The 106,543-nt window shown below is 37.3% G+C and overlaps 5 protein-coding genes across 8 annotated transcripts; 2 read left to right on the top strand and 3 right to left on the bottom strand.

Moving 5' to 3' along the window:
- Positions 1-8,333: 8,333 nt before the first annotated feature.
- On the bottom strand, positions 8,334-12,051 carry LOC104106157 (rho GDP-dissociation inhibitor 1-like). The gene is made up of 5 exons (XM_009614648.4): positions 11,688-12,051; positions 10,942-11,002; positions 10,138-10,356; positions 9,147-9,271; positions 8,334-8,587 (listed from the first exon to the last, which is right to left on the bottom strand). Exons 1-5 carry the CDS (start codon positions 11,889-11,891, stop codon positions 8,507-8,509), a joined length of 690 nt encoding a protein of 229 aa, XP_009612943.1. The 5' UTR covers positions 11,892-12,051; the 3' UTR covers positions 8,334-8,506.
- A 9,542-nt stretch (positions 12,052-21,593) lies between these two features.
- Positions 21,594-27,656, top strand: LOC104106158 (cycloeucalenol cycloisomerase). Of its 4 annotated transcripts, none has more exons than XM_018774152.3 (9): positions 21,594-21,701; positions 22,333-22,497; positions 22,591-22,733; positions 24,096-24,179; positions 24,681-24,722; positions 25,375-25,485; positions 25,581-25,772; positions 25,894-25,991; positions 27,239-27,656. In XM_018774152.3, the coding sequence occupies exons 2-9, from the start codon at positions 22,491-22,493 to the stop codon at positions 27,420-27,422; spliced, it is 861 nt and encodes a 286-aa protein (XP_018629668.1). In that variant the 5' UTR covers positions 21,594-21,701; positions 22,333-22,490; the 3' UTR covers positions 27,423-27,656. The 4 variants fall into 4 exon arrangements, with proteins under 4 accessions (XP_018629668.1, XP_009612944.1, XP_009612945.1 ...); XM_009614649.4 differs by having other exon boundaries at positions 21,637-21,786; XM_009614650.4 differs by lacking the exon at positions 21,594-21,701 and adding an exon at positions 21,788-21,844.
- A 7,268-nt stretch (positions 27,657-34,924) lies between these two features.
- LOC104106161 (uncharacterized) lies at positions 34,925-35,902 on the bottom strand. Its single transcript, XM_009614654.1, has one exon. The coding sequence runs from the start codon at positions 35,900-35,902 to the stop codon at positions 34,925-34,927; it is 978 nt and encodes a 325-aa protein (XP_009612949.1).
- Positions 35,903-38,364: 2,462 nt separating this feature from the next.
- On the top strand, positions 38,365-48,878 carry LOC104106159 (kinesin-like protein KIN-12B). The gene is made up of 16 exons (XM_070191786.1): positions 38,365-38,896; positions 40,094-40,231; positions 40,591-40,674; positions 40,789-40,914; positions 41,010-41,069; positions 41,156-41,209; positions 41,314-41,406; positions 42,284-42,379; positions 42,631-42,776; positions 43,707-43,856; positions 43,952-44,081; positions 44,187-45,446; positions 45,536-45,634; positions 45,718-45,870; positions 45,949-46,749; positions 48,379-48,878. The coding sequence occupies exons 1-16, from the start codon at positions 38,549-38,551 to the stop codon at positions 48,652-48,654; spliced, it is 4,014 nt and encodes a 1,337-aa protein (XP_070047887.1). The 5' UTR covers positions 38,365-38,548; the 3' UTR covers positions 48,655-48,878.
- A 5,777-nt stretch (positions 48,879-54,655) lies between these two features.
- LOC104106160 (transcription factor bHLH77-like) lies at positions 54,656-58,499 on the bottom strand. The gene is made up of 8 exons (XM_009614653.4): positions 57,553-58,499; positions 56,932-57,123; positions 56,525-56,590; positions 56,355-56,423; positions 55,946-56,017; positions 55,702-55,869; positions 55,531-55,609; positions 54,656-55,176 (listed from the first exon to the last, which is right to left on the bottom strand). Exons 1-8 carry the CDS (start codon positions 58,201-58,203, stop codon positions 55,139-55,141), a joined length of 1,335 nt encoding a protein of 444 aa, XP_009612948.1. The 5' UTR covers positions 58,204-58,499; the 3' UTR covers positions 54,656-55,138.
- Positions 58,500-106,543: the final 48,044 nt, after the last annotated feature.

Raw genomic sequence — 106,543 nt, 5'->3', positions numbered from 1 at the left:
CGGGCCCATCTTACTGCGTTGTGGTGGTGCTACTGGCACATATACAACACATCCAAAAATTCGTAGATGGGAAATATTTGGTTCATGACCAAAAACTAATTGTGACGGAGAATATTTATTATAATATATCGGTCTGAGACGAATAAGTGATGTTGCGTGCAAGATAGCATGGCCCCAAACAGTAGCGGGCAATTTTGTATTTATAAGTAGTGGCCTTGCTATCAACTGCATGTGTTTAATAAATGACTCTGCAAGGCTATTTTGAGTATGAACATAAGCTACAGGATGTTCAACTTTTATCCCAACTGATAGACAATAATCATCAAAAGCTTGAGATGAGAATTCTCCAGCATTATCAAGGCGAATAGCCTTTATAGGATAATCTGGGAATTGTGCCCTTAATCGAATTATTTGGGCTAATAACTTTGCAAACGCCAGATTGCGAGATGATAGTAGGCACACATGAGACCATCTTGAAGATGCATCTATTAGGACCATAAAATATCTAAACAGCCCACTTGGTGGGTAAATAGGTCCACATATATCCCCATTTATACGCTCTAAAAAGGCAGGGGACTCAATGCCAACCTTCATTGGTGATGGTCTAGTGATCATTTTGCCTCGATAATAAGCATCACAAGAAAATTCATCATTTGTAAGAATCTTCAGGTTCTTTAATGGATGCCCACTCGAATTTTTAGTAATTTGTCTCATCATTATTGATCTAGGATGGCCCAAACGGCCATGCCAAAGCACAAAAGTATTTGAATTAGTAAACTTCCGATTTACGATAGAGTGTGCTTCAACTGTACTAATCTTTGAATAGTATAAGCCAGAAGATAAAGTTGGTAACTTTTCTATAATGCACTTCTGGCCAGAAATATTCTTTGTAATACAAAGATATTCCATGTTCATTTCATCTATTGTCTCAACATGATACCCATTTCGGCGGATATTCATAAAACTCAACAAGTTTCTTCGGGACTAGGAGGACAATAATGCATTATCTATAATAAGTTTTGTTCCCTTAGACAGAAATACAATAGCTCTTCCGGAGCCTTTAATCAAACTTATATTACTAAAAATTGTAGAAACATTTGCTTTTTCCTTATGTAAATAGGAAAAGTATTTCTGATCTTTGAATATGGAATGAGTTATTCCACTATCAATTACACAAATATCTTCGTGATTGATCTTTGATCCAAACATAATTTAAGAATTATCCATATTCTTCAAAATGACATAAACAAAATAAATATGATAGTAAACATCATTATCAAAGCATAACTTTTATTTATGTATAACTATTACATAACCATACTATCTACTACAAACAACAAAAATTAAAATATTTACATCTCTACAGATCCATCACCGATCACATGACTTGTTTCTCCTTCTGGGAGTGCAAAGTAATCAGCTACATCCAAATGCATGAAGTCTAAATTATCTTCAGAAATAAAATTTGCTTCAACATTTTTCTGTCTTCTTCAGGGAGGCTTGATACAGCTCAATCAGGTGCTTTGTCGTACGACATGTACGTGACCAGTGCCCTTTTCCTCCGTATCTATAGCATGCATTTTCTGGCTTTGCTGCTTGTACCGCTTCATGCTTTTGTTCCTTCCTTTTTAAGTGCTGGTGATGAGGAGGGTTCTTTGATGCATTATTATTACCATGATTAGAGTTTCCTCCCCGAGCACGGCCATGACCACAACTGGGGACATGTCCTCTTCCACGTTTAGCTTGGTGGAAGCTCGTCTCATTCACTTCAGGGAATGGACAAGTACTAGTAGGTCGGCTTTCATGGTTTTTCATTAATAGCCCATTATGTTGCCCGGCTACAAGAAGATGTGAGATAAGTTCAAAATACTTTTTGAATTCCATTCCTCGATATTGCTGCTGCATGAGCATATTCGAGGCATGAAAAATGGTGAAAGTTTTCTCCAACATGTCATGATCAGTAATATTATCACCACATGATTTCAATTGGAAAATAATTCTGAACATAGCAGAATTATACTTACTGATAGATTTAAAATCTTGTAGCCTTAGATGAGTCCAATCATATCGTGCCTGTGGAAGAACGACCATCTTCAGGTGGTCATATCTATCTTTCAAATCATCTCACAGTATGACTGGATCTTTAACAATAAGATATTCCATTTTCAGGCCCTCATCAAGGTGATGGCGTAGGAATATCATTGCTTTTGCACGGTCTTGGTTTGATGCATGATTTTTGTCCTTGATGGTGTCTGCCAGACCCATCGCATCAAGATGAATTTCGGCATCAAGCACCCAAGACATGTAGCTTTTGCCCGATATATCTAGGGCTACAAATTCAAGTTTAGAAATATTTGACATTATTTAGAAAAAGAAAGTTCGTACCTGTGATACTTTCAAAGTATTTGCTCGAGATGGCAGAGTCTCGTGCTGATAACATGTTATAAAATAAAAAATGTAAAGTAAAGACAAGTATATAGAGAAACTGATATATTATTTAACTTTCAAACTTCTGTATATAATGAACTGAAAACTCCTCTATTTATAGAAGAAAGGAAGCAGGTGCGAGGCTTTTCAGGAAGCAGCTGCAAGGCTTTTCTTTATCTGTTTGTAAGCTGTCTGCATGAGCTGCTTGCAACTTGCCTGCTTAATAAGAAGCTACTTCGAACCATTTCATTGAGCTGCTTACAACCATTTTATTGAGTTGCTTACAACCTGCCTGCATCAGCTGCTTGTAGATAAACTTCAACAGAGTACTAAATGGATAATCTTCTTCAGAAAGATTATCTATAGCGGAATAATAAATGGACATCCACAATATAATTATTTTCATAACAAGAGAATCTTAGTTAGCCATTTGATATTTTTAAAATTAAGATATCTCAAACTCAATATCTATTTGATTATTAAAATATTATTTATTGTACTTTGTTGAATCCAAAGTCATGTTGTATCCTTCTTCATATCAAGCAAATTCATGTTGTATCCTATCAAGCAAAGTCATGGACGTCAACTAGAGGTGCGACAATACCTTCCAATCCAAAGTCATGTTGTATCCTTCTTCATATCAAGCAACTCCCTCATGTTGTATCCAATCTTCCTCAATATAGCAGCTAATATTGCAACTTAAGTCCGTAGACCTAGTCATTGTCCATTCTACATCCTAAATCACTCCAAACGTTCCTCAAGACGTGTAATCATCCTACCACGTAACCCATGTGCTACCTTAGCACTTTCCCACTTTGGTCAACTATTTCCTTTAAGCAACTACTCTGCTTCTGTTTTCTTATACTTGGCCTTTTCGGAGCCTAACCACCGCAAGGCACCTACCACATGTCCTTCCTCATCCTTCGCTGCCCAGTTGTTGTTTTAACTCAAAATCCATCTCTATAGCACTTGAACCAATAGCTCGTTACCAGCTTTAAACCTTTCTGACGATCATCCTTCTTGAGACATCAACACTAGAAATGATGCTTCGATCCTGAATCACTGCACACCACGATCTATAACGACTGCTTCCCCTATACCAATTCCTAACTCCCCGTCATGAAGGCGAGTTGAAGAAAACCATAACACCGACGAACCTTAACGCATTTTACAAGGCGATGACACCACATCAAAATTGAGAACTCTACCACACTCGAAAATATCAAGCTTCGTTACTCCATCAACCCCAAACCTGAACATTCATAGTCCGATTTCCTTTTCTCCGCTGGAATTAAAACATGGAACCTTTGAATCATGTACTGAGAAAACCTTCTTTCAAGTCGTTTACTGCCCCGACACATAGACGGGCATTTTACCATTTCATAAACACTGTGCGATAACAACGCACGAATCGTCATAACAATCAATGCCAAATCTCAAAACCTTAGGTAGTACTGATACTTAATTTGAAATGATAGAGCGGCCTTTCGCAAGGCGACGACAATAGCCCAATTAATTACACAGGGAGAAGCATCTTGTACTACATCTGTAGTACCATTAAAAATTTCCTCAATCCCCAATTTATAACAAGCGCTTCACATCGCATAAGATTGAATATGAAAGAAATGTAGGCATAAGCCTCAAAGGAATCGAATCGGACGATGAGGAATCAAAAAGGGAAGTATTCCTAACAGCCCTGTAGCCTCTCGAGGATAAGCACAGACGTCTCTGTACCGATCCGCAAGACTCTACTAGACTTGCTCATGACTCGTGAGACCTACGTGAACCTAGTGCTCTGATACCATGTTGTCACGACCCAATTTCACCTATAGGTCGTGATGGCGCCCAACACTACAGCTAGGCAAGCCAACTAATAAACCAAACATATATTGATTAAACTTTTAATCCAAGAAAATCATAAAATACCAAATTCTATCAATGTGTGTGCCAAGACCCGGTATCACAAGTGCATGAGCATCTAGTAGATTATACAAAACTCCAAATACTGTCTGAAATGAAATAGACAGAATGTAAATATAAGAAGAGACACTGATAGCTGCAGAACGACTCAGAAAGGCAGCTCACCACTATTCCTCGGGATGGCGTGGATATGTGATGATAGGTCCTCCACTAGCACCTATCTCAGATCATGCACAAAAGGTGCAGCAAATGTAGTATGAGTACGTAAACAACGTGTACCCAGTAAGTATCAAGCCTAATCTCGAAGTGGTAGAGACGAGATGACCGACTTTGATACTCACTATGGGTCAATAATAATAATTGAAATAAATTAGAATATTTAAATCAGCATGATTCACAGAATATAACAATAATTTATTTAACCAACAAAAATAATTAAATTCTTTCATATATATATATATATTAAATCCTTCAATTTCAATAAAAATTCCAATTTATCAAATAGCTTTACAAGCTGCAATTCAATTTCAATGAATTTTTAATTTATCAAATAGCTTTGTAAGCTGCAAATTTCAATTCAATTTCAATAAATTTCCAATTTATCAAATAGCTTTACAAGCTGCAATTCAATTTCAATGAATTTCCAATTTATCAAATAGCTTTACAAGCTGCAATAAATCGTCAAAGTATCGTGTAATTATTATTATTATTATTAAGCACGATTTCTGCCGAGGACGTACGGCCCGATCCAGAGTGTCGTGTACACTGCCGAGGGACGTGCGGCGCGATCCATAGATGCATCTATCCTGCCGAGGCGTTCGGCCCGCTCCACAAGAAAGGAGGATATTTTCTTATGTACCTCCGGAAGGAGAGTATATTTATCAAGAGATAAATTCGGGAGGAAGAATAATTTCTTTTAACAATTAATTAATTTAAACGGAAAATTAAGCATATAAGGTTTCTACCCTTTAATATCTTTATCTGAATATATATATATATATATATATATATATATATATATATATATATATATCAATTAATATTAATTAAACAAAGAATATAATTTACACAAGTAATTCATGCTTTGAGTCCTAAACTACCCGGACTTTAGCATTAATAGTAGCTACGCACGGACTCTCGTCACCTCGTGCGTACGTAGCCCCCTGCAATTATCAATAATTATTCAATTTAATCCCTATGAGGTAATTTTCCCCTCACAAGTTTAGACAAGAGACTTACCTCGTCTTGCTCCAATTTAATCCACTATAAGGCCTTTTCTACGATAATCCAACTCTGTCTAGCTCGAATCTAGCCAAAATAATTTGATACAATCACTAAAAATTATAGGAATCAATTCTATAAGAAAACACTACATTTTTAATAAAAATCCCGAAATTAATTAAAAATTTATCTGTGTGGCCCATATCTCGAAATCCGGTGAAAGTTATGAAATTCGATAACCCATTCAATTACGAGTCCAACCATACAAATTTCACCAAATTCCGACATCAACTCGAACCTCAAATCTTCAATTAAAATCTTTGAATATTTTTACCATTTTCAACCCAATCTATACCCATTTGAACTCAACAATCTTTCCATAAACCTTATTGATATGTATAAATGATACTGTTACACCCAAGAATCATACTCTTAATCACCCATCTTTACCCAAACTCGAAATTGAAGACTAGGGGTTAGAACCTTACCTTTTGGGTGAAAATCTTGTGATATTTCCTTGTTGGATTTCAAAGCTTGAATAAGATTTTGATGAACAAAGTACTTGAGCTTCTTCCTCTCTCTAGAACACTCTCCCTTCTCTCTAAAAATATCAGATTTGTTTGCTCCAAAATGAGCTTCAAGGCTTATTTATTGAAGTTGGGTCGGGTTATAACAATAGAAGAATGGATACTCCAAAAATTCCGGACCAGACTACAGACCTGGCCTCGCCAGGCTAAAGCCTGGTCTTAGCGCGCGACAGGCCTGGCCTCGCCAGGCTAAAGCCTGGTATTACACCTGGCCTCGCCAGGCCAAAGCCTGGTCTTACACCTGGCCTCGCCAGGCTAAAGCCTGGTCTTACACCTGGCCTTGCGAGCTCTGTAGCGAGCTACACGACAGCCTTTGGGTATTTGATCATAACTTCTTGTAGGAATGTCCGAATGACGAACGGTTAAAAGCGTTAGAAACTAGACTCAAAGATATTTAATTTGATAGGTAGATCATCACATAACTCCATATATATATATATATATATATATATATATATATATATATATATATATATACATATATATTCTCGTTCAAAGTTGGGTCTTGTGCGAACTCACTTGAAATTTTAGTCTTATGAAATTTTCAACTTCTACATTCGATGCCGAAACCTATCGAATCAAGTCCGATTGACCTCAAATTTTACACACAAGTCATAAATGACATAATGGAGCTAAAAAAAATTTTGGAACTGGATTTCGACCCTTGTATCAAAAAGTCAACTCCTCGGTCAAACTTCCAAACTTAAATTCTTATTTTTAGCCATTTCAAGCCTAATTTAACTACGGACTTTCAAATTAAATTCCGAACACGCTCCTAAGTCCAAAATTACCATACGGAGCTGTTGGAATCATCAAAATTCTATTCCGGGGTCGTTTTCACATAATTAGACATCCGGTCACTATTTGAACTTAAACATTTTAATTTTTCATCAAAATTCATATCTCGGTTAAGGGACCTCGAAATTTGATTTCGGGTATACGCCCAAGTCCCAAATCACGATACGGACCTACCGAAACTGCCAAAACACTGATCCAAATCTGTTTGCTCAAAATATTGACCAAAGTCAAACTTGGCCTTTTAAAGTCAACTTAAGGAACCAAGTGTTCCGATTTCAACCCAAACACTTCCAAATTACGAACCAACCATCTCCACAAGTCATAAATCATTTAAAGAATATACTGGAAGTTTTATTTAGGGGAAGGGGGTTCTAAAAGTCAAAACGACTGGTTGGGTCATTACAAAAAATGATAGAAAACTATTTTGGTTATATTAATTAGAGGAAGAAATTGAGTCATTAAAAATTAATATGACAATAAAGAAATAAATTTATCAATAATAAAAAATAATTATATAAATAATATACTATGTATAAAGAAATAATAATTTTGGGACCCTTAAGGGCCTAAAACAAGTGTTTCACTTGCTTTTGGGTCTGGCCGCCCCTGCGATATTATGGATTGTGCCGGCAAGCGCTACATAATCATTGTGCGTTAGAGGCGGATAGATAACAATGATTATGTAGCGCTAACTGAAAAAATAATAGAGTATTAAAATGTCGCATTTGCAATAATTTTTAAGTAAACCGTGTCTTAATGATTTTATAACCTCATTCAAGATCAAATAAGTTGAGATCTGATGAATAAGATTCATTTTGCCCCAATACGAATAGGGCCAATACAGAACACAATGAACACAATACAAGCATATGATACCGGAGTTCATGTCTTGAATTAGCTTTTTTCTGATTTCAAATGCGTTTCATTTAATTCTTTTAGTTGTTACTGTGAAATTTAGAAGAGCTGTAGACTTGTTTATTGTTGGTATTATTTTTACTTGATAATTCAAAGCCGAAAATTTCTTTGTGGTCCCTTTTTCTATTCTATTTTTTTGTCTGTTGTGAATGACAAAGTGTCGCTCATTAGTTGTGGAAAGCCTTTTTCTTTTTCTTATATTGAATTGCTCTTTGTTGAGCTTGTAAATAGCTAGTAAAAGGGAGTGGTCTCGCGCACATAAGAAATTGGTCCTGAAGGCAAAACGGATTGATTTGCCATCCCCCAACCTTGTGCGCGAGGTTTACATGAGGTCTAATCTAAATCTGGTTTTGCTAAGAGGAATTTCAACTATCTTATCCCACTCCAATTTTTATAATTGAACAACTTGTTTTGGATTCTTTTTTTTTTTTTTTGGGGGGGGGGGGGGTGTGCTTTCACAGAGCCTTTAATTTTCATGATATAGAGCCTTCCTCTTTAATGGTCCTTAACAGCACATAAACCAAAATAAATAAGAACGAGACTTATCCATGGAAAATTTGATAGAAAAAGACCCAAAATCAACTCTCTACGATAATTGGCCTTTTGAAATATATGAAAACTACATAAACAAAAGAATGTTAGGAGCTTTCACGCCATTGCTTTTGAATTTCAAAGTAGTATTTGATATCCACGTAGCATCTTTCTTTATCATCTATAACCTGAAACAGAAACAAAATTAATGTAGATACATCTCTAAGTTTTTGTTCATAAAAAATATTTACCTCATTCTATAAAGTAATTAAAGAAGTTACAAGGCTGCAATTACTTTAAGCTTTTAAATTCAATTATTTTTTTTTAAAAAGTAAAAATTATTTATTGGTGATGTCGCCGCCACCAGGGGTGGATGCGAACTAAAGACAAGGTGATTCAAAAAATATGCTAAATATTATAACTGCGAGTCAAGTTCATGGCCTGAAATAGAAGCAGAATTGAAAATAAGGAGATTCAAGAAATACGCTAAATATTATAACTGCAAGTCAAACTCATGACCTGAATTAATATTTAAATATTCTTTGTGGATGTTACACTAAAAATTCTATATTCTTTTTAACACTAAAAGTTTTATATGTAATTTTCTGAAGAAGGAGACTCAATTGATACCTCATGCTTATTCATTTAATACTCATAATAGTTGTTAATATTTCTAAAATAACTTGATTAAATTAAGACATTAAATTTCAAAGAGTTAATTTGGTTGCATTATTGGCATAGTTATACCTGTGTTCTTGCAGAATATAAGCCCCTTGCAAAGACACCAGAAGGTGTAACATCTTCCTCTAATTCATATACATATGGCTCTTTTCGAGGACTAAAATTTCCCAGCAACACTTGAGATTTATCAACTGCCATACCAATGAAATTATAAATCAATCAAAAACACTAATTAAAACTAAGGCTAAAAATAAAATTTATTCCGTCGCGGATATATGATGATAGAGTAAAAAAGAGTATTATTAATACATATTTTAGCATGTTGTAGTTAGTTACTTATTCTACGATACTAATTGTAGTAGGTTACTTGTTCTAGGATACGAATCTTGATTATTATGAATAAATACGTTGTAACTATCTTTAGATGACATAATAATATAAAATTTATATACTTTTTTATCTCGATTTATGTGAAATACTTTTACCTTTAATGAGATAACTTATTGGTTATTGCCACATAAATGATTCTGGTTTATTTTAAATCACAAGTTTTTAAAAGAATTATTTTTTTTCTTAAACTAGGCACAGTCGAACACTGCCACATGCATAAATTGGAAAGAAATGAGTAGCATTCAGGGGCGGAGCTAGCTAGTGTCGACATTACGGGTTCGGCTGAACCAAGTAACTTTGGTTCAAATTCTGTAGAGTATTATCTTAAGAAATTCATTGAACATGTGCAAAATATTAATTTAAAACCCAGTAACTTATAAATTAAATACTAGAATCTAGAATCCATAAGTTTTAAATACCGACTATGATCCGCCTCTGGACTATAATTTATGAGCAGTGGCGGAGCCACCTTATAGAAAGGGGTGTCAAATGGCATCCCTTCGCGAAAAAAATATACTGCGCAGGTAGGTAAAAAAAAAATATATATATGTATATTTATTATGTATTGACTCCCCTTAATTTTTTGGTATGTTTATTTTTATATATTTTGACACCGCTTAACGAAAATTCTGACTCCGCCACTATTTATGAGTACTTTACTACGTACCTCTTACACCAGATTTCCAGGTAGTGTTGATGTATTTGAGACCAGAGACAGCGTTGTTTGAAACAGTAAAAGAAAATTTGAGCTTATAGCGACTTCCTTCCTTAAGTGTGAAGAGGCAAGCTTTAGGGCTGGAAATGAATGGCTCTGAAAGTTCTATATCTGATCGTCCTGGGCAAATTATGTATAGTCTTGGTTTTTGTACCTCTGGATCTTGGTTCTCTGCTTTGATTACAAGACAATAAAATAAAATCATAAATACTATTTATATTTTAATCAAAGTAAGTGCATGTTGATTCTGACACTATCGTTATAAAAAAGTACACTATCGTTATAAAAAAGTTACATCTATATTTTTTCCTAATCATTTAGAAAACATAAGAAGAAAGAAATGTCATCATGTTATGATCATAAGATACTCTTTGTGAAATAATTGGGGGATAAGTGCACATATGACAAGTTCACGTATAGTCATTCTCAGGGTTGCTATTTAAAGATTAATCAGTACTTATTTGTCCTGAATTTTTAAACTGAAAGTCTTAACTTCAAGACAATTCAGAATATTTTATACTGAAAAATTGAAATTCAGGATGCACTGGCTAATTACTAAATAAAAATCATTTAGAGTGGCTAGTTGGTGTCATTTCTACAATAATTGGTTCTTCTTGTTAAGTTGAACACTATGGGGATTTTTTTTTAAATGTATCTATAATTGGAGCATAAAGAAATTTAGTCTTATTTGAATTTTATGCAAATAAAATGATACCAAAATATTTATGAGTTAATTTGGACACCGAAGAGAGAGACCTTCAACTGCAAAGCCATCAACATTCCCAAGAAGCTGTTCCTTCCTCAAACTTTGATCATCCTTTAATTTCACGTAAACAAACAATTTTTAGTCATACATACAAGCATACAACTATATATCAGTAACCTTAATGATGTTCAATATTATCATAAAAATGCTTGAAAAATACTTTCATTTTCCGTTTCTGTGACACTATTTCCTTATTTATTTGATAAAAAATGAATGATACATTTCTCTATTTCGAACGAATTTAACTTTAAACTTCTTATTTTATTCTTGATGAAAAGAATTTTTGTAGTCCATAAGTTTCGAAAGTTTTTAGACATACAAATATTATAATGACATATTTAAATGGGCGTTTGGACATAACAATTGTAAAATTCCGAAAAAAAAGTAAAAAAATAAAATTCAAGTGAAAATGATATTTGAAAATTATAGTTGTATTTGGACATAAATACAATTTTGGGTTGTTTTTGGATTTTTATGAGTGATCTGAAGTGAAAATTTTGAAAATAATTTTTTAGAATTTTTAAATTTTCAAAAAATTTCGAAATTAATCTTTAAGTGAAAATTAAAAGTTTTATGGCCAAACACTGATTTCGAAAAAAAAGTAAATTTTTTTTATGGCCAAACAGGCCCTAAGATCACAAGTTTCAAATGATGTTCTTTCTATCTTAAAAATTGTATTGTTAAATTACATCACATAAATTATAATGCATGGAGTATTATACCAAGGATAACATACTTTATTTTCTTTCTCTAATTGTTCATTTTCAAAATTCACAGAATTAGCTCCACCATCCTCTTCATTCAAGGGTGATTTCTTGCACTCATTTGCTTCCTCTTCTTCTTGCTCATCAAATGCATCATTTCTCCTTATCATCTTCAAATTAGAATCATTAATGACTAAGGCCTTGTTTGGTGAAATTGGTTCAACCACAGCTGACATTCTGATTAACACCTTAATTAATTTTTTCAAATAATATTTGTTAATGAATTGAAGAAGAAAGGTTTGTGATGGTGATGATGAGCAGAAGAGAAGAAGTTGAAGTACAAAGAGGAGGAAATGATTATTTTTTCTTTGTCATGGAATGCAAAATAGAGCATCTAATTGTGTTCATTAACGTTGGAGGCTAAAATGGGAGGATGCAACAGAATTCTGTTTTATGCCAATGGATTTGAATGCCTGTTCTGTTATAGTTATGACTTTGAATATGTTATTATTATTATTATTATTATTATTATTATTATTATTATTATTATTATTATTAGTATTAACAACAACAATACCATCAACAAAAAATTCAGTGTAATCCCACAAGTGGAGTCAACAAAGATAGTGTGCACTTAGACTTTGTCTTTACCTCGCGAAGATAAAAAAACTATTTCCAATAGATCCCCGTCTCAAAAAATATTATTATTATTATTATTATTATTATTATTATTACGGCAAAGGACCAAATATACCCCTCTACTTTCGAAAATGGTCTAAGAATACCCCTCGTTATACTATTGGGTTATCTATACCCCTGCAGTCATACTTTGGGTTCAAATATACCCCTCATTTAAACGGAGGGACACGTGTCGTCGTCCTGTTGGTCAATTCTAAATATCTCATAATTAATTAAAAAGACCCATTACCCATACTCGAAAAATATTTTTTTCTTAAAAAAACCTGGAAAAAACTATTTTTTTTTTACTAAAACCTGAAAATAACGAAAATATTTTTTTCCCAGTTTTTACAAAACAATGCTTTAAAAAAACTGAAAAATATTTTCTAAAACAATATTTTTGTAAAACCTGGAAAACAAAAATTGAAAAATAATTTTCTAAAGCAATTAAAAACTGGAAAAAACTGAAATATTTTTAACTAAAAACTGAAAAAAAGAAAATATTTGTTTTTTTCAGTTTTTACAAAAACATTGCTTTAGAAAATTGCTTTTTAGTGTTTGTTTTCAGTTTTTACAAAAATATTATTTTAGAAAATATTTTTCAGTTTTTTTAAAGCAGTTTTTTCGTAAAAACTGGGAAAAAAATATTTTCATTTTTTTTCAGTTTTTAGTAAAAAATATTTCAATTTTTTCCAGTTTTTACAAAAAAAATTGCTTTAGAAAATTGATTTTCAGCTTTGTTTTTCCAGTTTTTACAAAAACATTGTTTTAGAAAATACTTTTCAATTTTTTCTAAAGCAGTTATTTTGTAAAAACTGAAAAAAAAATATTTTCATATTTTCAATTTTTAGTAAAAAAAATTCAGCTTTTTCTAGTTTTTTAAAAAAAGATTGTTTTAAAAAATTATTTTTCGGGTATGGGTAATGAGTCTTTTTAATTAATTAGGAGATATTTAGAATTGACCAACAGGACGATGACACGTGTCCCTTCGTTTAAATGATGGGTATATTTGAACCCAAAGTACGACTGCAGGGGTATAGATAACTCAATAGTATAACGAGGGGTATTCTTAGACCATTTTCGAAAGTAGAGGGGTATATTTGTCCCTTTGCCGTTATTATTATTAGCAACAATAATAACAAACTCAATATAATTCCACAAGCGGGATTTCAGGAGGATAATGTGTACGCAGACCTTACTCTTATTTTGTGAAGGTAGAGTGACTGTTTTCGATAGACACTCGACTCGAAGAAATAATAATAATAATAATAATAATAATAATAATAATAATAATAATAATAATAATAATAATAATAATAATAATAATAATAATAATAATAATAATATTAAAATATAAGTCCTTCAATTACTATGAATAGTTACAAATATTAATATTAAATTAGAATTTCGTACTGCTAATTATTTTTAGAAATAAACTTTCTAATCTCAAATTAGTTACTCCCTCCGGTTCACAATAAGTGACAATTTTATATTTTTATTTTGGTTCAAAGTGTCCATTTACATAATCAAGAAGGAATTAATTTTATTTTTTCAAAATTTGCCCTTATTTACATATTTCAATGTGTCAATGTAATAATTAATTAATGTTAATTTAGTGAATGCATCTTTTTTTTTCTCTAGGAGTTTATATTTTTTTAATGGGTGTGTCAAAGGTAAAGGAGAAATTTTTAGAAACCACTATTGTTTAGTGGCTATTAACTTCCTATGGGTATCATATACATAATTACTTCCTATAGCTATTATTCAATTGTTACGGTAGTGTATTCACATGTATTCGCGCTGGTGTATTCATGAATACAACAGCAAAAAGTTTCTAAAATTAGGGCAGTCCAGTTGTACGTGCATGTATTCACGTTATGTATTCATGAATACAACAATAAAAATCGCCTAAAATCAGGGCAGTCCAGTTGTACGCGCATGTATTCACATGTATTCGCGCCATGTATTCATGAATACAATAGCAAAATGCACCTAAAATCAAGGCAGTTCAGCTGTATAAAAGGCGCAATGTATTCATGAATACAGTAACGATAATCTCTTAAATGTCCAGTTATCTAAGAGAGAAGAAAAACATAAATAGCATATTTCGTGCCTCAATGGTAATATATACCATAAAATATTTATTTTGTTATAAAATATAAAAGATACATTTGCTACGAGTGGTAAAATTTCTAAGGTAAAACTGTTTGGACCGGAGCAAACAGTAGTAATTAATTTGAAATAAATCATACTTCTACGTAGAACATTTTAACTGAACGTGTCAGTTGCCAATGAACCGGCAACAGCCAGTCACCAATTCCCCCTCCAACCTCAACACTATTAAAAAGCCCAGAAATTTGATGCGCAGTTTCAACTTCTATTCTAATCAGATACCCTTAAGAAACCAAAAGACAAAGCAACAAGAAGAAGAAGTAGAAGAAAAAATAGAAGTTTCATAGCTATAGAAATCTTCTTTTGACACTGGTAAGTTCAATACACATAAATATTATAGATGCATATTCATGTCTGTTTATGCCCTCTATCTGTATGTGCACATTGATGGGAGATTTGTGTTATTTGCCTTGTCAAATTCCTCAACTTATGTTATAAGTTTCAAAGCCACGAAATGTTTTTTTTTCCCTTTACACTTTCACAAGAATCATGTATAATAATGTAGTGGTCATCCTTACGATATACTCCATATATACTTGAGATAAAGGGTGTGTTAATTAGGACATTGGTTTTTCTTTTATCCTTTGTTCAAATGAACTTTTAAGTTTGAAGAATCATTGGGGAGAAAAAAAAACTAATTTCTTGACTGCATTCATTAGGTCAATCCTTTCAACCAGTTTGGTGATTACTTTTGAATAGCTTATAGTTGATACAGTCGACCCTCTCTCTTTAACAGCCTCGTTTGTTTCGATATTATTAAGTTTTTATAGTGAATGGTTGTTATGGATAATAACGCTTAACGTTTAAATACTTTTTAGTTGTTATGGATAAAAATTATCCAAAAATCAATTGTTTTTCTTTTTTTAATGTTATATATAAAAGATAGGAAAGTTATTTAAATTTTAAATCTCAAAAGATATGCATATTTCACTAGTTAAATATTGAAGAGAGCTAATACATTATTAATAAATTCATAACTAAACATATAAAGATTTAAAATCTAAGGCAAGCATTTTAAAGCTACCTAGAAAAATATATTCTTAAGATTGATGGAAGAACTTCTTGTTTCGTAGATTTCATTCCCTTACTCCCTTACTAGTGATATAACGCTTGAATTGACGAAGATTCGTGTCCAAATCTTTAGCAAAAAGATATGCAATAGCTTTCCCTTGAAGACAATCTAATAGCTTAACAGTTAAATTTTTTATCTAAATATTATTTGAAATTTGTCCAATGGAAAAGATATCATGTGTAAATCTTCAAATCTTATTTGTTATGCAAGATAGAAACTTTGTTTAATGGAATAGATTGTGTGCATATTTTTAGAATTATTATTAGTAATCTTAAATATTCTATATGGTTGTTATAGAGAGGTGATTTTAAAAAGGGCGTTCTGCTATAAATATGGATGTTGATGTTATAGGTAAAAAGTTGTCATAGAGAGAATCTTATACAGATGGCTATCACTATCTCTCGGACAGTACCAAGTCCTCCTACAAGGCATTCTTGGCCGTGGAAAGGCATGTCTGGGTGCCTAAAGCTTTCAAGACCTTTGCTGACGCCAACAAGGACATAGTTCGAGACTTGATGTGGCACAAGGCTGGCCACCCCGTCTCTGTAAGTATCAAGGAATCAGCAGCCACTTCCCCTGCAGTTAAGTCCAAGTTGGAGTCTGAAAAGTTGTTTAGCGCAGTGTTAGGTTACCGGCCCTAGAGAATGATGTTCGTGCTGCGCTGCCCAAACTGTCCTCAACTTGTGTGAAGTGGTTTCCCCGTTCTGGGAGACAATGGGCGGTTATATGAAGGCAGATGCAATAAGAATTCGTCTACAGATTGTGCACGGGGTGGGCAGGGGAACATCCCGCTACATGCCTCCTGCTAAGTTGGACAACAACGTCACCATCGAGACGAGGAAGGAGGCACTCAACGAGCTCAAAAGGGTGGTCAAGGCGAATTCGCATAAAGTTGCGGTTGCCTACAGTTTTTACTGCGCCATGGCAGAAAATGCTGCCATGGTACGCATTCTCGCTGAAGAGTGAGTTGCCTTTGTCCTGAGCTCTTCAAAGACTTCAAGGCTGCCAAGGCAAAGGAGAGGACTGAGGGCAAGATGGAGATGCCCGAGAAGAATCTGATAAAGTAGATGTAACACTGGGCTAGCCATGCCGCACGCAGGGTAGTGGCAACTATGCCTTGCGCACCCCGGGTGAAGATGTGACACCGGACCTCCGCTCACGTCTAGCCTCAGGGGAGCGAGGTCTGTCGTCGTGGGACGAGGACTCCGGCCAGTCACCTGTTTGCGTGCACGAGCTCGTCAGTATAGGTTGGTGTGTGCGTCCTGGCCACAATGGTGGTCATGGCTATGTTAATTAGTAATGAATTAGATTCTAAAAAGGATATATATTCTCGTTGCCTACAAACATTGGTTTGGATAAAGATGATATCCAGTTTTTTTTGTATAAAACATTCTAATACTAATGTTCTATAACATTTAATGTGGTTTTTGGTGTAATGAACCATGAAGATGTTGTAAGTTTCAGATTCAAAAAGATGTTCAATTTTCTTAAAGATTTTCAAATAAATAGTTGAAAGTTATGCTTGTATTTCCTATTTTCGTTGCTTTTCTTGGTCATCCATTAGATATGAGTATAATGAAAAAGGAGTATTAGGATAATTCAGTTTGCTTTTTTCTTTTTCATTGTTTGAAATGAACTTTTAGGCTTATCATAAAGGAAAGCAACTAATTTCTTGACTATATTCTCCAGATCAATATTTTTTAAAAGTTTGATGATTTCTTTGGCATAGCTGAGTTGAGAATAACATGAAAGAGAAAGTCATTGCCTGAGAAACTTTTTTGTATTATGGGTAATTTCATTGTTTAGGATTTCCAAATTTGTGAAAAAAACAGATTTTTAGCTTTCTTCTTTCTACTGGTGGTTTTGTGTGTATCAATTAATTTGTACTTCCCAGAATATTATTATAGCACTCTCGGGCGGCGGCCCTTCCATAAAACAAGTAAAACAACTGCTTTAGGCCCCACATTTATGGAGGCCCCATTTTTTGTTATACCTAATAGGCTATGTATAAGTTTAAATGTTAATTTCTTTCTTTAACAAGTATAGAGAAGAAGAATTTGCAACTGCTATGATTTCTGCCAAGAAAATTGCACTTAGAAATGAATATTGAACCCGAATTTCGTAAGAAACGTATGATATATAGGATGTAACAATTTGATGAGAATATTGATAATAAAATCTCAAAATCTTTCGAATAGTCCTTTGGAATTGATTACTTTATATATAGTAGACAAGGCTATTTTTTTCACTTCAAAATAGATTTGAACAATTCGAAGCATATGAAAATATATTTGGTTTTCTATTTAGCAGTAAAAATTAAGATCACTAGATGATGAAAATTTGAAAAAATATTGCCTTATTCTTGAATGTTCCTTAAAGCATAATAATCAATTCGATATTGATGGTTTAGATTTATTTTCGGAGTTAAAAATATTAAGAAAAATAGTATAATTAGAAGATAACAGTTTAATCGATACACTCAGTCAAATAAAAAAATTTGATTCTTTTTTCAATGCTTATATTATTTATGGAATAATGGTAATAGCTCTTATTTCCGTTGTTTCAGCGGAAGTAAATTTTCAAAATTAAAATTAATAAAATCTCACCTAATATAAATAATGTCTCAATAAAGATTAAATGGATTAGCTATATTGTCAATTAAGAAAGACTTATTAGGAGTTATTGATTATAAGAAAATTGTTAATAACTTTGTATCTAAGAAATGCTAGAAAAATAGACTTCAAATAAATAAATAATTTAAAAAAAAAAAATTAAGGCCCCTCATAAAGTTTGGCTTTAGGCCACAAAACTCGTCGGGTCGCCCCTGATAGCACTGTACTGACAACACTGAACAACAGCCGCAACATCAGAGCTTGGTACTATCATGGTTATATTCTGGCGTTTGATATTAGTAGTATTAAAAACTTAAACATGTCAACGTTTACGTGGCTAGGTCAATGTTTATGTGGCTATAGAAAGAGGTCATTTTTTTTGGAGGGTCATATAAACTAGATGGAAGAGTATTATTCTATGAGAAATAAATTATTATTCATTTTTTGTATTTCTAACAATGGAAATTTTACCTCCTACAGCAAAAGTAAAATTGTTGTAGGAAGAGTATTATTCTATGAGAAATAAATTATTATTCATTCTTTGTATCTCTAACAATGGAAAAATTACCTCCTACAGTAAAGGTATACACCGTATTTATTATAAATCAAAATTATTTTAAAATATTATTTTCTATAGCTACCTTTTATATTTTATAGCAAAATAAGTATTTTATGGTATATACTACCATTGAGGCATGAAATAAGACAGGAAATATGCTATATATACTTTTTCTCTCTCTTAGACAGCTAGACATACCTATTTTTAAGGGATTGCCGTTTCTGTATTCATGAATACATTGCGCGAATACATGTGAATACATGCGCGTACAGCTGTATTCATGAATACAGCAGCGCGAATACATATGAATACATGCGCGTACAGCTGTATTCATGAATACAGCAGCGCGAATACATATGAATACATGCGCGTACAGCTGGACTGCCCTGATTTTAGGCATTTTTTGCTGCTGTATTCATGAATACATGGCGCGAATACATGTGAATACATGCGCGTACAATTGGACTGTCCTGATTTTAGGCGCTTTTTACTGTTGTATTCATGAATACAGCAGCGCGAATACATGTGAATACATGCGCGTACAGCTGGACTGCCCTGAATTTAGGCATTTTTTGGCTGTTGTATTTATGAATACATGACACGAATACATATGAATACATGTGCGTACAGCTGGGCTGCCATGATTTTAGGCGTTTTTGTTGCTGTATTCATGAATACAGCATCGCGAATACATATGAATACATTACCATAACAACTGAATAGTAGCTATAGGAAGTAATTATGTATATGGTAGCTATAGCAATTTAATAGCCGCTAAACAATAGTGATTTCTGAAAATTCCTCTATAACAATTCATATAATCCAACCACGCTAGTTAGGTGGGTTGGGTTGTTCTTCTCGTAACCCATTAATCATTTGGGTTCTAACTCTATATTTATTGATGGGATCTTTACACAAATAGCCGGCCATATTTATTATTTACTTTCTAGTCATATACATAGACTATACATTAAAGATACATAATTATACACATATAATATATAAATTATGCATATATTATATATCCACCGGCTATTTTTAATTTAAGCAATTGGATGAACGACTATTTGGGTTAATTCTTCTTTATTGATTGGCCTCATTATCTTGGTTGGGCTGGTCCATAGGCCGAACATTAAAATTACAAGCACTCTGATTTTGAAGGGGTAAGCCGGTAAGGGCTCAAATAGCCACCAGGAGAACCGGTATTTAAAGAAAAGTCGAAATTTACAAAGTATTTAATGTTTAGCCACTTTAGAATCTAAAGAGAAAATTGCGGGTTTGGACTTTCAACTTTAGTTCGGGACTAAGTTGGGACTAGCCAAGCCTAACTTCAGACGTTTATTGAAGTTGAATTTTAAAATTTGAAATTTAGACCTTCGGGCTAAAATTTGAAAACTTTCAAATTAAAGATTTGAAGTTGAGAACTAGTTAAACCTAACTTCAGACTAAAATAACAGAAGTTCACTCTACTCATTTACAAGACATATAACAACTTATTTTTGGCATGGGACAAGGTGGCGATTTTGAATAATTCTACAATTCTTCGAAGAGTGTACTCAAAACCAGGCATATTTTTACCAACAACATCTAATTGAGAAGTAATCTATGATTTTGCTTCAGAAATTCGATTTGTATTACGAAAAATTTCAAGTGCTTATCCACCTAATAACTCATCCATCTATTTTCTTCAAACACGAGACCTAAGCAATCATCATCGCCCCCACCCCCCACAAAAAAAGAAAAAAGAAAAAAGGGAAAAGTAAAACCAAATTACAAATTTGTCTAAACTAACATCTTCATAGAGCAGCAGTGTTTGTTTGGAGTTGCCATCTTCAGGCTAAAATTTACTATTTTTATAAATTGGCTATTTTTTAAATAGCACATGTAAAAACAAATAACTCCAAATTCCACGCTTTCAAAAAAGCAGTTCACGAATTAGACCACGACATACATATGGCTAGATTGATTTGGCATTTTGAAGGTTCTTCCAATGATTGGACCAATAAATTTTATTATAGTCGTGGCGAAACATGATTTCAAACTTATGGGTTCAAGATCCTAACTTTTTTAAGTTATTGCATTTTAAATTAATAATTTATATATATTTAATAAACTTTTAAGATAAATACATGATTTGTACCAAAATTATTGAGTTCAGTAGAACTCGTAGCTGACACTTAGCTCCGCCTCGGACCTTGCATTAAATGGAGACCTAACTCAAGGTACAACTGATAAGACATAATCATTTTGGGGTAAGAATTTGTTTTCAAATGTCACTATAGAGTACAACCTATTTAATTTAAGATCATTTTGAGCCATTGCAATCAAATCCGTTAAAATTTAAAAGGATTACTTTGATTAATAAATTAATCTGGCACTCTAGTGGTGTAATTTATCCTAATTTATCTATCACTATTGCTATATTAATAATGTAAAGATTTTCTTAGCTATCAATCATCTAAAAGATACCTAAAGAAAAAGAAAAATTTATAATTTTCTGCTACATCATACTATAAAAATAATCTCGTTCCTCAAAAATATAAAGATAAACTGACACAAAAATGGACCTACCCTTTGGGTAGCGGGGTCACCGCTCCGTAACTTTGAAATATATATATATATATATATATATATTAAATAACAAATATATATTTTTATTGATACCATAGAATTTAAATCTTTCACGATTATATTAGTGGATTTGGAGGTTGCAATTTGACTTTTAGCGCATTGCTAGGTTGGATTCCAACTCCAACATTGGCTCAAAACAAAATTGGATTCAAGTCCAGGCCTCCGATTTGACAGTTATATTAAACTCTTTTTTCTTTTTCAGATCCACTAGTTTCCTTTCTTTAATTCTAAACTGAGCTGTCTTTACAGAGTTTCACACTTTCACTAAGCAAAACAAAAGAGCACGTCCAAAAATATAGATTAAAAAAGAAAGATAAAAAAGGTTGTCCCTTTCTTTTCTGTTATATTATTCTTTTCAATCTTTTTCTTAATCTCTTCTTCATCAAAGATCCGTGGACTCTTTTTAGGTACATTCGCTTCTATTTTTGCTCATTTTTCTACTTTTCAATGCTTAATGCAAAAAGGGTAATGTTCTTTTTTTGTGAACTGAATTTATGATTGCTGTATTTTAAAAATCTCACTTTTAACTCAGTATAGATTGTGTATTTAATTGGCGGGTCAACATTGGTTTTATCATTCTTGGAGGTTATTATACTAAAGATTATACTTTGGAATGTGGGTAGTGATGATTTCTTTAATTTGTATAGTTTTCCAGGTTTTAGGTTATTCACATTTGGATTTGCAATATAGTTTAAGAGTTTAAGGGCAAGTTTTAGTTTGGGATAAAGCTAAATAATTTTTGGTTTTCTCCAAGTTCAAAGTTTGAGAGAGGAGGAAACTTTTTTTTTTTTAATAAAATCTTTTGGACAAGTAAAAAATTCCACTTTTAATTCACTGTAAAAATGTTTATTTAATTGGTGGGTCAACATTGGTTTTTATTATTCTTGGCGGTTATTATTAAAGATTAAATTTTGGAATGTGGGTTGTGATTATTTCTTAATTTTTATTTGCAGGTTTTAGGTTATTCACAATTTGATTTGCCATATTGTTGTTTATGAGTTTAAGGGCAAGTTCTAGTTTGTGACACAGCTAATAAATTTTGGGTTTTCTCCAAGTTCAAATTTTGAGTGAGGAGGAAGCTCTTTTTTTGACAATTAAGCTGTGGAAATAAATGGGAGGTAAGTTTTGGGATTTTACCTACTTGGGATTTAGTTATTTTGGTGTGTAAGTTCTTTTCTTTGTTATTGTTTCTGATGTATGGATTTGACCAGGTAGTAAAGTGACTAGTTCAACTTCCAGTCTGTGGTTAGCTCAAAACCCTAGCAAGAGATGGGGTGAAGTGTTCTTTCTGCTCTACACTCCCTTTTGGCTCACCTTGTGCCTTGGTGTTGTTGTCCCGTATAAGCTCTATGAGGTGTGTGACATGTAACTTATTAGCTACCGGTTCAACCGAACCCAGTATTTTTGACACAAAACATGTATATATATATTTATGTATGTGTGTATGTGTGAAAAGTCATTAAATTCTAACAATGTATTATATTTGAATCCATAATTACAAAAGTACAAAAAATTCAGTGCTTAGAATTTTTAAGGCTGAACTCCTCAAGTTTAAATCATGAATCCCCTTCTAGTTCGAATGCCATTGAATCGAGTGAACTTTCTCATCTAAAAGTTTAAGCTTTCGAGAGGAAGGATGCACTTGTATTTATTTATTTTGAATCTTAACAAATGCGTTAGAAACTTGGTGAGTTTCTGAAGGTTGTAGATTTTATTTGTCTGTTTAAACTGTGACTTCTTGTTCAGTTCGTGTTGATTTTTGAAAAATTTTCTATCAGGGGAAGTAGAATAGGGAAATCAGAGAAAAGGGTTGTGTAAAGGGAAGTAAATTTTCCTCATCACTATTGCCTATCGGAATGAAATTAGCCAGATAGATTGAAGTGTATGGATTTTATCAACAAAAAGGAAAAAAAGATTGGAGTGTATTGAGGATGCATACGGCCGACCCAATCAGATTGGAATTGCGACTTGTTGATAGATTGTCATATTGCCTACAGAAGGAACGAGCAATGTGCAAAATTTAATGAGCAGCCATAAATTTTGCAGGATTCAACTTGTGATGAAAGTTAGTGAAATCTTATAAATTTCTATGAGGCATCTTGAAATGTTGAAACATCAGATATAAATAATTAAAGATAGTAAATATTTCGATTCTGGTTTTGCTTGTGGGTAATGCTGTAAGAACCAACGGATTATCCTTATCTTCTAGGCACCCTAGAGACTTCCTATTTTATTAGGCACCATATTTTCATGTTGGGAAACAAGCCCCTGTGTAGAGGTCAGCATGTCCTAATTGTGTCTGTTGATACCGCTATAGTTGATACTTTTCAAGAAAAGAGTGACTCATTCTCCTATTTGATAGGCTTTGTTAATTGGCGGGCGGTGAGAGAGAGTGTGTTACAGACCAACTCCTTACTGTTGCTTAAATGGCTTCCCAGTTTCTTCTGATGAACTATCCTTCTTCTAGTCAAGCTTCTGCTGCTGAATGATGCAAAATTTTCTTTAAAATTTTAAATCGTGGCTTTACTAATATGATTATTCCTACTCACTCCCATGGTTACGTGGCTAAAAAGTTACATCTGATGGTTTACTAATTGTTGAGCTAATCTCTGTGTGTGTGTGTGTGTGTCTTGTATATAGTGAATTTTCGTGCTTTCTCTTGTTATGATACTGCATGCTTAGCATTTGTAACTTACAGAGTGGCTTATTGTGACAGAATTTTACAGAGTGGGAGTACCTCTTGCTGGGGCTTATTTCTGCACTTCCTGCTTTCTTTGTACCCGTGATATTTGTTGGAAAGGTAAATTGCTGTCTCCTTTTTCCTACTACTGGAGCTGTTTTAGTGAATCAACAATTTAAGAACTGGACCTGTAAAGGTTTCAGTGGCTAATTTAGCTGCAACGTGATTTTTGCAACCATATTTCTTATCAAATTACTACATTATCTTTTTGTCATCTTTTCTCATATCAAACTGCACTCAGTTAGGTCATTGTGGATCTGTTAATGAAGGAGACAAATTGCTCATTTTTGATAAAAAGGAGATAAATTACTCATAACTTTTGTGTTTAATATAGGAGATAAAACGACTTGTTATGAGTCTAAATTCTCATGTGCAAACTGTTGCATTTGAGTGATGAGCCTTTTCCTGTAATTAGCCAAGCTCTTGAGTGCAACTTCTTCATGTCAATTCTTGATGATATACATAACTAGTTAAATCAACATAGTTAAAAAGATGAGCTTTACAGGATTTACTAAAAAAACTAGTCACATGAAGGCTTACTATTACGTGTAACTTTTGCAGGCTGACAGGAGCATTCCTTGGAAGGATCGTTATTGGGTAAAGGCAAGTGTTCTTGAAGAAGAAATATCAATTTCTTGTCTGCAATTTTAAGGACCCATCTATAAGCCTCTATTATGATTGGTTTCTATATTCAATTTTCATATGACACATGGACAAAAGCAGACTCAGTTTGGAAAAATTCTCGTGGAGAAAAAAGATAAATATAAGTGACAGAAAAAGACAGGACATCATTTTTTGTGGCCATAGCTGCTTGTGAAATTGGGTTGTCTTTCTTGATTTATGATGCTTGAGCTCGCTCATCAGCATTTGGTGCTAACTGCTAAAAGACAACAACAACAACAACCCAGTATAATCCCACTAGTGGGGTCTGGGGAGGGTAGTGTGTACGCAGACCTTACCCCTACCCTGGGGTAGAGAGTCTGTTTCCGATAGACCCTCGGCTCCCTCCCTCTAAGAACTCCCACCTTGCTCTTGGGGTGACTCGAACTCACAACCTCTTGGTTGGAAGTGGAGGGTGCTCACCACTAGAGCAACCCACTCTTGTCTTTAATTGGCACATGTTAATTTATTTCAGATTCTTAGTTGATTAATGTGGCATAGAAAAGAAATTTCCTTGCTACTTATTTCGTGATTTTACGATCCTATCTTTTGGTGCTTGTATGGACTACTGACTATTGACTTGCTGTTATACCAGGCTAATCTCTGGATAGCAATTTTCACTTATGTTGGGAATTACTTTTGGACCCACTATTTCTTCACTGTTTTGGGAGCTTCTTATACATTTCCATCTTGGAAGATGAATAATGTAAGCCACCTGTTAGGAATTTTTTCATTAGACCCCCATCCTTTACTTGGATTTTTCATCTTCTAAAAGCTTTATCGTCGTGTAACTCTGTGCAGGTACCCCATACAACTTTCCTTCTAGCACATGTTTGCTTCCTGTTTTACCATGTCTCGGCAAACATGACCCTTCGTAGACTACAACATGCTATTGCTGATTTGCCCGAGAATATTCAGTGGGCCTTCAGGGCTGGATGGATTCTGGCATATGCTTATTTTATAGCTTATTTGGAGACATTAGCTATTTCCAATGTAAGTGGTCCATTGTGAGAGTCCAGAAATATCTTACTTAAGGGTATATAGCCTTATCAGATGCCTTTGAGATATAAGCATAAGGTTATAAACACCACTTGTTTGTTTCTGACCTCTGCAGTTTCCATACTATGACTTCGTGGACCGAGCTATTATGTATAAAGTTGGCTCGTTGTTTTATGCAATCTACTTCATTGTAAGCTATCCAATGTTTTTCAGGTAAGAACTTCACCTGTAATTTCTGCCCCTGAAGTTCCCCTAGTGCAGATATCATTTATTTACAGCATAATTACAATGTCGCTTTTATAAAATCTTATAAATTTTTACTTTTGAGTGCATCAAAAAATTGAAGTAGAGTGAGATACTAGCAGATCAGTACTAAACTAGATTGGAAAATGAGGCAAATATGTAAGAAGATCGATGGATCACCACACAGACTATCTAAGTTACAACATATTTTTGCAATATTCAGTAGAATTGCTTTAAGATGCCTATTACCGGAGCAGCAACAAACAACAACAACACACCCAGTATATTCCCAGAATTCCCAGTGTGGGGTCTGGGGATTATGAGAGCAGCCAAAATTGAGTTTTTATGAGATGTACTTTGACAAGATTTCACATAAAAAGGGGAAAAGATTGTATGCTGAAAGGAACACGGGTTCTGAAGTTTAGCTTGCCTCACTCCATGTAGAGCAGTGAGATGCTCATTTTTTACTCTCCATATCCATTATGGCTTCTCTACCTTCACAAGGTAGAGGTAAGGTTTGCGTACATATTTCCCAGACCCCACTTGTGGGATTATACTGGGTTTGTTGTGGTTGTTGTTGTAACATCCATTATGGCTCCAAAGGTTTTATTGGCCAACTGACTGACCTTGCAATTAAGTTTTGAGGAAGCAACAGATTAGTGCGTTATTGAGTTGATTGATGTTGCTCTAAGTGTTAAAGGGGCTATCTGAAGTCATGATCTTTCTTTTAGCGGTGCAGTAGCTCTCTTTGATATTTTCTAGATGGCCATTGATGAATATTACAACAAGATTTAGTGTACATTAAATATTGAATAGGAAAATGTAACGGTTCACTGGACATTAATTATTGAAATTTTTTACGTTTTGCTTTTGAAAGTGCGTTCTAGAACCGTCCGCAACACAAACACCCTTGTAACCATTTTGGATTTTAACCAAGATTAGGTGATCTAACACCATGTTGTCAGAGGCGGATCCAGGATTTAAACTTTCTCGCCTCGAGTTTGGGATTCTTCCACAACCCAATTTGGTTTACTCGGTTCAGGGTCTGAGCCAAAAGATCGGGTATGAATGAACCCATAACATATACACTACATCCGCCTCTGCATGTTATACCAGTGTCGTTAGTTATTATAGCCAGGAACCTTATCATTTTAACGCTATGCTTCCTAACGAATCATTTGTGAGTTCTGTTGATGGTTGTTTGCTTTAATGCACAGGGTTGATGAGAAACCTGGTGATTCGTGGGACTTGCCAAGAGTGTCCATTGATGCTTTGGGTGCTGCAATGCTCGTCACAATTTTACTCGACTTATGGCGCCTTTTTCTAGGCCCCATTGTTCCAATGGCAGAAACCAAACAATGCCTTCAATCAGGACTCCCATGGTTTTCAGTGACATCTTGAAGGAGTTTCAATCGCGACGTGTGAAGTCAACAGCTTCTGCAAAATCAGAAGTTTAGGTCTCTTGAAATGATGTTGAGTGGATCAGTTTAGGCCCTTGTTGTACTCTTACCAACTTTAGACAACCTCAGAATGATGTTCACTTGTACTCTTCTTGAATTCTTATGTTTTATTAGCTTCTAAGGAACTGGAAAGCAAGTTAGCCAGTAAAAGCAGTTTCAGATTTCTTGGTGCCAATATTCTGAATTGGTTGATAAGAAAGAAGAAAAATAGGGGTAATAAAAGTGGATGAGTTGGTTACATTCTCATGTTAGCATTTTGAGCCCCTCTAAAATTGTATGGAGAAAAAACCAATCCTGCCAAAAAAAGGAAAATATTATAAATATTACTCAAAGTAACAATATAGAACAAGGAAAAATAAGCTAAGAGATATAGAGAGAAAGAGAGGAAGATATATTCTTATTTCTTCTTCAATTGTATGTATTTTTCTATTTATTACAAGGCCTTTATATAGGCATGAAAAGTGAAGAAAAATATGTCATTGAATATGTCACTAAGCATAGAAATATGTCATTGAATATATCATTAAGCATTTGAGAAGATCATGGAGGAAGAATAGACATCCACCATAATTTGATTTTTCTTATAACACCCTCTTTTGGATGTCGATAGATAATGTGCCTCGTTAAAACCTTATTAGGAAAAAACCCAATTGGAAAAAAAAAAATTAGTGAAGGAAAAAGAGTACACATGTTTCGAAATACGCCTTTTGGTTGCCTCGTTAAAAACCTTGCAAGAAAAACCCAGTGGGACAAAATCTTGTAAGGGAAAAAGAGTACAACGCGTATTAACTCCCCCTGATGAGAGCATCAATTCACATCCTTGAGCCTTTGCATCCCAATCTTGTACACTAGTTTCTTGAAGGTTGATGCCGGTAGAGATTTGGTGAACAAATCAGCCATATTATCACTTGAACGGATCTGTTGCACATTGATATCACCATTCTTCTGAAGATCATGTGTGAAAAATAACTTTGGTGAAATGTGCTTTGTCCTATCCCCTTTTATGAATTCTTCCTTCAATTGGGCTATGCATGCTGCATTGTCTTCATACAAAATTGTAGGTAGTTTGTCACACTTCAAACCACATTTGTCTCGAATAAGATGTATTACAGACCTCAACCATACACATTCTCGACTTGCTTCATGAATAGCAATTATCTTAGCATGATTAGATGAAGTAGCCACGATTGATTGCTTAGTCGATCACCAAGATATGACAGTGCCTCCATATGTAAACACATAGCCCGTTTGAGATCGAGCCTTGTGTGGGTCAGATAAATACCCAACATCGGCATAACCAACAGGATCAGGACTGCAATCATTGCCATAAAATAATCCCATATCGGTAGTCCCTTTTAGATACCGTAATATGTGTTTGATTCCATTCCAATGTATCCTTGTAGGAGCAGAGCTATATCTTGCTAAGACATTAACTGAAAAAATTATGTCAGGCCTTGTAGTGTTAGCAAGATACATTAGTGCACTAATTGCACTAAGATATGGTACTTCGAGACCAAAAAGCTCTTCATTCTTTTCTTGAGGTCGGAACGGGTCCTTATTCACATCAAGCGATCGAATAATTATCAGAGTACTTAATGGATGTGCTCTATCCATGTAAAACCGTTTCAATACCTTTTCTATGTAGGCAGATTGATGAACAAAAGTCTCGTTTGCCAAATGTTCAATTTGCAAACCAAGACATAATTTTGTCTTTCCTAGATCTTTCATCTCGAATTCCTTCTTTAAATAATCAATTGCCTTTTGGAGTTCTGTAGGAGTTCCAATAAGGTTTATGTCATCAATATATACAGCAAGTACAACAAACTCCGATGTTGTTTTCTTTATAAAAACACATGGACAAATGGTATCATTTATATAACATTTCTTTAATAAATACTCATTAAGGCGGTTATACCACATTCTTCCTGATTGCTTTAGACCATATAAAGATCTTTGCTATTTGATTGAAAACATTTCCCAGGACTTCGAATTATGTGCGTCAGGAATTTTAAATCCCTCGAAAATTTTCATATATATCTCATTATCAAGTGAGCCGTAAAGGTAGGTTGTAACTACATCCATTAAATGCATGTCAAGCTTTTCATGGACAGCAAAACTAATGAGATAACGAAACGTTATAGCATCCATAACAGGAGAATACGTCTCTTCATAATCGATACCAGGCCTTTTGAAAATCCTTGTGCAACAAGGCGTGCCTTATATCTTTGTACCTCATTTTTATCATTACTTTTACGTACAAAAATCCATTTATAGCCAACAGGCTTAACACCATTTGGTGTTTGGACTACATGCCCAAAAACTTCACGTTTCGCAAGTGAAGTTAATTCTGTCTGGATAGAATCTTTCCATTTTGGCCAATCATTTCTCTGTCTACATTCATCAGCAGATTTTGGTTCAAGATCCTCATCTTGTTGCATTATTTCAACAGCGACATTATAAACAAAAATGTTATCGATAACAATATTATTTTGGTTCCATATTTTTTCCGTTGAGACATAACTTATTGAGATCTCTCTATTCTCATTATTTTTAGGTACCTGAACCTCCCTTGAGGTTTTATCATTTGTTATGTCTCCGTGCTCTTCTTGAGCCACTACCTTCTTATTATGATCACTTTGATCATTTGCTCCTTTTCTTTTTCGAGAATTTTTATCCTTAGAACCGATTGGTCTCCCACGTTTCAAGCGTGTTTTAAACTCATTTGCTTTAATTGATTGTCCTATCGGGATATCAACTCGAATTGGAGCATTAACAGCTGAAATATGTGACTTAGTCACCCTTGGTAGGTCAGTGAATGCATCTGGTAGTTGATTTGTAATATTTTATAAATGAATTATCTTTTGAACCTCTTGTTCACATTGATTTGTTCGAGGATCTAAATGAGATAGTGTCACGAACCGAAAGTTTTTACCGACGGGACCATAATGGCGTCTAATATTTCACTTGCTAGGCAAGCCAACGTTAGAGAATCATTAAGCCAATTCCTTATTTTCATTCAATAATTAACAATAATTAATTAAGATAAAATATAATAAGTGCGAAATCTCATAAAACTGTATTAATTACTACCACCCGAATCTGGAGTCACAATTCACGAGCATTCTAGAATTTACTACAAGTAATAGTCTGGAAGAAATATAATTGTCTGAATGAAAGAGAACAATAATGACATAAAAAGAAAACGGGGACTTCAAGGTCTGTGAACGCCGACAGATCTACCTTGAGTCTCCGGACAGCGGACCAATAGCAAAATCTCGATCAACCTGAACCGGTATCAAAGTCTGCACAGAAAGTGCAGAGTGCAGCATCAGTACAACCGACCCCATGTACTAGTAAGTGTCGAGCCTAACCTCGGCGAAGTAGTGACGAGGCTAGGACAAGACACCCACATATAACCTGAACAGTATAATCATGCTAGTGGCAACAATAATAAATAAAGCAATAACGTAGAAATAATGGGAAAGGAGACATTCAGTGGGGGAAATACAATATAAAGAGTGAGAATAATGAAAAGACAGAATTAAACAGAAAATCCTTAGACGAATTGAGCAATTAAAACAACAAAGGAAAACTGCACGGCATCACCCTTCGTACTTTTACTCTCTTCCTCACAATATAAATAATTCATGCACGGCATCACCCTTCGTGCTTTACACTCTTTCTCACAATATAAAAAGATTATGCACGACATCACCCTTCGTGCTTTACACTCTTCCTCACAATATAATTAAATTATGCACGGCATCACCCTTCGTGATTTACACTCTTCCTCACAATATAATTAAATTATGCACGACATCACCCTTCGTGCTTTACACTCTTCCTCACAATATAGTTAGATTATGCACGGCATCACCCTTCGTGCTTTACACTCTTCCTCACAATATAGTTAGATTATGCACGACATCACTCTTCGTGCTTTACACTCTTCCTCACAATTCACAGAATCAATAACAACGGATAGAGAGAAGTTTCACAATAAATCAATATTTCGTCAATGATTACTTTCATAATTTAACATCTCAACCTTGAATCAATATTCACAATTTTATCGACCTTGGTGGAACCGGATACAAGTCTCCCAAAATTTCAACAACAACAATAAGCATGGATAACAAGATTTAAGACTACAAATTTGCAAGAAATGGGATTTCACTCGCATGCTATGACTCGACCACAACGTATAGATGCTCGTCACCTCAACTATACGTCGTATTCAACAACAAAACACGTAGCAAATACACACACAATACCTATTCCCTCAAGCCAAAGTTAGACACAACACTTACCTCGCTCCGAAGGCCACTTAAATTCTCAATCACAGCTTTTCCTTTGGAATTCACCTCCAATTCACTCGTACCTATTCAAAAATGACTCAATAATATCAAATATTGCTAAAGGAATCAATTATATTTCATAAATTAAATTTTCCAAATTTTTCTCCAAAAAGTCGAAAAATGAACCCCAGGCCCGCTTGGTCAAAACCCGAGGTTCGGACCAAAATCTTTTTACCCATTCACCCCTGAGCCCGAATATGTAATTAGTTTTGGAATCCGACCTCAAATTGGGGTCTAAATCCTCAAATTCCCGAAATTCTTAGTTTCTACCATAATCCCTAATTCTACCATGAAAACTCTAGATTTTAGGTTGATAATTCATAAAATGTAATGGGTAATTGAAAGAAAATGGTTTAGAATCACTTACCAACACTTTGGGAAAGAAAATGACTCTTGAAAATCGCCTATACCCGTTTGGCTCTTGAAAAATGTTGAAGAAATGGCTTAAACTCGCGTTTGGAGTCTGTTTTAAGTCACTGGACATGCCTTCATCGCGTTCGCGAGAGGCCTGCTGCGTTCGCGATGCACAGAGGCCTAAGGCCTTCGCGTTCGCGAGTCTTTCTACGTATTCTCATAAGGCAGCTCCCCCCCAAGCCTTCATGTTCACGACCCCGTGGACGCGTTCGCGTAGAAGAACATGACCCCCCTCCCCCAGGTCCCTTAAACTATCGTGTTCGCGTGAGACAGATCGCGTTCGCGAAGGGTACCACCCCCAACGCTTCGCGTTCGCGACTAGTCCTTCGTGTTCGCGAAGAAGAAAATTCCCTTGCCCCATTTTACCTTTCGCGCTCGCGACACTACCTACGCGAACGCGAAGAAGGGCACACCAGAACAGCTGCTGCAGCAAAAATGTCAGATTTTCTAAGTGCAAATCACCCCGTAGCCTATCCGAAACTCACCCGAGCCCTTGGGGCTCCAAACCAAACATGCACATAAGTCTAAAAACATCATATGGACCTGCAAATCAAATGAAATTCTCAAGAACACTTTAAAATTTCTATTTTCTCAACTGGACGTTCGAATCACGTCAAATCAACTCCGTTTCTCACCAAATTTCACAGACATATCTTAAATATCATAATGAACATGTACCGGGCTCCGGAACTAAAATACGGACCCGATACTAACAATGCCAAATATCAATAAATTCTTAAAAACAAATAATTTCCAAACTTTTAATTTTCATAAAAAAAATCATAACTCAAGTTAGGGACTTCCGAATTGGATTCCGGATATACGCCCAGGTCCCATAATTTGATACGGACCTACCGGAACTGTCAAAGCACGTATCCGAGCCCGTTTACCAAAAATATTGATCGAAGTCAACTAAAATTAACTTTTAAGGCAAAAATTCTTATTTTCATTAGTTTTCAACATAAATGTAGGAGGGTAAAAATAAGATTTTTAAGGCTTAAGAGCGCATATTCGAGTTCTAAAATATAAGATGACCTTTTGGGTCATCATAGATAGTGATAATTCAATCCAATCTATCTCCTTTCTGAGCTGCTTATTTTCTTCCCCTAATGTTGGGTATACTGATTCATCAAAATGACAATCAGAAAATCTTGCAGTAAAAAAATCTCCAGTCATAGGCTCCAGATATTTTATAATAGAAGGAGATTCATACCAACATATATCCCCAACCTTCTTTGGAGACCCATCTTTGTGCATTGTGGTTGAGCAATTGGAACATATACCGCACATCCAAATATTCTAAGATGGGAAATATTTGGCTCCTGACCAAAATCCAATTGCAATGGGGAGACTTTATGATAACTTGTGGGCCTTATCCGCACAAGTGATACTGCATGCAAAATAACATGACCTCATACTGAAATGGAGAGTTTTGTTCTCATAAGCATTGGTCTAGCAATTAATTGGAGGCGTTTGATCAATGATTCTGCTAGACCATTTTGTGTATGAACATGAGCAGCCGAATGCTCAATTGTTATCCAGTTGATATACAATAATCAGTAAAGGCCTGAGATGTAAACTCACCAGCATTATCAAGACGAATTGTCTTAATTGTATAATCTGAAAATTGTGCTCTTAGCTTTATTATTTGAGCCAACAATCTCGCAAATGCCATATTGCGAGTTGATAGTAAGCACACATGTGACCATCTTGCAGATGCATCTACCAAAACCATATAATATCTAAATAGTCCACATGGAGGGTGAATGTGCCCACATATATCATCCTGTATACGTTCCAGAAATGTAGGGGATTCCATCCTAACTTTAATAGTTGATGGTCTAATAATTAATTTGCCTTGAGAACATGCAGCACAAGAAAATTCCTTAAATTGAAGAATCTTTTGGTTTTTCATTGAATGTCCAGGTGAATTCTCAATTATTTTATGCATCATAGTAGAACCAGGATGACCCAACCGGTCATGCCAAATAATAAAATTATCTTGATTAGTAAACTTTTCATTTACTATGGCATGCGTTTCAATCCTGCTAATACTTGTGTAATATAAGCCGGAGGAAATGGCAGGTAATATTTCAAGCACATATTTCTTACCCGACTTTATTGTAGTAATATAAAGATATTCAATCTTTTTATTATTTGTAGTCTCAATGTGATATCCAATTTGGCGAATATCTTTGAAACTTAGTAAGTTTCTTTGAGACTTACTACAATATAATGCTTCGTTAATAACTAAATTTGTTCCTCCGGGTAGTAATAAATTTGCTCTTCCTGAGCCTTCAATTAATCTTGTACTATCAGATATTGTATTAACACTGGCTTCTTTCATCACCAAATAAGAGAAATATCTTGTATCTCTTAAAATAGTATGTGTTATAGCACTATCAAAAAGACATATATCATCTTTATTGATCTTGGATCTAACTGAAGACTGGAGAATTTTCATATTCTTCATAAATAAACAAAAAGTATATCATAAGAAATACGAAAGACTATAAATAAAAAAAACATTAGAAATTACACGAGGAATATAGAAACTAACATATATGATGCTTTAGGAAAGTACACTTAAGAAGAACAAACTACATAAAGACATAATATGAAAATAATAACTTTTCTTAAAGCTTTATTCCCCAGTAAGATAATCAATTCCTCAGTCAATATCTTCAAAGAAGTCTCCAGCTTCTAAATGAGTAATATCTTCAAGGCCTCCAAAATCATCATCTTTATATGCAAGATTTATCTCAACATCATCATATTTGTTTGAGGGGCCTGCTTTATCATCATCAATTTGAAAAGTCAAGTGTGCCTCCACATTATTATCTTTTCTTTTATTGGATGCTTGATAAAGTTTAACAAAATGGTCAGCTGTACGACAAACACGAACCCAATGACCTTTCATACCACACTTGTGGCAAATATTAACTCTGCCTTTCAAAGGATTATTTTGAGGATCCTTATTGTTTTCTTGTTTATTTCCGCCATGATGATGATAATTATTTCGTCCCCTTCTATGTCCTTGTCCATGTCCACGACTATGGCCACGGCCACGACCACGATAATGATTTTGTCTTCTTTCATACTTTTGAGTAGCTGCTACCATATTCACTTCGGAAAATGGTGCAGATCCAGTGGGACGAGCTTCATAATTTTTTATTAAAAGGGTATTATGTTGCTCAGCCACCAGGAGGCATGAGATTAATTTAGAATATTTCTTTAAACCCTTTTCACGGTATTGTTGCTGCAATACCATATTTGATGCATGAAAAGTAGAAAGAGTCTTTTCCAGTAAATCCTTATCATTCACAATTTCCCCGTATAATTTAAGTTGGAAAGTTATCCTGAATACAACAGAATTATATTCACTTACATTTTTAAAATCTTGTAACCGTAAGTGAATCCATTCATATCGAGCTCTTGGCAATATCGTTGCCTTAAGATGGTCATATCGTTCCTTCAAACTGCTCCATAATTCAAATGAATCCTTTAGGGTTAAGTATTCGGTCTTTAACCCTTCATCGAGATGATGATGAAGGAAAATCATAGCCTTTGCTTTATCCCGGCATGATGTTTCATTTTCTTGTATAATAGTATTTTCAAGAGCTTTTTGCAGCAAGGTGAATTTCAGCATCAAGGACCCATGATAAATAATTCTTTCCGGAGATGTTAAGTGCCACAAATTCAAGCTTTGATAAATTTGACATAATGAAAATAAAAAGCAGAGTGGTGGTAGCTAGTGTGTACCGGATCAGACTTGAGTAGAAGCTAATTCGTGTTGATAACGTATTATAAATATTACTAAAAGTAATAATATAGAACAAGGAAAAACAAGCTAAGAGATATAGAGAGAAAGAGAGGTAGAGACATTCTTATTTCTTCTTCAATTGTGTGTATTTTTCTATCTATTATAAGGTCTTTATATATGCATAAAAAGTGAAGAAAAATATGTCATTGAATATGTCATTAAACATAGAAATATGTCATTGAATATATCATTAAGCATTTGAGAAGATCATGGAGGAAGAATAGACATAGACATCTACCATAATTTGATTTTTCTTATAACAGAATAGAAGTAGTGATTAGTGATATTAGTGGAAGTTTTCACCAACCATGTTGTTGATTATTAAGGCTTAATATTGTGTCATAGCTTCATACTACTTTCAAAATGGTTTTACAGAAACTCTTATTTTGAAATATTTTTGTAACCTATAGGTCACGGGTTCGAGTTGTAGAAACAAACAACTAATGCTTGTATTATGATAAGTTGTTTACATTATATCTCTTGGGGTACGACCTTTTTTCGGACCTTGCATAAATACAAGATGTTTTGTACATCTGCCTACTTTTTTTTTTTGCAACATAAGTAGAAGTACTACCATTTCAAGATGAGAATAAAAAAGAAACAAGCCATGTGAGCTGTGGCTTTGACTGTTCTTGACCCATTTCAAGATCCATATGCATTTTCAAAAATCTGATCTGTCATTTTTTTTCTTCTTCCTCATTTTCATATCTAGAACAAAGTCATTTTCAAAAAGGACTTTTTCACCTTTTAGTTCGCGCTAGAAATAATTTATATTCGATAGTCGAAAAAGTTTATAAAATTTGTATAATTTTTGTATATAACATACACAATATATATATAAAAAATATATATTTTCGATCATTATTTTGATAGCGACTATGTATGTTAATAATTACTAATCATTTCGGGTCCGGATCCTACAATGTGGTATACTCTTACGGTCTTACCTCTTGTGTCATATTAAGTAATGATTAAAGAATTATTTAAATTATACGTTCTGTTGAGGTTATGCATAAAGAACCGTCAATTGTTTAGTGATATCGTGAAAGTTTTCCACATAATAAGGTGAGTTCAATTTCCATTATCCTTTTCCCTTTTCCTCCCACACATCCCATATGTAATAAGAAAAAATAAAGAAAAAAATATGGTCAACGTTGTTTTGAGATTATGATATGAAGACTGGAAAACAATGAGCTAACCGAATTTGTTAAATCGAACGTTGCTTTAGCTGCTGGTTCACGATTCTATTTCATGGTCCTTACAAATTTTGGACCTAAATCGATCTTAAAGTTATAAATTTTTCGTAAAGTGTATTAGGCTCAGCTTCACCTTGTTCAAATTAGTGTTGTAGTCAGACAATCGGAGAATAGAGAAAGTACTACCATTCGAGTGGGTGAAAATATGACTCAAATCAAATAGGCGAGGAAGAACTTAAAAATGATAATTCGGCGCATAAAACATTTCGCATTCACGCAAGTTCCGAGAAGAGTCACACCCCAAGAGTGTGATTTGGACAACCTATTTTATTGCAAGGGTTAGTGGCAGGGGCGGATCCACGGTGTAAATCGTGGTTCACATGAACCCGTGATCCTCCAACGATATTAAATATATTATGTATATAATTTGGACAAGAGTGAGTTGCTCTAGTGGTGAGCACCCTCCACTTCCAATCAAAAGGTTGTGAGTTCGAGTCACCCCAAGAGCAAGGTGGTGAGTTCTTGGAGGGAGGAAGCCGATGGTCTATCGGAAACAACCTCTCTACCCTAGGGTAGGGGTAAGGTCTGCGTATAAACTACCCTCCAGAGACCCCACTAGTGGGATTATATTGGATTGTTGTTGGGGTAAGATCTGCGTATAAACTACCCTCCAGAGACCCCACTAGTGGGATTATACTGGATTGTTGTTGTTGTTGTTGTTGTTGTATGTATATAATTTGCGAAAAATGACTTATTATTACTGGATGACACCCATGGTCAAAAGAGGCAAAGTGGTTCACTAGTTTTGGCCCCTTATTTCTTGCTAACTTAAGGTAATTGCTTATTCTTAAGCCTTACTTTTATTTTAGTTTTCCTGAAGTATCAATGGTGCATTCATATTCTCGAAATTCTGAATCCGCCTCTGATTAGTGGCTGCTTTCATACATCGCGTACACTATATGTTATAGGTTACGAGAGACACTTTATCACCGCTAATCCGCTACAATTCGTTGAAGTTAAACAAATGGGTAATAAAGCCACGTGCCACAGCCCACATGTGAACTGAGGTTGAGATTAATCATACGTAAAGTCAGCTTACGGTAAAAGAAGACAAATCATTACCCCGTTCTCTCTCCTATACCTTTTACACCCCCCATTTCCCCTCTCATTTCAATTCAAATTCATCAAATACCCAACGTCCCAACGGCTACTTCTTCTCCCTCAAAACCCTAATCCCCTTTTCTTCTTCATCTTCACCTTCACCATTTCAAAAAAAATGAAGCACTTTACGCAACAGAGAAACACAATCTTAAGGGAGAATAACGAGGCCGCAGCTACAATGCCATCATCTCCAAATCCTAGCTCTTTAAAGCAGAAATTCACAACATCACCTATCAACCCTAGTAGTAACAGTAACAGAAAGCATAACAAATCATCTAAAGAAAATGCTCCTCCGATGAATCACCTGACCGATCCAAACTCGTCCCCGGCCGTTGGATTGAAGATCAAGAGTCCTCTACCTCCCCGTCCGCCGCCTAACTCCAATAATTTGAAACGGAAGCTCAATTTGGAGTCCGTTGGTACTGAGAATGGCAGCGCTGGATCTTCTGACTCTGGAGTCAAGGTAATTGTCAGGGAAAATTACCCTAATTTTTGCTCCTTTTTTCGAGATTGAATTAAACAGGTCCAAAAATAGCAGAGTTGATATAGAAGGTTACTATAGCCGATCTGAACTTGTTTAGGATTTAAGGTTAGCTATTGTTTAAATTGTTGTTTCGATGTTGGAGATATAACTGCAGAGGCGGATCATGATTTAAAGTTTATGAATTCTGGATTCTAACCCTTTTGAGTTTCGGAATTAATAATTTGTACATACATGGTTTGGGCCAAAGTTATTGGGTTCTGCCGAACCCATACCATCAACTCTATCCTAAGTTGCTCCGATACGGCAGTTTAGGTGCCGCACCCGTGTCGACACAACACTAGTATGAGTGTGGGTATGGGATCCGTACTGGATCTGGTCAAACAATTTTGGGTACTTTGACCACGACGACGGAAAAATTCGAGACGAGATACAATTTGATTCCCGAAATCAGAACCAAAATCAGAGTAAATTTGAAGAAAATAACATACTTTATCTAGAAAATCAATCCTTTACTTATCTACAACTTGAGAATAAAAAAGAAATATACACTTTACAAGCTATACGTAAGTATTCCATAAAATTTCTCATAATTTAAAGATATTTTTATATTTTTGAATTATTTTAGCCGGATTCCCGCAACCGTATCCGTACTAGGATCCGTATCCCCGAATCTCAGAATTTACATCTCGAAGGATCCGACCTCTAGATCCGCACCCGTGTCCGAGCAACTTTGACTCTATCCGTACGGGATATAAGATGAAGTATGTTGCACCCAAGGGTGTGGCCTAATGGTCAAGACTTGGTGGACAAAGTTACTTGGTACCTGTTGCTAGTTGGAGGTAGCAGGTATTCTGTAGAATTAGTCAAGGTGCGCGCAAACTGTCCTGTGATATGATATCACAATTATAAAAAAATGCCTTAATGGTTTTCTAGTTTCTAGTTTTCATTAATGGGGAGCATACATTTATATGCATTGGTTTTACTTTTTTAAAATGCTGAGTGTGACTTGGTTTACTGTTATCAATACTGGCTTGCTGTTTCTTCCAAATGATATTTGATCCACTTTCTTTTGTCTGGCACTCTGCCTTCTGTTTGATTGGTTCAAACAGGCATTGTCTAAGTGCCTAGTGCTGGTAGGTCCTGTATTGATTCCTGCAACTTTTCTTGTTAAATCAGGTCATAGTGAGGATGAGGCCGCCAACCAAGGATGAGGAAGAAGGGGAAGTTGCCGTCCAGAAAGTCGCTAATGATTCTTTATCAATAGCTGGGCATACATTTACATTTGACTCTATTGCAGATACTCAATCAACACAGGTAAAAAGTAATAACCTGTTACCTAGGCTTTAGGAGGAAATAGCTGTATTGAGTATATTCTAATCTGATAACTATGGGAAGGGGAAGTTGTCGTCCAGAAAGTCGCTAATGATTCTTTATCAATAGCTGGGCATACATTTACATTTGACTCTATTGCAGATACTCAATCAACACAGGTAAAAAGTAATAACCTGTTGCCTAGGCTTTAGGAGGAAATAGGTGTATTGAGTATATTCTAATCTGATAACTATGGTTGATTCTTCCTTGTTATTGTTCTTTTCTTCAATATAAAAAGTATACAAAAAGGAGAATAATGAAAGTGACATGCACTTGACCCTTCTTTCTTATTGTTCTTTCAGCTTGATATATACCAGCATCTGGGAGCTCCTCTTGTTGAAAATTGTCTTGCTGGGTTTAACAGCTCAGTATTTGCTTATGGACAGGTAGTGTTAGCCTACCACATCCTGCTACATGTTAAATATGCCTGCACAACTCCAAATGTTCTTTCTCGCGCTGACATGATACAATAACATTTTAATGTGATTGACTTTGATCAGACTGGTAGCGGAAAGACATATACAATTTGGGGACCAGCCAACGCCTTGTTGGAAGAAAATTTAACCAATGATCAACAGGGCTTAGCCCCACGCGTTTTTCAGCAGCTATTTGAACGTATTAAGGAGGTGATATGTTGTCTCTGTGATCTTCCAATTCTCAGTGTCCTGGATTTGATATGTTGTATAAAATCAATTCCGTAATGTATGCATTTTCTTTTCAGGAACAAACCAAGCATGCCGACAAGCAGCTCATGTATCAGTGTCAATGTTCTTTTCTTGAGGTTAATTTGACTGGCCCTGGCCGTTTTCATGGTGAAACAAAGACTATACTTGCAGTTGTTTAATCTTTAACATTAATTATGTACAGATATACAATGAGCAAATCACTGATTTGTTGGATCCTAGTCAAAGAAACCTCCAGGTAAAAAAGGAAATAAAACATAGAAGATGAGTGTTGTAACCGTTATCTGTATCCTGACTTCTATTTATTTGTTAAAATATTTGCAATTTGCCTTCTCCTTTCAGATTAGGGAAGATGTAAGAACAGGTGTTTATGTGGAAAATTTGACTGAGGAATGTGTTTCCACCATGAAGGATGTGACAAAGCTTTTGATGAAGGTTCAGACTGCTTCTATCTTTTTATTACACTTTATTAGACAGAGTAATGCAGGCATGACTAGGTTTGCCAGATAGAATAGACCAGTAAAAGGAAAACAGTTAGCCAGGAGAATCTGTGCAGTAGGTAAATCAATTAGACGGTAATGTGAAATGGATAATAAACCAAAACTTGCTTAGGTGCAGAATGTGCAGTAACATAAATGATTAAGTTCGACTGCCTTTCTTGCTAAGCACTTACTTATTTACTGCAAATATCAAAGTATCTGACAAGGAAGCTCAATCTTAATTTTCGAATCACATTTGGAACTTTTTTTTTGTTTTGTCCCCTGGTTTGCTCATTATTTTGATTTTCTGAAAGATGGAAGGACAGAAGTTTTGGTGTCCTAATGCTAATGCCTTGCCTTCTAGATCCTTATGCTGCAGCTTATTTTTGTCTTTTCTTAAATTTCATCACTGAGGTACTTGTCAAAAAGAATTTTATCACTGGGGTCTCTGCTGCAGCTTATTTTTGTCTTTTCTTAAATTTCATCACTGAGGTACTTGTCAAAAAGAATTTTATCACTGGGGTCTCTGCTGCACTTTTTCCCATAAATGAACATAATTCGTTTAAATAGGGAGGGTGTGGGGTATATACAAAATTTTATTTGTGTTTTCTTATTTGTATCCTGGCTGGTACTTAATTGGAAGATAATCATTAGGTATCGACTGGCATCCATTCTCAAATGGAGTCTATCATTTAGCAAGTTAATCTTAGATCAGTGTCATAAGTTATTGTTAGTAGTTTTTTCTAATTCTTTTACTTGGTCTTCTGGAGTTTTTACGATAAAATGGACTGGTACACTCAGAAAAGCTTACGGAACTTTCTCAATTATTACAGGGACTGTCAAACAGGAGAACTGGTGCTACTAGTATAAATGCTGAGAGTTCACGTTCTCACAGTGTATTCACCTGTGTTGTTGAATCACGATGCAAGGTGATACAATCTTATGTCCTTTCTGACAATAATCTGAATTCTTTTAAATGCCAAGTTATCTAAATTCATAATACCACAGTTGTGGTATGCCAAGTTAGGCATTGTCTGTTATCCGTTATTATGCTGTTCTAATAGCAGTTATAATTTGCATGTACTCAGTGTGCATGCAAGATGCTAGCATAATAAATTATTTGGTTATTATTGAGATCTGAAAATTCTCTTGTTTGGCTATTCTAAACTTTCAATTTCAGAGCTTGGCAGATGGTTTAAGCCACCTAAAGAGGAGTAGAATAAATCTTGTTGATCTTGCTGGATCAGAAAGGCAAAAGCTAACTGGTGCAGCAGGTGAGCGCCTGAAGGAAGCAGGGAACATCAACAGGTCACTTTCACAGTTGGGGTACGTTTGTTTCTTTATCATTTTGCGAAAAAGAACTGTTCTTGGTTTAGCTCTCAAGGAGGTTACAACTCATTGTTAATGTATGTGACTAGGAATTGCATACTTTCCTATAACCAATGGATTGAAGACGAATAGAATTGAGTCCACTCTATAACCAATGGATTGAAGACGAATAGAATTGAGTCCACTCTAAGATGAAACAATATTTCTTACTTTCCTTAACTGATACCCTGTAACTGATCTTTCCGGACGTTATCGGTTATTCTGGTCAGTTCCTGAATTGAAACTTTTATGGCGAGATTTCGTTGACTATTTACTTTCTATATTTTCCAATAAGCAGAGAAGCGTGTTAGAGTGTTAAGTGAGTATTAAAATGTCAGTTATTGAGTTAGAATAGATGAAGCTTTAAGTTCTTCGGTTAGATATTGTCTCATCTTTCAAATTCGACATATATCATTTGTGTCTGTGGTTACCTATAAATAAGCAGGTCTTGTATTCTTGAAATCATCAAGTAATCAATATTCTTCTCTCATTTCTTATTTTCTCATAGGTACCGTTTAGGTGTAAGTGCTGACAGTTAAGATATCTAGGCTGTCTTTCAGGAGTATGCCATGATAGATAAAGATGTAATAGAATGGATAAATTGGAGGAATGATACAGAAGTGTTACGCGATTGGATGACACTTATCAAAGTGAAAGGCAAGTTTTGTAGAATGGTTATGAGACTAGCAATGATATATAGGAGTAAATGTTTGGTATCTAAGATTCAATATATCCAAGTAGAGGTCTTAGAATATAGTGGTTAATGCTATATGCCCTTTATTGCTGGGGTTACGTACCTTTCAGGGACTTACTAAAGACTCATATTTTTCACTATTAGCTAGAATATTTATATATGCTACTGATCCCACTACTTTTTGAAATTTACAGGAATTTAATAAACATTCTTGCAGAAGTTTCTCAAACGGGCAAGCATAGGCACATACCCTATAGAGATTCCAAGTTGACATTTTTGCTACAGGAATCTCTCGGCGGGAACGCAAAGCTTGCAATGATCTGTGCCGTTTCTCCATCCCAAAGGTAGATTCACAGCCCCACATTTCAGTGCGATTTTCGCTCTCCACTCTGTTTATCTTCATTATATCTAGAACTCTTAGTTCTTTTCGGTAATGCAGTTGTAAGAGTGAGACTTTCAGTACCCTGAGATTTGCCCAACGTGCAAAGGCAATCAAGAATAAGGCGGTAGTCAATGAAGAAATGCAAGATGATGTAAATGCTTTGAGAGAAGTTATACGTCAGCTACGGGTAAACTCTGTTCCTCTACCTGTGACTGATGCATCTTAAGCTTAAGGTGCATCTCTCAATTATGACAACTGGTTGAATGCCTCTTTTTTCCTTTACTCTAACTAGGAGGAACTGCTAAGAATGAAGGCAAATGGATATCAAGCAGATCAAAATGGAAATTATTCATCAGGGTGGAGTGTTCGCAGAAGTTTAAATCAATTAAAATTCAGTCTTAACCGTCCAGTGACACTACCTATTGATGGTGACGGTGATACAGAAATGGAAATTGTGGACGAAGCCGAACTGTTAGGTCTCTTGTCCGGAGGCAGCAAAGAGAATAGTATGCTTGGGATCCTGCGGAAGACTTTTTCAAAAGGTTCATCACTACTTGATTCTGCAGTACAGCATGGGGAAAATGAGAATGACTGCAACAGGGAGCAAGGCTCCGAGGATACGGATGTTACCATGGAGGAAGAGGTATCTGACACAGTTGTCGAGCATGAAAATGATACTGTTGATGGACTTCAGAACACCAAGAAGAGTTTAATTGTGGACGAGTCGTTTTGCGAAGGTAGCATAGGAGAAACTGTTGAGGCTGATTCGGATCATTCATTAGTGAAAAAGCTAGGTAATGATTCTTCTATGAAGCCAACTGAAGATGAGTATCTTCTGTCTTCTGCCAGCGATATGCTAAATCAAGGACGAAGGGAAGTGGTAGAGGACTCTCCATCAGAACAATATTCTGAACGGACTCCAGAGAACTCTTCTAAATGCTTGGAGGGCAATACAACCTGCACTAACCTCAGTATAGTTCCATGTGATGTGTCGCCTATTTTAGACTCTCCCACTCCAAGTGTTTCACCAAGAGCTAATAGCGGTAGAAAAAGTCTTAGGACTTCAATGCTGAGTGCTTCAGAAAAGGATCTTGGAGATAAAATGGATAACCCGAACTTGTCCTTCACAAAACCATCAAACAGTATTTGTTTGAATTCTCTAACAAGTCAAAGACACAAAAGTTGTTTCACATCAACTGAGCATTTGGCGGCTAGTCTTCAGCGGGGACTTGAAATTATTAGTACTCATAGACAAAGTACATCTTTGAGGCGCTCCCCGGTCAGATTTTCTTGCAAGCCTTCTGAAATTAGTGCAATTATACCAGTTGCTAAAATAGATGTTGGAGTTCAAACTGTTATAGAAGACGATGAATCATTTGAAGGAGGTTCAACATTTTTGTGTAGTAAATGTAAGGCAAGAAATTCGCTGCAAGAGCTTAAAGATGCCGATGATGGCTCAAATTTGCAGTTGGTACCTGTTAATGGATCACAGTTGGCATCTGAAACTGGATCACAGTCCTGCGAAAACTCACAGATTCAAGTAGTACCTAAAGTAAGTTGGAAGATTTAAAAACTGGAGTTTTTGGTTATTTTAGTCTTGCATGATTCTTATGCCTGTGCAACCATTCTAACTTTTTACAGGCAGTAGAAAAGGTCTTGGCTGGAGCTATACGGAGAGAGATGGCACTTGAAGATATACGTGCCAAGCAAACTTCTGAGATCATGCAACTCAATCGTTTGGTATGTTTGATTTGTTCAATCACGGAACCTGCCAATTTTCATTATTTCTTCATCCCTTTGACCTGCTTTGCAACCAATGGCAGATCCAGCAATACAAACATGAACGAGAATGCAATGCTATAATTAGCCAAACACGTGAAGATAAGATCATTCGCCTTGAGAGTTATATGGATGGAATTTTACCAAAGGAGGAGTTCATGGAGGATGAGTTGTTGGCACTGATTCATGAGCATAAGGCATGCATCTGACCTGAAATTTGTCTTCTGAAATGTTTTTGTTTTCCCTAAACATGTTTCATTTGTCATTTGCTGCAGCTTCTGAAGGCAAAGTATGAGAATCATCCTGAAGTTTTAAGTGCCAGACTTGAACTAAGAAGAGTTCAAGAGGAGCTGGAGCGGTATCGTAATTTCTTTAAATTAGGTGAGAGGGATGTTTTGCTGGAGGAGATTCAGGATTTGAGGAGCCAGCTACAGTTTTACGTGGACTTTTCACCAAAGTCATCCAGGAAAGGAAATTCTCTTCTACAATTAACTTATCCATGTGAACCCAGTGTGCCTCCAACTTTATCCACGATTCCAGAGTCAGATGAGGAGAGTTCTGAACAGAGACTTGAAAGGGAGAGAATTCAGTGGACTGAAACAGAGAGTAAGTGGATTTCTTTGGTAGAAGAGTTGAGGTTAGACCTACAAGCTAGCCGCACATTGTCTGGAAAACGAAAACAAGAACTAGATCTGGAAACGAAATGCTCGGAAGAGCTGAAAGAAGCAATGCAGAGGGCAATGCAGGGCCATGCACGCATGATTGAACAGTATGCTGAACTTGAGGAGAGACATATTCAACTGCTTGCGAGGCATAGGAAGGTCCAAGTTGGCATAGAAGATGTTAAAAAAGCAGCCACAAAAGCCGGAGTTAGAGGCGCTGAATCTAAATTCATAAATGCTCTTGCTGCAGAACTTTCAGCTCTGAAAGTGGAGAGGGAAAAGGAAAGGTGCTACTTTAGGGATGAAAACAAGGAGCTCCAGAACCAACTCAGGGATACTGCTGAAGCTGTACAAGCAGCTGGTGAATTGCTAGCACGGCTAAAAGAAGCAGAAGAAGCTATTGCAGCTGCAGAGGTGAGTCTTGGAATCCATTGTTTTCTTCTTACTATATTTATTCTAGCAGTACATATGTTCTTTTTGTTTTCTTGAGTGGTTCTCTTGATTGTATGCGGTGTAGGGATAACATGAGTTTCCTGTTGACTGTTTTTAGATGTCAAGATTTCCAAGTAATTTACAGGTTCATTTTGTGTTTATCTTTTTTTTTTTTAAAACTAATTTTATATTATTCGATTTCAATAGTATGAACTCGTTTGGTAAGATTATGAGGAAATATGTTTATAATTCTTTAATCAAGTATAACTGGGTATTTTTAGTTATCTAGTTACAGTCTTCTATTGCTTTGATCTTCCTAAAACTATATAGTAGCTAAAGTTAATATCTTTGTATAACATGGAAGGAAGCTAAACAACCTCTACAATTTCTTGGAATCAATACAGGTTTTGCTGAGGACATAACATAACACAATGGAAGGAACTGATCCATATAATCAATACTCTCTAATTGGGGTTAAAGCTTATAACTTATTGTTACAGTTTCACGTTAGCAAGAGTCTTTTTGTCTGGCCTAGAACTTGTATGCTGGTGCAGGGACAAGTGTGTGATCTAGAGGCACCCAAAGGGTGTGGCCTAATGGTCAGTGAAGTGAGTCAATACCTTGGAAATCACGGTTTAAATCCCAGTAGAGATAAAAAACATAAAGTGATTTCTTCCCACCTGCCTAAACCTTGTTAAGCAGAGTTTTATGATACATGTGCTAGTGGGAGGTAGCAGGTTACTGATTGGATGATCGAGGTGCGCAAGTTGGCCTGGACACCACCGTTATAAAAGAAGGGTGTGTGATCTAGAGAATCTCCAGTTCTGAGGAACTCCTAATTTGCTTTAAAAACAAATTATTCATAGGCAAACTAGTATATATTGGACTTAGTTGGGCCTGAATGGAGTTTGAATGGTTTTGGAGGATTCAAATAGCACACTCAACTTTGTTTGGGATTGAGGTGTAGATGATTGACTGATATTAAAGATCTGTCTGGTATATACTGACATATTAATCTAGAAGGAATATTTTGCCTGGTTTTTGGGAATCCAATATTCTGATGCTGCATGACTTTGGAAGTGTGTTGTAGAAATCTGTTAAGAGTTTTCCTTCTTTGTTTCTTTCTTAAATTCAGTCTCCATATTTGATAAGTAAACCATTCTGATCCTATTACAAACGAAGTTATCTTATTTATGGGACGTCCTTTCAGGTAAACAATGTGAAGAATTCTATCTATAAAGGTAGCTGAATGCAGATACTTGGCTATGTGTCCACACATCAATAATACCGTCTTGCCCTGACTTTTCTCTGTGTCTCTTAATAACATTCCTGTAGATTCCAAGAATTAAGAGACCTCTTCGTGATGATTGCACAAAATAACCTAGGAGAAATATGACTTGCCTAGGGAGTAAGACCTTGCTGTTTATCCCCATACAGCAAGGTCCACTGTTTATCCCCATACACAAGGAAACTGGGACAATGTATCGTGTTATATATGTGCCTTCCAAGTATATTGTTTTTCCCATTCTGTCTGCGTACGTCCACTGGTCACTTTTGCTTGTATATATACTTTCTTTCTAGAATATCCTAAAAAGTTTCTGAAATATGCAGAAACGAGCCATTTATGCGGAGCAAGAAGCTAATGAAGCTTACAAACAGATTGATAAACTGAAGAAAAAATACGGGAAAGAGATCACCAATTTGAATCAGTTACCAGAAGAACCCCATTTACCTAAAGATACATCAGGACCCGTATATGATGACCCCGAGACAGGTGATCAGCGATGGAGAGAAGAGTTTGAGCCATTCTACAATACTAAAGAGGACTTACCAAACTTTGGTGAGCCCTCTTCTTGGTTCTCTGGGTATGATAGATGCAATTTATAGACAGGAAACGCGTCATAGATTGTTGTTGTATGCATTAATAATAGTGTAATGTATAGTTTGGGAAGCTGTTGTTTTTTCCTTCAAAATTAATGATAGTGATTGTCTAAACCAATTGTGAAAAATAACAGCTTGAATCTGTCAAGCTCTTGTATCCATTTTGCCTGATTGTTTCAGAGATATGAATTCTCTCACTCCATTCAATAACAAACCAGTTTTCAATTGTATTCGAGGATTCATTCTTTGTTACCCTCTCATAGTGTGTCAAGTAAAGTGAACAGTTAGGATGGCTCATCTACAAAATCAAGAATCAAACAATTTTTCCTATGTTTCTTTTTCGTTGGATATAAAAAAGGCGTGGAGTGCGAGAATTAGGGTAGAAGGTTAGTAGGTAGTCGAGCGTATCTCTTTGCCATACTGGTATTTCCATTGCTTTTGTTATCTTATTATCTTGCTATTGTTATCTTATTATCTTATTTTCTTTTGCTTGAGCCAAGGGTATATCGGAAACTTGTCTCTACCTTCGCAAGGTAGGGGTAAGAAGATTACGTACACACTACACACTACCCTCCCAGACCCTACTTGTGGAATTACACTGGATTTGTTATTGTTGTTGTTGAGGCCATAATTCTGCACAAGAGTGAAAACCATACGTTGATATAGGCATATAGCTGTGAAAGAAGATAATATGTGATGATAATGATTTTTCTTTTTGGGGATTGTTTTCCAAAATTTATGTGATAAATGATTATTTTTTTTCGAATTATGTTTAGAATTTGAATGAATGCGTTATTTGGATAGGGTGGGACATACTGCAGTAGAGACAAGTATGGAATTGTGGAAAGATCCCAAGAATGAACATTGATGTGTTTTAGTAGCTTAGATCATTTATTTGCTTGGTTTGCATGTCAAGTGGATAGGGGGCAATCTTCAAGTGGCTCAGACTAGTAGATTTACGTAGAATAGTTATAACATATATTTAAAATTATGTACACTGATAACGTAAATAACTTTTATACTATCAAGTGTAATTTCACTTATTTGAGCAGCTTACTTACCTTATTTTTCAAGTAATTAGTTCCATCTATGATGGACAACTCACCTGAAATTCTTTATTTGACTTGATAATGTAAAAATTCTTTTGCGCTATTGTTCAGAAATTTTATATATATATATATATATATATATATAGTCCACAGGAAACGCCTTAACCTGTGCTGATATTTTAGTCTATCATGTTATGAAGACCATAAAACAAGTAGCTTGTGGGATTGTCTTCCTTGACATTTAACTCTTTCTACTTGTGGACCATTTTGTTCCTTTTCTTAAGTGGCACTTCTTTTTCACTCAAATATGTAGATATAAAATATACCAAGTAGGCTCCAGCCCTAGCCATAGAATAAAATGTGGAACCCATAAATTCTTTGTCTGTCTGTTCTCAGTTAGTCTTTTATGCAATAGTAATTCAAATTGCCAGAATTTACAAAGTTGTGGATATTGGAATGATCCAAGTATCTAACGCTGTTGGATAGCAGCCATTTGCGCTTAATCTTATAGCCGGGCCAAACTTATGAAATCAATTTATTTTGAGAAATATTTTTTTTCAAAATTGCTTTTAAAAAAAGTAATTTTGGGGAGAAGCAATTTCTGTTTGGCTACTTAATTTGAAAGCACTTTTGTGTAGCGATTAGTGTTTGATCAAGTTTTTTTTAAAAGTATTTTTGGAGAGAAGCTATTTTTTTTCTGCTTCTCAAAAACTGCTTCTACTTTTACTCAAAAGCATTTTTTTTTCTTTCTAAAAGCTTGGTCAAACATCTTAACTTTGGAAAAAAGTACTTTTGACAAAAAAAAAAAAATACTTTTGACCCAAAAAAAATTTGGCCAAATAGGCTATCAACATATTATGGTCTTGCAAAGTCTCAATTCTTCTTTTTCGGTTTAATCGTCCAGCATGTGAAGTCTATTGGTCTAACTAATCCGAATTCACGCCAAGTGGGTCCTCTAAAGGAGCTTAAGTGCTCTTCACCGAAATGTTCTCAATTTCTAGTGCTCAAATCCTAAACTTCTGGGTAAGAGTTAAAGGATCCTAACTAGGGGCGGATTTAGGAGGCGGAAGGGAGTTCGCGCCGAAAAATTACACTTTAGTCAAAATCTATTTTATACCTTTATATATTATGTTTTGACTACAACCCAAAAGCATAGTTTAGTGGTCAAGGGGATTCAAAGTCTTTGTGAGGTCGTTGGTTCAATTCCCACTAACTATAATCTTTTCTAATTTTTAACTTTTTTTTTTGAACGCTCTTAACGAAAATCCTGACTCCGCCAGTGATCCCAACTATCACTACCCTATAGTAAGATTGTTGCTCAAGTCATATTTGTATTGAAAAGGACATCTAGATGAAACCTACCACTTTGAATAGGAAAAGGCATTGAAATAGTAACATGGGCGAAGCCTTTTCCCTTTTCTGGTCCATAATAATAGATATATTTGGTAGTTGATAGAGAGAAACAAATCTCTGAAAATAACTGAACTTAAAAAAAGAGACTATCTTTCTATGGATGCAAATTTTTGGCTTATTTCTGACTTTCATTAAAAATAAAAAAAATATTCTATACACTTTGCTTTACGTATCAAAGTGGGGCCAGTTAAAGGACTAAAAATCATCATTCTTTTACTCTATAGGAGGAGGAAGCCAAATAAATACATTAATTTACATGAATCAATCTCTACAAGGATATATCGTTGAAAAAGTTTTTATCTTGTCAGAATAAGATATGATCTTAAAATAAGTTTGTATCATGTTTATATTTTCCTTTGACATTATCTAAACTACTCTAGTATTATATATTATCAAATCCCATCCACCTTCATACAGCTAAAATCTTGAGATATTAAAAGGGCAAACCGGTGCACTAAGCTCTCGTTATGTGCGAGATTTGGGGAACGGCCGAACCACAAGGGTCTATCGTACACAACTTTACCCTGTATTTTTGCAAGAGATTGTTTTCTCTGCTCGAACCCGTAACCTCCTGGTCATATGGCAGTAACTTTACCAGTTACGCCAAGACTCCCTTTCAAAATCTTGAGATATTGCTTAGAGATAAAAAGGAATATTGATAATGATATTAAAGCTTGAAAGTAAAAGATTTAGTTGGTGAAATCATAATGATGGGCTGGCTATTCAATCTTCAAAATCATAACCTATTTTTTCTTTTCTTTTTTCCTAACTTTAGGCATTTCGTACTTGAACTACTAATCCGACTAATTCAGATTTATATCCCGTCCATCTACTAAAGGAGATAAAACGCTCCCCACGAATGGGTTTTCAATTTCCACGTTCGAAATCAGAATTTCTGATTAAGTACGAAGGAATTTAAACTATTGTAGCACAAGTTTTTTCTCATATTTCAAATCAAATATGGTAGGAAACCAAATCAGAGAAATTTGCTGCTTAAGTTGAAAGAAAGAGACATAAAGTGAAAGGAAATTTTCGTACTTTTTTTTTTCCTTTCAAGAGTTGATAATTCAAAGTGAAGTAATATCATATTATCATAATGCCATAACTTGTACAATGATTAAAGCGCGTAGTACAGTATTAATAACTGCAAATTGCTCTGACATGGTGAAGATATTAAGTAATATCATTAGCTTCCCACCAACCCCTAAAGTAATAAAAGCATTAGATTAATGCATTATAGCATATAATCCAAAACTTATGAAGAACATAAAGAGTAAAATGTTCCAACGGAATAAAAACTTATTCGTATAGAGTATTTATATAAAAAAAAAAAGACATAATATTTGTTTGTACATAGATTACTTTCACTAAATCATAATAAATTGATATATATTATCATCTTTCTAATCACTTAACTATAATAAGTTAATATGATTGGATACACCACCTAACCGAAGTAATTTTTAACCTTTAAAAGGAACATATAGGGCAAACAATAACAACAACGATAACATAAGTATACCCAGTATAATCCCACATTGCAGGCTCTGGAGAGAATAAGGTATACACAGATTTTACCCTTACCTTCTGAAGGCGAAGAGATTATTTTCGAAAGATCCTCGGTTCAAGAAAATAATTCTTAACATGTTAGAATAAGAGAACAATAATAAAAAGGTCATGTCAGAAATACTAAAAAAAAAATATTAATTAACAACACAAAGCAAAGCATAGGGCAAAATCCATCAATAGTTCTCTTATTTGTGGACCCTAATTAATTGTTCGTTATATCCGGAGTTAATCACGGAATGCCATGATTAAGCATCTTTTCATGCCGTCAAAATCCATTATCTTTATAGTTTTTTCTCCTTGATTTTTTTTTAAAAAAACTGCAACCTTTTTTCACCTATCTAGTTGACTTTATAGTTAAGAAGATTCATGCTTATTCATGGCTTTTTTTCTCTTTCTTTTGTTCCAGAATCATTTCTACTACAATATATGTTAGAAAATATGAGATTTTTTTGGTTTTTCGTTCGGTGTTCGGTATACGAATTGGGGTGAAATTTAAAAATAACTAGATTTAGAAGTTGTAATTGAAAAATAGTCACAGTTTCAAAAGTAATCGAAATTTAGCCACTTTTCATGTAAAGATAAATTTGAACGAAAACACTGTTCAAAATCTGAAAAATATTCCAGCATAATATACGAGAGTTCAAATTTTTTACATGTGAACTTCCAGCATAATATACCGGTCCAGCATAATATGCTGAAAGTTCATACACATGTGCTTCAATCTCCAGTATATTATGCTAGAACTTTCCGTGTGCTGGAGTTCTAGCATAATATACTGAAAGTTCATACACATGTGTACCAATTTTCAGTATATTATGCTGGAATTTTCCGTGTTGCAGCAAAATAATGACTATTTTTCAATGACTTTGCAAACACTGGCTATTTTTCAATTACCAGTCCGAAAATTGGCTAGCCCGTGCTATTTTTACTTCGCATTGGGACCCCGAGTAACCCGGATTCGCACTCCGTAAGACGCATTAAAGGGAAAAGTGCTCCCTACTATGATTTGTTTCATATCTTTAAGACTCGAATTCGAGACCTCTTGATTAAGAATGAAAATATGAGACCATCTTAATATGTAAGATTTAGCATATCTAAGAATAAGAAAAATTGAAATATCAAGTGTTGCTTGGAATCAGTGTTTTAAAAGGCGTGGGCATAAGGCGAGGCGTTTTATATATGCCTCAGCGGGGCGTAAGCCCAATAGATATTTAATTTTTAATATTTTATAAAATAATATAATGACAGTAAATATTTATAAACAGGTAAAATTGCATAAAAATTAAAGAAAACTATATATATGTATTCCCCATCCCCACAAAAAACTAATCAAAACAATCTATTATACGCTACTTACAAGCACAAGTAATTTGAGTCTAAAAGAATAAAGTTTTCTATACGGAGGAACAAAAATGACGATTAACCTACAATTTGAACTTTGAATTTGTTGCTATGAAGGAGAATGTAGTTCTCTTTGTATTTGTAAAAAAAATTAAATATTCGTTGCTTTTGGGAGATATTAGTAGACTAGCGGACAAGATAAAAAATTGGAAAAAATCATGAATTAGGGCTTAAATCAATAAAAAAAGTTTTGACTTTTAAATTTAATACTTTTGAGTTCCTTTTTAAATCTTTTGAGTAATTACCAAACTGACTTTTGAGAATTTGGGTATTATATGAAGGACTAATTCAACAAATTTTGTTTTAATTTGAAAAAGTCTCTGGGGCTTACTCCTCATTAAAAAAACGCGGCTCGAACACCCAGGCATAGGCCCCGAACGCCCGGGCGTACTCCTCTTGAGACTTTCGCCCCACACCATCGCCCCGAGGCGTTTTTGGTATGCCTCGCCCCGAAAACGCCTTTTAAAACAGCGGTTGGAATTATGTGGACCAATGTCCTTTTTGATGCTCGATAATGAATTCAATATAGTACACAGGATTTATGTGTATAGAAATAAATTTAATTATGCGCCATAGAAAATAAAGAGAAAATTCAATATTATAAAGTCTCAATGAATTAGTTATAAAACAAATACAGAATGGTAAGGAACTATGGTTGAAAGGAAACTCAAGGTTGAAACAATAGGTTACATTGAACTAATTAACCTCTCAAATACACTTTCTTACCATAACTACTATAAAATAATTTACAAGTTAATCAGAGTTATCACACCCCATGTGGTGTCTGAAATTGTCTCTCCAATTTAATAAAAATAATCACATATGGGAAAAAAATTTGATAATCATCATGATTAGCCAAAGTAATCATTGAATAAATCAAGAATTGGAAGAGAGAAATGATCTCTCTTTCCTTTTTTGTCTTCTTTTTTCCTTCTTCTTGAATCAAAGAATTGCTTTGGCAAAAAACTGCCAATTGTCTGTTTATGTGTAGAAGCATCTCTCATTTGGGGCCTCGAATGAATGCAACAATTTTAACCAATGGTCTTTTGGTCATAGGCTCATAGCTCAACCTTCATTTGTGCTGAGGGCATATTGCCTACATTCAACAAAGCAAAGTATTAGATTTACACAATTATGTCACCTATCAGTTAATTAATTACATGTAAATCTTTATATCAGTCACGGATAATGCTTTCATTAGGTTAGACTGTCTACATCACACTCCGTGGAGTGCAGCCCTTCTCCGGACCCTGTGTGAATGCGAGATGTCTTGCGCACCGGGATGCCCTTTCTTTAAATCTTTATCAGGTAATGATGGGTAAATTTTTATGATAAGTATTACTCCATATGATAAACTTATAAAAATGGTAGCTAACCTACTATGACGATTAATATAAAAGATCTTTATGCAGTCAGTGTATATAAGTTAAATCCGTAACAGTATACTAACCAGGAAAGTTCTGTGCCTGAATTTGGCCAAAACCCATCTGGATAACACTATGGAGATCATCCTCAAAGAATGTTGGAACCTGAAAATGTTAAAATTTCCTATGTTAAGTGAAAAACTGGAATTACAAATTCTACAACATTATTACAGTTCCTAGCCCCAATTCTTGATTACCTGAGGAGTTTGTTCAACAAACTCTTCCATATGAGGCAATTGCATGATGTTTACATTTCTAGCCATATAGCCATTTGGACAATGCTGAGATTGGAATTCATATGGAAATGCTGTTGAGGTTTCTGATGGATGCAAGTTATGTTGCAACGATTCGGCAGATTGAAACATCTGAAGTTGACACAAAATTATAACTAAGAGGTCAAAAACTCATGAATAATACTAGTATGAGTTTTGAATGACTTACATTCTTGGAGATAAGAGATTCCGTGTTGAAGTCCATTCTTGGATTCATATTAGATAACTTCATTGAGAGGAACTACATCAAAGTACACAAATATACAATTCAGCCATCTTGCTAAATGCTAATGTTTAACTCCCCATCATTTGGAATATGCATTGCAATTGATGACTAACTCTTGAAATTTTTGAAAGATTTGAAAAATTGAGCTTGAAAATCTTTGCAAAAAGTTAAATTTTTGGTTGAAAAAACAACAACAATAATTCAAGTATAGTCCAACAAGTGGGGTCTGAAGAGAGTGGTGTGTACGCAGACCTTACCAATGGCTGTTTGCGATAGACTCTCGGCTCAAGAAATAATTCATGCAAAATCAGTTTTTGCAAACTCTAAAACAAAGGTCACTTAAGAAAATTACCTCAACTTGACACTGAAGGGATTGCACATAGTTAATGATCTCATCAAGCATCACAGCTTTTCCAGTCACCTATTAAGAAAAAAAACAATAAACTTTCCATATTAGAATTCTGCATATTTTTCTCTTAAAATTATTAAAACAAGTAAAGAAGTATTCTCATAAGCAATTACTTTATTGCAGCCAGGTACAAGATCTTGTAAGAACTTCATTCTTTCACCAATTTTCTCTCTTCTCACCTGTCCAATCAAAAGAATGAGTAAAAAGAAAAAGAAACATTCTAACTAGAAATACACCAAAACAATTGCAGCCGAGTATCTTCCGGAAACAGCCTATTTGTCTTTCTAGGGTAGGGGTAAGGACTGCGTACATCTTAGCCTCCCCAGACCCCACATGGTTTGCTGTTGTTATTTTAAACAAAAACAACAACAACATATCAGTATATTCACACAAGTGGGATCTGGGGAGAATAGTATGTACGCAGTCCTTACTCCTACCTTATAAAGGTAAAGAAGCTGTTTCCGAAAGACCCTCGTCCCTCGGTTCAATACAACAAAATAAACTAAGAAATTTTAAATACCCTTTCAGCTAGACTATGTGCATCTGTGGCCTGACCCCTTCTGGCTCTAACATGAATATAATCCTTTGGTGGCTCTGCAGTCTTTGGATTATCTTTATTTTGTTCTTTTGTTTCTGCAGCATCTATATCACTTCCATTTTTTTCATCAGACTTGCTTCTTTTAGCACTTGATTCATTATTTTCTGTCGAAACCTGCATAAAATTAAGTAACATCTATTTCAGTTTTTCAATTATGGACCAAAAAGAGATTATGTTCTATACATTGACAGTGTAAAAAAATATTTACATAATCAGGTAACATATAATCACAGGCTATGTTGCTCGGACTCTTCGGGAATGTTGTCGGGTGCATGTTGGATTCTCCAAAAGTAGTGTATTTTTGGAGGATTCGACACGGGTGCGGCAATATTTTGGAGAGTCCGCGCAACATAGATCACAGGTAGATCTCTATGACAAGCATTAATCAATAACTCGATAAAAATGATAATTAATCTACTATCATCATAAGTTAAAATTCAGTAAAAAATCTTTAAACTCTCAATTTCAGTGCATATAACTTAAATCAAATTAAATTAGGAATTGCAAATCCAAGAACTTAGAGAAAAAGAGAGAGTTAATCACATTGGCATTCTTGGCAATGGTTTCTTTAGCTTTCTTCTTTGGAGCTGATTTCCTCTTCTTGGAATTGGCATCATTTCCAAGTGGGATTTGTTCAGATACTGAAGAATTCTCCATTGACTCTCCAAATTCAGATTCTTTGAATTCTTGAACACCCAATTGAGATCCAGAAACATTAATACACTTGCTACTTGAAACTCTTGAAAGTTTCCCACTTTCCAAATTTTGAACATTTCTATTAACATATTCAGAATCAACAGAAAAATGTGCCAAATTAGTACTATTTGGCAAGTGATTTACACCAAGAAGTTGCAAATTCCCATTGATTTGATGATCAAAATTGGAAAGATTGAGTCTTGGAGGGGAATTCAATGGAGTAGTATAACAAGAATTATTAGTACTATTAACATAAGAATTTGGTGAAATTTCACCAGAATTACAAATATTTCCTAGTTTACCAATCAACTCCCTCAACACAAAATTGTCACCACTACTATTGTTACTATTGCTAGGCATAATATTAGATGTAACTGGAGAAGACACAATTGAACTTAATGTAGATTCAAAAGGATCATTCTCCCAACTGGGGTTGTAAAAACAATTCAACTCATTCATTGTGTTGACATTATTCAAGAACATGTTTTTCTTGTCCATTTAACACATATGAGATACTAAAATTCACTTACAAACCAAGAAAACAGAACCCCAGAAAATGTAAAGGGAAAATGAACACTACAAAAGAATTTAGTATAGTACTAAATTTGGAAGAATTAAGGTAAGAGAAAAAGGAAAGAGAGAAGCTGAAGTCAGAACCCAAAAAAAGTGATTATGAGATTGTTATTTGAATACACTCAAATAAGAAGGAATTGAGATGGTTATGATCAGGGGAAAGGAAAGGAAAGGAAAGCAGAGAGAAAAATGTAGGAAACTGGAAAGAAAGCAAGATGAGAAGATAAAGAAAGGGAAATGTCTGTTTGACCTTTTTTAATTAAGAAAGATTTCTTGAAATTTTGAGTTTAACTTGCGTAACCGGTAAAAAATGTTGCGTAAGAGTTAAGTCGTGAAAATAATCTCTTGTAAAAATGTAGAAATATAGGATAAGATTACATACAATAGACCCTTGTAATCTTTTTTTTCGAACCCCGCGCATAGCGGGAACTTAATGCACTTGACTGCTCTTTCACGAGTTTAACTTCTACCTATTGACATGTAAAAATATTTGTACAATCAATATGTAAAAATATATATTGTCATGCAAAAATACTCTTTAATTTTATTACACTATTGTGTCTCTTACTTTGATTATTTTATTATTTTTGTCGTCAAAATTTTTCTTTTCTTTAGTATTTTCATCTTAGTTTTTTTACGCTTTTATTTTTTAAAATTTGTTAGGAAAACTTCTTTCTTGAGCCGAGGTTATATCAAAAATAACCTTTCTATCTCATTCGAGATAAGGGTAAAGTCTGCGTACACCTCCCACCCTCTCCAAACTACACTTGTAGGATGACACAGAGTATGTTATAGTTGTAATGACAAACTCTATGATAAACATTAATTGACAATGTGATATAATTTAAATCATGCCTTTATTTATTTGTGGACCACATATCTAATGTTTTTTTTTTCTCTTCATTGTTTTGCAAGTATACATACATAGGTAACGTGTCTATATATACTACAATATCTCAGCCATAAAACACCGTAAAAGCCGGTGGCGGTGCGGGTGTGATGGGTGGCAGGGTGGTGTGTCTTTAGATTGTCGGAACTTTAATGTCAAAATAGCTGATGTCTTTTTTGTTAGAAGGTGATGAAAAAACAATTGTTCATATTTGACTAAAAAGAATAACAATACTATGTTAAGCCTTTTTTTAATTTTTTTATATAATTATATAGTATTTGAAATTCACCGATTGATTAATTCACAACAGGTAAAACCAGTTATAAAAGAAAACATTCTCTAATAAGATTTTTTATATTTTTCTAACTCAATATCTCAGATTAAGGTGAATATTCTCACCATACTCCTTGGTGGTAGACCTTCTTTGATTTCTCATAGAGTTAATTTTTTTTTTATGACAGTGGTGTCCGAACTAACTTGCGTATACCTCAACTAATTATATCAGATACTTATTATTTTTTACTAGTACAGTTATCTGTTATCAGGTAACTTTGCCCCTTAACACTTGGATAAGTGGAAAAAAAATTGCCTAGTATTTTTTATTGTCGGCGAAATTTGACTTGAGACCTCGTGATTTTGTCCGACTTTGTTGATTACTAGGCGAAATCAATAAAAACAAAAGGAAAAGAAATCTTTTGGGCGTGGAGTTGATGCGAAATAGGATTGTGGTGGTTAATATATACTGGCAAACAACCCTGTTACACTGGCACTGTTTTGTCTATGGTGGATACAATCAATGATTAATGGCCAGTTAAAAAGGTTAAAAAAAAGGAAACTATTTTTCCTCGTTATTTCTTTTAAAAAGGATCTATTTAATTAATTAATGAAAGGGAGAAACTAAGGGCGTAGTTTAATTTAAATAATAAAGTGTAACATGGAGAAAAGTGGAGATCACGAAAGAAAAAAAACTCCTTGGATAATTATACATTTTCCTCCATTTTGTAGTCATTAAGGGTGTCTTTAGTACGAAGGAAAATGATATACATAAATTGATAATTCAAGATTTTTATAATTGAGTTTTGCAGCTCCACCGTAGGGGAGCCTTAGAACAACAGTAAAATTGTCTCCGTAAGTCACAAGTTCGAGCCGTGAAATCAACAATTGATGCTTGCATCTGGGTAGGCTGCTGATGTGTGGCTATAATTCCATAGTTTCGTACATTATGTGCCATGCATTTTACATGCTTTAATGATAAATTACACTTTATTTGCGCATAATGAAATCTATTTTATGTGTAGGTGAATTGGAGATGAAAGTAGAGCAAAAGAGATACTTAAACGTTGGAAGTGTGCTCGAGAACAGTGAAAAGGAGAGACCTGGCGGGGCCAGCCAAAGACCAGGCTGAACCAGGCTTTAGCCTGGCGAGGCCAGCCAAAATCCAGGCGTTAGGCTGGCGACGCCAGGCCTGAGGCCAGGTCTAATCCGAGTTTTGAAGACTTAATTCGTTTTCGGGTTTGACTAGGACTTGGCCTACACGTTTAGGGTTTCTTCTACACATATAAATAGACCTAAAAATACCACTTGGAGGGACTTTTGCAGCCAGAGGCAAGAAGAGCTGGTGGAATCACCCCCTGGGAGTTAGAATCATCAATTTCTATATCTTTTCATCTTTACTCTGTATTTTAATTATGAAAAATATTTGGGATATTGTTACTATGAGTATGAGTAGCTAAATTCCTATTCTAGGGTTTTGATGGAACCTATTGGAGGATGATTTTCTTGTTACGTTAATATAGATTTGCCGTAGTATTTTCTCTATTTGTTCAACTATATTATTCTTGTGGTTGATTGAAGGGCCCTCAATTAGCTGTGCCTATTTAGTATGTATTACTCGGGAGAGAGTACATATTTAGGTAGTTGTTGAACAACATCACTCCTAAACGTATATGAAGGATCAATACAGAGGTTTAAAGGTGGGATTAGGGATAACGAAACCTTGGTGCGATTTGAGTGAGCTGTACTTAATGCCAGCTAGTGTAATTCGGGAGAATATGTCTAATAAATTGTGGTAATTACTCAGGAGAGAGTTACGACAGTTAGAGTATTCATGATCGATAGAGAAGACTTAGGCAAATTTGTAGAAAACATAGCGGAAAAGATTCCGACAATAGGTGAAATCACAACCTTAGATCATTCCAATTCTTGTTTACAACCCGTTCGTAGTTAGTTATTAATTATTACATTTTCATTACTTAATATTTAGTTAATAAAAAAACATAAATTTTTACTTAAATATTTCTGAAGACTGATTGTGTGAATTTTTGCGAGTCTAGTAGCTGTGTTTGATAGGTTAATTTCCTGTGGGGTTCGACTCCGGACTTATACACCCGAATATATTTGCAACGACCGCTTAGTCCTTTTTATAAGGCATAGTTGGGCGTGATCAAATTTTGGCGTCGTTTCTGGGGAATTAACGGTGTTATTAATTGCAGCTAAAAGAAGTGCTAGAATTCTTAGTGTAGTCAATTTTCTCCCTTCTAAACCAAATACATTAAAATTTTAACTTTGTTATCTTGGTTGTCACAGGTGCATGCCTAGGAAATCCTCAAGAACTGGTGAATTGCTCGAAGCGTTATCAGATCCTGAGAAAGTTTTCAAGGCACTAAATCGTGCCAACTAGAAAAGCAAACAACAACGAAACTCGACAGAACAAATCGAACCAAACATGGCTGACGGAAAAGAAAATCTAATCAACAATAGAAACACTGAGAATGAACCAAACATTCGGGGTATGGTGCCTCTTGTACCAGAAATAATATTATATGATTGGACACAGCCCACCACCGACAATCTGGCAACCGCAATTGCAGTCCCTCAGATACAAGCAGAATCATTCCAAATCACAAATAGCATGCTACATTTGTTGCAAAACAAGGAACTGTTCTTAGGGTCACACATTGAAGATCCTCAACAGCACCTGAAGAATTTCCTGTCAATATGTTTAATGCAAAGGCAACCTAATGTAACACCAGACGCAATAAAACTTTTGTTGTTCCCATTCTCGCTGACAGGAGAAGCTCAGACTTGGCTTAGTTCACTCCCCGTAAATTCCATCACTACTTGGGAGGAATTAGTCAAGCAATTTTTGAACAAATTCTACCCACCAAATAAAACTGCCCAACAGATTGATGATATATTGATCTACAGGCAGAGACCAACAGAATCACTACAAGAAACGTGGGAGAGGTTCAAGGGCATACTGGTTAAGTGTCAACACCATGGTATTCCAGATCAGATGTTGGGACAGAGATTCTATATGGGACTGGCTGACAGCTTAAAGGCCAATGTTGATGCTTCAGCAGGTGGAGCATTTCTGATTAATACATTCGCAGAATGCAAGATCCTACTTGATAAGATGACACAAAACTCAGGATGGATGACAAGAGCATCCACGATCACTCCGGTAGTTCACTCAGTGGCGTTGGACCCAAATAACTCCATAGTTGAGAATGTGGCCACTCTAACGACACAAATGAGTATCCTCACCAAAACGATTGATGAATCAGGCCAGAAGCAGCATGTTCACATAGTTGACACAACTAATGGGGGTTTATGTACACCATGCTAATACCAACCATATATTTGCTCGTGGAGTGCGGAAGGTAACAACCAGCAATATCATGAAGATATGAATTATGTAGCCAGCTATGAGGGACAAAGGCAAGGTGATCAGAATTGGGGTCAACATAATCAACAATATAGACCAACGCAACAACAGTACAATAACAACAACAATCCTGGAGCTATGCGACCACTAGGTCAAGTTGCGCCTTACCAAAGGCAACAGGGCTACATTCAGCAAAATCAGCAGCTGACTTATCAACAACCTCAACAATAACAGATTATGAGACCAGATGATGGGTTTACTAAACTTGAGGGAATGCTGGACAACAACAACAGAATGCTGCAATAATTGATTGGGTCCACAGGAAAAATGCAACAGAGGGTAGACTCGCATGAATCAGCGATAAAGGGTATTGAGATTCAATTAGGACAGATTTCTATGGCCCTAAACAATCATCCCTAAGGGATGTTACCTGCAGATACACAAGTTAATCCAAAAGAACAGGGCCCGAAATAGCTTATGGCAGTGAGTCTACGAAATGGTAGAGACCTAGATCTGGGGCAAGAGATGGCTCGCGAAAGCCGGCCTACTGAAACACTTGTGCTAGTACCCGTCGATATAGATGACTCAACAAGTTTAACAGAGGTGACGGTACAACATGCGCCAGCTGAAACAAGAAAAGAAAAAGAAGTCGCGAAGGAAACTGAGTCAGAGCAAGAGAAGGTAGCAGAAATAGTGCCAGAGTAGGTTCAAAATCAAACCACATTAAAGAAGTGGCCTCCAGCACCCTTCCCCCAAAGATTGGCCAAATATCAAAAAGATGAGCAATATAATAAATTCTTGGAGATGTTGAAGCAAATTCAGGTAAACATTCCATTGATTGACGCCTTAAAGGAAATGCCTGGTTGTGCAAAAATGATGAAGGACTTGATGTCTCGTAAGTTCGACTTTCGAGACTTGGCCACGGTTACACTGACTCAGACATGTAGTGCTGTTGTGATAAGACCCATAGCTGAGAAGTTATCTGATCTAGGGAGTTTCACAATCCCATGCACAATAGGCAACTATGCATTTGCTAAGGCACTTTGTGATTTGGGGGCAAGCATAAACTTGATGCCCTTGACTATCTACAAAAGGTTAGGCATTGGAAGAGCTAGACCCACGTCTATGTTATTACAGCTGGCCGACCGGACAGTGAAGAGGCCTTCTGGTATCCTTGATGATGTATTAGTATAGGTGGGGAAGTTTGTTTTCCCAGCAGATTTTGTCATTTTAGACTGCCGGGTTGACGAGGAGATTCCCATAATTTTGGGAAGGTCATTCTTGGCCACTGGGAGAGCCCTAATTGATTGTTAAACTGGAGAGCTAAAGATGAGACTGAACGATGAAGAGATAACGTTTAATGTGCAGAAATCTATGCGGCAACCCAGTGAGTTTGCTAACTGCTCTCTGATAGAAGCTGTGGATGTGATCTTGGAGGAGGAAGATGAGACTCTGAATGCAAAAGACCCTCTAGCAGCATGCCTCATGAATTTATTAGAAATGAATGGTAAAATCTTGGCAGAGTGGGTTTTGGCCCTTGAAGGGCGAGGGTACTGGAAAAGAGAGCTCGAATTCGAGCCTTTACACTTAGAAGAAAGAAAAACACCTCCAGCTAAGCCGTCAATTGAAGAACCACCATAGTTGGAACTAAAACCGTTACCGTCTCACCTCAGGTACGCTTTCTTGGGACCTAAATCCACTTTACCTGTTATTATCTCATCCAGTTTGTTAGATGTGCAGGTAGAACAACTTTTGCAGGTGTTAATGGAATGCAAGACTGTAATTAGCTAGACCGTTGCAGATATTAGGGGGATCAGCCCGACATTTTGTATGCATAAGATTCTACTGGAAGATGGGTACAAACCTTCCACAGAACATCAAAGAAGGCTAAACCCCAACATGAAAGAAGTGGTGAAGAAAGAAGTGATCAAGTGGTTAGATGCGGGAATCATCTTCCTAATCTCTGACAGTAACTGGGTTAGCCCAGTTCAGTGTGTGCCAAAGAAGGGTGGAATGACTGTAGTGCCCAATGAGAATAATGAGTTGATCTCAACTCGTACAGTTACGGGTTGGCGAATTTGTATGGATTATAGAAAACTGAACACAGCCACCCGGAAAGACCATTTTTCTTTACCATTCATTGACCAAATGTTGGATAGACTGGCAAGGAGGTCTCACTTATGCTTTTTGGATGGGTATTCGTGGTACAATCAGATTTTCATAGCCCCTGAGGATAGAGAGAAGACATCATTCACTTGTCCATATGGCATCTTTGCCTTTCGGAGAATGCCATTTGGCTTATGCAATGCACCGACCACCTTTCAGAGGTGTATGTTAGCCATTTTCACTGACATGGTTGGAGATATTATGGAAGTCTTTATGGATGATTTCTCTGTGGTGGGGTATTCGTTCGAAGACTGTCTGCACAATTTAAGAAGAGTGTTGAAAAGGTATGTAGAGACAAATTTAGTGCTGAACTGGGAGAAGTGCCATTTTATGGTACAAGAAGGTATAGTGCTGGGGCATTGAGTGTCCAAAAAGGGTATTGAGGTTGACCATGCTAAGGTTGAGGTGATTGAGAAGTTGCCACCGCCCACTTCAGTTAAGGCAGTAAGAAGTTTCCTCGGGCACGCCGGGTTCTACAGGCGATTTATAAAGGATTTCTCTAAAATTGCTAACCCCTTATGTAAACTCCTTGAAAAGGATCATTCTTTTGTGTTTTCTGATGACTGCAGGTTAGCGTTTGAGGAGCTGAAGAGGAGACTGGTGACTGGACCAATCATCGTTGCACCCAACTGGGAGCAACCATTTGAGCTCATGTGTGATGCGAGTGACTATGCTATAGGAGCAGTCGTGGGGCAGCAGAAGGACAAACTGGTACACCCAATTTACTATGCAAGCAGAACACTAAGCATTGCACAACTCAATTATACTGTGACTGAGAAAGAGATGTTGGCTGTGGTTTTTGCATTCAACAAATTCAGGTCTTATTTGATTGGTTCAAAAGTGATTGTTTATACTGACCATGCAGCACTTAGGTACCTGATAGCAAAGAAGGAGTCAAATCCATGCTTGATCCGTTGGGTTCTTTTGCTACAAGAATTTGATTTGGAGATCTGCGATAGAAAAGAGGCAGAGAACCAAGTGGCAGACCGCCTTTCAAGGTTGGAGGGAGCTGAACAGAAAGTCGAGGTAGAAGATTTAACTGAGACATTCCCAGATGAATAATTGCAAGCAGTGATATTGGAGGAAGTGCCATGGTATGCAGACATTGCAAACTACCTGACAAGCGGTATTGTCCCCTATGATCTTTCCTCTGTTCAAAAGAAAAAGTTCTTTCATGACTGTCATATGTATTATTGGGATGAGCCTTACCTGTTCATGATTTGTGTTGATAACATGATCCAGAGATATATCCCCGAGATAGACCAATCTTCTGTTTTGCAGGCTTGTCATGCATCACCATATGGTGGCCACTTCGGAGGAGTAAGGACTGCCGCGAAAGTGCTGGAATCGGGCTTCTACTGGCCGACAGTGTTCAAAGATGCACACTTATGGGTGAAAGGTTGTGACGAATGCCAACGAACTGGAATATTTCCCGCCGATATGAGATTCCTATGAACCCAATTCAAGAGGTAGAAGTGTTTGACGTGTGGGGAATCGATTTCATGGGGCCTTTCGTCAGCTCATATAGCAACAAATACATACTCGTAGCTGTGGACTACGGTCGAAATGGGTGAAGGCTGCAGCGCTCCCGACAAATGATGCTAAGGGGGTAATTGGTTTTTTGAGAAAGAACATATTCATCCGATTTGGCACTCCAAGGGCGATAATCAGTGCCGGAGGCACTCACTTCTGCAATCGAGCCTTCGCAAAGCTGTTAGAAAAGTATGGTGTACGTCACAAAGTTGCCACCCCATATCATCCACAAACGAGTGGGCAAGTAGAAGTGTCGAACAGAGAGATAAAGAGTGTTATGATAAAGACTGTGAATACTACAAGAACAGATTGGGCAAGAAAGTTAGATGATGCACTCTGGGCCTATCGTACCACTTTCAAAACTCCGATTGGTATGACGCCATATAAATTGGTATTTGGGAAGGCATGTCACCTACCAGTGAAGTTAGAGCATAGAGCTTTATGGGCACTGCGACAGTTGAATCTCGATATAGAAGCTGCGGGCACAAGTAGAGTCACAGAGCTGCAGGAGCTTGATGAATTTCGTTACCACGCTTTTTAGAGCACAAGAGTATACAAGGAGAGAATGAAAATAATGCCCGATAAAAATATTCCTGAGTGGAGTTTTAAACCCGGAGATAAGGTATTGCTATACAACTCAAGGTTGAGGTTATTCCCGGGTAAGTTAAAGTCACGATGGTCGGGACCATTTAGTGTGGTGGAGATTCACCCCACCGGAGCCATAGAGATTGCTGCATCAAATGACTCTCGCACGTTTAGAGTCAATAGGCACAGGTTAAAACATTATTTGAGCATGGAAGATGCGAAAGTAGTGTTGGTGACTCATTTGCTCGAGCCACCAAGGTTAAGCGTGCCTTAAGTGCAATTATCTGTGTCGTGCCACGATGTTAAATCAGGCGCTAGTTGGGAGGCAACCCAATTCGTAGTTGATTTTTAGTATAGTTAGAATTTTTGTTGTTGTTGTTGTTGTTATTTTGTTTTTAGGTACTAACAAGTTTGCAGGCGAGTTTGGGCAAGTCGAACAGGGTTTCAACATCACCTGACGTACACCAGGCGCTGGGGAAGGCGACGCCAGGATAAAGCGGCCAAAACTGGCGTTTGGGATGGCGACGCCTGGCTAACGCCATGCTCTGCTTGGCCTTAGCTGGCGACGCCTGGCTAATGCCAGGTTCTACTTGGCCTTAGGCTGGCGACGCCTGGCTAACGCCAGGTACTGGGCCACGCGATGCCAGGTAAGTTATTTCGGCCAAGTTTAAGTTATTTTAGTCGAACCTCCTCACATTACACGCCCTAAACACTGAACACAATACAAACAACCCTAACCTCAAACACACATCAAGCTTTAAAAGAAAAAAAAGTCACAAGCACACACATCTTCTCATCAACGTTGCTCTCAACCAAACACGATGGTCGGAACCATTTAGTGTGGTGGAGATTCACCCCACCGGAGCCATAGAGATTGCTGCATCAAATGACTCTTGCACGTTTAGAGTCAATGGGCACAGGTTAAAACATTATTTGGGCATGAAAGATGCGAAAGTAGTGTTGGTGACTCATTTTCTCGAGCCACCAAGGTTAAGCGAGCCTTAAGTGCAATTATCTGCGTCGTGCCACGCCGTTAAATCAGGCGCTAGTTGGGAGGGAACCCAATTCGTAGTTGATTTTTAGTATAGTTAGAATTTTTTTTGTTATTTTGTTTTTAGGTACAAACAAGTTTGTAGGCGAGTTTGGGCAGGTCGAACAGGGTTTTAGCATCACCTGACGTACACCAGGCGCTGGGGCAGGCGACGCCAGGATAAAGCCGGCCAAAGCTAGCGTTTGGGATGGCGCCGCCTGGCTAACGCCAGGCTCTGCTTGGCCTTAGGCTGGCGACGCCTGGCTAACGCCAGGTTCTGCTTGGCCTTAGGCTGGCGACGCTTGGCTAACGCCAGGTTCTGCTTGGCCTTAGGCTGGCGACGCCTGGCTAACGCCAGGTTCTGCTGGGCCTTAGGCTGGCGATGCCTGGCTAACGCTAGGTACTGGGCCAGGCGATGCCAGGTAAGTTATTTCGGCCCAGTTTAAGTTATTTTAGTCGAACCTCCTCATATTACACGCCCTAAACACTAAACACAATACAAGCAACCCAAACCTCAAACACACATCAAGCTTTAAAAGAAAAAAAATTCACAAGCACACACATCTTCTCATTAATGTTGCTCTCCACCAAACACGATGGTCGGGACCATTTAGTGTGGTGGAGATTCACCCCACCGGAGCCATAAGGATAGCTGCATCATATGACTCTCGCACGTTTAGACTCAATGAGCACATGTTAAAACATTATTTGGGCATGGAAGATGCGAAAGTAGTGTTGGTGACTCATTTGCTCGAGCCACCAAGGTTAAGAGAGCCTTAAGTGCAATTATCTGCGTCGTGCCACGACGTTACCCAATTCGTAGTTGATTTTTAGTATAATTAGAATTATTTTTTTTTTGTTGTTATTTTGTTTTTAGGTACTAACAAGTTTGCAGGCGAGTTTGGGCAAGTCGAACAGGGTTTCAGCATCACCTGAAGTACACCAAGCGCTGGGGTAGGCGACACCAGGATAAAGCCGGCCAAAGCTGGCGTTTGGGATAGCGACGCCTGGCTAACGCTAGGCTCTACTTGGCCTTAGGCTGGCGACGCCTGGCTAACGCCAGGTTATGCTGGGCCTTAGGCTGGCGACGCCTGGCTAACGCCAGGTACTAGGCCACGCGATGCTAGGTAAGTTATTTCGGCCCAGTTTAAGTTATTTTAGTCGAACCTCCTCACATTACACGCCCTAAACACTGAACACAATACAAACAATCCTAACCTCAAACATACATCAAGCTTTAAAAGAAAAACAATTCACAAGCACACACATCTTCTCATCAACGTTGCTCTCAACCAAACACGATGGTCGGGACCATTTGGTGTGGTGGAGATTCACCCCATCGGAGCCATAGAGATTGCTGCATCTAATGATTCTCGCACATTTAGAGTCAATGGGCACAGATTAAAACTTTATTTGGGTATGGAAGATGCGAAAGTAGTGTTGGTGACTCATTTGCTCGAGCCACCAAGGTTAAGCGAGCCTTAAGTGCAATTATCTGCATCGTGCCACGACGTTAAATTAGGCGCTAATTGGGAGGCAACCCAATTCGTAGTTGATTTTTAGTATAGTTAGAATTTTTTTTTTGTTGTTATTTTATTTTTAGGTACTAACAAGTTTGCATGCGAGTTTGGGCAAGTCGAACAGGGTTTCAGCATCACCTGACGTACACCAGGCGCTGGGGCAGGCGACGCCAGGATAAAGCCGGCCAAAGCTGGCATTTATGATGGCGACGCCTGGCTAACGCCAAGCTCTGCTTGGCCTTAGGCTGGCGACGCCTGGCTAATGCCAGGTTCTGCTTGGCCTTAGGCTGGCGACGTCTGGCTAACGCCAGGTACTGGGCCAGGCGGTGCCAGGTAAGTTATTTCGGCCCAGTTTAAGTTATTTTAGTCGAACCTCCTCATATTACACGCCCTAAACACTGAACACAATACAAACAACCCTAACCTCAAACACACATCAAGCTTTAAAAGAAAAAAAATTCACAAGAACACACATCTTCTCATCAATGTTGCTCTCCACCAAACACGATGGTCGGGACCATTTAGTGTGGTGGAGATTCACCCCACCGGAGCCATAGAGATTGCTGCATCATATGACTCTCGCACGTTTAGAGTCAATGGGCACATGTTAAAACATTATTTGGGCATGGAAGATGCGAAAGTAGTGTTGGTGACTTATTTGCTCGAGCCACCAAGGTTAAGCGAGCCTTAAGTGCAATTATCTGCATCGTGCCACGACGTTAAATCAGGTGCTAGTTGGGAGGCAACCCAATTCGTACTTGATTTTTAGTATAGTTAGAATTTTTCTTTTTTTTTTTGGTTGTTATTTTGTTTTTAGGTACTAACAAGTTTGCAGGCGAGTTTGGGCAAGTCGAACAGGGTTTCAGCATCACCTGACGTACACCAGGCGTTGGGGCAGGCGATGCCAGGATAAAGCCGGCCAAAGCTGGCATTTGGGATGGCGACGCCTGGCTAACGCTAGGCTCTGCTTGGCCTTAGGCTGGCGACGCCTGGCTAACGCTAGGTTCTGCTTGGCCTTAGGCTGGCGACGCCTGGCTAACGCCAGTTTCTTCTGGGCCTTAGGCTGGCGATGCCTGGCTAATGCCAGGTACTGGGCCACGCGATGCCAGGTAAGTTATTTCGGCCCAGTTTAAGTTATTTTAGTCAAACCTCCTCACATTACACGCCCTAAACACTGAACACAATACAAACAACCCTAACCTCAAACACACATCAAGCTTTAAAAGAAAAACAATTCACTAGCACACACATCTTCTCATCAACGTTGCTCTCAACCAAACACACTGCATGAATTACCCTCACCCACAAACTCTCAACAACACATTGCCATAATGGTCTCCCCCATCCCTATTGAAGTCAAGTTTAGTCTTGCTATTCTTTCACACTCATCAGAAATTCTCAGGCAACTCCCTCCTCTCAAAGGCTTCAAAGGTATGATTTGATCTCTTTCCTTTGTAATTTCGAGCGGGGTACAGGTATACAATTACACATAAAAATTGGTGGTTGTTCTTCATTGTAGTATTGAGTTTGTGTGCCCCAACCCTATGAAACCCCATAGGAATGGTGCTACAATTGTGGAAACATGTTATAGTACGGAACCCCCAAGCCGATTTGGGAGGATGAGGCAATCCCTCATTTCCATAAGAACTCCCATGGCACTAATGCATGTTAGGTGTTTGATATAATGCCTCAATGGCATTCCTTGTCCCCATTGGAGCCCGAGTCTTTGGGATTAATAGACTAGTGTTATGAAGTCATACTCCATGATAAAATCTTAAGTGTGGGGTGGCTCGCGGGTAGCCCATGTATTGTTCTTTGATTCTAATATTAAGAAAAATACGAGGTCAAGTCTGAGTAACCTCGGAAAGTCGGGAAAAATTATATGTGTAGTGTGTAAAGCAGTTTTATCTGACTACTACTTATTTGTGTAGGAACAATGATGCCTCCCAAAAAAGACACAGGCAAAGCCAAGGCTACTTCCACTGCACCGGCTAAAGTAATGGCGGCCTCAGCACCTCCCCCAAAGAAGAGAGGGGGGAGGGGGGGAGCTACCTCCAATCTAAGTGGAGTACAAGCTGTGGCAACTATAGCAGCCATGCATCAACAACCACTAGGCCAACGGGAGTTTGGCATCAACAGCATACCACCGCATACTAAGGATTGGCACAGGCGTTGTAGGCCTAAACATGTACACCCGGAAGTAGCTATCAATGAACGCAGCTTGAAAGCAAAGTATCAGGCAATTTGGAGGGGCATTCAGGATATGGGGTTGAGCTATGTATTCAAGAACACAGGGAATATTAATCTCAACTTAGTCCGAGAATTCTATGCAGGGTTTGATCTGTAGAGTACTGAACTACTGGTGCCTATTCATGGACGATTGATAGATTTTTCACCCACGACCATATGTAACTTTTTAGGTGCTCCGGATGTTCCTGTGGAGCCGTTGGACCACTTCATTCGCCGACCTACATACAGAGAGTTGAGACACATGCTTTGTGGTGCCGATTCTATGGCAACATGGGTCCGAGATAAGATAACTAATCGGCACAAGAGGTTTCCCAAGAAGAAGATGAGGGCGGAGGCTCAAGTATGGCTTAAACTGATAAATGCACGGCTCCTACCGTGCAATCATGACACACTCATTAGCCGTGAGAGGACCTGTGTAATCTACTTCCTCATGACGGGTCAAAGGGTAAATGTGGGTCATCTGATCCGCTACCAGATGTCTGTAGTCAGAACGAGTAAAAAGATCGATATAATGCCATTTGCCAATTTTCTAACTCAGTACTTAAGACACGAGGAGGTTGAGGAGGAGCCAGAGTTTGACCACACCATCGATCAGCCCCTACGACAAACAGACATCACTAGCCTCCGGCTGAAAGAAGAGACTGCCATGACATCGTTAACAAGTAGAGAGGCAATGCTCGGGATGAAAGTTTTATGGCCCATCTCTATGGGATGATGGATTTGCAGCTAAGGATAGGAGGTCGACAGGCCACATCTGAGGAGAGGACTGAATTGGAGCACTGGTACCCGCTCAATGCTCATGCTCTGCAGCTGGTTGGGTTAGGAGATGGATACAGACTCCCCGATGATGAGGATATCAACACACCGAAGCAGTTTGAGGCTGAGCCAGAGCAATCAGATGGTGAGGGAGATGATGATGATGAGAAGGATGAACATGATGACGAGTGGAGAGCGTCATAGGATGAAGGCGTTGCTTGATCAGGGAGTTTCTTTACACCCTACTCATTTGTTTTCGTGTTTTGTCATTTTGTGCATGCACTAAGGACAATGCATGAGCTAAGTGTGGGGTGGAGACTTGTACATAGTTAATTTTAGTTATTTAGTGTTAATTGTTTTAGTATGTGTTTTAGTAGTTTAGTAATTAATTTGGTTATGTGTTTTAGTTATTTAGTGCCGTGAAAAAAAAAAAGTAAAAAAAGAAGAAAAATTGGACTCATCCTGATGATGGATCTCCCAGACAGTTTTCTTGAGGGAAGTAAGTCAAAAAGAAAATACCAAAAAGATTTTTTTTGTGTAGGTAGTGTAGTAATTCCCCCTTGGTTTTTCTTTGGGCCGCGGTTCTTTTCCAGGGGCTTTTAGTTGAACGGGATGCAGTTAGTTTTAATTTTTAGGAGTAGGAACCACGAAGCTATGCATTTAATTGTAGCAATATCTCTTAGATTTGTTATGCCTTGAGAATAGTTAGTACTGTGGTTGTGACGCTTAGGCTCGGTTTTTGACTCTCGCATAAGTACCTTAAATCGTAGATTTCTAATTTTGCTTAACTACTTTGACTGGAATGTCGTGATGAAACCAATCCTGAGTGAGTTATGTGCCATGTGTGTGTGAATTTTGTGTGTATTCTGTGCATTGCATTTGATGTCTAGAACTTTTCCTGTGTGTGTGCAAAGCGAAATAGTAGTCTTGTTCAGTCTGAGAAGTGATATAGGAGTTTCTTTGTTAAGCCAGATATATATAGTTTACCCACCTAAAAGTTATGTAACGTAGTTAACCCCTTTGGGCCTGTAATCTTGTTTCTTTGGCAACCACACTACAAGCCTTACCCAATTGTTTGAATTAACCATCTATTTGAACCTTTTCACCTCTAATGAGCACTTGAATTGTTATGAACTTTGTAAAAGTTAAAGTGTGGGGTGGTTGGTTTGGTTTTTGCATGGAACCAATGAAATAAGGAGAAATGTGAACTGTTTTGAAAAAAGTAAGAGCCGCTTGAATTGAAAAAGAAAGAAAAAATAAAAAAATAAAAAAATAATAGTTATATTGCTGGGAAAAAGAATATTCTTTGATAAGTGGCGACTCTTAATGTAATTATGCTTAAAGAAATATGGGGTAATATAAATTGAAGTGAATGTGGAATGTTTGGTTTGGCATAAGTATGGGATGTATGTCAAAGTATATGTATTGAAGTGTTTAAGGGAGGTGTAGTCACTCATATCCAAATGTATCCTAAAAATGGTTTGGCTTAAGGGAGGTGTACCCTAAAAATTCTCTCTCTAGAATTGGTTCTCTCAAATTTCCGTCGTCACTGTAGCAGTGAACAGTGCCAAACAGTACCGTGATCAGTGACTTCGTTACTGTTCATCGCGGACAGACTAGAGCTTTAGGCTTCAATGGCCACAATGGCCGGTGACCAGCCATCTTTTCCGGCTGGTCTGCCCTCCCCCAGCGTCGCACAACAACATACAACAACTAACTCTAACCCAGCACCTCTAGATTACTCTAAGATTTTGAAACCAAATACTCTAAATCCTCCAGCGATGGCTACTGCTACAGCTTCAGTTCAACCCATCCCATTACGACGAGTAGTGTATTTGAATGGCCAACCAGTGGTTAAATTCACAGAGGAATAAGTAGATCGAATGAACATGATTGAAGGCCTCCAATATGCTGTCGTTGGCAAGCTTTCATATGGATCTCCAGATATTCACGAGCTTCGCCGAATAATTCCAACTCAATATGGTATCAAAGGTGAGTGTAATATCGGATTCCTTAGAGATCGTCATGTGTTAATTAGATTAACGCTATGGCAAGACTTCCTCGATTTCACATCGAAGAGTACGTACTACATCAAAGCCAAAGATGGGTACGAATACCAATTGCGTACTCTTATCTACGATGCAAAATTTAAGGCTGGTGAAGAAACTCCGATGGCGATGGCGTGGATTTCTTTTCCTGGACTGTTGCCTACCTTTTTTTATAAAAGAAACTCTATTTTCTTTGGCTATAGCTGTGGGAAGGCCAGTGTGTCTTGACGTGGCAACTACAAACAAAACTAGGCCGAGTTGTGCAAGAGTAAAAGTTCTGGTCGATTTGTTGGCCGAACTACCTAAAAAGGTGCGATTGGATATTGATGATGAAGCTTCTGGTGGTGTTCGAACAGAATGGGTGAGAATTCATTATGATATGCTACCAAAATATTGTAAGGAGTGTAAACTACTAGGACATGATGAAATTGAATGTTGGCATTTGCACCCCGAGCTTATTGAGAATCGAAGCAGCGAGAAAAGAAATGATCTTGCTAAGTCGAACAATTGGAATACTGCTACTGATGAACAAGGAAAAACCAAAAATCACACTACCCCTTTAATGATTCTCACGAGTGGAAAAGTAGTCGAGAACGTAGGTGAACAGTGGAAGGAAGTTCGGGATAATCGGGGAACCAACAAAAATAACAAAACCCAGGTATAAGGGCAAACTGGCAATGCAATCGTGCCAGTGAATGCTGGTGTACAGCAGGTGCACACTACAAATAACTTTGCACTGGTGGCGGTCGAAGAAGATCAGACAAACAAGGTTCAAGCAAGGAATAAATTTGCAGTATTAGAGGAGGAACAAAGTGATATAAACGAGAACAACCAACTGGTTTTGGTGGAGGAAAAACTAGTCTTCAGTTCTAAAGATGGTCCTACTCCTTCTGGAATTCAGTCCACTATCGACTGGGTTCATAGAAGGTTTGGGACTAGCAAAGAAGAGCCAAAACAACTCAATGTGACCACAAACCAATCTTGTCATGAGATTCCATCTCAAACATTTAAAGATTCTGGGCAGGCGTTAGGCTGGCAACGCCAGGCCTAAAGCCAGGTTCACCTGATGAGGTAGCTACAGTAAACCCCAACCTTAGTGCAACTGGAGAGATTTTGGCCTATGTAGATGGTGTTCCGATGTATGTATCAGAGAACAAACTTGATGGAGATATTGATGTGAAGATTAGGGATGATATAGTGGGTTCAGACCAAATATCAGGCAATGGGAAGGGTGGTGATCTCACTAGAACAGTGCTTTCATAGCAGACTTCTACAGTAATGCCTGGGCTAGGCAGTGTCCATGAGCTACAATTCAAGGAGTATGAATAGGTTGATGAGCGGGCAATTGTTCCAAGAGCATCTGGGGAAATAGAGGAAGTGCCTATAGAATCTGGCACTGATAAAATTATGCAGCTACATATTAATGTTCCACTTAAGACTCCTCTACAGCATTTATATGATTTAGTTACACACAATGTGACACTAATTGATGAAGACTTATTGAGACAAAATCCAATGGAGGATGAAGGAGATGATGAATCAACCGCAGAAAACTTCAAAAAGTGGCTAGGAAAGGGGATTTATCACCCATAGCTAGTGCTAAAGGAGGTAAGAAAACTAAGAAGAATCAGAGTAAAGATCCACCACAACCTTTAAGAATAATGCCCGAAAGGGCAGCTTCTCTATCTAAATGATGATGATCAAAACTTTAATATAGAACATAAGGTCTGTGAATACACAACAGGCCTTTCCTAGGGTGATCAACATGAATATGGAGCATAATTTTTTGTGTAGTTGCATTGATGGAGCCTTTTCAAAATAAGGGACTCATTGATAGATATAGAAGGAGGTTGAATATGGAGATTTCTTATGCAAATATTAATGGGCAAATATGGTTGTTCTTCGATGCAGTGGTGGAATGGGAATTAGTGGAGGATACTGAGCAACAGGTGACTGTGAGAGTGTTTCACCATGACCTGGGCAGCACATGATGATGACATTTGTTTATGCAAAATGTTCAACAATGGAGAGGTTGGAATTGTGGGATCACTTGTATTACTTAGCAAGTGATATGGAATTACCATGGTTGGTAGGAGGGGATTTCAATGTAGTATTGCATGAATATGAGAAAATAGGGGGACTTCCAGTACACCCTCCTGAATATGAGGATTTTACATTTTGTGTAAACTCTTGTGGTTTGTTTGAGAAAGGGTACAAAGGAAGTCCATTTACATGGTGAAATGGGAGATCCAATGCTGAGTGTATATTCAAGAGATTGGATATGATTTTTGTGAATTTGCCATTTTAGAACATGTTGCCAACTATTGAAGTTGCGCATCTAATCAGAACTGTATCAGATCATGCACCATTGCTAATGACATGTGGGGTGCAGACAACCAATTTTGTCAAGCCTTTCAGGTTCTTGAACTTTTGGACAAAGCATACTACATTTATGGATGTGGTGAGGCAGAATTGGGAAGCTGATTTCATAGGGGATCCGTTTTTGATGTTCAAGCAGAATATCAAGAGGGTGAAGGCATCACTTTCAAAATAGAGTAGGGAAATATTTGGTGATATCTTCAAGCAATTGGCTATTTTGGAGGACATTGTTAGGGTGAAGGAGATATTGTTTGAAGAAGAGCCTACACGTGAGAATAGGATTGTGCTTCAAAAGGCTCAATCTGAATTGAAGAAATACTTGAGTATTGAGGAGCAGTATTGGAAGCAAAAAGCTGGGATGACTTGGTTTGCTGAAGAAGATAGGAATACAAGTTTTTTTTCACAATCATGTCAATGGCAAACGAAAGAAATTGCAACTGAAGAGGATCAAAAGTGGCAGTGTGGTATGGATTGAAGACCAGGAGCAATTGGCTACAGCTGCAGTGGACTTCTATCAAAAACAGTTCACAAATGAAGGTGATGCTTCTGAATTTTCCTTGCTCAATAATGTACCTTCAATGGTCACTATGGATCAGAATTTGGAACTTAGTAGATTGCCAACAATTGAAGAAGTAAGGGCAGCAATTTTTGAGCTTAGTGGGGAGAGTGCTAGTGGTCCTGATGGATTCACTGTCCTGTTTTATCAAACATGCTGGGATGTTATTGGTGCTGATATATACAACATGGTGCTACACTTCTATGAAGGAGCTGCATTGCCTAAATCCATCACTCATACCAATCTAGTGTTGCTGCCCAAGAAACCTAGAGTTGAGACCTTCTCTGACTTAAGACCTATTAGTTTGAGCAACTTCATTGACAAGGTATTGTCTAGGGTGTTACATGACAGATTGGAGAGTTTTCTGCCATCTCTAATATCTCCTAATCAATCCGGATTTGTAAAGGGTAGGAGTATATTTGAGAACATCTTATTGACTCAAGAAATTGTCACTGATATAAGGTTAAAGGGAAAGCCAGCTAATGTGGTGATCAAGATTGATATGGCTAAGGCCTATGATAGGGTTTCATGGAAGTACTTACTGCATGTGCTAAGAAAGATGGGATTTTCTGAGCACTTCATCAACATGGTATGGAACTTGATGTCAAATAACTGGTATTCAGTATTGGTGAATGGGCAGTCCTCAGGGTTCTTTAAGTCTACAAGGGGATCCCCTATCTCCAGCATTGTTCACTCTGTCAGTTGAGGTACTTTCCAGGTCTTTGAATAAGCTCTTTGAAGACAAGTCATTTGTGGGATTTGGAATGCCTAAGTGGTCTGATCCTTTAAACCACTTGGCATATGCTGATGATACGATAATCTTTGCATCTGCTCATCCTCCCTCCTTGAGCAAGATTATGGCAGTGTTGGGGAACTATGAGAAGACATCAGGTCAGATGATCAACAAAGATAAAAAGTTCATACTACATACATTCAAAGGTTGTCCTATTTTTTACACTAAAAGGAGGAAGGACTATTATGAGGATCTTATCAAGAAGGTGAAGGCTAAATTACATTCATGGAAAGGAAAGCTGCTGTCATTTGGAGGAAAGGCAACACTCATCTCTAGTGTGTTGCAAAGTATGCCAGTTCACATGCTATCGGTCCTTGATCCACCAAATACCATCCTGCAGCATCTACATAAGACTTTTGCTAGGTTCTTTTGGAGCACAAAGGAAGAAGGGAGAAGCAGACACTGGGATTCATGGCAAAATCTTTGCCTCCCTAAAGAGGAAGGGGGCCTAGGTTTTAGGTCCTTACATGATGTCTCAAGGGCAATGTTTACTAAACTATGGCGGAGGTTTAGGACCACAAAATCTTTGTGGTCTAATTTCATGTGGAATAAGTATTGCAAGAAGGAGCTACCGACAGTGGTGCATTTTAGGGGAGGGTCTCATGTTTGGAGACAAATGCTGAATGCTAGGGAGGAAGTAGAACATGAGATCGTATGGGAATTGAAGAGTGGAACCACTAATATTTGGCATGAAAATTAGACTAGATTGGGTGCACTTTATCACGTATTACCTGAAGACTTTCCAATCAATGTTGATCTTCAGGAGGTGGCAGAACTGCGGCAAGGGGAATCATGGGATGATCAACTGCTAGATCAAACTTTCACTGAGGAAATTGCAGAACATATAAGGCTAAATGTGCATTATGAAGGCAATGAGGGATATTGGGATAGGCCATACTGGATGCCAACTCCTTCAGGCAAGTTCAGTGTTAGCAGTGCTTGGCAAATATTAAGGCATAAGGCTAATCCTAATCAGGAATTCAAGTTAATGTGGATTAAAGGTTTGCCATTCAAGATATCCTTGTTCTTGTGGAGATTATGGAGGCAGAAAATAGCCACTGATGACATGTGGAGGAGTCAAGGGCAAATAGTGATGTCTAGGTGTTGGTGTTGTCAGCAGCCCCAAGAGGAATCCATTGAGCATATATTTGTCACAAGTCCTACTGCCTCTAAGGTATGGAACTTGTTCATGGGGGCTGCTGGAATTGCTGTGCAATTGATTCAATTGAAGCAGATTATAAGGCATTGGTGGTATGCTCAGTGTTGTCCAAAATTAAAGCCACTATTTCAAGCAGTACCAACTATCATCACTTGGGAGCTTTGGAATAGAAGAAATGCAGGTAAACATGGGGGTTCAGTGTCCACAAATAGAGTGATTCATGAGATAAATAGGATATTGCATCAACTAGAAAGGGTGAGGTATGCTTGGATGCCTAATATTCCATTATTATGGCCAGACATGATTCAATACTTTGAAGGATATAAACCTATATTGATCACTACAAGAGTAACATGACAGCTTCCTTTTCATGGTTGGTACAAATGTAATACTGATGGAGCCTCAAAGGGCAATCCTGGACCTAGCTCCCTAGGCTTTTGTGTGAGGAATGATGAAGGTGAGGTGGTGTATGCTAGGGCAGTAGACCCGGGAGTGACAACTAATGTGGTAGCTGAAGCTAAGGCTATTCTTCAAGGGTTGGAATACTGTGTGGAGCATGATCTTCACCCTCTCATATTGGAGACTGATTCATTGGTGATGAAGAAGGTGATAGAAGGGGAATGGGATCCTCCTTGGGTAATTGCATAGGATATGAAGAAAATTATAGAGATGAAGGACAACTTCAATGTGATTTTTCAACATGTGTTTAGAGAAGGCAACTCAGTGGCTAATTTTATAGCTAACATTGTGTTCTCTTTTGCAGGTACATCTGAGTTTCATTCATTCTCTGAACTGCCTAGTGAAGGGAGGAGGTTGATCAATCTAGACAAATCTCAATCACCTAACCTTAGGGTTAGGATAGCAAAGAGAAGAACCCCAAACTGATGGCTTCACGGGATTGGACTCTGCACAAACCTGCATATTTCTTTGTCTCATTCAGTATGCTATTAAGGTACTTTCCAATGGTATTAGCATGGTCCCATGCTCATTCTGGGGGTGCTTTGATAGTGTACAAAAAAAAAGCGATAAGCAGGTATGGGATGGTACAATTTTTCCTACTTCTGCTATGTCCAAATGCTAAGGAAAATGCTGAACCCATCATATGGTATTTCTGGAGACTGTTGAATCATTTCTCAGTGGTATTAACATGCTTTCATGCTCAATCTAAGGATGGTTTAGCAATATTTAGAATAATGTCTACATTAAAGGTTCTAGTAGGGAAGGATCTGAGCTTACAAGATCACAAAAAGGCACAGTTTCAAAGCATGGCCTTTGCCTTACAAAGCCTGCTTAAAGCCAGCTCATTCCTGACTTTTGCCTTGCAAAGACGGCCTAAAGCCAGCTCATGCCTGGCTTTTGACTTGCAAAGCCTGGCTAAAGCCAGCTCATGCCTGGCTTTTGCCTTGCAAAGCCTGCCTAAAGCCAGCTCACGCCTGGCTTTTGCCCTGCAAAGCCTGCATAAAGCCAGCTCAACCCTGGCTTTTGCCTTGCAAAGCCTGCCTAAAGCCAGGCTCCTCTTCTACACATTAATTTTGATGAGTGAGCACATAATTAATACTTGGACAAAATTAGTCCACTGCATATGGAGATCATATAGTAGATACACTTGGAAGACTATGCTGGCTTCAACTCTGTGGTGGAGATGTTTGAAATTTATTTTAGCCTATGGACAGTATACCCTGGCGCATGGTGAGAGCTTGATAGGTGCTGCTTGGTATTTGCCAATGACAATTGGATTCACATACACTGATAGGAGAAGGGAGCATTCGACTTATTATGTTGTAATAGCTAGTTCATTAGATTTTAGCTTTTCTATCTTTTTAATAGCTAGTAGCTTCATGCAACTTCTATTTTAGTTTGGACATCTTGTAAGCTTTGGACCCATTTTGAGATTTTATTTATTTATTAGCCACTAGGCAAGTGTTGCCGAGTGGTATAGTTGCTTAAAAAAAAGAGAATTGCTTAAAAAGGTCGTATCTACAAGTGTAGTTTGATTTCTCGAGGACGGGCAATGTTTAAGTGTGGGGTATTGATGTGTGGCTATAATTTCATAGTTTCGTACATTATGTGCCTTGCATTTTACATGCTTTAATGATGAATTACACTTTATTTGTGCATAATAAAATCTATTTTATGTGTAGGTGAATTGGAGATGAAAGTAGAGCAAAAGGGATACTTAAACGTTGAAAGTGTGCTCGAGAACAGTGAAAAGGAGAGACCTGGCGAGGCCAGCCAACAAAAGGCCAGGCTGAACCAGGCTTTAGCCTGGCGAGGCCAGCCAAAATCCAGGCATTAGGCTGGCGATACCCGGCTTGAGGCCAGATCCAATCCGAGTTTTGAAGACTTAATTCGTTTTCGGGTTTGACTAGGACTTGGACTATACGTTTAGGGTTTCTTCTACACATATAAATAGACCTAAAACCACCACTTGGAGGGACTTTTGTAGCCAGAGGCAAGAAAAGCTGGTGGAATCACCCATTGGGAGTTAGAATCATCAATTTCTACATCTTTTTATTTTTACTCTGTATTTTAATTATGTAAAATATTTGGAATATTGTTACTATGACTATGAGTAGCTAAATTCCTATTCTAGGATTTTGATGGAACCTATTGGAGGATGATGTTCTTGTTACATTAATATAGATTTGCCGTAGTATTTTCTCTATTTGTTCAACTATATTATTCTTGTGGTTGATTGAAGGGCCCTCAATTAGCTGTGCCTATTTAGTATGTATTATTCGGGAGAGAGTGCATATTTAGGTAGTTGTTGAACAACATCACTCCTAAACGTATATGAGGGATTAATACGAAGGTTTAAAGGTGGGAGTAGGGATAACGAAACCTTGGTGCGATCTGAGTGAGCTGTACTTAATGCCAGCTAGCGTAATTCGGGAGAATATGTCTAGTAAAATGTGGTAATTACTCGGGAGAGAGTTACGACAGTTAGAGTGTTCATGGTCGATAGAGAAGACTTAGGCAAATTTGTAGAAAACGTACCGGAAAAGATTCCGATAATAGGGGAAATCACAACCTTAGATCATTCCAATTCTTGTTTACAACCCGTTCGTAGTTAGTTATTAATTATTACATTTTCATTACGTAATATTTAGTTAATAAAAAAACCTAATTTGTTACTTAAATATTTCTAAAGATTGATTGTGTGAATTTTTGCGAGTCTAGTAGCTGTGTTTGATAGGTTAATTCCCTGTGGGATTTGACTCCGGACTTATACACCGGAATATATTTGCAACGACCGCTTAGTCCTTTTTATAAGGCATAGTTGGGCGTGATCAGCTGCCTACCATAGGCGGATCCAGAAATTAAATTTTATGGGTTCAACTTTTAAGGTTTTCAGCATTGAACGAATTGCATGTTTAAAGTTATGTGTTCGTATCTACTATTTATGTAACTTTAATGATTTTTTACACATAAATTTTTATTCCGCGTTGAAAGTTATGGGTCCAATTGAATCCGTCAATTGAACACTACATCCGCCCCTGCTGCCTACATCACACCCCTTTGGAGTGTGACCCTTCTCTGTACCCGTCGTAAATGCACAATATTTCGTACATGTTTTCAGATTTGCATCTCACTCTACACTCAATGAAATGATAGTGTCAGAGAGTGGTTAATTATTATTCAAAGTTGGTTTGCCAAATAGTAAAAGAAATAAATTGAATAACATATCTTTTAGTTTGAAAAATTAGTTGTGTTTAGTTGAATGAAAAATAAATTACTAAGGGGAGACAAGAATGAAGAATATGTGTAGAAGACAACGAGAGAGTCGTTATGTCTCGATCCTTTTCTCGTGCTTTCTCAATTATTGCTCTATTAAATATGCATATATTTTTCTTAATTATTAATTTTGAAATTGTACAGAGTAATGGCCACATGCCTGAGGTATTGTTCTTCCTTTATGTTTTTCGTTTTCTTTTTTCCTTTCCGTATAAATGTATGAAAATGATTTAGTTATTGCATGTTTTATTTCATAAAATTTTGTATAAGCTCTGTAAAAATGCAATAGCACACTAAATTTGAAGAATTGAGAACTACTTACGATAGAAAATACAACAATTTAGAAAAAATATACTAAAAGAAAACTAAGATTAATTTTTTAATATAATTTAATACAAAGCGAAGACAGTATACAAAATTTCCACTAAACATCCAGGATGTCTCCTTCAATCAAAGCTTGGAAGGAATCATTTTGAATATGAAAGGAGGTTAATGATTAAGGGAAGATAGATTTGTTAAATGATTTAATTAATTCAAATTAAGACAGGAGTGTCAGATGTTATTAGTTTTTTTTATTGCAATATTTTATTGTAAGACATCTCATTTCAGTAATCAATTGCCGACTTCTTTTGCTTCTATACCTAGAGGGAAATAAACAAATTAATTTAAAACCTTAAAGTCAAATATAAAAAAAATAAAAAAAATAAATAGTAGATTAAATGACCAGAAAACAGTTTACTTCGAACGCAGTAAACTTGACAGAAAAGTTTCTCTTTTATGAATTTTGAGCAGATTATTTTAAAAGGATTGTATATTCGCAGTATACATCGGAAAAAGCAAAACTTTCATAAGTTTCAATATGTTATTATAAAAGATAATATTACTAAAACAAAATCTTAATTTTGAAGTCAGAGTCACTTTCCTTAACATAATAATGTCAACGTACATGAATGGCAAAAAATTCAAAAAATTCAAAAAATTTCAATTTAAAGGCTTTTTACATTGACTTGATTCATTTTTTGGTGCAGTGATTATATGAGAATTGAGATAGGATCCAAAAGTGAAAAAGATACATCAAATGGTGATTACGCTTTAATTTCAAGTTAAATATTGTGAAAATTTATCATAAATTAGTTAGTTTTATACTGTCCTCATTACTATATAACTTTTCATTTATATATGAACTCGGTTATTCGGGACAGATAATGTGAGTAAATTTATACAAATAACTTTTTTTTTTTAAATACACGTACGTAGTGAATATTCATGGGAGTTAAACTTTAAGCAAGTTTAAACGAATACATGGAAAAACTTAGGTTTAGTAACAGGCAAACTTCCCAACTTTACGCTTGAAATTGTTTTTATTTTATTTTATTTTATTTTAATCAAATCCGTGCATCAATTATTACCTACTTAAAGCAACCTAAACAGAGAAAAAGAAAAGTAAGAAAATAAAAGAAAAGTAAAAAAATAAAAGAAAAGGATATGAAGATAACGTGAAGCTTAGAATATGTAGTATTGGTTATGAGTGGTATTAATTCCTCTAATCAAATTTGATGTTACGAAGCTATATTAATTGTGGTCTACAAATTTAATCGACAAAGTTTGTTTTTAAGTGTTCATTTTAGTTTTTTCCCTTCAATTTTGTATAGCAAAACTATCTATGTTTACCTTAATATTTTGTCTTTGGATGTATGCATTTAGTTATTTAACACCACTATATTTTACTAAATTCAAAAATTGCTTTAGCTCATAAGTTCAAATTTCAATTATGACATTCTACTTCTTTTTTAAATCCCTTTATATAAATTTCTAGCAGCGAATTTTGAGAACCTTAGGAAACACGTAATACAACTTGAAAAATATTCAACTCTGCTAGCTTTGTTTGAGAGACTCTTATATGGCACGTTGCACGTAGAAATTACACCAGGTAGCCAATCTAAAGGGTCGTTATTTAAGAATTAGCCAGTGTGTCCTGAATTTTAATTTTTCAGTTCAAATTTTCGGGACAAAAATATCCTAAATTATCTCGAAGTTAAGATTTTTAGTTTAAAATTTTCAGACAAAATAAGTGATGGCTAATCTCTAAATAACATCCATGAAAATGGCTATCTCTGCACTTGCCCCCCACGTAGAAATGACACCACGTTGGGCATTGCCCCATCCTTGACACAACTCAAAATCTAATGACTTGCACATGATATATATACTAATACAATCAAATATCTATATAACAACCATTCACTATAAAAATCAAGCTTTCTCGAAACCGATTTTTATATTAAATTATAATATATGTCATCTATAATAACACTTTACTATAGCAGCCAAAAAATATCGGAACAAACGAGATTGTTATAGAGATATTTGACTGTACTCAAAAATATATTGTGATTATTGAATCAACAATTTGCTGAAAGTTAAACTATGAAAAGTATTTTACAATGAAAGCAACAACTAATCAGACAATTGTCACGATCCAATTTCACCTATAGGTCGTGATGGCGCCCAACACTACAACTAAGCAAGCCAACTTAATAAATTAAGCATATATTGACAAAATTTAAAAACCAAAAAAATAATAAAATACCAAATTCTACCAATGTGTGTGCCAAGACCTGGTGTCACAAGTGTATGTGCATCTAGTAGATTATACAAAACCTCAAATACTGTCTGAAATAAAAATAGACATAATGAAAAATACAAGGAGAGACACTAGTAGCTGCAGAACGGCTCAGAAAGTGCAGCTCACCACTATGCTCCTGGATAACGTGGGTGTAAGACGATAGGTCCCCCACTAGTACTTGCCTCGGGTCATGCACAAAAAATACAGCAAGTGTAGTATGAGTACGTAAACAACGTGTACCCAGTAAGTATCAAGTATAATCTCGAAGTGGTAGAGATGAGATAACCGAATTTGACACTCACTATGGGACAATAATAATAATTGAAATACAACTAGGATATTTAAATCAGCATGATTTACAAAATTTACAATAATTTATTTAAGCAGCGAAAATAATCAAATTCCTTCAAATGCAATAATTTTCAATTTAATCCCTATGGGGTAATTTTCACCTCACAAGATTAGACAAGAGACTTACCTCGTCTCAAAGTCCACTTTCCGATTACCATGTTGCGTTGAATTCTTGATTCGACGCCGAAAGATCCGAAACTATCCAAATATTATACACAATAATTAATATATGCTAAATAATTCTAAATTTATCTATTAAATAAATTACCTTATCCAAAACGGTAAAATTCCTAAAATTCACCCCGGGTCCACGTGCTCGGATTCTGGAAATGTTTAGATGAAAACGTTACCCATAATCTCAAGAACCTAAATATATAATTTCTACCTAATTTCATAACTATTTTCGTGGTTAAAATCTCACTTTTAAAAAAATCTAGATTTTTCATCTAAATCTTTGATTTCTAAGATTTACTAGTTATAATCTACTTATACTCTATGTATTTAACTCAATGGGCATGGAATTAACTTACCTTTCAATTGCTAGTTGAAACCCTTTCTCAAAAGCTCTGAAATCGCCCAACAATGGATGAAAAATAGAAAGAAATGGACTGAGTTTTCGTCCATGTTAAGGTTCTGCCCAGATAGGTTTTTTGCACCTGCGGAAGGAGTACCGCACATGCGGCTTTCGCACCTGCGGAAATTTCTCGCAGATGCGCATTTTCCTTCTTTTCCTGGTTCCACACCTGCGGAAGAAGTGCTCGCTTCTGCGCAAGCGCAGGTGCGCCCATCCCTTCGCACCTGTGCATTTTTTCGCTTTTGCGCACAAGGCCATCGCACGTGCATGTTCGCAGGTGCGCCAAATGCTTCGCATCTGCGATGGCTTGGCAGGTTTCTCTCGTTCGCACCTGCGGCTGTCCAAGCGCAGGTGCGATTATGACAGTAGCTGGGAGCTTCAATCCTTGCTCAATTTTCCATAATTGGTCTGTGCCTTGTCTGGTTAACACTCGGGACCCCCGAGGCCCCGCCCGAACATACCAACAGGTTTGAAATCATAAAACGGACTCTCTAGAACTCTCGGAACGCATAAAACAACAACAAATCTAAGAATCATACCCTAAACCAAATTGATTCAAACTTAAGAATTTCAAGTTCTTCAATTTACTTCTAATGCGCCGAAATATACTTAAACTACTCGGAATGACACGAAAATTTACGTGCAAGTCTTAAATCACTATACGGAACTATTCCAAAACTCGGAATTCCAAACAGACTTCAATTACTCAAAATTCTACTCCAAACCAAATTTAAAGAATTTTAAACCTTCAAATAGTTGATTTCTTTTACTATGAAGCGTCAAAACGCTCCCGGGTTATCCAAAACCTGATTCGGACATACGCCCAAGTCCAAAATCATCATACGAACCTATTGGAACTGTCAAATCCCGATTCTAGGGTCGTTTTCTCAAAATGTTGACCGAAGTCAAACTTGTCCATTTAAAGCTAACTTAAGGAACCAAGTGTTCCAATTTCAGCTCACACACTTTCAAATCGTGAACCAACCATCCCCGCGAGTCATAAATTAATAAAAGCATGTTCGGGGAGTTTTATTTTAAGGAACGGGTTTCTAAAAAGTTAAAATGACCGATTGGGTCATTACATTCTCCACCTCTTAAACAAACGTTCGTCCTCGAACGGGTTTAGAATAAGACCTGGAGTGCTAAATAAGTGTGGATATTTGCTCCGCATGTTCTCCTCGGCCTCCCAAGTCACTTCCTCGACTGGTTGGCCCCTCCACTGGACCTTTACTACAGAAATCCTCTCAGACCTCAACTGGTGAACTTGTTTATCAACAATGGCAAATGGCTCTTTTTCATAACCCAAACTCTTATCTAGCTGAACTGTGCTGAAGTCCAACACATGTGATAGGTCAGCATGATACTTTCGGAGCATAGATACATTGAAAACCGGATGAACTCCCGATAGACTGGGAGGCAATGCAAGCTCATAATAATCAACCTCCCCAACTCGTCTCAACACCTCAAATGGGCCTATAAACCTTGGGCTCAACTTGCCCTTCTTCCCGAATCTCATAATTCCCTTCATCGGCGAAACCTTCAAGAGAACATTTTCACCTACCATAAAGGATAAATCACGCGCTTTCTGATCCGCATAACTCTTCTGTCTTGACTGTGCTGTACGAAGTCGCTCCTGAATCAACTTTACCTTTTCCAAGGAATCCTTTACCAAATTAGTACCATATAACTTAGCCTCACCAGGCTCAAACCATCCGATAGGTGAACGACATCGACGACCATATAAAGCCTCAAATGGAGCCATCTTGATGCTGGATTGGTAACTGTTATTATAAGTAAACTCGGCCAAAGGCAAGAAATGATCCCACTGACCTCCAAAGTCAATCACACATGCCCTGAGCATATCCTCCAAAATCTGAACTATCCGCTCTGACCGCCCGTCGGTCTACGAATGAAAGGCCGTGCTGAGCTCTACACGGTCCCCAAATTCACTCTGTACTTCTCTCCAGAAATGTGAAGTAAACTGAGGGCCTCTATCTGATATGATGGAAATTGGCACACCGTGCAACCAAACTATCTCCTGAATATAAATCTGGGCCAATCTCTCTGAAGTATACGATGTCACAATAGGAATAAAATGTGCCCACTTGGTCAACCTATCAACAATCACCCAAACTGCATCAAACTTCCTCAAGGTCTGCGGTAACCCAACTACAAAGTCCATAGTAATTCGTTCCCATTTCCACTCTAGTATGGTCATCAGCTGAAGTAGGCCACCTGGCCTCTGGTGCTCATATTTAACTTGCTGGCAGTTTAGACACCTAGCTACATACTCAACTATGTCCTTTTTCATTCGTTACCACCAATAATGCTGCCTCAAGTCACGATACATCTCAGTAGCACCTTAATTAATAGAGTACCGAGAACTGTGTGCCTCCTCCAGGATCGTTTTCCTCAGTTCATCCACATTAGGAACACACAGACGATCCTGGAGTCGCAGAACACCATCCACGCCAATAGTAACTTCCTTGGCACCACCTCGTAGTACCGTTTCTCGAAGAGCCATTAAGTGTGGGTCATCATACTGGCGAGCCTTGATCTGCTCAAATAGTGAAGACTGAGCTACGACACATGCAAGAACTCGGCTGGGCTCTGAAATATCTAGCCGCACAAGTCTGTTGGCCAAGGACTGGATATCCAAAGCTAATGGCCTCTCTTCTGCTGAAATGAAAGCCAAACTACCCATACTCTCTGCCTTTCTACTCAAGGCATCTGCAACTACATTTGCTTTACCTGGATGATATAGGATAGTAATATCATAATCTTTTAGTAATTCCAGCCATCTGCGCTGCCTCAAATTTAGGCCCCTTTGCTTGAACAAATACTGCAAACTGCGAAGATCAGTATAAATATCACAAGACATCCCATAAAGATAATGCCTCCAAATCTTAAGGGCGTGAACAATCGCAGCTAACTCCAAATCATGTACCAGATAATTCTGCTCGTGGGGCTTCAACTGACGTGAAGCATATGCAATAACTCGCCCTTCCTGCATTAATATACAACCCAAACCAACGTGTGAAGCATCGCAATACACTGCATACATTCCAGAACCGGAAGGTAACACTAACACTGGTGCTGTAGTCAATGATGTCTTGAGCTTCTGAAAGCTTGACTCACAATCATCGGACCATCGGAACTGAACACCCTTCTGGGTTAATTTGGCCAAAGGTGCTGCAATAGATGAAAAACCTTCCACAAACCGACAATAATAACCTGCTAAACCCAGAAAACTCCTGATCTCAGTCGCCGAAGTGGGTCGATGCCAATTCTGAACTGCCTCAATCTTTTTGGGATCAACTTTAATACCTTCGCCCGATACAATATGTCCCAAAAATGCTACAGACTCAAGCCAAAACTCACATTTAGAGAACTTAACATATAGCTTTTGTTCCCGCAATGTCTGAAGTACTACTCTCATATGCTTCTCATGTTCCTCCTTACTGCGCAAGTAGATCAAAATGTCATCAATGAAGACAATGACAAACAAATCAATATATGGCCTGAATACCCTATTCATTAGATCCATAAACGCTGCCGGGGCATTAATTAAATCGAAAGACATTACTAGAAACTCAAAATGACCATATCTAGTACGGAAAGCAGTTTTCGGAACATCCGAATCTCAAATCTTCAACTGATGATACCCCGACCTCAAGTCGATCTTAGAGAACACCCTAGCACCCTGCAACTGGTCAAATAGGTCATCAATACGCGACAACATGTACTTGTTCTTAATACTAACTTTGTTCAATTGGCGATAGTCAATACACATTCGCATTGTGCCATCTTTCTTCTTCACAAATAATACTGGTGCACCCCAAGGCGATACACTTGGTCTGACGAACCCTTTGGCTAGTAACTCTTCAAGCTGTTCTTTCAACTTTTTCAATTCTTTCGGAGCCATGCGATACGATGGGATAGATATAGGCTGAGTATCTGGAGCCAAGTCAATATAGAAATCATTATCCCGATCAGGTGGCATACTTGGAAGATCTGAAGGAAATATATCGGATAACTCCCGAACTACTGGCACTGAATCAATAGCCGGAGTTTCTGCAGTAGTATCCCGAATATAGGCTAGATAAGCCAAACAACCCTTCTCAACCATGTGGTGAGCCTTTATAAAAGAAATAACCCGATTAAATGAACTAACCGACGAACCCTTCCACTCCAGCCTAGGCAAAGATGGAATAGCCAAGGTAACAGTTTTGGCATGACAATCTAGAATAGCATGATATGGAGACAACCGGTCCATACCCAGAATAATTTGAAAATCAGTCATCTCGAGCAATAAGAGATCTGCTCTAGTTTCATAACCACATAATGTAATAGTACAAGACTGGTAAATCCGATTCACAATAACAGAATCGCCTACAGGAGTGGACACATAAACACGAGTACTCAGATTCTCACGAGAAACACCCTGGAATGGAGAAAATAAAGATGACACATATGAATACGTGGATCCTGGATCAAATAATACTGAGGCATCTTTGTCGCAAACAGAAATAATACCTATAATCACAGCATCTAAGGCCTCTGCATCTGGTCTAACCGGAAAAGCATAGATCTGAGCTGGAGTGCCAACTGGCTGGCCTCCGCCTGGCTGACCTCCACCTCTAGGACGACCCCTACCCACCTGTCCTCCACCTCTTGGTGGTCTGACTACTGGTGGAGCAACTGGTCCGGTAAGCATAGGTTGCTGACCCTGCTGTACTGGTCTATCCCGAAGCCTGGGGCAAAACCTCCGCATGTGACTAGGATCCCCGCACTCGTAACAACTCTTCGGTGCGATGGGCTGCTGACTAAGAGTTTGGCCCTGGGGACCTGAATACCCATTAGGAGGACCCTGAATAGCTGGTGGACGGTAAGAACTCTCTGGTATAGCACTGAGATATGGTCCGCTAGAGTACCTCGAGGAGGTGGTGGTGCAGGGGTCTGCTAGACTGCTCCCTCACGAACTGACCTCTGCCCCTAGACGGAGCACCTCTGAACTCTTCAGAGTACCTGAACCGCTTATCTCTCATAATCTGCTCTAGGCTCTGCTGACGCACACCCTCAATCCTTCGGACTATCTCCACAACTAGCTTATAAGAAGTACCCATATCAACCTCTCGAGCCATAGTGGCCTGAATGCCAGTATGTAAACCGGCTACAAACCTCCGCACTCTCTCCGCCTCAGTAGGGAGTATCATAAGTGCATGGCAAGATAATTCAGAAAACCTCGCCTCATAATCGGTCACTGACATCTGACCCTACTGGAGTTGCTCAAACTGAAACCGCAACTCTTCCCTCTGGGAGGGTGGAATATACCTGTCTAGGAAGATACGGGTGAACCTGTCCCAAGTCATGGGAGGATAATCTGCTAGTCTTCCAAGAACATAAGACTGTAACCATCTACGGGCCCTGCCCTCTAGTTGAAAAGTAGCGAAGTCAACCCCATGAGATTCCAATATCCTCTTGTTGTGCAGTCTATCCCTGAAACGATCAATGAAGTCATGTGGATCCTCATGTCGCTCACCCCCGAAGACAAGAGGATGTAGTCTAGTCCATCGGTCCAATAGTTTCTGAGGATCGGCGGCTACAGCTGGCCTGGGCTCAGGTGTAGTTGCTGCCACTGGCTGGGCTCCACCCACGGGTAGTGCACCCTGGGTCTGATATACAACAGTTGCATGTCCTTGAGCCTGCGCGGTAGGGGTCTATGCTCCCCCACCCTCCTGAGATATGGCTGGGTCTGTCGGAAATAAACCGGCATGAGTCATATTGTCCATGAACCGCAGCGTACGACCCATGACATCCTGAAATCCCGGTGCAGATGTGAAATCCATCGGAGCTGGCTCTGCCACAGGCACCTCATCCTGTTCCTCAATAATGGGATTCTCTACTGGACCCACTGGCGACATAACTGGAACAGTCCTGGGACGTCCTCGCCCTCTATCACAGGCTAGAGCCCTCCCTCGGCCTCTAGCAACTAGGGGAGTAACTCTTCCCTGGCCTGGAACCTCATTCGAGCGCGTTCTCACCATCTGAGAGAGAATAAGAGAAGGATATTTAGAACTACATCAATTACACGATGGAATATGAAGAAGGGTAATTTCCTAACACCCTATAGCCTCTCGAAGATAAGTACAGACGTCTCCGTACCGATCCGCAAGACTCTATTAGGCCTGCTCATAACTTGTGAGACCTACGTGAACCTAGTGCTCTGATACCATGTTGTTACAACCCAATTTTACTTATATGTCATGATGTCGCCCAACACTACAACTAGGCAAGACAACTTAATAAATTAAGCATATATTGATAAAATTTAAGAACCAAGAAAATAATAAAACACCAAATTCTACCAATGTGTGTGCCAAGATCAGGTGTCACAAGTGTATGAGAATCTAGTAGATTGTACAAAACTTCAAATACTGTCTGAAATAAAAATAGACATAATGAAAAATACAAGGAGAGATACTAGTAGCTGCAGAACGGCTCAGAAAGTGCAGCTCACCACTATGCCCCTAGATAACGTGGGTGTAATACGATAGGTTCCCCACTAGTACTTGCCTCAGGTCATGCACAAAAAGTGCAGCAAGTGTAGTATGAGTACGTAAACAACGTGTACCCAGTAAGTATCAAGCCTAATCTCGAAGTGGTAGAGATGAGATGACCGACTTTGACACTCACTATGGGTCAATAATAATAATTGAAATACAATTAGGATATTTAAATCAGCATGATTTACAAAATTTACAATAATTTATTTAAGCAGCGAAAATAATCAAATTCCTTCAAATGCAACAATTCTCAATTTAATCCATATGGGGTAATTTTCACCTCACAAGATTAGATAAGAGATTTACCTCGTCTCAAAGTCCACTTTTCGATTACCATATTGCGTTGAATTCTTGATTCGACGCCGAAAGATCCGAAACTATCCAAATATTATACACAATAATTAATATATGCTAAATGATTCGAAATATATCTATTAAATAAATTACCTTATCCAAAATAGTAAAATTTCTAAAATTTACCTCGGGCCCACGTGCTCGGATTCTGAAAATTTTCGGATGAAAACGTTACCCATAATCTCAAGAACTTAAATATATAATTTCTACCCGATTCCATAATTATTTTCGTGGTTAAAATCTCACTTTTATAAAAATCTAGGTTTTTCATCTAAATCTTTAATTTCTAAGATTTACTAGTTATAATCTACTTATACTCTATGTATTTAACTCAAGGGATATGGAATTAACTTACCTTTCAATTGCTAGTTGAAACCCCCTTCTCAAAAGCTCTGAAATCTCCCAACAATGGATGAAAAATAGAAATAAATGGACTGAGTTTTCGTCCATTTTAAGGTTCTGCCCAAACAGGTTTTTCGCACCTGCGGAAGGAGTACTGCACATGCGTCTTTCGCACCTATGGAAATTCCTCGCAGGTGCACATTTTCCTTCTTCTCCTGGTTCTGCACCTGCGGAAGAAGTGCTCGCTTCTGCGCAAGCGCAGATGCGCCCATCCCTTCGCACCTGCGCATTTTTCTGCTTCTGCGCACAAGGCCATCGCACCTGCGCGTTCGCAGGTGCGCCAAATGCTTCGCATCTGCGATGGCCGCGCATGCTTCTCTCGTTCGCACCTGCGATTGATGGCTCGCACCTGCGAGCTCGCACCTGCAGCTGTCTAAGCGCAAGTGTGATTATGACAGTAGCTGGGAGCTTCAGTCCTTGCTCAATTTCCCATAATTGGTCCGAGCCTTGTCCGGTTAACACTCGGGCCCCCTGGGGCCCCGTCCGAATATACCAACAGGTTTGAAATCATAAAACGGACTCGCTCGAACTCTCGGAATGCGTAAAACAATATCAAATCTAAGAATCATACCCTAAACCAAATTGATTCAAACTTAAGAATTTCAAGTTCTTCAATTTACTTCCAATGCGCCGAAATATACTTAAACTACTGGGAATGACACGAAAATTTGCGTGCAAGTCTTAAATCATTATACGGAACTATTCCCAAACTCAGAATTCCAAACGGACTTCAATTACTCAAAATCATACTCCAAACCAAATTTAAAGAATTTTAAACCTTCAAATAGTTGACTTTTTACTATTAAGAGTCAAAACGCTCCCGGGTTATCCAAAACCCGATTCGGACATACGCCCAAGTCCAAAATCATCATACGAACCTATTGGAACCGTCAAATCCCGATTCCGGGGTCGTTTTCTCAAAATGTTGACCGATGTCAAACTTGTCCATTTAAAGCTAACTTAAGGAACCAAGTGTTCCGATTTCATCTCACACACTTCCAAATCCCGAACCAACCATCCCCGCGAGTCATAAATTAATAAAAGCAAGTTTGGAGAGTTTTATTTTAAGGAACGGATTTCTAAAAGTTAAAATGACTGGTTGGATCATTACAACAATTTTACGAAATTTGTTAATCTAAATAAAGAAATAGATACTGATCTTCTAAACTGCTCATCATTCAGTTCTTCAAACCCTGTAAAAAGAAGTTCCAATGATTTAATAGCTCAAAATGTAGTAATCCCTCCATCTCATTTTATATAAGGGTGTTTGACTAATTAATTGTTTACATTGATAGAAACTATAGGCTTTCTTGCATTTATCCATCTTTAGTTTATTGCTAAAGTTCATATTTTCAATTGATAGCACTTCTATTTTAAGAACCTGTACCTTTAATACTTAGTTAAAGACACATCAGACAAATGGAGAATTGATTTAACAGAGTTTTAATAAGACTAGAATTTTCTCAGTAGTGTACCTGAATCTGAATTGTTATCCTTCTCTCTAGTGAATGAAGAGCTCCAAGCCATAATTCAGAGTTTCAATGTCTGTTGGAAAATTCAATAGATAGTACTGAAATTTGCCAACACCCTCACCCTGGAATGTGCATTTTTTGTAGTGAAGCTGCAATTGGAAATATGCAGATGTCTCAATTTAACCATATCACAGAGTCTTCTGGGTAATGTCATTGCTCCATAACTGTGTAAAATCAGAGTTTTAAGATTCCAAAAATTGGTTATGAATGATATAATTGACGGCTTCTGAGTTCGTGCAACAAAATACCTCATGTAAATTAGATCAGTGGGGAAAGAATCAATAGTAGTAAACTCCAAAGTCCAAATCCAGCACTTGCAAGAAATTGTATATAGGCTTTCTTGCGTTTATCCATCTTTTTATTGCTATAATATTCATATGTTTAATTGATAGAGAACTTCTATTTCAAGAACTTTTACCTGTAATAAAAAAGGATACTACTGTACTAAATAAGTGAAAAATACTAAAGCTTTAACCAAGGTGTTGAACAAAAGGAATAATTAGGAAAAACATGGAGTGGAAAGAGTTTTCAGATCACACAGTTTTGCTTTTGTATAATTGTAAGTGAAGCTGCAAGGGGAAATATGCAGATGTCTCAATTTAACCATCTCTTTCAGCCAACATCCTTGTTGGCTGAAAGTGGTAAGGATGATATTTTAGGAAAGGAGTATTTGACTCTAATTTCCATCTTAATCAACCAAAAATCTTGTATTGTACCTTAAAGGTACAAAAATCAAAGTATTCGGCTAGGTGTAATTCAGAAAAGTCAAGTAGAGCATCTTGAAACAGAGCTTGGACTTTCAGAGCGACATCTATCAGATTTGGTTCATCTATGAAGCTCTGCAAGCTGAGAAAAATATCCAAGAATTTGAATTCTCGTTTAAAGAACCTGGCTGTATCTGTCGAAATTTCAGGGAAACAAAAAGTATGGTCAAGTTGTTGCAGACGTTCAAAAAGACGATTCTTTGAAGATAGATATTGGTTAGAGGACATCTCTCTCCCTTTTTTCACCCACAACTGGTGATTAAAAGAAACTTTAATGAACTTGAACTGTAAAGGGGAAAAACAAGAGAAACTCAGATGTTTGCTACTAAGCCTTTATACAAAAATACATTTTATACTACTCAGAGGTTTTTTTTCCCTTCACACTGGATTCTTCTTTGCTTAGAATTTTCTATTCTGGAACTACTGTATTATTAGTTGCTTAGAATTTGCTTAGAATAGTTTTCTTATATTCAATTATCATGACCCGCCAAGTGCCTTCACAGTTTTCTGTTCACACACAACTAGAATTCATTTGTTATCATGTACAACGTCAAGTTTATAGCAATATATAATATAAAGACTACTTAAAATCATCTTTCAAAATTAGAAATAGTCATATAACATGGATATAAAATCATCATATACATAGATCTACAAAAAGCAATACGAGATAGAATCATAATCCGAGGAATATAATCACAAACGAAACAAACACTAAAGTTTCTTTATTTTGCTTTTGTTTTCCCTAATGTTTACCCGAAAAACGGATTGAGTTGAATTTATACGTAGTTCTAAGGATACGTGGTATAAATTGGTACAAATTGAAAAAATAAGTAAAGATATATCGGATTTTAACTATAAAAAGAATGAATACAAACCCAAATTGAATAGAGAATAATTGATAAGTGAACAAGATGAATCAATATCCAAACCCAAAAAGGATAATACTTGCTAGATGTAATGGAAATCTCAGTGAATCTGAACGTGCATGAATCAATGTCCCCATGTACAGATGATAACCACTCTTGATATAGTGGGGGAATCTTACTTTGGATATAATTAAAAATACATAGTGGGGATCTCATGATAGATTAATTAATTAGCTTTTCCTTGATTCAAGCCCTGATTTCCGCCGAGATTCTCTCCCCAAATGCGGCTATAACAACATCTTGCTCCTTGACTCGGTCTCAGTTTTGGCCAGTCTCGGTATTGGTCGGTCTCGGGGTCTTGAGCTCGATCTTGATTCGGTCTCGATCTTGGCCGGTCTTGGTATTGGTCGGTCTCGGGGTCTCGAGCTCGATCTCGATATTGATCGGTCTCTGGGTCTCGAACTCGACAACCTAACTTCACATCACCGCTCGATATCATAATGACGAACCTCGGTCCATCATACTCCAATCTTGATTAGTTACACAAAGGGCAAACTCGATTTTGACTGTATGCAGATAGTCCCCTCATTTCTCGGAATGACGGTGGCGAGAAACGATATAATTTTTCAACCTCCGACTAGATAAATACTAACGTCTGCAACGAGCCCGATTGTGACGTATGTGACAAACGTCCCGTCGGTCCAGTTACCAAGGCATTAAATACGCGTCAGTCGATGGTCGGCCACTGCCAATTTTGAACCGTCGCTGTGAAATCTATAAATAGCCCCCTTCTTCATTATTTCAAACTTTTACCTTCAAATCTTTTTCATTCCAATCTACACAGTTCTTCTCCTTCTTCAAAGCTTCCTATTTTCAGGGTTTGGAATTTCTTTGTTTGTTATTCTCAAAATACCAAATACTTCAATATCCCTTCTTCTTTGTTCACATAAATTTAGATGGCCAAAACATCTAAAATCGTTCCGCAGAAAGAGACTGCTTCCTCATCTCGACCGGCCGGCGAGAAGACAGTGGTGGAGCCACGCCTTGAAGAACTTGTTCCCGAGGGGTGCGTTATTAATTCTGACTTTAAGGTCGAGAAACTCTCATCAGTTGCTGGTGGATGCGAGCCGGTATCGAGATATATATGCTCGTTACCAAAAAGTCTTCTTGATCTGGTGAAAAATGATTGCAATTGGGAAAACAAAGAGGTTGTGATACCGGCACGGGAGGAGGCGATCACTATCCACGTGGAAGGGTACCTGAGTGTTTATACCTATCCTTTCACGCTGGGTCCCCTCGATTCAGTCATCGACGATTTTTGTAAGAAATACCAGGTGACCCTCAGTCAAATTCACCTTTCTTTCTGGAGGATTGTGATACTGCTTCGCTTCTTTATGAGAAAAATAGACGGGCTTACCTTTACCCTCGACCACCTCGTAAGATTATATAGCCCTCGACTTTACCGAGGTGGGCTGATAAAGCTTCAACGTCGGGCCACCAAGGCATTCACCTCGAGTATAGATAAAGATAAAGATCGGGGTTAGATGTGCCGGTTTGTTCGGGTGAAGACCTCGGACCTGATCCCGGCTGAGAGTATGCCATTTCTCGAGAAATGGAATATGAAACGTAAGTATGATTCCGTTTTTAGTTTTTATTGTTTTTACTTTTGCATCTTTTCTTATCAGTGTTTTTCTTGATGCAACCGTTGCTTGGATGCCGGGTGCGATTCCCCACCTTGAGAACTGGGTTAGGAGCCTGGTTTCGACGTCAACATACGCCGAGCGTGCGTGGCGCGATTTGTCAAAGGGTCGGTGGGAGGCTCGTACTCATGGTAAGCCTTCTTCTTGGCTTACCGATTCGCCTATCGTTCAAGCATTTTTCCTCAAGTATGAGTTTATTTACTTTCTCCTTTTGTAGGTCTCAGAAAGGATACGGTTATGAGACCCTCGCCCGGAGATGAAGAGGCTTTACCGTCTATCTCGAAGTGGACGCAGTGAAAGCGGAGGCCGAGGAGTGGAAAAAGAACATGGACCGCCTTGCATCAGAAAAGGAGGTTGCCCGAGCTCAACTGGCTTCGGCTGAGACCCAACTCCAAAGCTTGAAAGAGAAGGCCTTGGTGCAAGCCAAGGAAATCGAGGATTTCAAGTCTTGGTTGGGCTCAGCAACTTCCGATCGAGAGAGACTGGCTACAGAAATTGCAACGGCCAAATCAGAGGTTGAAACAGCCACGGCTGATGCTGATGCAATGGTGGCCGTCTACCGGTTCGATGCTGAAGCTGCTTAGGTTCGAGCAAAGGAGGTTGTCGAGGCTGCTCATGCTCAAGCAAACTGGGTCACTGAGCATGCTAAATGCCAGTCTCAAAGGGAGACTCTCGAGGTGATCCATGCTCGTGGCTTCGATCTTACAACCGAGATCGAGAATGCTAAGGAGCTTGAAGCCAAAGCCAGAGTATTGGCCTTTCCTGATGATGATGATACCGAGAGTATGAGTGGATCTGAAAGTGAAGGAGGCCTCAAGGGCGAAGATGCTTCTCCCGGAGAGGACTAAGTCCTTTAGTATTTTTTGTGTTTCTTATAAGACCGTTTTGGTCTTTTTGTAGAGAAACTTGATCGGGCCATGCTGTCTTTGTAAATGATTTTTGACATATTTATAAAACTTTCTTCCTTTTTGCCTTATGAATTTGTATTCTAAAATCCGAGGTTTAAACAATTTGATTGGAACCGAGTTAGTATAGCCCGTAAACTTTATGGTCGAGTGAGTGCTTGCTTGAACTCGAAGTAAGGTAACCCTTAGGTTTTTTATTTGAGCGAGGATGGTCTCTCGAACTCAAGACAAAAAATAGCCCTTAGGCTTTATGGTCGAGTGAGTGCTTGCTCGAACTCGAAGTAAAGTAACCCTTAGGTTTTTTATTTGATCGAGGACGGTCTCTCGAACTCAAGACAAAAAACATCCCTTAGGCTTTATTGTCGAGTGAGTGCTTGCTCGAGCTCAAAGTAAAGTAACCCTTAGGCTTTTGTGAAAAATATTGTTTATGGCTTTGTTCCCTTTTCGGCTTGAAAGAGTTTCTTATCATTCGTATTTGCGAAACTTGTAATGCCTTAGCATGAAATAGGGAATTGTTCGAGAGTTCGAACAATTTTGTACTCATTAGAGTTTTCGAGGCTTGATATTATCGAAGCCTTTTATGATTTTGCCCGGGGGGGGTAGCCTTTTTAACCGGTTTATGATTGATTTCGAAGGCCTGTTTTGTTACGGAATTCGGATGTCTCCAATTCATGTTAATTCGGGCGTAGCCTCTTTAGTCCTGGATTTGCATCTTGGGCTTATTTTCCCGTTTTACTTTTGAGCTTGCCCGAAGTATCAGTCCCCGAGTGGGGTAGCCGTGGCTTATAAAAATCCCTCTTTAGTTCGGGATTTGCCTCTTGGGCTTATGATCTTCGGAGTTTATATAATTCGATCTCGTTGATTTTTCGGACGACAGTCCCCGATTTGTGGGGGTAATTATTCGAACTCCAGTCATGGTCGGCCCTTAAGCCTGTTTGCATAATAGATCGAGAATATGAAGTAAAAGAACCTTTCTGAGGTATGAGATATCGGTAAAGAAGAAATTTCTCTTTATAAGTCATTATACATGCGTACATGTTTTGTGCCAGGGCTCGAGCAAACTACGTAGGCATGGTTCGTTTGACCATTTGGCCTTTACAAATTTTTCCTGTCGAGACCCTGTTGGCATGAAATAACTTCCTTGCATCGAACTTGATATTCGAGGGAAATGCCCCCCAGTATTCGAGGTTGATTGTAAAGAGGCCTCAGATACTGTTGAATTGTTCTAAGTTAGCACGATCAATGGTAGCCTCATTAAAAACCTCGCCGGAAAACCTATTTGGGACAAAACCGGTCTAAGGAATAAAGAGTGCAACGCGTGATTTCAGACCTAAAGGCTTCGTGTTGAAGAATCCATCCCTGTTCCTGGTCGAACACCTGCAAGGGTTAGTTTCAAAATACAAATGAACATGGGAGGGTCGTACCTTAGTAGTAGTATCGTTTTAGGTGCGATACGTTCCAATTGATTGGTAGTTGTTTGTCGTTTATCATACCGAGCTTGTAGGATCCTTTTCTAATGATTTCGAGAACCTGATACGGTCCTTCCCAGTTCGGACCCAGTTTTCCTTCATTCGGATTTTGGGTGTTGAGGGTGACTTTTCTTAGCACCAAGTCCCCGATGTTAAAATGTCGAAGATTGGTTCTTCGATTGTAGTACCTTTCGATCCGATGTTTTTGGGCGGCCAATCAGACGAAAGCGGCTTCTCGTCTCTCGTCTAACAATTCTAGGCTCGTATTCATGGTCTTGTTATTTGACTCCTCTGTTGCATATCGAAACCTGATGCTAGGTTATCCGACCTCGACCGAGATTAGAGCTTCGGCGCCATAAACCAACGAGAATGGTGTTGCTCCGGTACTGGGTTTCGATGTTGTGCGGTATGCCCATAGGACCTCGGGTAGTATTTCTCTCCATTTTCCTTTAGCGTCGGTCAATCTCTTCTTAAGATTTTGGATGATGGTTTTGTTGGTCGACTCGGCTTGTCCGTTCCCGCTGGGATGATAAGGTGTTGATAGGATCCTTTTAATCTTATAATCCTCGAGAAATTTAGTTACTTTGCTGCCGATGAATTGTTTTCCATTATCGCATACAATCTCGCATGGCATCCCGAATCGACATATAATGTGGTCCCAAATGAAGTCTATAACTTCCTTTTCTCCGACTTTTTCGAAAGCCTGTGCTTCAACCTATTTAGAGAAATAATCAGTCATAAACAAAATAAACTGAGCCTTACCTGGGGCCAACGATGTCCATTCCCCATTTCATGAAAGGCCATGGAGATAGGACCGAGTGGAGTAGTTCCCCGGGTTGATGAATCATGGGCGCATGCCTTTGGCATTTGACGCATTTTCAAACGAACTCCCTTGCATCCTTTCCCATATCGGTCCAATAATACCCTGCTTTGATTATTTTGTGGACCAGCGAATCGGCACCGGAATGATTTCCACAAGTGCCCTGGTGAATTTCTCGTAGGATGTAATCGGTATCTCCCGGTCTCAAACAGATTGCCAATGGCCCATCGAACGTCCTTCTAAACAGCGTTCCATCTTCGGACAAGGTGAACCGTGCTGCCTTTGTACGCAGGGCTCTCGATTCCTTTGGATCTGATGAAAGTTTCCCGTTCTTGAAGTACTCTATGTATTTGTTTCTCCAATCCAGGTTAAACTTGTGGAGTTTATCTTGGCGTCACCTTCTTTGATTACCTATCTCATGAGTTATACGACAGTCCCCGAGTTGAGTTCGTCATCTTCGATCGATGAACCTAAGTTTGCAAGAGCGTCGACCTCGCTGTTCTATTCTCGGGGTACATGTTGTAAGGTCCATTCCTTAAATCGATGTAGAGTAACCTTTAGTTTATCCAAGTACCTATGCATTCGATCTTCTCAGACTTCAAAAGTCCCGTTAACTTGGTTTACCATGAGGAGGGAATCACACTTAGCCTCTATGACTTCCGCTCCCAAGCTTCTAGATAGTTCGAGACCTGCAATCATGGCCTCATACTCCACCTCATTGTTTGTCAATTTTGAAGTTCTAATAGATTGACTAACTACATTACCTGTGGGTGACTTTAGTACGATGCCTAGTCCGGACCCCTTCGCGTTCGAGGCACTGTCCGTAAAGAGGGTCCAGACTCCCGAAGTGTAACGACTCGACTTGTCGTTTTAAGAATCTATGTGATGTTCAACAACTTAAGGTCCCAAGAAACTTCATAATATGTATTATTACTTTCGTTTATAGTCGAGTTTGGTTTTTGGAAGATTAGGAATTTAATTTAAAGAACAATTCTTATTTTTGAAGCTTAAATAGAAAGAGTTGACCGGAGAGTTAACTTTTGAGCAAACGACCCTGGAATAGAATTTTGATGATTCCAATAGCTCCGTATGGTGATTTTGGACTTAGGAGCATGTCCAGAATTTTATTTGGAAGTCCGTAGTTAAATTAGGCTTGAAATGACTAAAATAGAAATTTAAGTTTGGAAGTTTGACCGGGGAGTTGACATTTTGATATCGGGATCGGAATCCAGTTCCGAAAATTTTCATAGCTCCGTTATGTCATTTATGACTTGTGTGCAAAATTTGAGGTCAATCGGACTTGATTTGGTAGGTTTCGGCGTCGAATGTAGAAGTTGGAATTTCTTAGTTTCATTAAGGTTGAATTGGGATATGATTCATGGTTTTAGCGTTGTTTGATATGATTTGAGATTTTGACTAAGTTTGTATGATATTTTAGGACTTGTTGGTATATTTGGTTGAGGTCCCGAAGGGCTTGGGTGTATTTTATTATTTTGATCATTGGTGGAGAGACTAGTAAGGTTAAGAAATTTGGGAGTTTGACCATGGTCAATATTGGGTCAAATGACCGCTTTTCAGTGTTTTGAGTGTGCGAGAAGGTCCGCAGCGTGTTTTATGATTGAGATTCATATATGGTTTGTGTTCGGGTGAGTTTCAGATGGTTAACGGATCAAAAGTTGGACTTAAACAACTGCTGCAATTTTTATTCTGCTGGAAATTTGAAGTCCGAAGATCGAAGGCTGAAGATCGAGGCCGAGGGTCGAAGGCTGAAGATCGAGGCCGAGGATCGAAGGCCGAGGATCGAGTCCCAGGATCGAAGGCCGAGGATCGAAGGCCCAGGATCGAAGGCCGAGGGCCAAGGGTAGCCTCGACAGAACTGTCACTTATAAAGTAGGTCGTCCCATTTTCCATTTTTAACATATTTGGAGCTATGGAGCTCGGATTGAAGCAATTTTGGATTGAGGTAAGTGTTCTATATCCAAAAGTGATTATATTTCATAAATCCATGGTTATATTCATCATTTATCTCGGATTTAAATGGAAGAAATCAAGATTTTTGCAAAAACTTTTCAAGAACGAAAATTTTAGATTTGGAGGTCGAGTTGTTATCGGAATTTGATAAAATTAGTATGGGTGGACTCGTAATTGAATGTGTTATTGGATTTTGTGAGTTTCGTCGGATTCCGAGACGTGAGCCCCACGAGCAATGTGAGTTTCGTCAGATTCCGAGACGTGGGCCCCACGAGCAATATCTTAGTTAAATTTTGGATTTTTGTTGGAAAATTAGTATTTTAATATGAAATTAATTTCTATAATTAGTATTCACTGAATTGAATTAATTTGGTTAAATTTGAGCTATCCGGAGGTCAATTCAAGCAAGAAGACGATTTTGGAATATCGGCGTAACTTCAATAAAGGTAAGTATCTTACCTAACCTTGAGTGGGGGAATTACCCCTTAGGCATTGAGTCTTATGTAGAAATTGGGTAATTAAAAAATCATATACGCGAGGTGACGAGTACGTACTTGATTTATATGTCCAAATTACATTGGTTGAAATTCGTAGACACCCGTATGTATTAAATTGAAAAATTGTTGGAACTTAGTAAATCCTTGATTTGAAATGCCTCATTCCTTGTTTGTTGAATTTGTTTTTATATAATAATTTGGTGTGATTGCCACTTTGATTTTTATGTGAATCCCATATTTTTGTTGAATTGTTATTTCCTGGAGATAATTTTATTATGAATTTTTCATCTGCAAATAATTAATGAAATTTGTGATATGTTATAATATTTGAGCACTTGATGAGTTATTTGTGATATGTGAGCACTTGATATGCAGTTGTTGAAATTATATTTACTTTGGGACTACGGAATGGTATTTCCGGGAGATCCCCCTGCCCTGCATATTTACTTTGGGACTACGGAACGGTATTCCGGGAGATCCCCTTACCCTGCATATTTACTTTGAGACTACAGAATAGTATTCCAGGAGATCCCCCTATCTTGCATATTTACTTTTGGGACTACGAGGCGGTACCTCGGGAGTGCCCTTTTGTTGATATTTTTCTATGGATGCACTTGTATTTGGTTATTTTATTTTTCCGTGATATGTAAATTTTTGTCTTCTTCGGTGATATACTAGTTGACTTTATTATTATGTATTTTGTGCTCCTTGTTGTATTGTGTTGGCTTGGGCTTTTTAGTACGAGACTCCGAAGATTTATATTTCTGGTTTTTACTGATTTTTGATGACTGAATTGTTTTAAATAAAAGAAAATTTCTATTATGTTTTAAATTTATAAGCATCACATACAAATCAGTAGTTTATCTAATGCTTTAATTTAAGTGCAAATATTATTTTTTCTTCACTCAAACTATTTCTATAGTAAATTGATCGTGCAGATTCTTTTATATATTGATATTTTTGGCACCTGAGTTGTCCGTGCAGTTGTGATAGAAACATGGGCACGAGGTGCCGTGAAAATATGAAAGTGGGCTGAGATCTATATTTTTAGGAATATGAAATGAGGTGTCACAAGGTGACTTTTATTTGAAAGGATTATATTCAAAATATTATTGGAAAGAATTATATTCGAAAGATATCTATTTGAAGGAATTATATTAGAAAGAGATTTATTTGAAAGAATTTTATTCTGAAGATTATTATTTGAGAAGCATATAGGCAAAAGATTTATATTTGAAGGACTTTATTTAATTGGATGTATTTGTATTTATTATTTGTTGAGCAATATTAATGGTATTCTTGTTACCCTATTTTGCATATCACTGTTGATTTGTGTTGCCCTTATTGTTATTTGTTTTCTATTATTTTGTATATTATATTGCACATGTTATTAGACTAGTGAGTGTCTTGACTGTATCTCGTCTCTACTCCACTGAGGTTAGTCTTGATACTTACTGGGTAACGACTGTGGTGTACTCATACTACACTTCTGTATATTTTTATGCAGAGCCAGGTATTGGAGATATCGGACTCAGACAGAGTTAGAGTGTGATCGCAAGGATTCAAGGTAGAGATGCTTGGTCGTCGTAGTACCTTGGAGTCTTTTCATTTTATTGTACTGTTAATTATTAATCAAACAGTATTGAGTATTCTATCCTTGAGATCATTTCATGTATTCAGTTAGAGTTCGTGACTCAGTATTACCAGTCTTGGGAGGTTGATAGAATTATTTTCGCTGTTGGTTTTGACACTAGTATTTAATTATATGTTTTAAAAAAATGGCTTGAATTATAATTATA

This window comes from Nicotiana tomentosiformis, chromosome 12, assembly GCF_000390325.3.
Source record: "Nicotiana tomentosiformis chromosome 12, ASM39032v3, whole genome shotgun sequence".
Lineage (NCBI taxonomy): Eukaryota > Viridiplantae > Streptophyta > Magnoliopsida > Solanales > Solanaceae > Nicotiana > Nicotiana tomentosiformis.
The sequence above is the reverse complement of the archived record's forward strand: the minus strand, read 5'-3'. Positions and strand labels throughout refer to the sequence as shown.

Coding starts and splice junctions, on each gene's coding strand:
- LOC104106157 (XM_009614648.4), bottom strand. CDS start 11,891: ATGTCAGCTGTGGTTGAACCAATTTCACCAAACAAGGCCTTAGTCATT. Junction 11,003..11,687: donor AATTAGAGAAAGAAAATAAA/GTATGTTATCCT, acceptor GTGAAATTAAAG/GATGATCAAAGTTTGAGGAA. Junction 10,357..10,941: donor TGATGGCTTTGCAGTTGAAG/GTCTCTCTCTTC, acceptor TAATCAAAGCAG/AGAACCAAGATCCAGAGGTA.
- LOC104106158 (XM_018774152.3), top strand. Junction 25,486..25,580: donor CATCTTGGAAGATGAATAAT/GTAAGCCACCTG, acceptor AACTCTGTGCAG/GTACCCCATACAACTTTCCT. Junction 25,773..25,893: donor AGACATTAGCTATTTCCAAT/GTAAGTGGTCCA, acceptor TGACCTCTGCAG/TTTCCATACTATGACTTCGT.
- LOC104106160 (XM_009614653.4), bottom strand. CDS start 58,203: ATGGACAAGAAAAACATGTTCTTGAATAATGTCAACACAATGAATGAG. Junction 56,018..56,354: donor CCCTTCAGTGTCAAGTTGAG/GTAATTTTCTTA, acceptor ACTTTGATGTAG/TTCCTCTCAATGAAGTTATC. Junction 55,610..55,701: donor TTGTTGAACAAACTCCTCAG/GTAATCAAGAAT, acceptor TAACATTTTCAG/GTTCCAACATTCTTTGAGGA.
- LOC104106159 (XM_070191786.1), top strand. CDS start 38,549: ATGAAGCACTTTACGCAACAGAGAAACACAATCTTAAGGGAGAATAAC. Junction 38,897..40,093: donor CTTCTGACTCTGGAGTCAAG/GTAATTGTCAGG, acceptor TTGTTAAATCAG/GTCATAGTGAGGATGAGGCC. Junction 42,380..42,630: donor TTGTTGAATCACGATGCAAG/GTGATACAATCT, acceptor TTTCAATTTCAG/AGCTTGGCAGATGGTTTAAG.
- LOC104106161 (XM_009614654.1), bottom strand. CDS start 35,902: ATGCTGAAATTCACCTTGCTGCAAAAAGCTCTTGAAAATACTATTATA.